General features: G+C 37.3%; 2 protein-coding genes across 4 annotated transcripts; one reads left to right on the forward strand and one right to left on the reverse strand.

Annotated features, from left to right (window-relative positions):
* Positions 1-27068: 27068 nt before the first annotated feature.
* Positions 27069-92368, reverse strand: LOC133777716 (DNA (cytosine-5)-methyltransferase CMT2). 3 transcript variants are annotated; one of them, XR_009868783.1, is made up of 24 exons: positions 91579-92368; positions 79785-79819; positions 78981-79686; positions 78450-78484; positions 78228-78330; positions 77779-77883; positions 77465-77584; positions 76854-76947; positions 55134-55309; positions 54974-55039; positions 54655-54885; positions 52374-52432; positions 52226-52292; positions 51800-52129; positions 51424-51492; positions 51260-51346; positions 51096-51183; positions 50517-50635; positions 50321-50425; positions 35041-35084; positions 34890-34959; positions 34705-34808; positions 34020-34373; positions 27069-27744 (listed from the first exon to the last, which is right to left on the reverse strand). XR_009868783.1 is itself a non-coding variant. In XM_062217430.1 (23 exons), exons 1-23 carry the CDS (start codon positions 92266-92268, stop codon positions 34202-34204), a joined length of 3675 nt encoding a protein of 1224 aa, XP_062073414.1. In that variant the 5' UTR covers positions 92269-92368; the 3' UTR covers positions 34001-34201. The 3 variants fall into 3 exon arrangements, 1 of the variants encoding a protein (XP_062073414.1); XR_009868784.1 differs by lacking the exon at positions 27069-27744 and adding an exon at positions 31787-32447; XM_062217430.1 differs by lacking the exon at positions 27069-27744 and having other exon boundaries at positions 34001-34373.
* Positions 67280-69333, forward strand: LOC133777717 (uncharacterized). The gene is made up of 2 exons (XM_062217431.1): positions 67280-67654; positions 67981-69333. Exons 1-2 carry the CDS (start codon positions 67327-67329, stop codon positions 68013-68015), a joined length of 363 nt encoding a protein of 120 aa, XP_062073415.1. The 5' UTR covers positions 67280-67326; the 3' UTR covers positions 68016-69333.
* Positions 92369-144179: the final 51811 nt, after the last annotated feature.

Consider the following 144179-nt stretch of genomic DNA (forward strand, 5'->3'; position numbering starts at 1 on the left):
CCAGGCAAAGCAAGTCGCGGCTCACAGCGAATTTTCCCAAATTTATGTTTCACAAGCGCCGCGACTCAGCTTAATCAAGTTGTGGCTCGCCCCAGTTTTTAAAGATTCGATTGCTCTTTGACTTATTCTAGGGTCGCGACTTATAAGCTCAAGTCAGGGCCCGCCCCTTCCTTAAATTTTCATACTCTCTGACTTGTTTTAATGCCGCGACTTACAAGCTCAAGTCGCAACTTGACCTGCAGACTAATTGGAAAATAGCCTTTTCACGATTTGTACAATTTTTTTTTACAAACTTTACTAAAAATAAAAAAATTAAAATAAACAAATCTTTACAAATCCAAATTGACATTAAATAAAATTGTTCACTAAATAAAAATTAAAACAAAGACAAAAATAAAGTATAGGAATGCCTCCTACAGCACTGTCGTTAACGTCATTTAGCTGGACGTTGAAACCCCATTTAGAGGGGTTCCAAAACCATCACATATTTGCACTTTTCCACCGGTCCTTCCAAATAATGCTTTAATCTCTGACTATTTACTTTAAAATGTCCTATTTTCTCAATATGAATATGTATCACTCCATAAAGTAATGAGACAACAACTATGAAGGGTCCCGACCATCTAGACTTTAGTTTTCCTGGAAACAACTTTAATCTAGAATTAAATAACAGCATTTTATCTCCCGGTTGGAAATCCTTTCTAATTATCCTTTTATCATGAAAACCTTTAGACTTTTCTTTATAAATCTTTCCATTTTCATAAGCTTCATTTTGAAATTCATCAAGCTCATTCAACTCAAGAAGCCTATTTTGTCCTACCATAAATAAATCAACATTCAGCTTTTTCACCGCCCAATAAGCTCGATGCTCAAGTTCTACTGATATATGATATGCCTTCCTAAACACTAACCAATATGGTGACATACCAATCAGAGTCTTAAAGGTTGTGCGATATGCCCACAATGAATCATCAAGCTTTTTCGACCAATCTTTCCTTAATGTGTTTACAGTTTTCTCTAAAATACTTTTAATTTCCCAGTTTGACACTTCAGCTTGACCATTAGCAAGTGGATTATAACGCCCTGCATTTCGGGTACCTTTAAAAGACTCGGGTCAGGATTGTTTTCCTCGAGTTAAGAATATTAGTTTAATAATATTATATTTGTTTGGAATTTATTTACATGCGTTATTGCTAGCAAAATTATGATGTTTGTGATTAAAAATCAAGATAAGACTTTCGATCTTGGACAAAACCCTAATTGGGTAAAAATCTCGGAAAATAAAATGAAAAACTATGGCAAATATATTTTGGGCATAAAATGCATTCATAAAAATTAAAGTTTGGTCAAAAATAATAAGCCTAAGAGGAAATGGAAATTTTAGGCCATTTTGTATTAAATGCTTAATTTTACCGAATTGGGGAATTTTATTCCATAAATGGACCTTAGGTTAAATTTTATTGTGTGAATAATTAAATTAAATGTGAGAGACATTTAATTTAATTTAATTATTATATGTTAAGTTTTGTTTTTAAAACTTTATAAGAGTGAAAAATGTTATAGAAAAGTGATTTAAACTTTTAATCACATTGAATTAATGTTAATAACACACAAAGTGACATAAAGTAAAAACACTCAAGTACTTTAGATATTTTAGAGTTGTCTATGTTCTTCCAACAACCCCAAAACCAACCCCCCTTCTTTCATATCACTCTCATCTTGTTTAATAATTTTCTCTCAAGTGTTCTCACCATTTTCAACTACCAAGAACACTAAGAAAGCTTGGAAGCTTAAGCTTTGGTCTTGGAAGAGTTTTTCCCTAAGGTAAAAGTTTTAAAAACTTGACTTTTATAGAGTTTTTAACCATAGATCTTTCAATAACTAACTATATATGTTGTTGGGTAGTTGGTTTAAGGTTTTGAAAGAGTCTTGAAGGATCTAAAGCTAGTAGAAACATCAAAACCTAAAGCAAGAACAACAAAAGGTAAAAAGTTTACTTTTTATGGTTGTTTTTGTATGGTTTTTATTTTAAGCATTATTTGGTGTATTTAATGCTTAAAGTTTCTTATTAATGGTGTAATAAGGCTATGGTAGTTTCTTGAAAATTTTTATGATGCTTGTATATTGATATTTGAATATAGGGACCCAAAATCCCTAAGGGTTTTGTTAAAAACCCTAAAACAAAAATACAAGTTTTGAGCCGTGACTTCCAAGGGGTCAAGCATCCATTATATACTGATTTTGTGAAAATAAATTATAATGTGATGTTGTTAAAATGGAGTACATGAATTTGAGCTTTTGAAATACTCAAAAACATTTGGAAATGAGTGAGTTATGTTATTTCCAAGTTTAGGTAAAAAAACTGTTTTTTTTTCGTATTCTTAATTTCAGGACCACGTTTGGACAGCCATTGTATAGGGCAAATGAACCCACGTTTTGACAGCCACTGTATAGGGAAAATGAACCCAATTTTTTCTAAATTTTGGTGAAGCTACTCTTGGCATAACCTAGTGTGCCTCTGTAAAATTTGGGAACGAAATACGTAACGATTTCAGAGTTACTAAGTGCCAAAGTTTGAACAAAATAAGGTCATTTTTACCTCAATGTTTGAAAAATGTTTTCACCAATCAAAAATGCTCATTTTTACCTAAGATTTTACAGAGACCTAAATAGCATACCAAAGATTGAATTGGGAAATTTTGGTAACAATTGGGTAAGTAAATTTCAAGTTATAACCTAACAAAGTATGCAGTTAAAAAGATGAAAAATGAGGTTTTTACACTTAATGCAAAAATTAGATTTTGGAACTTAATATAAAAGTACATTTGTGCATATTGCAAGATAAAACTTGGTATGTCTTAAAAACATTTTGACCTAAAAACCACTTTGAGATTAGTGAGAATTCTTTTTATTAAAGAATTTTTATTCTTTCTAAAAATAAAAGATTTAATTTATTAATAAGTTAATAAATTAAAAGAGGGTTTAAAGCCCTATATTTTGAGAAAATAATTAAGTAAATTATTTTTCGAGTAAGTAAACTTGATTAATTGACTTCGAAAAATTAACTAGTAAAGATAAGAAATTATTAACGGTTTATCTATTTAAGTTAAAATTAGGCTATTTTCTTAAAACGGTTTTTAAAGATTAAAACCTTAAGAAAAATAAAAGGAAAATTAAGAGATTATTTTCTTGAAAAATAATTAAGGAATTTAATTAGTATTTTCTGGATATAATGCCGGCTAAAATATTTTATATATTTAACCGCCTGTTGAAAGTACGGGTTAATAGCGGAACTTTTAAAGAATAAGATTTTTAGTGGATTATGGGAAAATACTATTGTGATACTCGAGCCTAAGTATCGAGACCATAGGATAGGTCTCCCTGAGACTTAGGGTTTAGTGTCAAAGTTTTTGAGTATGAATTTCTTGAATGGGTTTAAAACCAAATAAGGATTTTTAATCCTTACAAGTGATTTTTAAAATGACCAAACTGCCCAAAATAATAATAATGAATTATGAAGTGTCATAATTAATCAAGTATACTGTATGGATAATTACAGTATTGGCTAAGCATAACTGGACTATACATTGGCGGGTGAAATCCTGCAGAGAGCTAAGGACTCAAAGTAAGTCAACTTCTATTGTATGGCTCCAACATGAAACGACTATTGTATTGTATGTTAGTATAGAAATACATGCACATATATACACTTTCGTAGAAAGTTTGCATAGAGATGTTAGTCTAGTGGGTGCTGATTCAAAAAATATGAACGGTAGATATTCATCATATCTGAGACGGCCGATCCCCGTCACATTGCATGTTTGATTTTATTATGTCTGGTTCACTATCGCGACGAGTAGACAAGAGGTAAGGATTGTTGGTTTAAACCTAGGGGCGACAAAATGAATGGGACCAAGGGGCCCTCACCGTCACACTAATTGATTGATATTATTATGTCCGGTTAATTACTGCAATGAGTGGCCAAGAGGTGAGGATTGCTGGTTTAAACCTAGGGGTGCCAAAATGAATGGGACCTAGGGGCCCTCATGCTTACTTAATCATTGAACGGTTAGAATCCGATCAAGTGCTCTGATAAGTTATTCCCAGATAGTAGGCGTGAATATTGGTCATTCACTGAGAGTGCCTAGAGATACTTGGGGTTGCCAAGTTTGAGTGAGGCTGAACACCCTAGAGGCAACTGTTCACCAGCACCACTGATTAACATAGAAGTCTCTGTAAACCCGTGTAACTTCGATTACACTCTTGAATAGTAGCAATGCCCTAGGTAACTTGATGGTTACCCTTGTGAGGGATTTACTCTTTGATTAGTAGCAATGCCCTAGGTAACTTGATGGTTACCCTTGTGGGGGATTTACTCTTGGATAAGTAGCGATGCCCTAGGTGTAATGCCCTACTGCCTTAGAGTCGTTACTAAGTGAGTTTAAAATGTGCAATTAACTCGCTAATCGAGGTTTTTAGGACAAAAGTGTAATTAAATCGTAATCAGAGTCATAAACTTGAGAATAAACCTTTCATTGAAAAAATTATAAAACGTTTAACATTTGGGATCCCAAAAATATTGTTTAGAAATATGTACAACTCAATATATAACTAGAGTCGACTAAACGAAAAAAATTAAGTTTAGTACAATCATCCCCCAAAAGCATCCCTGGCCATGGCAGCCAGGCAGACCAGACATGTACGCGCCGCTCATCACGCTCACCATACTCAAGGCTAATCGACTTTCCCCTTGCCTTTACCTGCACCATAGAGCACCCATGAGCCGAAGCCCAGCAATAAAACCCTCACAAGCAGATACTATATGCACATTAAACATTTAACACAAAATCATGCCTTCATCAAGCTCTACACATACGGCCATGTCGTCCCAAGCACTTTACCAGGCCCTAGGTACACGGTCTATACCGTAAGGATATCCCAGGTATCCCTTGGGGTTTCGCCCTGGCAACTCGCACTCCGCATGCTAAACGCTACTCCCAGCCCCTTGCCGTTCTCAGCCTTCACCGTTCCCGGCCTTCACCATTCTCGGACATTGCCACTTTATCATTTATATACACACATAATATAACTAAACAGATATTTAAACACATATAAATGCAATCAAAGGGCCATGCCTTGTAACACAGTTATATAGGGTCGAGCCCTGTAACACAAGCTCTATGGGAACAGTAGTTTACTTACCTGCATCACGAGCTTTCCAAGCACCGATGTCTCGAGCACAGTTCCCTAGTCCAAGCCTCGCCGAAACCCTAGTCACAACGCATTAACAATATCCACCCATCAAGTTCTTATCCATTAATTAGCTTTGGGGTATAATTCTAATCTCCGGTACGTTGAATTCTATCAATCCGGGTGATAAAATCCATCCCGAGACTTAACTATTGAATTCCTAAGCCTAAAACCTCTCTAGAACCCAAAAATGCACTAAGTGTCGCGGTCCAAGGGACTCATGCCGTGGCCCCCAGCTCAACCCGAGGCCTTGCCTTATTTCAGCCCACACGCGCCGCGGCCCTTCCTGAAGGGCGCCGCGGCGCGCCTCCATTTCCAGACGCCCCAAGTTCCAAGGGGTCGTGGCTCAGCAAGAACAATGTCGTGGTCTGACCCCTCGAACCTAGAAAAATCCTTCATTTTCTCTTCTAAAACCAAGCCAATTATCCATAAAAGTCAACCTAACAATCCAAACATTCATCACAAAAGTTCTAACATAGCCTCAGGATCAAAACCTAACAGAAACTAACCCCAAAACTCAACTAAACAATCATGAACAAATCCCAACTTAGCTCACATGCATACTCTGAATTATCAACAGAAATTCAACATAGTTCATCAAGTTAAGAGCTTACCTTTGCTTAGTTGAACCTCTAAGTTAATCTCCTAAGCTCCAAGCTTCACTTCCTCAAAGCTCCAGCCTTAAATTCTGAACTTCCTAGCTCAAATTCCTCAAAGTTCCCCCTTGGTAAAGTTGAGAGAAAACAGGAGAAAGAGGAGAGGATTTTGGGTTGGTTTAGAGAAATTTGGGGGTTTCCTATATTTTTTTTTATTTAACTTAAGTCTAAGAGGTTACCTCAAGGCTCGGGGTGCCAAAAATGTCCCCAAGGGCAAAATGGTAAATTTCCCCAATACTCCCTCCTAGGCATTCTAACTTCGAATATATCTCTAAATATTTACTTCTGTAACCCGATAACCCCATAAGATGTCTAATACCCAAAATACCCCTCGACTCGCCCCGAGTCGGATTTTCGACCCTGTTGTGACTTTCTAGCTAACCGCTCCCTAGGACTGTCTCAGATCGTGCAACACAGATATATCGCAGGTATATCAGAATTATCACATGTAAGCCCTCAATGGGCTAAAATTGCAATCATGCCCCTAATAGCCAGACGGAGCCCACATGCATATTTAATTCACCTAAACATGCATCACTAATTACATATTCACATAAATTCTCATATTATAAAAATAATTGACTTATTGCTCTCCTGGCACGCTAATCAAATTTGGGTCATTACAACTATCCCCTCCTTACAAAAATTTCGTCCTCGAAATTACCTGAATAACTCGGGATACTACTCCCGCATCTCTGATTCTAATTCCCATGTCGCCTCCTCGACTTTGTTGTTCCTCCACAGCACTTTCACCAAGGCGATGGTCTTGCTCCGCAAGACTTTCTCCTTCCTGTAGATAATCTGTACTGGTTTCTCCTCATAAGAAAAATCCTGATCCAGCTCCAAATTCTCATAACTCAGAACATGCGTCGAATCAGATACTTACTTCCGAAGCATAGACATGTGAAACACATCATGAACCCTTGATAAGGCTGGAGGCATCGCCAATCTGTAAGCTACCTCTCCAACCCGCTCCAGAATCTCGAAGGGGCCAACAAATCTAGGGCTCAGCTTGCCCCGAACATTAAATCGTTTCACTCTCCTCAAAGGTGAAACCCTAAGGAACACATGGTCACCAACCTGAAACTCCACGCTCCTGCGTTTCAGATCTCAATAACTCTTCTGGCGACTCTGGGAGGCGAACATTCGAGCTCTAATCTTCTCAACCACCTCATTGGTCCTCTGAACCATCTCAGGACCTAAGTACCTCCTCTCACCGGTCTCATCCCAATGGATAGGTGATCTGCACTTTCTCCCATAAAGCATCTCATATGGAGCCACTCAGATAGTCGCCTGATAACTATTGTTGTACGAGAACTCAATCAAAGGAAGATACTTACTCCAAGATCCCCCAAAATCCAGCACACAGACTCGTAACATGTCCTCCAATATCTGAATCGTCCTCTCAGTCTAACCATTTGTCTGAGGATGATAAGTGGTACTAAACCATAACTATGTGCCCATAGCCTTTTGCAGACTTTCCCAGAACTTGGAAGTGAAGATGGGGTCCCTGTCAGATACTATTGACCTTGGAGCCCCATGCAGTCGAACAATCTCCTCACATATAGCTCAACATACTGCTCCACAATATAAGTCATCCTGACTGGTAAAAAGTGGGCGGACTTGGTGTACTTATCCACAATCACCCACACCGAGTCACGTTGTCCCACGGTTTTCGGCAAACCAACCATGAAGTCCATGGCGATATCTTCCCATTTCCACTCTGGAATCCCTAGAGGATGTAGCAACCCTGCTGGCCTCTGATGTTCAGCCTTGACTTGCTGACAAGTTAGGCACTTGGCCACATAATCCACCACATCCCTTTTCATGCCTGACCACCAATACAAAGCTCTCAAATCCTGGTACATCTTCGTCGTACCCGGATGTAACGAATAGGAAGTGGTATGTAGTTCATCTAAAATCTCTTGCCAGATATCTGAATCCATCGAAACATAGATCTGACCCTTATACTTCAGTAACCCCATCTCCGAGATAGAAAAGTCCTTAGCCGCTCTGACTAAGATGTTCTCCTTGTAATCCCTCAACTGGGAGTCATTCCTCTGAGCCTCCTTAATCCCCTCAAGGAACGTAGACTAAAGAGTGATGTTGGCTAACCGACCAACCACCAACTCTATACCCGCTCTAGTCATCTCCTCAGCTAGCTTATCAGATATCTGTCTCGAACGGAACAGTTGTCCTAGGCCTTTCCGGCTCAATGCATCAGCAACTACATTAGCCTTCCCAGGATGGTATAGGATGTCACAATCGTAATCCTTAACCAACTCCAGTCACCATCTCTGACGCATATTCAGATCCTTCTGAGTAAAGAAGTACTTCAAACTCTTATGGTCGGTGTATATCTCGCACTTTTCACCATATAGATAATGTCTCCAAATCTTAAGTGTGAATACCACCGCTGCCAATTCTAGATCATGTGTGGGATATCTCTGCTCATACTCCTTTAATTGTCTCAATGCGTAGGCTATCACCTTCCCAGCTTGCATCAGCACACACCCTAAACCCTGTCTGGAAGCATTACAGTAAACCACAAACTTCTCATTGTCCATCGACAAACTCAACACTGGCGCAGTGATCAGTCGCCGCTTCAACTCTTTGAAACTATTCTCACATCTGTGTGTCCAAACATACTTTTTCTTCTTTTTTGTCAATTCTGTCAATGGTGTGGCTATCCTAGAGAACCCGTCAACAAACCGCCGATAATACTCTGCCAATCCCAGAAAACACCTCACCTCAGGAATACTACTCGGTCTAGGCCAGTCTCTCACTGCCTCAATCTTACTTGGGTCAACCAGAATCCCCTCCTTACTAACGATATGGCCCAGAAATGTAACTTGCGGTAACCAAAATTCGCACTTGCTAAACTTAGCATATAACCTATGCTCCCTTAACCGCTGCAACACCAGACATAGATGCTGCTCATGCTCTATCCTTGACTGAGAGTACACCAGAATGTCGTCGATGAACACAATCACAAACTTATCTAAATAATCCTTGAAAACCCTATTCATCATGTCCATAAAAGTTGTTAGGGCATTGGTTAATCCAAAGGACATAGCCAAGAATTCATAGTGTACATACCTCGTGCGGAAAGCGGTCTTTGGTATGTCCTCCTCTTTGATCCTTAACTGATGGTAACCTGACCGGAGATCTATCTTAGAAAACAATGTCTTTCCCTGCAACTGGTCAAAAAAATTATCAATCCTAGGCAGTGGATACTTATTCTTAAAGGTCAACTTCTTCAGCTCCCTGTAGTTAATACACATCCTAAGAGATCCATCTTTCTTCTTGACGAACAACACTGGAGCACCCCATGGCGAGGAACTCGGTCTGATGAACCCCAAATCCAATAACTCCTGCAACTGAATCTTCAACTCCTTCAACTCTGCCGGAGCCATTCTGTAAGGTGTCCTAGATACTGTCTCCGCTTCTGGTACCAATTCTATAACAAAATCAATCTCCTGCTGCGGCGGCAGCCCAGGCAGATCTGATGGAAATAAATCTGGAAACTCGCATACCAGTCTGGTCTCCCCCGGTCCAACCGACACAACCTTAGAGGTATCCACAACATTCACTAGGAATCCTATGCAACCTTCCTGCATCAGGTCTCTAGCCTGCAGTGCTGAAATCATAGGTACCCGCGGTCCACTAGCTGTTCCCACAAATACAAAGGGTACCTCCCCTTCTAGTTCAAAAGTCACCATCCTGTGTTTGTAGTCGATCGTCGCCCCATACTTCGATAGCCAATCCATCCCTAGGATCACATCGAAGTCATCCATCACAAGTTCAATCAGATCAGCAAACAGTTCCCTACCATCTACCTCTACTGGTATAGCTCTAATCCACCTCCTAGAGACTACTTGTTCCCTAGTCAACAACAAAGTCTGAAAACCCTTAGCATACAGAACACTAGGTCTACACAGCTGATCTATCACCCTAGCAGACACAAACGAATGAGTAGCTCCATAATCAAATAATGCAGTATAAGAAGAACCAGCACTAGAGATCTGACTTGTCACAACCGAGGGGCTAGCCTCCGCCTCAGTGTGAGCCAAAGTAAACACCCTGGCAAGAGCGAGACTGTCGCCCTGCTTTGGGTCCTCCTTCCTAGCTTGTGGGCAGTCCTTCTTCAGATGATTGGCACTCCCACAAACAAAACAAGCCCTAATCCTGCACTCACCCTGATATCTTCATCTACACTGAGGACACACTGGGAAACTCCTCCAGATGTCACTTCCGCCCTGACGGCCACTAAAACCACCACGTGGCCTCCTATCTGAACTGGGAGGAACAACGAAATCTGGGGCCTTCCTCTTCTGCTCACTGGAGCCACTACCTCAACTGGATCCAATAAAAGGAGGCACTGTCCTTCTAGCATCGCGCCTAATAGCGCTCTCTCTCAAAATTTGGTCCTCGGCCCCGTCAGTTGTAAGGGCCTTATCTACAACCTGAGCATAGGAAGTAGTCCCTGGATCCAAGGTGATCTTCACATCACGGGCAATCATAACATTCAATCCATGTACGAACCTGTCTCTTCTTGCTGCATCTATCGGCACTAAATCTGGCGCAAACTTTGCCAATCGGTCAAATTTTAGAGCATACTCTGTCACGGTCATTCGGTGTAACGCCCTACTACCTTAGAGCCGTTACTAAGTGAGTTTAAATCGTGCAATCACTCACTAATCGAGCTTTTTAAAGCAGAAGTGTAATTAAATTATAATCAGAGTAAAAACTTTAGAAATAACTCTATTTCATTGAAAAATTATAAAAGTTTAACAGTTGGGATCCCAAAATACAATTTTAGAAATATTTACAACTCAAAAGTAGGAATACAATTGACTAAATGAAAAAATCCAGTTTTATACATTCATCTCTCAAAACCACTGGCTGTGGCAGCTAGGCAAGCCAAACATGTACGCGCCACTTATCACGCTCTCGGTACTCATGGTTGGTCAATTTTTCCCTTGCCCTTACCTGCACCACAAAGCACTCGTGAGCCGAAGCCTAGCAAGAAAACCCTCCAAAGTAGAAAGTATATGCATAACAAACACATAGCATATAAATAGGCCATCAATAGGCTAAACACATACGGCCAAGCCGTCCCAAGCGCTTTACCAGGCCCTGGGTTCGCAGTCCACACCGTGAGGATATCCCAGGTATCCTTTAGGGTCTCGCTCTGGCAACTCGCACTCCACGTGCTCAACGCTGCTCCCAGCCCCTTGCCGTACTCGGCCTTGCACTCAACGTGCCCAATGCCATTTCCGGCCCTTTGTCATTCCCGGTCCCTGCCGACCTCGGCCTGCGCCGTTCCCGCCTCTTGCTGAACATTTACACAATAGCATTCATGCCATATTAAACATATATTGAACACTAACAAATTCAGTCAAAGGGCTATGCCCTGCAATTCAAACATATTGGGGCTCAGGCCTGCATACAAGCTCTATGGGAACAGGGGTTTTCTTACCTGCGTCCCAAGCTTTCCGAGCACCGATATCCCGAGCACAGTCCCCTAACTTAAGCCTCGCTGAAACCCTAGTCACAACGCGTTAACAATATTCATCCATCAAGTTCTAATCCATTAAATAACTTTGAGCCATAACTCTATTCTCCGGGACCTTGAATTCTATCAATCCAGGTGATAAAATCCATCCCGAGCCTTAACCTTTGAGTTCCCAAACCTAAACACACTTAAAAACATAAAATGGCACTAAGAGCCGCGGCCCTAACCCACAAGCGTCGCGGCTAGCCTCGAAACAGAGGCTAACACCTCGTTGAAACACGCACGGGCCGTGACGCTCTTGGTCAAGCGTCGCGGCGCGCCTCAAGCACCATGGCCTCTCAAGGCCTCGCATGCACACGGGCCACGGCATGCCCCTCCTAGGGCCGCGGCCCTCGCCTCCAAACCCAGAAATCTCCATCTCTTCCTGCATTTTCTTCAAACCATCTCATCCAAAATCAAACTAACAATTCCAGATAATCATCACAAAGGTTCTAGCCCAGTTTCAACATCAAAACCTATCAAAAACTTGCTCCATAAACTCAACTAAACATCCTTGAACAGATCAAATCCTACTCACATGCATTTCCTAAGAAAACAGTCGAAATCAACCATAATTCTCAAAGTTAGAGCTTACCCTTGCTAAGTTATGATTCAGAGTTGATACCCTAAATTCCCAACTTCAATTCCTCAAGATCCAAGCCCTGGTTTTCTAGTTAGAGTCTCCTAAGCTCTGCTCTAATTCTTAGTTCTTGACTGTTTTCTTTCCCTTGCTTATTTCCTTGAGTTGTCCTAGAGAGTAAAGATTAGAGAGAATAGAAACTATCTTCAACTGAGAAGGGAGAGTGAATGTCAGTTTCTAAGTTTCTAAACACTTCCTAAGCTTTGTTTTATTTAACTTAGGCTTTAAGGTTACCTCAAGGCTCGGGGTACCAAAACGTCCCCGGGGGCAAAATGGTAAATTTCCCCAATATTCCCTCCTAGATATTCTAACCTCAAATATATCTCCAAATATTTATTTCCATAACCCGATAACCCCATAATACATCTAATACCCAAAATACCCCTCGACTCACCCTGAGTCGGATTCTCAACCCCGTTGTGACTTTCTGGCTAACCCCTACCCAGGACTGTCTCGGATCATGCTGCACAGATAAATCACATACATATCGCATTTATCACATGTATACCCTCAACGGGCTAAAATCACTAACATACCCCTAATATCCAAACGGGGCCCACATGCATATTTAATTCAACTAAACATGCATCTCTATCACATAATCACATAATAACATATTAAATCATTTATTGCCCTCCAGGCACGCTAATCAAGGCCCTAAGCCTTATTAGCAAATTTTGGGTCGTTACATCCGGTTTTGGGTCTGGTTGATAAACTCATTAACCTTCGTGGCTTGGATTGCAACACTATAATACTTCTCGTTGAAAATATTCCTGAACTCTTCCGAGGTCATAACTGTCACATTTCTCCTCCGAACTACTACTTCCCACCAGATGCGGGCATCCTCTCTTAACATGTAGATTTCACAAGCTACCCTCTCGTTCCCCTCAACCCTACTAAAATCGAGAATAGAGGAAATCATATTCATCCACTGTTCTGCCCGCAGTGGGTCTGGTCCACCCTTAAAGGTGGGAGGATGTTGTTTCCTGAACCTCTCATACAAAGGTTCCCACTTGTTCTCCACAACAGGTTGGACTGGCACTGATGCCATAACCTACTGAATTGGCAACCCAGTGACCTGTGGAGGGGCCTGTTGCCTCAACTATCGGAGCTCTTCTTCTGTTCGTTGCAGTCTTGCTTCCATTTCGGTAAACATCTACTGCCAATTCTGTGGGGCAGGTGGAGGGTTCTGACCCTGGTTATCATCCTAGGCCCGATTGTCGCGGAGTCTAGATGATTGACGAGGCATCTCAACAAATATGCTTGCAATCAATGACGCCGCTCATCAGGCATGACAACAACATCCAAAAACCCCTCCCAATCACATCAGTCAACCATAAGCAACAATCCACATAACACACAGATAGCCTATAGCACACAACGGGCCATGCCCTAAAATCAAGCATACATTAAATCATTCATCATGCGCTATATGGAAAAAGTAGGAAAACAGGGCATTTAAGCACATAATCAAACATAAAATTCAATTATTACCATCCATCCCTGAGTCGAGCTTGCAACTGACAGCGAGCGTACATGTTCGGTCATTCTCCAGAAACCATAAACCTTGGCTCGCTCTGATACCAAGTTGTAACGCACTACTGCCTTAGAGTCGTTACTAAGTGAGTTTAAAATGTGCAATTAACTCGCTAATCGAGGTTTTTAGGACAAAAGTGTAATTAAATCGTAATCAGAGTCATAAACTTGAGAATAAACCTTTCATTGAAAAAATTATAAAACGTTTAACATTTGGGATCCCAAAAACATTGTTTAGAAATATGTACGAATCAAAATATAACCAAAGTCGACTAAACGACAAAATTTAAGTTTAGTACAATCATCCCCCAAAAGCACCCCTGGTCGTGGCAGCCAGGCAAACCAGACATGTACGCGCCGCTCCTCACGCTCACCATACTAAAGGTTGATCGACTTTCCCCTTGCCTTTACCTGCACCATAGAGCACCTGTGAGCCGAAGCCCAGCAATAAAACCCTCACAAGCAGATAATATATGCACATTAAACACTTAACACAAAATCATGCCTTCATCAAGCTATACACATACGGCCATGTCGTCCCAGGCGCTTTACCAGGCCCTGGGTACACGGTCCATACCGTAAGGATATCCCAAGTATCCCTTGGGTTTCGCCCTGGAAACTCGCACTCCGCGTGCTAAACGCTGTTCCCGGCCCCTTGCCGTTCTCGGCCGTCGCCGTTCCCGACCATCGCCGCTTTATCATTTATATACACACATAATATAACTAAACAGATATTTAAACACATATAAATGCAATCAAAGGTCCACGCCCTGCAACACAGTTATATAGGGCCGAGCCCTACAGCACAAGCTCTATGGGAACAATAGTTTTCTTACCTGCGTCCCGAGCTTTCCAAGAACCAATGTCCTGAGCACAGTTCTCTAGTCCGAGCCTCGCCGAAACCCTAGTCACAACGCATTAACAATATCCACCCATCAAGTTCTTATCCATTAAATAGCTTTGGGGGTATAATTCTAATCTCTGGTACGTTGAATTCTATCAATCCGGGTGATAAAATCCATCCCGAGCCTTAACTATTGAATTCCCGGGCCTAAAACCTCTCTATAACCCAAAAATGCACTAATCATCGCAGCCCTAGGGACTCATGCTGCGGCCCCCGGCTCAACTCGAGGCCCTGCCTAATTTTAGCCCACACGCGCCGCAGCCCTTCCTGAAGGGCGCCGCGGAGCACCTCCATTTCCAGATGCCCCAAGTTCTAAGGGGCCGCGGCTCAGCAAGAACAATGTCGTGGCCCGACCCCTCGAACCCAGAAAAATCCTTCATTTTCTCTCCTAAAACCAAGCCAATTATCCATAAAATTCAACCTAACAATCCAAACATTCATCACAGAAGTTCTAACATAGCCTCAACATCAAAACCTAACAAAAACTAACCCCAAAACTCAACCAAACAATCATGAACAAATCCCAACTTAGCTCACATGCATACTCTGAATTATCAACAGAAATTCAACATAGTTCATCAAGTTAAGAGCTTGCATTTGCTTAGTTGAACCTCTAAGTTAATCTCCTAAGCTCCAAGCTTCACTTCCTCAAAGCTCCAGCCTTAAATTCTGAACTTCCTAGCTCAAATTCCTCAAAGTTCCCCCTTGGTAAAGTTGAGAGAAAACAGGAGAAAGAGAAGAGGATTTTGGGTCGGTTTAGAGAAATCTGGGGGTTTCCTATATTTTGTTTTATTTAACTTAAGTCTAAGAGGTTACCTCAAGGCTCGGGGTGCCAAAAAAGTCCCCAGGGGAAAAATGGTAAATTTCCCCAATACTCCCTCCTAGGCATTCTAACCTCGAATATATCTCCAAATATTTACTTCTGTAACCCGATAACCCCATAAGATGTATAATACCAAAAATACCCCTCGACTCGCCCTGAGTCGGATTTTCGACCCCGTTGTGACTTTCTAGCTAACCGCTCCCTAGGACTGTCTCGGATCATGCAACACAGATATATCGCAGGTATATCACAATTATCACATTTATGCCCTCAATGGGCTAAAATTGCAATCATGCCCCTAATAGCCAGGTGGGGCCCACATGCATATTTAATTCACCTAAACATGCATCACTAATTACATATTCACATAAATTCTCATATTATAACAATAATTCACTTATTGCCCTCCTTGCACGCTAATCAAATTTGGGTCGTTACACTAGGTAACTCGATAGTTACCCTTGATGTGGATATTTATTGGCTAGATCTTAGTGTTGAGACTCGATTTTCCCTTACTGATTAGGAAAATTGTTGGAGGGCCTGTTACGCCTGAATTGTTGGAAATTGTCGAGCGTTGGTCTCGAATTATATTGTGATATATTATATATGCTTGCTCTGGGATTTCTAAGTGCGGGGATTTATTTGTTTATATGAAATAGTTTGTCATTGGTTATCAGGCATAACCATAAGTTTTCCAGGACGCTTTTCCGTTCTTGAAATTGATTGTATAGGGTCCGGATGGATCCGAAACCCTAATTTTGTGAGCTATTATTATCGGTGGACAGTAACTTGGTCAGTGGCCACCTGTCTTCTTTGCATGCTTTTGTTTTAAAGTTGAACTTACTAAGCATTTTCACTTACCTAGTTGTTTCCTGTTATAGGTAAGAACAAGGACAAAGCAGAGCAGTGAGCGCTGGAGTCTACTTTGTGGATGTACATGTGGACCGACCTTTTAGGAAGCTGTTTTGTTTTCATAAATGTTGTTTTATTTTCATAAACTAAGCTCAATTTACTCTTCATAATCTATGTTTGAATTAAATATTAAGTATGGCCATACGACTTTTTTTTTTAAAAATTATACGGGTTTTTGAGACATTTTGTTACATGAAAACGTTTATATTTCTGCATTATCGAGTCTTGAAAATTCAGGACGTTACATGGATGATAAAATAGGGTCTTTCAATGATGAACTCCATAATGAGCGCATAGTGTTGTAAATGATTTGTTACAAAAATGACTGCCTCTGCCACTAATAATTGCTCTTGGAATACCAAACCGAGTAAAAATATTTTTATGAAGAAATTGAAGTACCTCCTTACCATCACAAGTAGGAGTTGCTACAGCTTCCACCCATTTAGAAACATAATCTACTGCTCGCAAAATATACTTATTATTATAGGATGATGGGAAAGGCCCCATAAAATCTATTCCCCACACATCAAATAGCTCAACTTCTAGAATTCCAGTCATTGGCATTTGATCTCATCTCGATATATTTCCAGTCATTTGGCAACGATCACAACTCTTAACAAAGGCACTAGCACCTTTAAATAACGTAGGCCAATAAAACCCACATTGCAAAACTTTTGCTGCTGTCCTTGTTCCTCCAAGGTGACCACCACAATGTAAAGTATGACAGTAAATAAGTATGGAAATCATCTCCTCTTCTAAGACACATCTTCCAATTACTTGATCAGCACAATGACGAAAAAGAATGGGCTCTTCCCAATAATGATGTTTAACTTCCGAATAAAACTTTTTGAGTTGCTACCTTGACATGTCCGTAGGCACAACTTTAGCTACCAAATAATTGACATAATCTGCAAACCAAGGTAGCTTCTCTTCACTTTCAATCGAAAATAATTGTTCATCTAGAAAATTTTCATCAATTTTCTCCTCTTTCTCATTATGCTCTTCTCCTTTTTCCAATCTAGATAAATGGTCTGCAACTAGATTTTCTGTCCCCTTCTTATCACGAATTTATGTATCAAACTCTTGCAATAATAGGACCCATCGAATTAGGCGAGGTTTAGCATCCTTTTTGGTCATAAGGTACTTAATAGCTGAATGATCTGTGTAAGAAATCACCTTATTACCAATTAAATATGGCCTGAAGTTGTCAAATGCAAAGACAATTGCAAGTAATTCTTTCTCAGTAGTTGCATAATTTAATTGAGCATCATTCAAGGTTTGACTAGCATAATGAATCGTTCGAAATACCTTGTCAAATCGATGTCCAAGAATCACTCCTACTACATAATCACTAGCATCACACATTAATTCAAAAGGAAGTTCCCAATTTGGTGATACAACAATTGGAGCAAATACCAATTTCTTCTTTACTGTGTTAAATTCCCTTAGACAGACAGAATCAAAGTTGAATACCACACCATTCATAAGTAGAGTAGATAAGGGCTTCGATTTTTTTTGAAAAGTCCTTTATGAACCTCCTATAAAATTCAGCATGGCCCAAAAAACTACAAACCCTTTTAACAGACACTAGAGGAGGTAAATTTTCTATTGTTGATATCTTGGCCATGTCTACCTCAATTCCATGGCCTGAAATTTTGTGGCCCAAGACTATACCTTATGTTACCATAAAGTGACATTTCTCCCAGTTTAGTATTAAATTTGACTCCTCACGTCTTTTCAGAACCATTTCCAAATTAGTCAAACACCCATCAAAAGAGTGTCCAATGACCAAAAAGTCATCCATAAAAATTTCGATACCTTTTTCCACCATGTCTGAAAAGATAGACATCATACATCTTTGAAAAGTAGCGGGAGCATTACATAACCCAAATGGCATCCTCTAAAATGCAAATGTTCCATAAGGGCATGTGAAAGTAGTCTTTTCTTGATCCTTCGGTGCTATGGGAATTTGATGGTATCCCGAATACCCATCCAAGAAATAGTAATAAGGATGGCCTGCCAATCTGTCTAACATCTGATCTACAAAAGGCAAAGGGAAATGGTATTTCCTAGTGGCCTTATTCAGCTTACGGTAGTTGTAACGACCCAAAATCGCTAATAAGGCTTAAGGGCCTTGATTAGTGTGCCAGGAGGGCATGTTGGGATTTATGTGTGATTCTCTTATGAGTTAAATGCATGGTTATGATTTAAAGCGTGTTTTATGACTATTTGACTATTTGAGATGCATGACTATGTGTATTAGTATGCATGTAGGCCCTGATTGTGTTAGAAGGGCATAATTGTAATTTTGGCCATTTTGGGCATAACTGTATTGATATGTGATGATTTTTGAGACCACAGTGGTATGTGGGTGTATCCGTGATTTGTGACTCGAGACGATCCCAGAGAGCAGGTTAGCGGAAAAGTCATGGCGGGAATTTATACCCGGCTCGGGGCGAGCCTGGGGGTATAAGCAGGAATTTAGAGAATAGATTGAGATTAATTTTGATGGTGGGGAATACTTATTTGGTGATTTATCAGGTGTTGGAAAGCAATGGGAAAATATTAGAGACACTTGAGGATTAGCGGGAATTGGGTAAAATGACTAAAATGGCCCTACTTGGACAAAAAGGGTTTAGAATTAATAGGGAGGGCATTTTGGTCAATTGGCTTTTAGAGATTGATTTATGAGGCTTTATATGCTTAGTGGGATTGGTAGAGAGAGTGAATGGCTGTGGAAAAGAAAGAAAAAGGAAGAAAAGAAAGAGAGAAAAACAGAGGGTTTTCCAAATGGGTGGTTTGAGGATTCTAGCAACATTTCTCCTCAAATTTCTTGGGGCAAAGCTCAGTGGAAAGCTAGGATAGGCTGAGCATCAAGGATCTTAAGGTTATACTTGAAGATTTGGCAAGGATTAGCAAGAACACATCAACTTTTGAGGTAAGTTCTAAGAGTTTTCAGTATTAAGGGTTTGGCTGGTTTGAGCTGTGATTTGAGCTGAGATGATGGGAATTTTAGGGAATTTCTGGCCAAGATTGAGAAGGAGCAAGCTAAGGAGGTCTAGGGTTTAACTCAAGGTAGAAATTCCATCCACGGTATGATTTCTAAGACCTTATCTTTGATGTTTGAATGAATTTCTGGTTTTAGGGTTCATTATGGTAGATTTTGAGTTTTGGGTTGCTTGAGCTTGGGGTATGAGTTCTTGGGATGCTTGGGATGAGTGTGAGGTGTTGATAAGTTTGTTTTTGGGTTTGGAAAAGGTTTGGACAAGTTTGGGGTTGAAATGGTTGAAGGAAAATCGCAGAAACGATTTTTGGGTGTGGTCTGGCTGCAACTAGCGCTACAACGCTAGTTAGTGGGCGCTGTAGCGCTAGGCCCTATTTCTGGGGGGTGTGGTTCTGCTTGTAGCGCTACAGCGCCCTCTTTAGAGCTCTGTAGCGCTGCACTGTTCACAGAAAGGGATTTTTGGGCTTTTGTTGAGGGATTTTGACCTAGGGTTTGGGGCTCGATTCCATCACTTTGTTTTGGGGATCTAGGACTTCCCGGGGGCTCGGGATTGGTCCCGAGGCTAGGTTTTCGGACTTGGGGTTCGGTGTTGACTTTGACCTATGGCTGTGTTTAGGTGTGCGCTAAGGCTCGAGTGGGATCGTTCTCAAGGAGTCAAGTGTTGAAGGCTATCGAATTGAAAGGTAAGAAAACTATAGCACCCGTAAGACAGGGCATGGGCCCATGATGTGATTGCAGGGCTCGGCCCTATATTGCATGCTGAGATGATTGCAGGGCATGGCCCTATATTGTTTTACATGTTAGGGTGCAAACTTGATTGAATTGATATATGTTCAAATGTTATTTGAGTAGACTATCTGTGATTATAGTTGAATGAAACGGCAAGGAGCCGAGAACGGCAATGGAGCCGAGAACGGCCTTGGGGCTGGAAGTAGCACTTAGCACATGGGATGCTTATAGCCACGGTGGGACCCAAGGGGATACATGAGTTATCCTTACGGTAAGGACCGAGACCCCAGGCTTTGGTAAGGCCTCTAGGGCGGCATGGCCGTGCTTGTCTAGTCTGATGGTTTTCCTATTTATCAGCGGATTATATGTCAGCTATATTCTATGCATATGTTATATACTGTTTGATTTTTCTTGCTGGGCTTCGGCTCACGGGTGCTCTGTGTTGCAGGTAAGGGCAATGAATGAGTCAACCAGCCATGAGTACGAAGAGCATGAAGCGACGCGTACATGTTCGGCCTGCCCGACTGCTTTGGTTGGGGGTTTATTCGAGAAATGGCTGTAATAATCTATGATTTTTATAACTAATCAACTGTAAACTGATTTTAAGATGTAAATAGTTTTCAAACCTTATTTTGGGATCCCAAATGTTTAATACTAGAAGTTTTAATGAAACAACGCATTTTCAAAGATTACAGCCTTAAACTTTTGATTAGTCACACTTTCGTTTTAAAAACCTCGGTTAGCGAGTTCTTTGCACACTGTTTTGTCTTAAAACTCACTTGGTAACGGCTCTAAGGAAGTAGGGCGTTACAGTAGTCAATAAAAATTCTCCACCCCGTCACCGTACGAGTTGGAATAAGTTCATTGTTATCATTTTTAACCACTGTCATACCACCCTTCTTCGGGATTACCTGGATAGGACTAACCCAAGCACTATCAGATATTGGGTAAATTACCCCTGCATCCAACCATTTAATAATTTCTTTCCTTACCACTTCTTTCATTGAAGGATTGAGCCTCCTTTGAGCTTCAATACTAGGCTTACTATCATCCTCCATTAATATACAATGCATCACTAGTGAAGGACTAATACCCTTTATATCTGCTAAAGTCTAACCAATTGCTAGTTTGTGAGCCCTTAATACCCTAAGAAGCTTCTCTTCTTCAATCACAAACAATGAAGCCGAAATAATAACTAGGAGAGTGTCATTCTTACCCAAATAAGCAAACTTAAGATGATCAGGTAAAGTTTTTAACTCAAGAACGGATGGCTTCTCAATAGATGGAGAGGTCTCTCAGGCACTTGCCCCAATTCCTTATATTTCTTTTTATAAATTTGACCTGATGAATTCAACCACTTAACATACTCACTGGCTTCATTATCAGTACACTCTTCAGGACTTGCAATCAAACTCAACTCAAGTGGATCCTCAATAGACTGGACCCTTTTACTTGGTTCCTCCAATACACTAACACTAAAACAACTGTCACTAGCTGAAGGATATTTCAAGGCTTTAAAAACCTTAAAAAAAACCTCATCACCTTGTACTATGAGCCTTGACTCACCCTTCTGAACGTCTATCAACGCTTGCCCCCGTGGCTAAAAATGGTCGTCCCAATATAATAAGCACATCCTTATCTTCCTCCATATCTAATACAATGAAATCTGCTAGGAAAATGAACTTATCTACCTTTACCAGAACGCTTTCTATAATACCTCTGGGGTGTGTTAATGAACGGTTAGCCAGTTGAAGAGTAACAGTAGTGGGTCTAGCTTCCCCCAAACCAAGTCTTTTAAATACAAACAACGGCATTAAATTTATGCTTGCACCCAAATCGCATAAAGCTCTCTCACAATGAAAGTTCTCAATGGTGCAAGGTATAATAAAAATGCCCGGATCTCTTAACTTTTGAGGAAGCTTCTTTTGAATAATTGCACTACACTCTTTAGTTAATGCAACAGTTTCATAATCCTCCATTTTTCTCTTATTAGACAATATCTCTTTCATAAACTTCACATAACTAGACATTTGTTCTAGAGCCTCTGCAAAAGGGATGTTAATGTGAAGTTTCTTAAATGCCTCAAGAAATTTGGAGAATTGTTTGTCAAGATTGGCCTTTCGAAACCGTTGAGGATATGGAATTCTTGGTGTATGCTCGATGTGTTTTGGCTTTTCTGTCTTTGGTAGGTCTTCAGTAATCTCATCTTGTATTGGACTAGTAACATGTTGATCCTCTGTCTTCTTCCCCTTGTCATCCACTGTAGGTCCATCATACTTAGTCCCACTCTTTAGAGTGACAACTTAACATTGTTCTTTAGGATTTACCTCTATGGTACTAGGAAAATTCCCTTGTTGTCTACAAGAAAACATTTTAGCCAATTGACCTATTTGTGTCTCCAAATTCCTGATTGAAGACCTTGTCTCTGTCATGAATTGATTTAATTAGTCTGACTGAATTGTTGGTGGGTTCATTTGAGGATGTGGTGGTGGATGAGATAGGTGTGGGTTTGGATCATAATAAGGTCTAGAATGTAATCCATAAGTTGGTTGATGAAGGGGTTGTTGAGGTGGGTACTGTGGATACTGCGGTTGTGACCCTTGATTATTTTTCCAAGACAGATTAGGGTGATTTTTCCATGTAGGGGTATATGAATTGGAGTAGGTGTTGGGTGCAGGTCTTGAAAATTTACCAATAACATGTGCATGTTCCAAAGGCATATTATTTATGTTTGTTTTGCAACTAGTTGTGCTTAGGCATTGTTCATACGAATGCGGTCCCCCACAAATCTCACAACTCACGACATTCTGTACTTGCATTGCTTGTGCGGCGAGGTTATTCTGCTATAATTTCTTGGTTAGAGATGCCACTTGAGAGGTCAATAAAGCAATTGGATCAACCTCTAAGAATCCTGCTACTTTCTTATTCTCACGCTCAGTAGGCCAATTATAGTTATTCATGGCTATCTCTTCCAATAATTCATATGCTTTATTAGCGATTTTTCTCATAAACGCTCCTCCCCATGCTGCATCTATAATTGTCCTTGTATTTCCTCTCAAACCATTGTAAGATGTATGAACTAGCAGTCACTTCTCTATTCCATGCTGTGGGCATTCCCTTTGCAACTCTTTCAAACGTTCCCATGCATCATATAAAGACTCCCGCTGATGGAAGTTATTAATCTCTCCTCTTATTCGGGCTGACTTCGCAAGAGGAAAATATTTACCAAGGAATTTCTGAGCGAAGTCTTCCCAAGTAACTATAGAGTTGGCTTGTAATGAATTCAACCAACTCTTAGCTCTTTCTCTTAGTGAAAATGAGAATAATCTTAATATTACAACATCATTACTCACCTCTTTCATTTTGGATGTCGCACACAACTCTAAAAAGTTTGTGATATGGAGATTTGGATCCCCATTTGGTAACCTCCCAAATTGTACACAATTCTATACCATCTGAATAATTGAGGGTTTTATCTCAAAATTATTTGCCTCAACAATAGGAGGACGAATGCTTGAATGTATCCCCATAACAGTAGGGAGTACATAGTCTCTCAATGGCGGATCGTCTTCAGTTGCATTACCAATATTTGCATTGTTGTTCACACCATTATTTGCATTTTCAGCCATGGTGAAATCCAACATTTTCTTTATCTTGCGATTTTTTCTACACGTTCTCTCAATTTCAAGATCTATCAGTATGAGTTCATTTTGTCTACTTCCCCGCATATACCAATAATTTCTTAAACAAACAACTGTCTCGATCCGAATAAGTGTAAAATATAGAAACCAAATTAGAACAAACAACAATTAATTTTGATATTGGAAATTAAGTCCCCGGCAACGGCGCTAAAAACTTGATCGTCAAAATATGTACGCAAGTGCACGCAATTGATTCAAGTAATATAGATGATAAATAAAGTATCGTTCCCACAAAGACTATTAACCAATTACCAATAATTGTTCTTTGATTTCTATTTGGCTGTAAAAAATAGAGTGATTTTTTTACTAAGACTTAAAATTAAAATAAAATTTGCAAAAATAAAGATAAATTCAATAATTAAAAACCTAGGGTACTGATTTCATCAACTTTTCATTCTATTAATTTTATTAATCAGTTCTAAATTTATTTATTCCTATTCTAATAGCAGGTTAACATAAATCGATTCTTATTCTTTTTCAAGATATAAGATCTCATCCTATATGCAGGTTTTCTACATCTCTGTGATAAACTTAAACATATAGCAGGCATTAAGCATAGAAACCTAGTTACCACACAAGCCATACAGGTACTTTAGTCCAATATGCAACCTATGTCTATATAACGATTGCATATTCAATTCTCATCTTTCAAATTTTGAATCAAAATCTTAAAAAGCAAATATTGATCAGGTATTTACTAGCATTAAGTAAACATTATATAGATTAGAATAGAGAAGAAAAATCAATAGAACATCATAATTAAATTAAATAAAAATCCAAGCGACTACATTAAACCCTAGATAAAAATGTTTAGTTCATATCATCCATTACTAAGTCAACAAAATAATAATTCAGAAACACAAGATTCAAAAACTTGAAGAAGAAGAAGAAGAAAGAAAAAATATAAAAGTGCAGAAAAAACTAGTCTAAGAATCAAAATTAGTCTCTAAAAACGTAATTAAAATCTGACCTCATGACCTAATTAAACCCTAAGTCTGAATTTATAGTAAAAAAATCACAAATCCATAGTTTTTCATATGCAGGCCGCGACTTGGCCTTCTCTAGGTCGCAGCCCGTATCAATTTTTAAAGGCCCTCCGAATCTACATATGTCCTCAAGCACCGCAACTCATGCATATCAAGTTGCGGCTAGTGTCTTCGATGCAGCTTTGCCTTAGCCTCTGACTTCCCCTAGCGCCGCAACTTATAAGGGCAAGTCGCGGCCCTAATTTCCTTCAGCAACGTTGTGTTTTTTACTTTCCAAGAGTCACGACTCTAAGCTCCTAGTCATGGCTCTAATTCCATTATTTCTCAATTTAAGTCTTTCAACCCTGTTTCTTCATCAAAAACTTATGTTTACTCGTCCTTAGCACCATTTTGAGTCTAACAACCACCAAGAGCATCGTTTTTCCACCATTTTCACATCTTTTTACATTTTTCTCATTATTCAACGCACCAACCTATAACAAAGACAAACAAAAGTGTAATCTTGCACAAAACAAACATAAAGACCCAAGATTACCACAAAAACACATTCTAAAACGACACTAAAATAAAGTTATCAACATTCTCCTGGTTAGCTTTCAAAGTAACTAACTCCTCTTGCGACACTATCAAAGTTGTTCGCAAGGTTTTAGCATACATCTCTTCCTCTTCCAATTCTACTTGTGGCTCGTCCTCAGCTACACCTTGTGGAGGAGGTGGATTTGGCACACTTTCAGATGTCTGCCCAGTTTGACCCACTTTCCTAGAATTCTTCGCCATTGTTTATCTTGAAGTGCTTGAGTTCAACTCTCAATTAAGGCACCAAAATGTTGACCATCGATTTGGTCAACAACACGGTGTCACTAAAAATGATAAAAATAAGATTAATTGAACTCAAGAAGGTAATTGACACCAAGATTTATAGTGGTTTGGCCCCAAAGAATGGTAATGACCTACGCCCACTTCGTGTTCTTATTAATGTAGAACTCCAAAACTTGTGATCAGTGAACTGGGGTTCACGAGTTTCACGAGCTTCGAGGTGAGTACAAGTTTAGTGGATAAAATCACTATAGTTCTCTCTTGATTACAAATGATTCTCTCTGAATACAAAAAAATTTCTCTCCCTTCAATGAATCCCATAAGTCCTATTTATAGGCTCAAGGATGTACATATGAGCCTATGGACAGTCTTTAACTTGTGTTACAAGCATATTTTAATAATAACAGAAATAATGATATTTACATATAAAGAGAATTAAATATCCTAGAAATATCCAACTCATAACTGCATTTGAATTATGGCTTCGGTCCTACGAACATATATGGTCGCATATGTCAGCACATCAGCTTCCCTATTACTCAGAATGTCCCTCGTGCCTATCGAGCAGCTTAATTTCCTGGTCGTTGGTCGACCAGACTTTCATCAAAAAAGAGTCACGTGCTGCTCACATGCACCTTGATTGTGCCACATCATAAAGCAAATATCTTTTTAGTAAACATACATGAGTAACTAAAACAATCTATTAAAGGTTTTCATTTAAAAGTTACTCTATAGTATACTAAATTAATTTTTATGAATAAGCTATAAGGTAACTTGTTATATTATATGGCAACTCATTGGTATGTATCTTAATTAAATAATAAAATATCATAATATAACCTAAAAATAACTAATTGGTATATTAAAATGGAGGTTTGATGCAAAATAACCCTTAATGGTGTGTGAAAGTAAGTAAATGTCTGTTGTGAAAATTAATATACGCAAGTATACGCAATCGTCAAACAAGTAATAAAGTGATAAGTAAGATCGTCTCCACAGGGATTGCAAGTGAAATTTAATGCAAAATCAATTATTTAACAATTTGGATTTTAAGAAAATAAATTGATTGGATGTTGTGAACTAAAATAAAATGATTAAACTGGAATCAAGATTAAAATATTGCTACAAACGCTGGAAAATTAACTGCAAGAAAAAGTATCTATGGAATGATAGACTTGAATAGCTAAATCCCCCTATGTTTTATCTGCCCAGTTGTTACAGCATTACTTCAGCAAAACGCACAGAGTTAACTAGAATTTCTTACAAGCTCATGAGATTTTTCCAAAACTCATGAAATAAGTTCTATCATCTAACCCAATATATTCCTATATTAAATCAGATTCAAGAACATAATTTAAGCATCAATTCTCAAAGCTATGCAAGGTAGTAAAATATTCCTATTCTACTTACTAAGAACAACCTAGAAAATGGGTGTTCTCTTGCATCATTCAAGTACCAACTACTAGATTTAACCTTTCCAGTATTAAATCTAGATTAATAACCTGCCATTAATTTCCAAACAACAACAGTAAATAAACATGAAGCTCACTTGAATGAACAATGACAATTTAGCTTAAGTAATGCATTCAAATTTAAAATACATGACAAAAGGGGTTTTTAACCATTCAAGTCTCAAAAGTTTAGCTCATAACTAAAGTAGCAAACATAAACCAAAACAGAAAATTAATATCCATGAGTGCTAGAATAGCTATGCAAAATAAGAAAATACAAAATAGAGAAGAAAGGAAGAAATGAGAACAAAGCCTAGATTGATGGTGTTGTAGGTTAGATCTTCTTGTCCTTATCTGCCTCATTCAATTCCCTGTGTTTCCTTCTTTTTCTTCTTCTTCTTCATGCTCTTTTTTTCTGCAACTTTTCTCCCACGTTAATGGCAGCTCCTCTTTTTTTTTTGTAATCAATGTGATGGTGGCTGGTACTTAGTTGCCTCCTCTCTAGGGTACAATTTTCATTTTACCCTAATTAAAAAGCCCACTTTCTTCTCTTTGGTCCACTAGTCCAATCCACATCAGCCAGCTGACCTAACTTTTAAGTGACTGCCACATAAGCGCTGAGTTAGATGAAGAAAAGCCTGCTGGTATTTTGTCCACATCATTTCCCAGTACCCAGAAATGCTATAGCATTTCTCCAGCAATTCAGCAGCATTTCCAGCTTAGTGTTCTCTTTAGCCTCGGATTCCTTTCTTTCCCTTAGCGATTCAAAAATTCCTTTCCTAAACAACAAAACAAACAGAATTAATTAATTAATTACATTTAATACTAACAACTTAAAAGACTCCTAAATTAGTACACTAACTAGAAAAGAAAGATAAAAACTAATCAAACTTACAAACAACATCACATTCATTACTCTTTTCACTAAAAATCAAGTTCAAAGTTAATAAAAATAACTCTATACCATAGAGTTATCACACCCCAAACTTAGCATATTGCTCGTCCTCGAGTAATGAAAAACATAACTAACAAAGACAGTAAAAACAAACAAGACAGCAACAACACAACACTTGCAACGGAGAGGATACTACTCATTCAGACTTAGTTTAGCGAAGAAAATGCTCTCAGAATTATATGGAATGGAAATTGCAATGATGGTAGTGAATATGCCTTGAACCTATGTGTTTCAATCAAGTTTTGCATGCTATTTTTGTCCTTAATGCTTACCAAGAGTAACTCAATCACTAGAGTGTGCAAATGCTTCCCACCAACACCTTGAATTCCTATAATAACTACCCTCGATCCTCGAGTTTAAAAAGTTTGCTTCCATAAGTTGAATTAGTGCAACCCTCTCCACTAATGTAGTCTAGCTTCGGCTAGGGTAGGATAAAAAGTAATATCTCTAAGGCTTACAACCTAACCACCTCAATTTATCAAGGACTTTTCTTTCTCTCTCAAGCTCTCACCCAAGATTTCACTCTTAACCCACAATAATGAAGTTGATACAGCTCAATTCTCTTGCTATTTTCATTTCCAAAACTGACTAGATAATGAGAAAGAAGGCCAATATATTTTCTTGTATAGGGGGTGGTACACCCCAAACTTAGGTTCAAAACTGCCTCTTTCTCTCCCTTTTTTTTTGTTTTTTTTTTAATAAAATATTGTAACAGTAAAGAGATATATATATAGCAAGAGAAATATGAATGTTTTTATGTGAGCTCATTCCCACACACCCCAAACTTAAATCCCATCATTGTCCCCAATGTGGCTATACAAATAAAACGAGGAATAGCTCACCACATTGCCAAAGGCTAACCCAATCTCCTAACCAACCGTATAGAACTTGTCCTTGATAAATTTCAGCAATTAAGTTCGGGTAATGAAGAATGAAAATTATGGGCATGGGGGTATATTAAACATTACTGGGTGTTAAGAAAAATTAGGCAAATCGGCTCAAATAGGGGTGACTAAAAGACAATTAATATTTATCGGGTTAGCTTGAAAGGCTCAATCGTCCAAGGATGGCCTAGATCATTTCTAAGGTGTAAAGCTAGCTAGGATTTCGCCTCAAGGGTTACACCAACCAATTCTAGAAGCTTAAACTCTCTCAAGGTGTTAGTTATTCTAGAAACTCAAAGCACAGTGGGATAGCAAAAGCACACTTCTATTGAAAGAATTACTCCTAGACTAGCATTTGGACAATAATAGCACTTAGACTCGCAATTTTAACACACAAATTCAGGGCATATCACATATGGATGAGAATGGATGCTTTCATCATCGAGCACTACGCTAAACTAACCTAAACAAAATAATACCTCTCAGTTACAAAACAAACACAAACACAAGTCACACAACTACAAGTAACATGTCCTAAACACACAAACTAACAACACAGAATTAAACAAACACAAACAGCCACAAACAAAAGTAAAATAAAATAAAACTAAACTAAGGAAAGAAAAACTCCCTCTTTACTCGAACTCGTCGCCATGGGATTCCTCTGCTTCTACAATAACGTCATTCCAAAGCTCCAAAAAATGCTCCTTTAGCTCTTCCCCCCCCCCCCCCCTTTTTTTATAAAGGGCCTCAAACTTTCTCAGAAAAAATGCTCCCAGTTGATATAGCAATGCTATAGCATAGCATTTTTCCTCCTGCGACCCTGTTAAATGCTGAAGCAATGCTATAAGACTTGGGACTTCCTGCTTCTAAAAAAAAATTCCTGCTTTCTTCAATACTCATCCCTCTTCCCAAATTACAACTTCCTTTCTTCCACCTTATCAATGATGTGAAAGCTTGCTAGTGCTACCCTTCCTAAGTGCACCCAACTCCATTTGCGTTAATACTTGCACCTACAAGAGAGAAAAAGAAAAGAAAGGAAGAAAAAACTACAAGGCAATTGTCAAAACTATTTTACATTGCATATTTATTGGATTTAAAACAAAACAAAGACAAAGTTTAAAAAGCTTGGGTTGCCTCCCAAGAAGCGCTTGATTTAAAGTCGTCGGCTTGACTTTCGGATAAGTGCTCGTCAAAAAGTGGCTTCCTCCCATTGAGAGTGGCATATGCCCTCACTAATGGGTCTTCATTGTGAACGCCCTCAAGATTGGCGAGATGCTGAATTGACGAGCACAAATGTTCAACTTTTCTTGACTTCGAAGAATTGGCATGATGGATGCCAAGGAATGAAGCTAGAGGAGGTGGAGGTGGTGGTGGCCAATATGGATCGTCATAGGTGTACTCCTCCATGAAATATGACTCATTAAATGGAAGACTAAATATTTGTTGCTCGGGTAGTGGTGGATTGACATGAGACTTTTCATTTTCTTCGTTACTTTGGATTGAAGTGGGCTCTTGTAATTGCTCAAAACTTTCCCCAAGCATCTCCAACTCATCACCACTCCTCAAAATGACATTTTCACTTTTTTCTTCCTCCCTTGAATTTTCCATCTCACTACCCAAAGTTTCATAGGGTTTATCACACAACTCATTGACCAAAAGCTCAAATTGGTTCTCCAATTTCCTCAAGGATGAAGCTTGGCTTTGAATTAAGGCATCATTTTTAGCCATGAACTCCATCATCAACACCTCAAGTAAACTTGGTTGAGCCATTTGATGAGGATCTTCTTCTATGTTGAACTCTTGAAAATCTTCCAAAATCTCATAATTTGGTCCTTGAGTGTAAGTGTCAAAATTTGGCTCCAAATTGTTGTAGTTGTCCTCCCAAACATGGTCATTATTTGGACAATTACAACACCATTCATTGTATGTTGCCATATCTTCCAACATCCAATAGGCTTCCTCCAATGATAATTGGTAGAAATTGGTGGTACCATCTCCTTTTTCTACCCATTCCCTTGTTGTGGAATTCAGCCCATTGAGGAATACTTCTAATTGACACTCTTTGGACAGCCCATGATATGGAAACCTCATTAGAAATGCCTTGTATCTCCACCATGTTTCATACAAGGGCTCCAAGTCGTGTTGAACAAAATTCATGAGAACTTACCGATGAGACATCTCAAGCTCCTTGCAAGACAATCAAACAAACAAAACGTAAAAAGGAACAAGAAAAATAAAGATGAAAAATAAAAACCAAATTGAAAAGCAATTGATTTTAACAAGAAAATTTTCACTAAAAACAATCCCCGGCAACGGCGCCAAAAACTTGTTGTGAAAATTCATATACGCAAGTATACGCAATCGTCAAACAAGTAATAAAGTGATAAGTAAGATCGTCTCCACAGGGATTGCAAGTGCAATTTAATGCAAAATCAATTATTTAACAATTTGGATTTTAAGAAAATAAATTGATTGGATGTTGTGAACTAAAATAAAATGATTAAACTGGAATCAAGATTAAAATATTGCTACAAACGCTGGAAAATTAACTGCAAGAAAAAGTATCTATGGAATGATAGACTTGAATAGCTAAATCCCCCCTATGTTTTATCTGCCCAGTTGTTACAGCATTACTTCAGCAAAACGCACAGAGTTAACTAGAATTTCTTACAAGCTCATGAGATTTTTCCAAAACTCATGAAATAAGTTCTATCATCTAACCCAATATATTCCTATATTAAATCAGATTCAAGAACATAATTTAAGCATCAATTCTCAAAGTTATGCAAGGTAGTAAAATATTCCTATTCTTCTTACTAAGAACAACCTAGAAAATGGGTGTTCTCTTGCATCATTCAAGTACCAACTACTAGATTTAACATTTCCAGTATTAAATCTAGATTAATAACCTGCCATTAATTTCCAACAACAACAGTAAATAAACATGAAGCTCACTTGAATGAACAATGACAATTTAGCTTAAGTAATGCATTCAAATTTAAAATACATAACAAAAGGGGTTTTTAACCATTCAAGTCTCAAAAGTTTAGCTCATAACTAAAGTAGCAAACATAAACCAAAACAGAAAATTAATATCCATGAGTGCTAGAATAGCTATGCAAAATAAGAAAATACAAAATAGAGAAGAAAGGAAGAAATGAGAACAAAGCCTAGATTGATGGTGTTGTAGGTTAGATCTTCTTGTCCTTATCTTCCTCATTCAATTCTATGTGTTTCCTTCTTTTTCTTCTTCTTCTTCTTCATGCTCTTTTTTTCTGCAACTTTTCTCCCACGTTAATGGCAGCTCCTCTTTTTTTTTTTGTAATCAATGTGATGGTGGCTGGTACTTAGTTGCCTCCTCTCTAGGGTACAATTTTCATTTTACCCTAATTAAAAAGCCCACTTTCTTCTCTTTGGTCCACTAGTCCAATCCACATCAGCCAGCTGACCTAACTTTTAAGTGACTGCCACATAAGCGCTGAGTTAGATGAAGAAAAGCCTGCTGGTATTTTGTCCACGTCATTTCCCAGTACCCAGAAATGCTATAGCATTTCTCCAGCAATTCAGTAGCATTTCCAGCTTAGTGTTCTCTTTAGCCTCGGATTCCTTTCTTTCCCTTAGTGATTCAAAAATTCCTTTCCTAAACAACAAAACAAACAGAATTAATTAATTAATTACATTTAATACTAACAACTTATAAGACTCCTAAATTAGTACACTAACTAGAAAAGAAAGATAAAAACTAATCAAACTTACAAACAACATCACATTCATTACTCTTTTCACTAAAAATCAAGTTCAAAGTTAATAAAAATAACTCTATACTATAGAGTTATCAATGTCTATGTTTTTTTAATTTTGCAGTAAAATAGCATAATTACATTTTTAATATTACATATTACCAAATATGCCCTTTAGCAAATTACTATTTTAATATTATGGTACATGTATATTAGTTTTGTTTAATTAGTTTTTATTTTAAAGTTATTTTGATTTTTTTCGTTTTTTATGAGTTGTTGAATCATATACCATACCACAAAATACATATACTGAGTTCAAAAATAATATACCAACAAAGTTTATAAAATTATTACTCAAAAATGTATATACTATGCTAACAAAATTATATATTACCATTAAAATGTATATATCATGATACAAAATTATATATAATAAGATAGAAACTAACTATCATAAAAACAATATATATTTATACCATACCACAAAAAACATATACACTAGTTGGAAAATATCATACCAACAACCCATAAAAAACTTAAAAAATCAATAAAACTTTAAAATAAAATCTAATTAAACAAAATTAATATATATACCACTATATTAAAGTCATACACTCCTAAATAAATGATGGAAAATGGCAATTTAGATAATCAACAATGTAAAAGGGTCATTTCTCTAAATTTTTTAAAAGGGTACATTAACTTCTTTATGGCAATATTTTGGGTCATTTCTCTATTAAGATGTCTACAAATAAGTTTTGGAAGTAACCAAAAGGCATTCAAAATAATATGATCTAAAATTAACTTTTTATATATAAAAAAACAGTGACCAACTGATATATTATCAATATTGTAAGCAACCAAAAGTTTAACTTTTTACAACCCAAAAAAAAAAAAAATATTCAACAAGCAGAATTTCCTAATTATTTTTCAAAATTCTTAAGGTATTTGCGTAAATTTTTCTTTATTCTTAAGCTTGATGAGATGCAAAAGTTGAGAAATTACACAACATAATAGCTCAGTGTAATATTTGAAATTTCTTAATTTCACAAATTTCAAGTAAAGAATTTTGAAGATTATGATCTATGATTTGAATTAAATCTTTCTTGACTCGTATAGGTTATAATTAATTGAGAGATTGAATTTGTAATTTCTTTTGGAAGTTTTAAGAGTTATGATTGGTAATCTCAAATATTTAATCACATAAGAGTGTAATTTCTTCAATGGTTCCATGGTTGATTTTCAAAATGTTAAGTTTTATATATAATTGTCTCTTCTAGCCACCATTAATTATAAGTAAAATAAAATTGTCTAAATGAATGTTGATACAAATCGGGGCCAATGGATTATTTAAGAAATGTATGAACTACTTTTGTTTCTACTGAAATGTCAGATTCAGATGAACTGCAGACTACTAACAAAACTTTATAAGCAAATGTACAAGATACGTAGATGGATAGAGAAGGCTCAACTGGAAACTTTCTGGCCAATTGCCGGAACTTAGTGATTAATGTACAGCCGAGAATCTAGTCTCTATTTTTTTTCCTTGAAAAAATTGTTTTTTGGGAGGGAACTGCAAAATTGCACTCATGTCTAGTACGACGAACATTTTCGCCAAAAATGAAACAATGAACAATCGACAGCCTAATTCTGATCAGTCTTGTGAAGCACGATCATTAGCCAATTCATAATTAGTAGAAAGAGAGAATTTCTGGGGGAGAGTCAGCAGTGGTTCATTGCTACTAAGCTTTTGAATGGCCAAACCTAAGGCATATCCTAAGGCCCGAGAGACATTAACCGGCACAGCATTTCCAATCTGACAATACCTGCTCAAAGCACAACCAACAATCCACAAATAAGTTTAAGCATGCACTGCAATAAGTTACTATGTTTTAAATCGTCTAAAATTCCCAAACCTTGACAACTCTACACAAATAATACTCCATACTACAAATCAGTTTAGCTATGAGTGTACTGTGTTACATTTATGCATGTACATTACCCACATCAAAATCAAATGTCGCAAGTAAACACAAGACCTTCAGAAGTATACCAAAAAAGGGAAGCAATAAAAGGCAAAGGAAATACTTTACCGATGAAGGCCACAACCACAAATTTATCATTAGTATGTCTCACTCAAATCAGGAAAGAGCCTACCTTGCTTTAACAGTCCCACAGAACCTGTAATAATCAGGAAAGCCTTGCAACCTTGCATATTCTCGTACTGTGAGGATACGATCTTGTTCAGGATGTAATGCTACCTACAGAAGTTCTAAAAGCTCATCATAATATCCTGGAGAAACTCATCCCAAAATAAATTGAACAAGTAAGCAGAAGCAGACCTGGTTACGACAACTGGGGAAAGTCACTACAGTGGGCACAGTCTCATCCCACCATAACCTTGCAAAGGGTCTTCACACATGTGTAGAATTCAGATATACAGAAAAACAGAAGACATGAATATGAAGAAAGTAAAGGAGGAGGCTTGCTTACCTTTTTGACTTGCCTTGCTCAAATGTAAAAGCGTAATCGGGAACCTAATTGCAAATGGAAAAATAATAAAACTAGAACAAGTCAGTTGAATCCATTAGGACATATTAAATAAAAAAGAGAGCATATGAAATGATATTAAGCTAGATTACAGGATTTGGCACCATATCTCACCACTAGAAGCGCACCACAAAGAAAAAAAAATGAAAAAAAAAAGAGAAAAAAGAACATTACAGCCGTTACATCTTGGCAAGCTCAAGGAATTAATCCTTCTTCCATACCAACTAAGCTAAGTCTTTCAATGTAGGACAGGTATAAACTATGTGAAAGAAGAAAAAAAATAGGGCGATAGAAGTAATAGAGTGTGAATAATTCTGATAATTTAATGTTGGAAAAAATCAAACTATTTTAAGAAGTTTCTGTTTTTAGTTTATTTGCTCTAGAGTAGAATACTGCAATTGTCTACGATAGGAAAATAGTTATCATACAGATTTCTGTGTATTAATTCTAGGTTTCTTTCTTTCACAATTAGGTAACCTAGCCTTGTATAAATATATATTCATTGTAAAGAAATAAAATATAAGAAAATTATCCAATTTCTGACTTGGTATCAGAGGCGACCCTCTCCCCCCTTACCTTCACAATATCTGAAATCTCCATTGAATCCGACACCAACCCAGCCAATGCCTCTGTCACTCCCAACACTACCGAAAACCCTAAATCACCTCTGAATCCCACCCTGTTCAAATTACCACCATTAGACTTAATGGTGATAATTTTTTGAGATGGTCTCAATCAATTCGGATGTATATGAGAGGACGTGGAAAGATGGGCTACTTGACTGGCGAGAAGGTGGCTCCTAAGAAGGATGATCCAACGTTTGCTACATGGGATGCAGAGAATTCTATGGTTATAACTTGGTTGGTCAACTCTATGGAGGAGGTGATTAGCTCGAATTACATGTGTTACCCAACTGCCAAAGAACTATGGGACAATGTGACCGAGATGTACTCTGATTTAGGGACTCAATCTCAAAGCTTTGAGTTGAATCTCAAACTCGGTGATGTAAAACAAAGTGAGGATAATGTTACTAAATACTTTACTTTTTTGAAAAGAATATGGCAGGATCTAGATTTGTTTGACACTTATGAGTGAAAATCTGCTGAGGATGGTCGTCACCATAAGAAGACTGTTGAGGATAATAGGATTTACAAGTTCTTGGCTGGTCTTAATGTTAAGTTTGATGAAATAAGGGGGAAGATTATTGGTAGGCAACAACCTCTGCCTTCCATTAGTGAAGCTTTTTCGGAGGTTAGACGAGAATAGAGCAGAAGGAATGTTATGCTGAGAAAAATGGTTGCTGGAACTACTGCGGAAGGATCAGCCTTGGCATCTTCAGGAGGTTATAGAAGCCAAGGGTCTGGTGTGATTTTTGTAATAAACCACGCCATACACGTGAGACTTGCTAGAAGAGTCATGGGAAACCAGCCAACTGGAAGAGCAAGACTGACAAGGCAGGATGTGGAACTCCTACAGCCAATGAGGCCGAGACAAGCCCTTTCACCAAAGAGCAGATGGAGCATCTTTAGGCGCTACTAAAGTCCAACCCACAATCCTCTCGTATTTCTGTTGCTTCTGTGGCACATACAGGTATTGAAATTTATGCTCTCCACTATTTTTCTACACCAGCCACTTCGTGGATCATTGATTCCGGAGCTTCTAACCATATGACCAATTCAACTAAATTATTTAAATCCTATAATCCATGTCCTGGTACTGAAAAAGTAGGATTGCTAATGGTAGTTTCTCACCTGTTTCAGGAAAAGTCTTAGTTAAATTATCTGAGGGAATAGATCTTAAATCTGTTCTCCATGTTCCTCAACTTCATTGTAATCTTTTATCTGTTAGCAAATTATCTAGAGATTCTAATTATTCTATTGTTTTCTATGAATCTCATTGCATTTTTCAGGACCTAAACTCGGGAAAGACGATTGGTAGTGCTAGGATGATTAATGATCTCTATTATTTTGGGAATATTTTATCTAGTAATAAAAATGCTTAAGGACTTAGTAGTATCAGTTCTTTTTCTGTTTATGATCTAATAATGATTTGGCATTATAGATTAGGTCATCCTAATTTCTCTTACATAAAACATTTGTTTCCTAGATTATTCAAAAAATTGAATCATTTATCTTTTCATTGTGATAGTTGTTTATTGGCCAAGAACCATCGTAAATCTTATATTCCCAAATTTTGTCGTCCTTCACAACCATTTTATCTTTTTCATAATGATGTTTGAGGACCTTCTAAGGTTACCACTCTTTCCGATAAAAAATGGTTTGTTACTTTTATTGACGACCATACTCATCTTTGTTGGGTTTATTTAATGAAAGAAAAATCTGAAGTAGCACAAATTTTTCGAGATTTTTGCTCTATGATTGAAACCCAATTTCAAACCAAAATGAGTATTCTAAGATCTAATAATGAGACTGAATATTTTAATAAAATTTTAGGCCGTTTTTTAACAAAAAAAGGGATTTACATCAATCTACTTGTCCTGATACCCTTGAACAAAATGGCTTTGCTAAACGTAAAAATAAACATTTGCTAGAAGTAGCTAGGGCTATGATGTTTCATATGAACATTCCTAAATATCTGTGGGGAGACGATGTTCTCACTACTTACCTTATTAATAGGATGCCTACTCGTGTTTTGCAGTACATTACTCCCTTAGAATGCTTGAAAACAAAATGTCCAAGTTCAAGAATTTATTCAGACTTACCTCTGAAATTTTTTGGTTGCATCGCTATGTGCACATCCCTAAAAATCTAGGTCTAAGTTGTTTAGGGCCAAAAGGTGTCTTCCTAGGATATCCTCATAATAAACGAGGTTACAAATGTTTTAACCCAGTTACCAAACAGTTTTATACATCTATGGATGTTACTTTCTTAGAAAATACTCATTTTACCAAAAATTCAATTCAGGAGGAGAATCAGTGGAATCAATTTTTTGGGAAATTGACCCTTTACCTAATGTTATTCTTGATATTCCTATTCCTTCTAAAGAAACTCACCCTACTGAGTGTGAATCTAAAATTGATCTTTCATAAAAAGAAATACTACGATTAATTAAAAATCGTACAAGTCTTGAACCTGCAGTTCAATCTAGAAAAAATGCTACTGGAAGAAGTAAAGACCACCAAGTCAGAAACTGGGTAATTTTCTAATATTTTATTTCTTCACATTTAATATATATTTATACAAGGCTAGGTTACCCTAATTGTAAAATAAAGAAACACTTGAATTAATACAAAGAAATCTGTATAATAACTATTTCCTTATCATAGATAATTGTTAGAATATTCTACACTTTACAGCAAATAAACTAAAAACAGAAACTTCCTAAAATAGTTTGATTTTCTCCAACAATTTGAGATAAAAGACTTGGGCACGTTGAAGTACTTCCTCGGAATGGAGTTTGCTAGGTCCAAGGAAGGTGTTTTCGTAAGTCAGCGCAAGTATGTTCTTGATTTACTCATCGAGACATGTATGTTAGGGTCTAAGTGTAACCTCTCAAATTACCTAATAAGGCCTAGGACCTTGATTAGGGGATCAGGATGGCAAATTATAGAAATTACATGTTTATGTGTGTAATTATGTGATTATGTGAGTTATATTATTATATGACTTGATATGCATGTTTAGGTATATTAATTAAGCATGTGGCCTCGTTTCTTATTAGAAGGACAATTTTTGTAATTTGGCCCGTGATGGGTATATTTGGCATATATGTGATATATATGTGTAAGACTACATTATTGTGTAGATATATTTGGGTTACTCAGCACGAGGCAATCCTAGGGAGCAAGCTAATGGGAAAGTCACAACGGGATTAACACTTGACTCAGGGTGAGTCAAGAAGTATTTTGGGTATTTAGTTCATTACCCGGATATAGGGTAATGGGAATGAATATTTGAGGATATATTTGGAGTTAGTGAGATCAGGAAAGAATTCTAGGAATTTTGACTATTTTACCCTCGGTGCGTTTTTGGGACCCCTAGCCTTGGGTTTTACTTAGGGTTACTTGGGTTCGAAGTAACCTGACAGAAACAGAAGAACACGTTCAAACACTTTTCTTCCTCTCTCGTTCTCATTTTTATCGTTCGTTGCATTTTCGAAAGAAGCCCGAGTTTTAGGACTCGGATTCAAGCAAGGATTGAGTCATATCAACTCTAGGAAAGATTAGAAGCTTATTAGCCGGAGGATTTAGCAAGAAACGACACAATCAGAGGTAATTTAAGCTTTGAATTTCTGAGTTTCCGTTCCCTAAAGTTTCTTAAGTTTTGAATTGGATTCTATGTTTTGGTGAGTTTTTGAGTTGTTTGAAGCTTAGGTTTTGATGGTTTTGGGCCATTGAGATGATTGGGAACTTTGATTTTGAGATTTGGGTATGTTTGGATAGGTTTATGTAAGGATTTGGCAAGAGAGAAACGGAGAAAAACTGAGTTTTACAGGTTGAGTTGCGGCCCTATTCTTGGGGTGCCGCGGCCCAAATCAGGCGAAGAAGAAGCAGGTGGCTGTGAGGCTTTTGGGCCGCGACGCCTATGGGTGGGCGTCGTGGTGCTTGGGAAGGTAGAGAAGAGGCTCGGGCCTCTGACTTGAGTGGGTCGTGGCTCAAATGGTTGGGGGCCGCGGCGCTTAAGGGAATTTGGGCCTCGGGGAGGTTTTGAGTGCAGGAACTCAAACCTAAAGGATCGGGATCGATCCTACTACCTGGTTTAGTATGATTCGATGTCCCGGAGGCTAGGATTCGGTCCAGGAGCCTTTATTTACTCGTTTTGGATGGGATTCTATAATTGGTTGTGACTAGGTCATCGCTAGGGGCTCGGGATCAAGATCGTGCTCGAAGGTCGTTCTTATTTTATATTACACTTGGACCTGAGGTAAGAAAACTGCACCCATTATGTGATGTACTTGATTAGGGCTTGGCCCAAATGTTGAATAAAGTTTTGATTGGGCATTAGTCTACATAAATGCGCATGATTATGATTATGTCTGTGATTATTAATGACGTATGTTGAGTGCTCTATATATGGATGTTGGATAATGATGAATGCCTTTTATCATTATATATTTGAGAAAAGCATTGACTTATTTATTAGTCAAGGACGGCAATAGCGCTGAGCGCTGGTCGTAAAGCATTGACTTATGAGTCAAGGGCGGAAATAGCGCACTGAGCGCTGGTCGATATAATTGGATCTAATCAGGAGCGCATTACACGCTTGTTCGACCCAATGGTCGTAGAAAAGTAAAGCGCCAAGTACGTTGGGATAGCTTCAAGGCTGGTTATACAGAGGATAGGGCAATGGGCCCCAGGGTGACTTATTAGTCCTAGATCCTAGGATGTCGAGACCCCAGTGTGACTTATTAGTCATGTGCTTGGCCAATGGGCCCCGATATGATTCAGTTAATCATTTATTTAGGGCATTTGGTCTCATTTCACGGTGTAGTCATTTATATGAATGGTATGCATACATGAGTAGGGTTATTACTGCTGGGCATGTTTATTATGATATGGAAATGTGTTATTCACTGCTTATGAGCATGTTTAAGTTTTCTTGTTGGGCTTTGGCTCACAGGTACTACGTGGTGCAGGTAAAGGGAAAGAAAAACCGGATCAGCCATGAGTTGGAGAGCTTAGGTGGCGATGTGTACATATGCAGCCGCTTGACCACCACGGCCAAGGTTTATCAGAGGAACAAGGATGTAATCCTATTTTTGCCGCTTAGGTCGGCGGGTTGTAACTTTTTAATTGTAATGATCTTTTTGAAATTGTAAACAACTTTATAAATGTTATTATGAGATCCCATGTACAGTTTAATGTTTTAATATAACATTCATTCCTTTTAATCGAAATTTTTAACCCTGGACCAGTAATCAAACTTAGATGTACCTTTGTGGCCTAATGACTCGTTTAGAGAGTTAAGCACTATTTAAAATACACAGTGTAACGGTCTTGGCTAACCAGAGCGTTACAGTAAGCTTGTTGAAACTCCAATAGAACCGAATGTGAAGTTGCAACCCGCGCCATTGGCAGATGTAAAGGACCGAGAGTGTTATCAGAGATTAGTTGGGAGATTAATCTATTTGTCTCACACACGACCATACATAGCATTCGCAGTGAGTATGGTGAGTCAGTTTATGCACTCATCTGAACCATTTCATTTCGAGGCAATCTACAGAATTCTAAGGTACCTAAACGGAACACTTGGGAAAGGCCTTATATATAGACCTTGGAGACATCTACAAGTTGAAGCTTATACAGATGCAGATTGGGCTGGAAGTGTAGTTGACAGAAGGTCTGCCTTGGGCTATTACACATTCATTGGAGGCAACTTAGTTACATGGCAAAGTAAAAAACAGAATGTGGTAGCAGCTAGAAGCAGAGTTTAGAGCTATAGCACATGGTATGTGTGAGATTCTGTGGTTAAGAAGATTGTTGGGAGAATTGAAGATATCACCATCATCACCTATGAGGTTGTATTGTGATAACAAGACTGCTATTTTGATTGCTCATAATCCAGTTCTTCATGATCGCACAAAACTTGTGGAAGTGAATAAACACTTCATTAAGGAAAAGGCGGAAGATGGATCAGTTTGTATGACTTATATCCCTACCAGAGAGCAAGTGGCTAATATCTTCACAAAAGGTTTGTTCAAGAAACAATTTGATTTGTTGAGTAGCAAGCTGGCTATGGAGAATATCTACAAGCCAGCTTGAGGGGGAGTGTCGGAAAAAATCAAACTATTTTAGGAAGTTTTTGTTTATAGTTTATTTGTTATTGTAGGCAAATATTTTCTATATTTGGGAATAATTCTTGTGTAGCTGTATAGGTGATATTTTATTTATTATACGGTATATTATTCTGTAATATTAGGAGAGTAGTTAATAAGTTTATTCTCTTATTTATTGTAATTATTCTTTCCCTCTTTTGTAGGGATATTTGTACTCAATATATACACGTTTTTTGTATTACCCAATAATATACAGAAATTACCCAATAATATCTTGGTGTCAGAGCCAAAATCGCACTCTTCCCTAACCCTAATCACACTACTTCATCTTCCTCGTCTCTTCACAATCGCATAAACCCTAGCTACTAATCACATCCCAAGCCAATCCCACCATGTCTAAAAACTCTAGTGAATCTGCCAACACCCACGCCAACTCCACCAATGCCAATCCCACTAATTCCACCTCTGTTCCAGCCAAAACCACCACTTTCGAATCCCATTTTGTCCAAATAACCACCATTCGCTTAAATGGAGACAACTTTCTGAGATGGTATCAATCCGTTCTGATGTATATGAGAGGTCGAGGAAAAATGGGATATCTAACTGATGAAAAGAAGGCTCCGTTAGAGACTGGTCCCACCTATGACAATTGGGATGCAGAAAACTCTATGGTAATGGCATGGCTTGTTAATTCTATGGAGGAAGATATCAACTCAAATTATGTGTTATCCCACAGCGAAGGAACTATGGGACAATGTTATTGAGATGTACTCTAATTTGGAAAATCAATCTCAAATATTTGAGTTGAATCTCAAACTTGGAGAGATAAGGCAAGGGGAGGAGAGTATTACAAAATACTTCAATTCATTGAAGCGAATATGGCAAGATTTGGATCTCTTTGACACCTATGAATGAGAATCGGTTGAAGATGGCAAACTTCACAAGAAAACTATTGAGAAGACGCAAATTTACAAATTCTTGGCTATTCTCAATGTGGAGTTTGATGAGGTGAGGGGGAGAATTATTGGAAGGCAGCCCTTACGTCCAATCGGTGAAGTATTCTCGGAGGTCAGTAGGGAGGAGAGTCGAAGGAGTGTTATGCTTGGAAAGAAGGTACTTGGGACCACTATTGAAGGCTCGGCACTCGCTGTTGGAGGAAGTTACAGCAGGAACAATTCATATCCTCCTAAATATGATGAAAAACCACGAGTCTGGTGTGATTTCTGTAACAAGCCTCGCCATACTCGTGAAACTTGTTGGAGGATTCATGGAAAGCCTGCAAATTGGAAGAGCAAAGCTGAGAGATCAGGTCTTACACCTGCTGCCAATGAAGTCGAGACCAATCCTTTCACTAAGGAGCAACTCAATCATCTTCATGCATTGTTGAAATCCAATTCGAACTCATCTGGTATTACTCCTGCTTCTGTTGCACAATCAAGTAATGAAATATATGCCTTAAACTGCCTCTTTCCATCTTATGCTTCGTGGATAATTGATTTCTAGGCTTCTGATCATATGACAAATTCTTCTAAATTCTTTGATTCCTATATATCTTGTTTAGAAGATAAAAAAGTTAGGATTGCAGATGGTAATTTCTTACCTATTGCAGGAAAAGGTCTAGTAAAATTATCTAAGGGGATAGATCTTAAATTTGTTCTTCATGTTCCTAATCTCACCTGCAATCTTTTATCTGTGAGTAAATTATCAAAAGATTCTAATTGTTCTGTGATAATCCATGAATCTTGTTGTCTTTTTCAAGACTAGAGTTCGGGGAAGACGATTGATAGTGCTAGGATGATTAATGGTCTATTATTTTGAAGATAATATTTCTAAGAATAAAATTGCTCAAGAGTTTAGTAGCATTAGTTATTTTTCTATTCATGATCAAATAATGGTTTGGCATTATAGATTGGGTCATCCTAACTTCTCTTATTTAAAATCTTTATTTCCAACTTTGTTTAAAAGGTTAAATCTTTTATTTTTTTAGTGTGAAAGTTGTTTATTGGCCAAAAGCCAACATAAGCCTTATGTTAAAACATCCTATAAATCTTGAAAACTTTTTTATCTTTTTCATAGTGATATTTGGGAACCTTCTAAGGTCACCACTAATTCTAGAAAAAAATAGTTTATTACTTTTATAGACAACCATACTCGTCTTTGTCGAGTATATTTAATGAGTGAAAAATCTGAGGTTGAGCAGCTTTTTTCAGATTTTTATAAAATGATTGAAACCCAATTTCACACAAAAATCAGTATTTTAAGATCTGATAACGGAACAGAATATTTTAATAAAATCCTTAAGTATTTTTTGAAAAAAAAAGGTATTTTGCATCAATCTACTTGTTCAGATACACCTGAACAAAATGGTGTGGCTGAAAGAAAAAATAGACATTTATTAGAAACCGCTCACGCTATGATGTTTTATATGCAAATTCCTAAATATTTATGGGATGATGCTATTCTTCCTGCATCTTATTTAATAAATAGGATGCCCACAAAAATCTTACAGTATCTTACCCCATTAGAATGTCTAAAAAAATTATTTCCTGATTCTAGAATTAATTCTGATTTACCTTTAAAAAAAATTGGTTGTACTGTCTATGTCAACATTCCTAAACGGTCTCAGTCTAAGGTAGATCCTACAACTGAAAAATGTATTTTTTTGGGTTATCCTCCTAATAAAAATGGATATAAATGTTTTAATCCTATTACTAAGCTCATTTATACGACTATGGATGTTTCCTTTTTAGAAAATGCCCCTTATTTCTCCAAAAATTTAATTCAGGGGGAGAATTTAGTGGAACCAAATTTTTGGGAAACGGTAGAACCTTTACCTAAAACTATTCTTGATATTTCTATTCAGGAAACTAATCCCACATACGAATTTGAAATTGGTTTATCAGATAAAGAAATGCTACGATTAATAAAAAATTGTAATAATCTTGAGCCTGTAGTTTATTCAAGGAAAAATGTCACTGAAAGAAGTAGGGATCCTTTAATCATCCCTGCGCATGGTCAATTGGAAGCTTGGATGATGGTTCTTCAAGTATTTCAGGTAATTCTTCTTCTATTCCTATTTTTGATTCATCTCCACATATTATTCAGCCATCTCAACATGATTTAAACCCAAATTCTGCTCCTAAACCTACCCCAGAATCAGCCCCAGGAAATCTTGAATTAGACAACCTTCCCATTGCTCTTAGGAAAGGAACCCATACCTGTACCAAACACCCCATGGGTAAATATATATCCTACAATCACTTGTCTGAATCCTATAAAGCCTTTACCATTAAACTTTCAAAACTGGTTGTGCCTAGGAATGTTTAGGAAGCTCTAGATGAACCGAATTGGGGACTAGCAGTGTTTGAGGAAATGAATGCTCTAAAAAAGAATGGTACTTGAGAAATTGTGGAGATACCGAAGGTACAAACATTGTAGGGTGTAAATGGGTGTTCACAATAAAAAGCAAAGCTAATGGAAGTGTTGAGAGGTACAAAGCTCGACTTGTGGCTAAGGGATTCACTCAAAACTTATGAAATAGATTACCAAGAAACTTTTGCTCTTGTTGCTGAAATTAACTCTATTCGTGTGTTGTTGTCTCTAGCAGGTAATTCTAATTGGCCCTTACACCAATTAGACATAAAAAATGATTTTCTAAATGGAGATATAGAAGAAGAGTGTTTATGAATCTCCCTCTAGGTTTCGAAGGCCACTTGGGAGCAGGAAAAGTATGCAAATTAAAAAAGTCTTTATACGGACTCAAACAGTCCCCTAGAGCCTGGTTTGAGCGATTTGGTACGGTGTTAAAGCGTTATGGGTACACTCAAAGTCGAGCAGATCACACAATGTTCTACAAACATTCAGAAGACGGTAAAGTGGCGATTCTAATTGTGTATGTGGATGATATTGTGCTGACTGGAGATGATTCTGTTGAACTGAAAAATTTGAAAGGAAGACTTGGTGAAGAATTCGAAATCAAGGATTTGGTTACTTTGAAATACTTTCTTGGAATGGAATTAGCAAGATCCAAAGAAGGTATATTTGTAAGTCAACGTAAGTATGTGCTTGATCTACTCAATGAGATAGGAATGATGGGTTGTAACCCTGCTGAAACACCAAGTGAACCTAATGTTAAATTACAACATGTAGACTTGAAGAATATGAAGGATCGTGAGCTTTATCAAAGACTAGTTGGTAGGCTGATTTATCTATCACATACACGGCCAGACATAGCCTTTTCTGTAAGTATGGTAAGTCAGTTCATGCATTCACCTAGTTCTATGCACTTCACGGAATTATAAGGTATCTAAAGGGAACACCTGGAAAAGGCCTTTTGTTCAAATCTTGAGGGCATTTGGAAATTGAAGTCTATACAGATGTTGATTGAGCTAGCAGTATAGTAGACTGGAAATCTACCTCGGGCTATTGTTCATTCGTTGGTGGTAATTTAGTTACTTGACGTAGTAAGAAACAGAATGTGGTGGCTAGAAGTAGTACGGAAGTTGAAAACAGGGTTGTTGCTCACGGCATGTGTGAAGTTATATGGATAAAAAGATTGTTTGAAGAACTGAAGTCATCACAGTCATATCCTATGAAGTTGTACTGTGACAACAAGTCAGCAATTGCCATTGCTCATAATCCAGTGCTTCACGATCATAATAAGCATGTCGAAGTTGACAAGCACTTTATCAAGAAAAAAATTGAGAATGGCCAAGTGAGCATGTCCTATATCCCTACTGAAGAGCAAGTGGCAGATATCTTTACAAAAGGATTGTGTCAAAGACAGTTTGATTTTCTAACTAGCAAGCTGGCCATGGAGAACATTTTTCAACCAGCTTGAGGGGGAGTGTAGGAAAATCTTTTCTATATTTGGGAATAATTCTTACGTAGCTGTATAGTTGATATTTTATTTATTATACGGTATATTATTCTATAATATTAGCATAGTAGTTAATAGGTTTATTCTCTTATTTATTGTAATCATTCTTTCCCTCATTTATAGGGATATTTGTACTCAATATATACATGTTTTTTGTATTACCCAATAATATATAGAAATTACCCAATAATATCTTCTTGGTAGAATAATATAAAGTGTAGAATATTCTAACAATTGTCTATGATAGGAAAATAGTTATTATACAGATTTTTCTTATTATTAATTCTAGGGTTTCTTTCTTTCACAATTAGGGTAACCTAGCCTTGTATAAATATATGTTAAATGTGAAGAAATAGAATATCAGAAAATTACCCAATTTCTTACTTGGTTGGTATTAGAGCCAATCCTAACTCTACCAGTAAAAGAACTCTCATAACCCTAGCCCCTAAGGTCATGTTTGGAAAGTAATATTGGATTGAATTAAGAAATATAAATGAACAAATATAGATAAATGAATGAGTTTTTTTTTAAAAAAAAAAGAGAGAGGTCAAATGTCTTAGACTGACCTCCTCCCAAATGAGTTTATCATTTGCCAACAATAAATTATGAGAAAAGAAGTTGGATATAAAGTTAAAATTTTTTGTTCTTACCATTAATATACGTGATTAAGAGTATCTAAGGGCTACAAGTTAACAAGTGCGATAAAACTCTGAGCAGTAACAAGACTTGTAGAAGTTCGTGGAAGGGAATAGTATCTTGTCATTCCAAATGTTTGAGTTTGGTGGAGTTCAAAGTGGGAAATAGTAGAAATATAAGGTTTTGGGGAGATGTTTGGGTTGGTTTGGAGTCTTTGGCGGTAGACTTTCCTAATCTGCATAGACTTTGTTTATTTAAAAAAAAAAAAAAAAAAAAAAAACCTTCAATGTATATCAGATCTTCAGGAAAGAGATGGTGAGCATGTCGGCTGGAAATTTCACTTTTTCAGGACTTAAAATTACAGGGAGATGGATGAGGTTAATTTGTTATTACAAAAGGCAGGTAGTAGAATCTTGTATAATTTGCTGAAAGATTGTAGGATTTGGAAGGTAGTTAGTTCGGAGATATTTTCGTGTAATTCGGCATTGATACTCTTAGAATTGTTGTTGGAGATGAAACACCACAATGAGCTTCTTCTCTCAGGAAAATCATTTGACCTCCTAAAGTCTGTATATTTATGGCAGGTCTTATGGGGTAAGGTGATAATTCATGAGGTCTTACAAAGTAGACCATATATGGCCTTGCCTCTAGATTGCTGTGCACTTAGTAAAAGAGATAATGAGTCTGTCAATCATCTTTGTCTGCATTGTTCTGTCTGGTTGCAGACTTAGCATAAGCTTTTGAAGGTGTTAAATCTCTTTTGGCGCATTCCAGCTCCCTGTGACTAAGTTTTGCCATTTAAAATCAAAGGAAGTCAGAATAAACAGAAGCTTTGGCATATTACAGCAGCTACTGTTTTATAGGTCGTACAGCTGGAAAAGAACAAAAGAATTTTGGAAGAAGAGGGAAGCCAGGTGGAGAGACTGGGATAATATAATGTTAAAAGTTGCTTTATGGCTGCATAATGATAAGAATTTTACAGATGTTCCTTTCTCAATTTGGTTGCGGATTGGACTTTTTGCTGTAATTTTTCTCTGGTTTAATTAGAGAAATGTTTTATTTCTGTATTTTGCAATATTGTGTTCTAAGTGTGATCTTCTAGTATTATGAACCATATTAATATACAAGTGGTGTTGTTAAAAACAATTAATATACATAAAGATAGGGGATTTAATAGAATAAGAGGCCAAAGAATAAAATCATCCCAAATGCATAATAAAATCACATGATAAAAATAATTCAATCTTATTCAACCCATTCCTAATTTATATACATGACCTAATGATATTAAGACACTAACTCTTGAAAGGGATTTTGTGGTGGGATACAAACCATAAAAAATTAAGCAGATTCTTTTAGATGTCCATACATCTTTCAATCTATTGATTTTGATTGTATTGTACTGGATAATACCTACGATAGACTTCCCCAATAGAATATCCCCTGGTTGGTGTGTTTGCTGTAAGCAGGCTGGGGAATCTACTAGCCATTTATTCAGGGAGTGCCATTTTTCTAGAGAGGTGTGGGGAAAAGTCTTAGCTGAGTTTCGTATTCTTTGGTGCATGCCCTCTACTATTCTCAATTGTTTCTGAGTCGGTTATGGGGTGGCAAGGGTGTGTCAATTATGGCAAACTACCTTGTTAGCCACTTTTTGGGCCTTATGGCTGGAAAGGAATAATAGAATTTTTGAAGATGTCTTTAACTCAGTTGAGACAATTTGGGATAAGATAAAAATTTTGGTTGCTACTTGGGTGTATAGAACCAAGTGATTTGCGGGGATTCCCTTCTTTGATCTTATTAGAGATTTTGGATGGGGGAGAGGGGGTGCTTGTTGTGGGGTTTTGCTTGTGTTAACCACGGTATTCCTCCGCCATAAGTGAGGGCTCTCAATCTTATTGGGAGGGGGTCAGTCTAACTTTGACCTCTGTCTCTTTTTACTTCCCCAATAGAATAATGAATAATGACAGTAACTGGTTATATCATATCAGGTGGACTAGTTCCTCATACAAATTTCAACTTTTTATTCTTATTATAAGCGTAATAAATATCCACTGATAATTTACTTCACATCACTTTAGAAGAAGTTCATAAAACTTGGTGATTATGAGAGAAAATTAGAGCATGTTTGACATTGTTTTCTGTTTTTGTTTTCAAAATTGTGTTTTCAGAAATGACAACAGAAAACCGCTTTTGTAGTTTTCAAAAAACAACAGATGTTTGATTAATATTTTTTAAAAATAATTTTTTAGATTAATTTTTTTTAAAAAAATCTTAAATAAAAATTAATAAATATATTTATAAAGAAAAAAATCTTTTAAAAGTTTGTAATAAATAATGAGATAAAGTAATGTGAAAGAAAAAGTGATAAAAATAAGAAAATAGAAAGTAAGGAGTGAAATTTTGAGAAAGAGAGAAATTGATGCAAGAAAAAAAATGAGAGAAACTGGCGAGATAGAAGAAATGAGGATATAGAAAGTTATGAGAGAGGAAATAAGGAGATAATAAGTGATGAGAGAGAAAGTGATGTAAAATAATAATAATTAAAAAGGTTATGTGAGAAAAAAAATTGACAAAAAAAATTTGAGAACAACTAAAAATAATTTTTTGTTGTTCTCAAAATTTTCTGTTTTTTGTAACACCCCTACTTTGTTTTCAGAAAACAAATTTTAGGTTTTAAAAACAAAAAACAGTATTTTAGTTGAGAAGCCAAACACCCTCTTATATTTTTTTAGATGGCTTTTTGTTTTCTACTTTGGTTAAGGGAATGGAGCTTTTTTGTTGTAATCATTTCTATTGGAACCGTGATTTTGGTGTGATTCACTCACACCTTCCTTGTATTACTTTCTCTGTGATACAAGTTTTCTTCAAAAAGAAAAAAAATGGAAAATGTTAAAACTTGTGTTTTTAAGTGAAGACTTGACTAGAACAACAGAATTTGAATATCCTTTTGGGAGAAAAATGTGACACACTCACCAATGGCTTTCCAGATGGCAGCAATAAAATCTTTTCCTTTGGGTCACGTCGAGCAACATTATCCCCTCCAACAACTACACCTGGAAGGTCCCGAAAATTTGCCCCCTGATAATTAATACAAATCGGGAGTAAACAAAAAGGTCAAAAGCTTAGAACTGATGAAGGATACGTCCATACAAGTGTGTATTCAGCCAACCTTTTTCTTTGGAATTTTACAAACTCGTAAGTAATCATCTTCAAACAAGGGGAGAGGTCGATGATCATAAAGTGAACATTTTGTTTTTGTGGTGCCATTTAATGCAGAGCCATCCATCTCTATAGAGAGAAAAAGGCAACAGAGGAAAACGGAAATCATTCAAACAAATGTGAATGTGTAAGCTCAAAAAGTTCAGATGCTTTATTATCATATCTAGTACTAAAATTAAAATAAACAAATTCAGATTCTTTTTCAAAATAATCATGTAAATTTACAAAATAAGCATGTAATCAGATCTACGAAATCAAAAAAAATTGAAATCTTCTTTGCATTTGCATTATTAACTGCTGACAATACAGGCATATAAACTAGATCAACAAACAAATGGTGAAAATTTTAAGAAAGCTATGATTGTCGTGGTATTGTCCAGAGGAGTTCTTGCGGCAATAAAATATTTAAAGAGTAAATAAAATCCAAAAAGATTTTACTCCAGAAAATATGTTACATTCATAATCAGGTATAGCCACACCAGAAACAAAGTACCTCCACACTGAACAGTAAAAAAATTGCTGGCATTACCTAGTTTTGTCGACCTTATGTATCTTTGGAATTCTGTTTCAGGAGGCATATGATATGTAATTTTTTCACGAGTTTCATCGTTCGTAACCTACAAGATCAAATTCATTAGAGTTGAGTTATGGTTGTAATAAAGAGTCCAATCAAACCAAGGTATAAGATTTTACAGGAGGAAGGTCAGAGATGGCATCTTGAAGAACAAGAGCCTTTTGTAGCTCACGAGGTTGGTCTTCATCGTAAGCAACAGTATTGCGCTGCACATAAAGGTTGAACATCATTTGAAAAAAAAAAATTACAATATAAATATTCCATGGGAACTCGTAATCAGTACCTCAAACTCAGACGGAGGCCAATATCTAATAATTACATCATGTGTTGGAAGCGGAAACTGAGGTAGATTCTGTAAGAATAAAAGAGAAGATAAATAGGAGAACAGAAAAGCACGAGCATATTCCTGGTCACAACATGGAGATGAAATTACTCATAGCTAAGAAGGATTTGGTGGAGCTTGATTCATATTACGTGGAACTTCCAACTCACTTTTAATCTATAATATGTACAATTCTTATTCTTTAATGATCTGTAACTAGGATTTGCCATACAAATTTTCTAACTTTTACCAATAAATCTATACAATAAAAGAGAAAATTCACTTTTGAAACTATTACATCAAAGTCCAAAACTACACTTGAATTGAAATAATTAACCTCGTGAGGAAGAGCACCCCACAGGAAGACACGCAGCCGAAATTGTGGAAGACCATAACAGCCTGCAGCAATTATTCCAAGCCTTGCTTGGTAATTCATGTGTACCAAACGACTCAATGCATATCTTCCAAGAGAAGCCTTGTCAAATCTCAAAATGTCTACAACATTTTCCATCAGCACATATTTTGGTTTTAAAAAGTGTACAATGTCCATGAAGACTATTATTTGGCGGTTTCTTTCATCATCCAAAGGAGAATCAACATTTCTAAAGCGATTATATCCACTAATTCCCTGGCAAGGTGGACCACCACAAATAACATCAACACCTGCCTGAAATAATTGTTTGTCAGGATTATAATGAAGGAACAAACAAAAATATATATGGTACAATCCCAGCTAGTCAAAATCAGTCAGGAAAAAAAATACCGGGAGTGGCAAGATCTTCTTTTTCATCCCATCTTTTACAAATCCCTCTATGCTTTCTTGGCAATTACTGAGAATATACACGAGATAATAATGATGCGTTAAGTTAAACACAAATCTTTAATCATAGCAGCACGTGTAGTGATACTACCTCAAGTCTTCAACTGGTTCCCATGTATCTTCACTGGTATTATAACCCTTCCAATGCACCTAAAGAAACAGCTATAAGTACAAATTTATATTCACCATGACCAGACTACAATATAAAAACCATATTTAATTAATATAATTTAGAATTTAGCATCCCAAATACTTGGCAAGGAGAAGAATCTTGAACAAGCCCATTTACCACTCTCACTCCAGGCCCAACAATGGTTTTACTGAAAGCTTTGTGAGTCAATTTATGAAAGAACAAGTCATGAAGAAGTTGCATAAAAAGTTCTCAATTATTTAAAATGAGACATAGTAAGGGTTTCTTTTCGAGATAGAGGAGAGTTCACCCAACAAAGGCTTTGCTAAAACTTTCGTGAGAATTTATGAAAGATCCTAAGGAAGTTCATCAAGAAGTTGTATATAGAATTCTCAAATAATTAATGACACGTAGCAAGGGTTTCATATCCCGATTGAGGAGAGTCTATCACCGACCTAATACAGGCTACTGCACTGTGTAGAGAAACTTAGTGACATGGTGAAGTAAGAAACTGTCACATCTTTATACTTTTATATATATATATATATACTAGTTGCAAGTCATGTGCAATGTACATTTGCTTAATTTTATTTAAAAAAATTATTAATTATATTTAAGTTTTTATGATTGTTATATAAATTTTAAATAAAGAAATAATGTTATATATATATATAAATATAAAAATGATGTAAATATATTAAAAGAAAAATTAAACCTAAACATTGTTTATGGTTTTTTCTAAAAAAAAAAAATAAATGATAACATTTCAGATCATAAACTACACTATTTAATGTATAAAACATTCATGGTATTATTCAAATTACACATTTATAATTGGAGAAGAAACTTGTTTATTCTTGATAGAAAATAAATGTTATTTTAATTTTTTATGTAGTTACACAGTCATACTATCTGTACACATACGACACCTATATATAATGTATTTATAATATTTGTTGTTATTTAATATGAATATATATTTAGTTGAATTACACTAAGTAATAAAAAAAATATGTTTTCCTTATAAATATAAATAATAAAAATTATGATAATGTATTATATATTATTATAATAATGATATTTTATAATATTTGAATTTATATCAATATAATTATTAAATATTTAATCTTGTATTAAATATTATTATAATAATGATATTTTATAATATTTGAATTTATATTAATATAATTATTAAATATTTAGCTTTGTATTAAATATTATTATAATAATGATATTTTATAATATTTGATTTTATATTAATATAACTAATAAATATTTATTTTTAACAACTTTTAAAGGTATATTTTGTTAAATATTTATAATATTCTGTTAATATAACAAAAAAACCGTCAAAATCCATAACTTTTGTTATTTACACACTTTTCTATCTTTTTAGATAAAAGATATATATTTAATAACAATTCTTTTATATATATATATATAATATTGTTTATTTATTTAAAATTTATATGGCAATCATAAAAACTTAATAAATATATTTTAAAAAAAAAAAACTAAACAAATGTGCCCACATTTGTTGCACCTAGTATATATATATTAATAGAAATACAGCAAATAAAAGAAAAAACGATTATGTTAATAAAAGATGATAGGATATCATCTGTATAACAGCCCAGACAGCCACAGAAAGGCTGCTCATTCTAAGGCATCTTATAACATGAAGCGTAAAACATAAGCACCAACACAAACTATCAAATTACAACCACAAGTACCAATCACTAAGAAGCACTGGGAAAGAGTATTCCACGTGCAGTACAAAAGCTTGTGTCTCTATTTTGTTGCTTCTTTTTTTTTTGAAAAAGAGACAGAGGTCAAAGAAGGCCGACCTCCTCCCAATTAAATTGAGAGCCCTCACTTATGGCGGAGGAAAACCGTGGTTACAAAAAGGAAAAAAAAAAAATGGAAAAGACCACAACAACCCCACCCCAAAAAGTTAAATCCAAAAATTTCCCCAATCCCTAGAAAGAACAGAGAAAGGGACCCCAGCAAAACATTTGTTTCTAGAAAGAACAGAGAAAAAGAAACATTTGTTGCTTCTAAAATGTAATACAATCATTTATTGCACCAAACGGGTAATTACTTTGCAAGCAAAGACTACTTATTAAATTGAAAGAATAGCCACATGACTACTTATTACTAAGACTACGTCACACATAAATTTATATTAGAGATATCATGCACAATATAAGACCAAGGGAAAGATAAATAGTTTATTCTTTACCTTAAAGTTCAGACCACGCTTGCCTGTGTTATTGGGATCACCATAACAGATATCAACTAAACTAGAAACTTCAAATTCCTCAGTTGAATTCTCATGATCATCCTCAACTGCTGTTGAGGCCTTTGACCTTGATGGACGAGTTCTTTCAACACTACTGGACCTATATCGTTTGCACAACTTCTCCCATTCCCTCAGTAAATCAAGGAAATCCTCAGCAGCTTCATTTCTGACCTACAAAATTTTCCCTAGAGGTGCTTAGTAGAATCTTTAAAGTTTTGGAACTTCACAATTGATCAAATTAGAAATAAGGTATACACACATTTGTCTCTGGATGGTTTAACTCTAAGCTTTCACATGCAGGCTTATGACAGTCGACAGCCCATCTCTGTTACAAATTATAGAAAGAGAAAAAAAAATCTAGGGTATTAAATATATTTGAGGCAGCGAATGTGTAGAAAAGTCTAAAATCTATTAAATACCGTCACAATTTTAACATTAGAAGCTTTAGCACCAAGGCACAATCCAGTTGACATCCCACCACAACCACTATAAAGATCTAAAAGAGTCAACTCCGCTTGGTAAGTTTTTGTGTCTGTTGTAGGGACTGATTCGCTTCCACAAGGTGATGCAAAGTAATGGTTCTTTACAGAGTTGTCTGAAGCAAAATAGACAATTAGGAATATCAATTACTTTGAGCATTCAGCAGAAAAAGGAGACTGGTTTGTTACATTTTATTAGACCTTTGACATCCACAAACAATTCAACCGAAAAATATGGCACCTGTCTTGGAATGCAACTTTTTAGTAGCATTCCACAAATCTTTTTTTTACTTACTTAAAAAAATGAGAAGCAAAACTGAGAAACAAAAATTACAACAAAGATAAGGACATAAGGTTTCCTCAAGAATAGCCAATACAAACTAAGGCCAAAAATGAAACTAAGCAGTAAGTGCTTGATAGAGTCTTGAGTACAACTCAGAAAATAGGTAGAAGATGAGCAGGAAATCTTATTGTTCAGTAGAAAAAATAAGAACAAAGTACAACCCAAGTTTTTTTAGAAAGCTTGGAAACTCCACAGAGAACTTTTCCTAAAATCATCAATACAATCTGAATGAATCTTCTCCTAATGCTCAGGCTACTATTTGTAGGCTAGACCAACATTCCAACAAACTAACCCTCCAATAGGAATCAAAAGAAAACACTAACCCGTTAAAATAGACTAACTTAGCCAATGAGATTCATAAAATATTACACATCAGCAGAGAATAAAATACAATTCTGCCACTCCTAGATAAGCCTTACTTTATTGCCTTGACCGCCTAGAATAAATAAACCTGACCCGGGGTCTAACAGTGCTGCTAAACAAATTTACTTTCTTAGAAATCAATGTATACATACTACACAATAACAAGTAGAGAACCATTATTTATAACTTCATGAATCCTAGGAACTTGGATAGAAAATTTATTGAAAATTATAGACACACACACACACTTTTTAAGGGATAAGATGTCTAAAACCATCAGCATTATACTTCTTGTCTAAAACCATCAGCATTATACTTTAAAGTACCCATCCACATCCCACTAGTTTACTTCAATTTGGTGGTTCAAGTTCAACAACCAATCCCATGTTCTATTTTTTCAAGGACATCCATCTCAAACTTCATAGCTTCCCTCCATAACTTATGGCCTAAGGTTTCATAAACTGTTGTTGGTAGGTGATTAGGTAAACTAGGAAGCTTTGATGTTATTAGATGATGCATCAAGTGTTGTTTGGCCAGTCCATAGTCTTTCCTTTTGACTGTCATTTTGCTGAGTTGTTATTTCCTTCGTTGATTTATGTTTTTAAATGAATAAACATGTAAATTTTGAAGTTTTGATATTGCCCATTCGGGCTTTAACACTTTGTTGATCTGCTGGTTTTAGCAGCAATTTTTTTGGAGATAGAATATTGATAAGTACTGAATTTGTCTAATTTTAATTCATTATTTTTCTATGATTATGTACTTGATTATTTATTTCTATATGTTTAATTAGTTTATTTTGTGTTTTTAGGATTTTCAAGACATTTGGATGAAAACGAATGCATTTGGGATGTTTAACAAGCAATGGTTAAGTTTGGAATTATAAGTCTGAAACTTTACACTTGATTTTGATAATTTTCCAATACTCTTTTGGAACTATACCTAGAAATACAAGTTTTAGATCTTTTTCTTAGTTTTTCATAGCTTTTTGATTCGTCCAATTCCGAGTTATATCGAGGAAGTTATGCTTAAAATATTTTCAGTCACTGCAGCAAAAGAAAACCGAAAAACGGGAAAAATTGCTACGGCCGCGGCCAACCTTATTTCAGGCTGCGGTCTAGTGGACAGAATGTAGTGGCCGCGGCCAGCAATGTCCCAAGCCGCGGCCAGAGCCCGGTTTTCTGGAAAATACATTTTCTAGTAGCTATGGCGCCAAGAAACACTAGCCGTGGCCGGCGATCGATTTTTCTTTAAATTTCAATTTTTAAATGTAATTTTTGGTGGGCTATAAAAGGGACTAGGGTTAACTTTGAATACAACTTTGGATTGCGAATTTTAGAGGCTAGAGCAGCAGAGGAGGAGAAAAGACATCATCATCTATATTCTTTGTAGATTTTTGAATAATGGCTGGAAATAATTTTATTCATCAAAGAATTACATATTAATAGGCAGATTACAAAGCTATACAATTAACCTAGGTCAACTAATCTCCTAAAAATCAGGAATATACAATATATTAGGATATAAGATTATTCTGTTTCCCTAAATAATTGATACAAAATAAATATAAAATATTTACATAATTCTACACTCCCCCTCAAGTTGGGTAATGTATATCAAACATTCCCAGCTTGCACACTAATTCATCAAAGACAGTTCTGGGAAGGGCTTTGGTAAGAACATCGGCTATTTGAAGTCTTGATGGAGTATAGATAGTTTGAATTGTGGCACTCTCAATCTTCTCAGTGATGAAGTGTCGATCTATCTCAATATGTTTTGTCCTGTCATGATGAACAGGATTTTTAGCGATACTAATAGCAGCCTAATTATCACAAAGCATTTTAATGGACTCTCCTGCAAATAGTCGTAGTTCACTCAGTAATCGTTTTAGCCAAATCCCTTCACAAACACCTAGAGCAAAAGCTCTAAATTCTGCTTCAGCTGAACTTCTGGAAACCACTGATTGTTTCTTACTTCTCCAAGTCACTAGATTACCCCAAACATAAGAACAAAATCCTGAAGTACTCCTCCTATCTGTTACGTCTCCTGCCCAGTCTGCATCAGTGTAGACTTTGATCTCTCTGCTATCACTTTTCTTGAATAGAAGACCTTTCCCAGGATTCATCTTGAGGTATCTTAAGATTCTAGTAACAGCTTCCATGTGTTCTTCAGTAGGATTGTTCATGTATTGACTGACAACACTAACTGAAAAACCAATGTCAGGTCTCGTACGAGATAGGTAGATCAGGCGTCCAACTAACCTTTGATATCTCCCCCTGTCTACTGGTGTCATGTCCTTTCCTGAACCCATTTTCTTGTTGGAATCCATTGGAGTTGGGGCAGGTTTGCATCCAAGCATTCCTGTTTCCTTCAATAAGTCTAGAACGTACTTACGTTGAGAAACAAATATGCCATGTCTTGATCGAGCAATTTCCATGCCAAGAAAATATCTAAGATAACCAAGATCTTTAATCTCGAATTCCTTAGATAAGAACTCTTTCAATCTCTCCATTTCCTCGTTGTAGTCACCTGTAAGTATTATGTCATCCACATAGACAATTAGGATAGCTATCCTTTTATCTGACGAGAATCTAACAAACAAAGTGTGATCTACTTGACACTGAGTATACCCATTCTGTATGATTGCTTTAGTGAATCTACCAAACCATGCCCGTGGAGATTGTTTAAGACCGTACAAAGATTTCTTCAGTTTGCACACTTTGTTCAGATTTGAGGAGTTCTCGAAGCCTGGCGGAATGTCCATATAAACTTCTTCTTCAAAGTCGCCGTTTAGGAATGCATTTTTCACATCAAGTTGATGGAGGGGCCAATCTTTATTTGCAGCAAAGGATAATAGAACACGTACAGTGTTAAGCTTGGCAACAGGCGCAAACGTTTCTTGATAATCGATTCCGTAAGACTGAGTGAAGCCTTTAGCAACAAGGCGAGCTTTAAACCTCTCAACGCTCCCATCTGCTTTATGTTTAACGGTAAAGACCCACTTGCAACCCACGGATCTCTTCCCAGGTGGTAGACTTGTGATTGTCCAAGTATTGTTTTTCAACAAAGCACTAATCTCATTTGCTACAGCCTCTTTCCATCGAGAACCAGTCAGAGCCTCTTGAATTGTTTGAGGAATCTGTATGTTATCAATAACAGAGACAAATGCCTGATAGGATGGTGATAATGCTTTGTAAGATACAAAATTACCAATTGGATGCTCTGTACATGCGCGAACTCCCTTCCTCAATGCAATCGGCAAATCTAAATCATCATTTATTTGCACAACCTTATCATGGTTAGAGTTACTTAAACCTGAATGAGTTTCTGGAGAATGAGGATCCGGTTCCGATGCATGGTGGTCCTCCAGATGTGTTGTGTGCTCTATATCTTTACCAAAGTTTTTCCTTCTCGTATAGACACGAATTTCTGGTTCTTGACAAGGTGCAAGAGCCATGGGTGGACTTGGACAATTTTCAATGATTTGGGAACCCATGAGTTTAGAGGAAGATGAAACTTGATTTTCTATGACTTGAGAGTCGGAAGAATCCTCATGGTGAACACTAGGAGATGAAGTATTATTAATACTCGGAATAGTGTCCCAAAGATGAGATTCACCTGCATTCTCCCCCTGAATCTCAGATTTGTAGTAAGCATGATTTTCAAAAAAGGTGACATCCATAGTGTTATACATTTTCCGAGTTATAGGTGAATAACATTTATAACCCTTTTGATGAGAGGAATAACCAAGAAAAATGCATTTGATAGATTTAGGGTCTAGCTTACTACGATTTTGAGAATGAAGATGAACGAAGGCAGTGCAGCCAAAGATCTTAGGATCAAGAAGACTAATGAATTTTGTATGAGGGAATTCTCTCAAAACCGTGTGACATGGAGTTTGAAAGTTGAGTACTCGAGACGGCATTCGGTTGATTAGATAGGTGGCTGTAAGAACAGCTTCACCCCAGAAATGTTTGGGGACCTGAGTAGAAAACATGAGAGAACGAGCAACTTCTAAAATATGTCTATTTTTCCGTTCAGCAACCCCATTTTGTTGAGGAGTATCAACACAAGAGCTTAAGTGTAAAATGCCTTGTTGTGTGAGATAAGGATCGAGGATAGAATTGAAGAAATCTTTGGCATTGTCGGTCTTGAGGATTTGAATTTTAGTAAGAAACTGAGTTTGAATCATAGAATGAAAAGTTTTAAAAATTTCACTTACTTCTGATTTTGATTTCATGAGAAACACCCAAGTTAATCTAGTATGATCATCGATAAAAGATACAAACCATCTATGTCCAGTTATATTGTTTACGCATGAGGGACCCCACACATCACTATGGATCAATGAAAAAGGTTTGGAAGATTTATATGGTATTCTAGAATAGGTATTTCGAGTGTGTTTTGCAAATTGACAGATTTCACAACAAAAAAGTTTCGGATTTTTATTAGTAAATAAAGATGGAAACATTTTTGACAAATATAGAAAATTTGGATGACCAAGACGATAGTGCCACAACATAATATCACTATCTTTATTTGAAATAGACTGATTATTTAAAGAAAACAAACTGAATTTCGGAGCTATCCAAACGGATGGAGTGTAATCTTGTAGGATATAGAGCCCAGAACACATCTTAGCACTGCCAATCATCTTCCCCGAATCCAATTCCTGAAACACACACAAATTCGAGTAAAACTTAGTCACACAGTTTAGGTCACGAGTAAATTTACTAATAGACAGTAAATTACAATCCAGTTTAGGCACATAGAGAACAGAAGTGAGAGTTAGGTTCTGATTTATGTTGACTGAACCCAAACCCTCAACCTTAGAGAACGTGCCATCTGCAATTTTCACTGTATGATGCTCTGGACTTGTGTGAAATTCAGAAAAAATATTTGCATCTCCTGTCATATGATCTGATGCCCCCGAATCAAGAATCCAAGGGTTAGTAGTTCTTTTATTGACAATAAAAGCTACTGAAAGGTTACCTTTCATGGCCAAATGTCCTGTACCAGGTGTAGTATCAGGCTTTGCAGTGATGTGTGACTGACTTAGGAGTTTCTGAAGTGCCTCTAGCTGCGCTTTAGTGAATGGGTGATGAATCAGATGTGTCCCCATTTCCTATAACAGCAGCAGTATTTAGAGTGGCAGCGACGTTCCCGTGACTCTCTTTGTCTTTCCATGATTTCGGCTTCCAATCGGCAGGCTTTCCATGAAGTTTCCAGCAAGTTTCTCTTAAATGCCCAGGTTTGCGACAGTGATCACACCATGGTCGGCCCTTCTGCTGTCCTCTTGCAGCAAGAGCAGAGGACTCTTGAGTAGAAGGAAGAGGAGAAGCGCCCATCATGACCTTCTTTTTGCTTTCTTCATGTCGAACCTCTGAGAATGCTTCTTTGACGGTTGGAAGTGGCTTGATACTCATGATCCTACTCCTGACAGCATCAAGTTCCTTGTTGAGACCATGAAGAAATTTGAAAGTTCTCCTTTTCTCTACAATACTCCTGTATAGAGCAGTATCATCTGCACACTACCAAGAATAAGTTTCAAATAAATCTAATTGATGCCAAAAACGAGTAAGAGTGTTAAAATATTGTGTGACTGTAGTATCTTCTTGGCGGAGATCATAAAGAGCAGCTTCAATCTCAAATACTTTTGATGTATTATCAGAACTAGAATAAGAGTCTTTGACAGCATCCCAAAGTTCCTTGGCTGTCGAATATAAAAGAAAATTTTCTCCTATATCATTATTCATTGAACTAACCAGCCAAGATTTGATCATGTGGTTATCTGTTTTCCAATTTTTATACTTTGGATCGTCTGGTTTTGGAGTCTCAATCTCCCCTGTGAGATATTCTTCCTTCCCCTTTCCACCGATATACATCATTACTGACTGTGACCACTGAAGATAATTATGGCCATTGAACTTGTGGCTGGTGACCAGAGAAACAGCATCATTACTGTGAGATGAAGAACCTATTGATGCATGTGGATTAGAGAGGGTTGATGGATAGGAGGATGCGTCTGAGTTTAGGCTTTCTTTTCCAGTAGCCATGAAGAATGTGATGCGTTGAAAAGATGAGAAGGGCTGGTACGATTTTAGGGGCTGGTGCGTTTAGGGCAGAGAAGAAAAGAAAAAAAAAATACGATTAGGGCATAGAATTTTCAACGTGCTCTGATACCATGTAGATTTTTGAATAATGGCTGGAAATAATTTTATTCATCAAAGAATTACATATTAATAGGCAGATTACAAAGCTATACAATTAACCTAGGTCAACTAATCTCCTAAAAATCAGGGATATACAATATATTAGGATATAAGATTATTCTGTTTCCCTAAATAATTGATACAAAATAAATATAAAATATTTACATAATTCTACATTCTTCAATCTAGTTTTTCTTTCTTCTCAAAACTTTTTTATTTTCATTGAATATTTATGTTTATGAATATGAATATGCTTATGGAGTAGTTTTCTTTATAGTTGAGGGTTATTTCAAAACCCTAGACATGAGATCTTGAATGCATTGATGAATTTTATTCCTTTTATTCCCTTATATTAAATTGTTTCTATTTTTCTAATTGAATGTTATGAATCTTGTGAGATCTTGTTAGGTGGCCAACTAATTAGGGTTTTTCATTATTCTACTATCATCTTAGAATTTCTATTCACCTAATAGTTTAGGATTCCAAGTAGAGTGATAAATTGCAATTAGAGTATTGTGACGGGTATTTTGATTGTGATGAAAAATAGAACCTAGGTTAAATAAATTGTATGAGTAATGAATTTGTTACTTAGATTAACATGTTTCCACAAAGTGTAATAGTTTTACTAGGTTAAATAGGTCGCATGCTGAATAAGTTTATTGCTGGATAAAATGGTTAATTAAGAGCACTTAGCTTTAATTAATTATAACAGGAGAACTGGGATAATTGACTGCTTAAGTGTTATCTGCGGTGTTAATAGTTTAATTGGGTATAGGGAATATTATTCGTCATTGTTGATAGATTGATTATTGAAGATGGAGAATAATTATTGATTATTTCTTTAATATCGTTATATCCTTAGTTATTTAATCTTTGATATTTATTTCATTTTATGTTTTCAGCTATTAAAACTAAAACCCCTTTCTAATTTCAGTTTAGTTATTAATTTGAATAATAATTTGATCAGTCCTTATGGGTTCGACCCCTATTTACCGCTATACTGAAGTAGCTAATGTAAGTGAATAAAAGAAAATATATTTAAATTTGATACGAAATACAACACGCATCAAATATATATGTTGTAAATGTTTGGAGTTATAGAGCACGCTGCCCTTTTTCAATCGAGAAATCATTCTATGCAATGACTGTTTTCAGCATTAGATTACCTCTGATTATTCTATTCAATGACTGTTTTCATCATTCTCACACCTTTCCAAATAGCTATAGTAAGATCACAATTATCTATAGGATCAAGAACAACGACACCACCTTCATAAGCTTTTCAATGTCAGAACTTCACATTAATACCTTCTTTTATATAAATTCCAAAGTGTAGCACTCTGACATTTGTATTTTTTTCCCAGAACTTGGAGTGACTGGATATGTTTGATTACAAAAAGGTGGCTCATTTGGTGACAGTGGTGGTAAATGCTGAGACCAAATTTAATATAATAAATTTAAAGTTACTTACCAGTCAAAATGATTCTCTTAGGTGTATTCTTTTGGTAACCTTCCGTCTTTCCTTTACTCAATTTTTTCGTCCCATGTTTTTGTGTATTTTCTTTGCCTTTATACCCGCTTCTTTCTTCCTTACACCTGTCCTCCCCATTTGAGTTAGGTGTCATTCTAACAATATTAGTTTTTCCAAGTTTTTACTTTTTTATTTTGGAAAGAGGAAGCACAGGTTTATAAAGAAAAAAACAAGCGAGAAAGGGTTATAGATCTTTCTTTCCCCAAAGAAAAGAGAGACGGGACAAGCTTTTATTAGAGTGGAAGACGACCTGGAATTAGGGATTAATTCACGACGACCTGGAGGAAACTTCATGGATGTACCCAGTTATGCAGCGCTTCATAGAAGAGCATTTCTTTCAACACTGCATCTATCAAAAATGTGCTCTGCTCAGTTTGCATGTTGTTTCATCCGTTCATCTTTTGCTTCAAACTCACCCTTCAATTGCTGCACAACTAGCTGAGAATCAAACTGAATCCTTAAGCATGAAATCCCAAATTCCTTGGCTAATCGAACGCCGTGATTAATGCTTCATCTCAACATCATTATTTGAAACTTTAAACCCTAGTTGCAGCGCCTGTTCTAACATCTCCCACCCGGAGCAGCCAATACTATTCCCATTCCTCCTCCTCGAGCGTTTAAAGACCCATCTATTTTCAGTGTCCATTCTTCTCTCTCCTTGCCTTTCGCAATAACAAGATAGTGCTCTTATGTCACCACGAAGTATTTGGCAACAATTTCCAAAAATTCATTGTCCAACCAAAGTTTAAATTTATGCAACAATCATATGAACCCAGTTAAGTTTTCCAGATCAAACTATCGTTTTAAGCTCATGGATTCAGCATACTTTCAACATCCTTCGTGCATGTATGAATTCTTGTGCAACTCCTAGTCATTTTTAGCTTTTTCTCTCTCTTTATTAAATGCGTTTATTTCCCATTAAAAGAAAAACCAATACTGTTCAAACATAGTTTATATATTTTAATACTCAATTTCCTACGTTTACCTTTTCACATGCAATATATATCTTGATAATGCTCCTATCGCCTTGGGGAAAGGTGTACGAGAACATACAAAGCATCCAATCTATAATTTTGTATTTTATGATGTGGGTTGTCTCCAGAATTCAAGGCATTTATCACTAATCTGTATAGACTATAAAAGGAGTACCATGTATTATTCGAAACATACAATTTCATTCCTATTCAATCATTATGGTGTCAGAGTCGTAAGGTTCTTCTTCCTTTTTTCCGACGCCCTACTATTCTTCGTATCCAGCGGTGATGGCCGAATCAATCATATTCCCACAGCTGACGAAGCCTCCTCTACTAGCTCTGGTCAAACCCAGTCCAACAGGTCTTTTGGCACTCTCCAAAACTCAGACATCAACTCTCAGACTCAATCCAGCAGCTCCATTGGACACTCTACAGCCATGACACTGGTTCCCTGCACATCACGGCACACAAGCTTGAAGGCCAGAATTATTTACGATGGGCACAATCTGCTATAAGCTATGGCAAGCTGAGAACTCCATTATCCTTGTTTGGTTTATTAATTCGATGGATCCAAAAATCAACCACAGGTACTTGTTCTTCAAAACGGCTAAGGAAGTCTGGGATGTTGCTCGGAGTATGTATTTTAATCTCAAAAATGCTTCTCAAAGCTTTAAAATCCGCACAAAACTTAGAAATAAAACAAGGTAATCAGACTATTACCCAATATTTTTTGGACTTACAAGACTTGTGGCAGAAACTCGAATTTTATCTCGAAATCACACCTCTGTGCATCAACTGTAGTGTAACACAAAGACTACAACTTGAAAAGGAACGAGTATTCGAGTTCCTTACTAGGTTAAACATCAACCTTGATGAAGTGCAAGGATGCCTGGTTAGTCGCCCACCGTTTCCTGATACCGAGGAGGCCTTCTCTGAAGTTCGTCATGAAGAAGCACGCCACCACGTTATGCTTACTGATTCTAAGCTTCAGAATTCTCAACCATTGGAAAGTTCTGCCCTAGTTTCAAACTGGCCTAATCCTCAGTCAAATAACAGGTGTAATCCTGAGTCTTGACCAAACCGAAAAGGTAAAAGACCTTGGTGTTATCACTGTCAGCGTCATGTCACTCCCGATCCACTTGTTGGGAAGTTCATGGAAAGCCAGCCAAGTGGACTTCTCGGCGCCAAAATGACAGAAAAGCATATCAAACTCAGGTTCATTGTAATTCTGATATACCAACAAATACCACCTCACCTTCATTCAGTAAAGAGCAAATTGAACATTTATATAAACTTCTAGCCTCATGCTTTGTTGCACACTATGGTAATTTCTACTTTTCTTTAACCTCTCTAAAAAAATTTCAAACATCATGGATAATCGATTCATCATATGACAGGTTTATTTCAGTTGTTTGATTCATATATTCCATGTTCTAATAAATGTTGTGTTAAGATTGTTGATGGTACGCTATCTTCCATTGAAGGTATAGGCACCATTAGATTATTTACTGATCCAATCCTTAAATTTGTCCTTCATGTTACATCTTTAACGCGCAATCTTATTTATGTTAGCAAATTGACTTCTGATAATCATTGTATTGCTAAATTTGTGTCCAATTCCTGTCAATTTCAGGAACTATCATCAGGGAGGATGATTGGTAGAGCTAGGATTCATGGACTTTACCTCTTTCAAAATCAGCATTTAATAAATAACCAACCTAGTTTATCTAGTTTGGTATCCAGTTCTATTTCTGTTTTAGCGAAAAAATTAAAAAGTAATTAGTCTTAGGTTGTTTTCTTAGAAATAGGAATTAGTTGTTAGTTCCTATTTTTATGGCTTTTATATTACAGATCTGTTAGGTGATGTAATCTATAAATATGCCGATTGGCACATTAATATATATACAGATAATTATTCTCCTAAACTACACTACATGGTATCAGAGCCAAATAAACCCTAGAACCCTAGAAAACCCTAGATCGACTAAAGCTTCTTTCTTCAATGGTTGATATAGCCGAAGGTTCTACCAGAGAAAACCCAAGTACTACCCCAACCTAGAAAAATACCACCACACCTGTTCAACAGGCTGCTGCCATTGATGTTGTTCATTCATCTATGCAAATTACTATGCATAGATTGAATGGACAGAATTATTTAGAATGGTTACAATCTGTCAAGCTTGTTGTTGATGGCCGAGGGAAGCTTGGATTTCTCACTGGAGAGAAGAAGCCAAAGATGGATGATGCTGGTTATGGGGTGTGGAGATCAGAAAACTCACTGGTCACGGCATGGCTGCTCAAATCTATGGATACTTCGATTGCAAAGCCTCACATGTTTATGACTACAGCCAAGGAGGTATGGGACTCAGTGCGCGACACTTATTCTGATTTAGAGAATTATTCTCAAATATTTGAGCTAAAGGCTCGGCTATGGCAATCCAAGCAAGGACAGCGTAGTGTCACAAGCTATTATAATGAGATGGTGGCTTGGTGGCAAGAACTGAACCAATACAATGATGACATTTGGGAAAGTCAGGCTGATTTGCTCCAACACAAGAACCGTGAAGAAAGTGACCGTGTATACATGCTCCTTGCTGGAATTAACCAAAATATGGATGAGGTAAAAGGGAGGATTCTTGGTCGCAGACCATTACCATCAATCAGAGAGGTTTTCTCTGAAATACGGGTGGAGGAGAGTTGCCGAAAAGTCATGTCCAGCAATGAATCATCATCTGTATCAGGTAATGAAGTTTTAGCTTTATTTGTTAAAGAAACTAAGACTAATAATGATAATAAAAAGAAGTCATGGTGTGATTTTTGCAAGAAGCATTGGCACACACGAGATACTTGCTGGAAAATACATGGAAAACCACCTCGAGGAAAGCCCACCCGACCTGGAGCACTGCAATCCGTGGCTGATTCTGCTTCAGAACCGAGTGTCACCTCAGGGCAGTCTCCATTCACCAAGGAACAAGTTGAGCAACTGTTGAATCTGTTACATTCTAAATCCAAACCTTCATGTTCCCCTGTTCAGCATGGTAATCCTAGTCTCTTATCTTCTTCTCTTATTTGTATTCAATCTAAAACCTCTTGGATCATTGATTCAGGAGCATCTAATCACATGACCAGCTGTTCTAGTTTTTTCTTCTCATATAAACCTTGTGCAAAAAATAATAAAATCCGTATAGCAGATGGTTCATTTTCTGCTATTGCTGGTGTAGGAGATGTAAAACTCTCCGATACACTAACTTTGTCTAATGTTCTTCACGTTCCTAAACTGTCTTGCAATCTCATCTCTATTAGTAAACTAACCTTTACACTAAATTGCACTGCAAATTTTTTTTCTTCTCATTGTGTCTTTCAGAATTCGGTCTTGGAGACGATGATTGGCAGTGCTAGGGAGTGTGGTGACATTTACATTCTAGATGAGGGAACGTTAGTGAATAAAGAGACTCAACAAAGTTCTTGTCTTCAAGTTGCATCTGATTTCCAAGATGATGAGATTTATTTATGGCACTTTAGATTGGGACATGCAAATTTTCATTATTTAAAACATTTGTTTCCTGTTTTGTTTAAAAATAAAAATCCCTCTTCTTATCAATGTGAAATCTGTGTTTTATCTAAGCATCATAGGACTACTTATTCTCCACGTGTGTATACACCTTCACAACCATTTTCTCTTGTGCATAGTGACTCGTGGGGGCCATCAAGGGTCTCTACATGTAATGGTAAACGCTAGTTTATGACTCTTATTGATGATCACACTAGGGTGAGTTGGGTTATCTGCTGAAAGAGAAATCTGAAGTAGAAAGTGTTTTCAAAAAATTTTATAACATGATTCAAAATCAATTTCAAACGAGTATAAAGATTTTACAAAGTGATAATGGGCAAGAATATTTTGCACAAGTTTTAGGTACATTTTTTGCTAAAAAAGGGATTGTTCAACAAAGTTCATGCAATGACACTCCTCAACAAAATGGCATTGCTGAAAGGAAAAATAGGCACCTTCTTGAGATAAGTCGTGCTTTACTTTTTTCAAATAATGTACCTAAATATCTTTGGGGGATTCTATCTTACATGCTACCTATTTGATCAATAGAATTCCTTCTAAACTTTTAAACTTCAAAACACCTATTTCTGTACTTCAAATATGTTTTCCAAACTCTCGTTTATTTTATGAAATGTCTATAAAAATATTTGGTTGCACTGTTTTTATTAAGAATCTGAATAGGGCTGCTAGTAAACTTGATCCCAAAGCGAAAAAGTGTGTTTTCATTGGTATTGCTCCCAACCAAAAAGGATACAAGTGTTTTGATCCTATTCTGAAATAAATCTTTATCACTATGGATGTTAAATTTTTTGAAAATATTCCGTTTTTTAATCCTAATCTTCAAGGGGAGAATCAAGGAAAAACTAAAGATTTGAATTTTAAAATTACCAATAATAGATTTAATCCACACCATAATCTCAGGAATATTGCTAGTAATTTTTGTGATCCTTCATTAGACCTAGATTTTCTAGGATATGACTTAGGGCACGAAAATATAAGGCAAGTTGGAGAGGTTCATGAGAAGGAAAATCAGCAAGAAAATGGGAAATCTCATAAATGTTGAGAATATTGAAAATATTGAAAGTGCTGAAAATATTGTGCCACATGATAATTCTCAGCAGCTTGATGAACAAGGGTGCAACCTGAACAGAGGTAAATATGGTCAGGTATATGCACGAAAATTCCCTCATCGAAGAGCTGAAGCCACAACATCACCAACCCCCTGCCAAACATCTGAACTGATACCAGAAACTGAGTCAGGTAACAATTCTAATCCTGTTTTTTCTGATCAAATTTCTTCTGATTCTATTCCTGAAATAGACCTTCCAATAGCTATAAGAAAAGGCAAGCGATCTTGTGTCAAATCTCCTATATCTCAGTTTGTTTCTACCTCAAAACTCTCATCCTCTTTTGTCACTTTTACCAATAGTGTTTCAAGTGTTCAGATTCCAAATAATATACAGCAAGCTTTACTTGTTCCGGAGTGGAAGGAGGCTGTTTTTGAGGAGATGAGGGCTCTTGAGAAGAATCAAACAAGGAAGCTTGAAGAACTTCCTAAGGGAACTCCAACCGTGAGCGGGTCTTTACACCAAAATTTAACAGTGATGGGACTCTAGAAAGACGCAAAGCTCGGCTGGTGGCCAAAGGATTTACACAAACTTATGGTATTGACTATACCGAGATGTTTGCTCCAGTTGCCAAGCTAAATACTGTTTGAATTTTGTTGTCTGTTGCAGCCAATTTGGACTAGCATTTACGACAGCTCGACGTGAAAAATGCTTTCTTGAATGGAAGATTGGAAGTAGTAGTGTATATGCTTCCTCCACCAGGTTTTGAGAACAAATTTGGCACAAAAGTGTGTAAGCTGGAAAAGGCTCTTTACGAGTTAAAACAATCACCAAGAGCGTGGTTTGAGAGGTTTACTCAAGTGGTAAAAAAACAAGGCTACTCTCAAGCACAATCTGATCATACTTTGTTCACTCGTCATTCGAACAATGGAAAAATTGCAGTTCTAATTGTCTATGTTGATGATATTCTCCTCACAGGGGATGACCTAGAAGAATTAGAAGCAATGAAAAACAAACTCTCCAAGGCGTTTGAGATAAAAGATCTAGGAGAGATGAAATATTTTTTGGCTATGGAAGTGACACGGTCCAAACAAGGGATTGTTATTTCCCAACGGAAATATCTTCTTGATCAGTTAAAAGATTCAGGAACGAGTGAGTGTTGTCCAATAGACACTCCTATTGATCCGAACAAGAAGCTTGGTGAAATTCACCAAGGAAGATTAGTAGATGTGGAACACTATCAAAGACTTGTTGGGAGGCTTATCTACCTATCTCACACTCGACCTGATATTGCTTTCGCTGTGAGTATGGTAAGTCAGTTCATGCATCGCCCTTACAAGGAACATCTTGAAGCTGCTTATCGCATTTTAAGGTATCTAAAAGGTAGTCCTGGTAAAGGTCTTCTCTTCAAGAAGAATAATAACAGAAGAGTTGAAGCATTTATTGTTGCTGATTGGGCAGGTTCGATCACAGATAGGAAGTCTACTTCGGGATATTGGACATTTGTTTGGGGAAATTTAGTGACTTGAGAAGCAAGAAACAAAGTGTGGTTGCAAGGAGTAGTGCAGAAGCAGAATATACAGCTATGGCTAACGGAATATGTGAGATTTTGTAGATAAACCGTGTGCTTAAAGAGGTGAAGCTACAAGTTAGTATGCCTATGAAGTTGTTTTGCGACAACAAGGCTGCCATAAGTATTGCACATAATCCTGTGCAACACGACCGGACCAAACATATAGAAATTGATCGACACTTTATAAAAGAGAATCTGGAAGCAGGAATAATTTGTATACCATTTGTAAGATCTGAAGATCAGATTGCAGACATTCTTACAAAATGATTATTTAAACCTATTTTTGATTTACTTGTAAACAAGTTGGGTATGTTTGATATTTACATACCAACTTGAGGGGGAGTGTAAGTTACCGTGAAAAAATTAGAAAGTAATTAGTCTTAGGTTGTTTCCTTAGAAATAGGAATTAGTTGTTGTTAGTTCCTATTTTTATGGCTTTTATATTTCAAATCTGTTAGGTGATGTAATCTATAAATATGTCGATTGGCACATTAATATATATACAGATGATTATTCTCCTAAACTACAGTTTCAAATTCTAGCACCTTAAGACATTTGTTTCCATCATTATTTATCAATAAAAAATTTCTTTCTTTACAATGTGATATTTGCCAACTTGCTAAACATACACGAGTTTCTTTTTCCCAAAAATCTTATACACTGACCAGCCATTTCTCCCTAATCCACAGTGACAAATGGGGATACTCAAAAGTTACTACTTCTCAAGGTAAATGCTAGTTCATAATGTTTTTTTTTTTTAAAAAGAGACGGAGGTCAATGACTGACCTCCTCTCAATAACATTGAGAACCCTCGCTTATGGCGGAGGAATACCGTGGTAACAAAAATATAAGACAAGGCCTAGAAAACCCACAACGACCCCCACTCCCCATAAGTTGTTATAGCTACAAACTAACCCACTCCCTACAAAGACCCTGAAAAGCAACCCCCTCAAAGCCTCTTGATCTATCAACCCAAGTGGCAACTCAGAACTTGATCTTATCCCAGAGAACCTCCACTGTACAATAAGTGTCTTCAAAAATCCTGCTATTTCTCTCCAACCAAATTGCCCAAAAAGTTACCAACACAGTACTCTTCACACACGTATCACTTGGGTTTACCTTCTTCGGCACAAATCTGAAACATGTCAGGTTTTTAAAATTTTCACCATATGATTCAAACACAATACCAGACACCCATTCGTATACTACGAACAGATAATGGCACCGAATATTTCAATTACTTTTAGGTCCCTACCTACCACAAAATGGCATTATCCATCAAAGCTCATGTGTTGATACTCCTCAACAAAGGGTCTTGCTGGAAAAAAAAAAATTGTCATCTATTAGAAGTAGCTCAAGCTCTCATGTTTACCGTGAATGTTTTTAAGTACCTTTGGGGCTATGCCATCCTAACAGCCACCTACCTCATTAATCTCCTACCTAGCCGCCCACTTCAGTTTAAGACACCTTACTCCATTCTTCATACTTCCTACCCTCATATTTCCACAAACACTCTTCTTGTCAAGACATTTGGCTTGCAGCATTTATTCATGTTCATACTCGAGGTCATTATAAACTTGACCCTCGAGCCATTAAGACAATCTTCCTTGGTTATTCTCCCACTCAAAAAGGCTATCGGTGCTATTGTCCTCTTACGAAGAAGATATATGTCTCAAGTGATGTTAGTTTCTTTGAAAACACTCCTTATTTCTCTCCCACCTCGCTTAAGGGGGAGAACAACATTCATCAAGAGCAAGAAGCTCAGTGGTCGTGGGGGTTAGAACTACTCGTAAATCAACCTTCCATAATTCCATCTCTTCCCATAACTTCATCTCTTCAAAATGATTCAGTTGTTCCTAATTCTACTCAAAATACGACTGATCGTAAGTCAAATGATATCACCCCATCTAAGGCGGACATGAAACGGAAACAAGTCTTCCCAAGCAAAACCAACAACGAGTTGCGTGTCTATTCTATAAGACATACATCCCAAAGAAATAATCAAATCATGAATCCTTATCACAGTCAAGAAACCAATCCGGTGGTAGAACCTCCATCTTCAAATATGTCAGGTAATCATCATTCAAACACTGATTCCAAACTAAATGTTTCTATAGCATTAAAGAAAGGAACTAGATCTTGCATTCAACATCCTATCTCCAAGTTATCTCTTATTTTACACCTCAAGTTTGTCAGATATTATTATTCCTAGAATGTTGAAGAAGCTCTTAATATTCCTGAATGGAAAGCAGCCATACTTGAAGAGATGAAAGCACTTAAATAGAATGATATTTGGAAGTTGGTGGAATTACCACATGATAAAAGTGTTATAGGGTGCAAATGGGTGTTTACTGTCAAGTAGAATGCTAATGGTTCTACCGAGCAATACAAAGCACGGTTGATAGCAATAGGGTTTACACTGAGACCTTTGCCCCTGTTGTCAAGCTCAATGCCATCAGAGTCCTACTCCCACTAGCAGTGAACCTGGATTGGGAATTACATCAGCTAGATGTAAAAAATGCATTTCTGAATAGTGAATTTGAAGAGGAATTCTACATGAGTCGACCTCCAGGCTTTGAAGAAACTCCTAGTGCAAAGATTGTCTACAAACTCAACAAGTCACACTATGGCTTAAAACAATCTCTTCGAACATGGTTTGATTGTTTTTCAAAGGTAGTCAAGAGTCTTGGGTACGCACAAGGCCAAACCAATCATACACTATTCTCTAAGCAATCAGGAAAAGAAAAAAAGACTATCCTGATTGTGTATGTCGACGACATAATTGTCACTGGAAATAATACTAAGGAGATGAATCTAATCAAAGAAATGATGGCAAAGGAGTTCGAGATCAAGGGCCTTGGGGCACTAAAATACTTTGAGTATGGAAATTGCTAGAAACAAAAGAGGTATTGCTGTAACACAGAGAAAATACACTTTTGATCTCTTAAAGGAAATCGAGATGCTAGGTAGCAAGCCTAGAAAAACCCCAACTGAACTCAGAGACAAGACTAAAATGTTTGAAGGAGATCCAATTGACAAGGGAAGATACCAGCAGTTGGTAGAGAAGCTTATCTATCTCTCACATACTAGACCAAACATTGCCTCTGCTGTGAGTCTAGTAAGTCAGTTTATGCATGATCCCTGTCAAAGTCATCTCAATGTTGTGTATAGAATCTTGAGGTATCTAAAGCAAACACCAACTAATGGACTATTTTTCAAGAAAACGAATGAACGAAATGTTGAAGTGTTTATGGATGTTGACTGGGCCAGACCAATTGATGACAAAAAAATCCACATCTGGCTATTGTACCCTACTATGGGGTAACTTGGTAACATGGTTGACTAAAATGCAAATAGTTGTTGCAAGAAGCAGTGCAGAAGCATAATACAGAGCTATGGCCCACGGAGTATGCGAAGCAATTTGGATAAAATGACTTTTGGAAGAATTAAAGGACGAATACGAAGCTCCCATTCAACTTTATTGTGACAACAAGTTCACCATCAACATAGACCTCATACATCGTTACAGAATCAAGCATGTAGAAGTGGATCACTACTTTATTAAAGAAAAAATTGATGGAGTTATCAATATTAAAATGTGCACACTAATCAATAGCTGGCTAATATACTAACCAAGAGACTGCCTGAACAAGAACTCGATTTCCTTACAAACAAGCTTGGACTCATCAACATCTATAGTCAAGCTTGAGAGGGAGTGTTGACAAATAGAAAATCAAATCACAAAACAATTTGATATTAGTTGTAGCAAACTGTTGTATATATTTTCCATATTTATAGGATTATATTTTTTAGCATTTATGTAGATTATTCTGTATAAACTCTATAGGAGTACCATGTATGATTCGAAATATACAATTTCTTTTTTGTTTTTCTTTTTTTTTTTTGAAAAAGAGACAAAGGTCAAATGTCTTAGACTGACCTCCTCCCAAATTTATTGGGGAGCCTCACTTATGGCGGAGGAAAACCGTGGTAACACAACGATTAGAACAATCAAAAGATCATACAATAAGACATCAAAGCTCCCAAGCCAAATATATAGAATATTAAAACAAAATACAGCCCCACTCTCTGTTGAGATCTTGGAAAGAAATATCAACAAAACCTTTAGTTTTATAAACCCACGATGCAACCCAAAATTTGATCTTCTCCCACAAGTCCTCTACTTTGTTTTCTATATTTTCAAATATCCGACCATTCCTTTCTAACCACAGCCAATAGGATAGCTAAAACTACTGTCGACCACAACCTAGAGGTCCTTATGCCTCCTCTAAGCTTGCAAGCCAGCAACTGTTTGCATTTTTGAGGCATACACCATTGGATGCCAAACTCACTCAAACTTATAGGTACAATTTCATTCGTATAGGTACACTCAAACTTACGGTATCGACTATCAAGAGATGTTTGCTCCAATTGCAAAACTCAATACTATTAGAGTGTTGTTAACCTTGGCGGCAATTCTAGATTGGCCCCTCATCAGTTAGACGTAAAAATGCTTTCCTCAATGGTGACTAGGAAGATGAAGTATACATGAAAATCCAACTTGGATTTGAAACAAAAAACAATGATAACAAAGTCTACAGGCTTCAAAAATCTCTATACAACTTAAGCAATCTCCAAGAGCGTGGTTTGACAGGTTCTCAAAAGCAATTTGGGTATACACAAGGGTATGGTTTGTCAGGTTCTCAAAAGTAGTTTGGGTATACACAGTGGCAGGGAAATCATACCTTATTCACAAAATTCTTTTCTAAAAGGAAAATTGTTATCATTATTGTGTATGCTAGCGACATCAATACAACAAGAGATTATATTGAAGAAATTGACCACTTGAAGAAAGTTCTTGCAAGAGAGTTTGAAATCAAAGACCTAGGTACTTTTAAATATTTCCTAGGTGTGGAGGTGACACATTCAAGGAAAGACATAGTGGTCTCACAACAAAAGTATAATCCTAGACTTGTTGAAAGAAATAGGAATCCTAGGGTGCAAACCAACTGACACTCCAATGGAATCTAATTACAAACTTGGGTCAAAGGAGGATAGTCCTCTTGTTGGTATAGGGAGGTACCAACGACTTGTAGGAAAGCTAATTTATCTCTCACACACAAGGTCTGACAACGGTTATCCGGTAAGTGTTGTAAGTTAGTTCTCGAGCAAGCCAAATGAAGAACATCTTGAAGTAGTCTATCGAATTCTTCGATACTTAAAGATGTCCCCTTATACAGGGATATTCTTTCAAAAAATGAAGTTAAATCTATTCAAATGCAAAATAGGCAGGTTCTGTTACAAATTGAAGATCAACTAATGGCTTTTGCACGTATGTGTGGGGAAACTTAGTATAGCGGCGTAGCAAGAAGCAATCTTTTGTTGCAAGGAGTAGTGCTCAAGCAGAGTATAGGGCTTTATCTCAAGGCATATGTGAAGGAATGTGGTTAAAGATTACCTGATGAGTTAAGGATCTCAACAACAAGGCCAATGAAGGTCTTATGTGGCAATCTCGCTACAATTAGTATTGCTAAAAATTCTGTTCACCATGATAGGACTGCGCATGAAGAGTTGGATCATCATTTCATTAAAGAAAAAGTTGAAGAAGGGATTCTGAAATTGATCCACGTTCCTTCCCATCTTCAGGTTGATATTCTAACAAAAGCTCTTCCAAGACCAAGATTTGAAAAGTTGATTTCCAAGTAGGGAATGATTATCTATTCCTCAACTTTAGGGGAGTGTTGAGATCTGATTCCTAATTTTTAGGGATGAGATATTTTTTTCATTTATTTAATTTTTTATTCTGTTTTGATAAAAAAAAATTATAAAAATAGGTTTTAAACATCCTGATATCACTCTCTTATTTTCAATGTATATATCCCTTCATCTGAGGGATTATTTTGCTGGAATAAAAGAGATTTAATTGATACACAGCATGTTGTTATATCTCTTCTATTTATTCTCAGGTTTTATTTCATAATAATGAAAATCAGTAAAACAATAGAGTTTTCCTCTCCATTGCTCATCATGCGCATGAAACAACTTACCAATCTCAATGGAGCGAAAAGTTGAATAGTCAACACAGTATTCCATGTCATAATAAAAATCAGATGGGGCAATGGAGCTTATTTTCAGCCCTACCTGCATAAATACCAAGAAAATAGTTCTTGAAGATGCAAAAATAACTAAAAGGGAAAATATAAGTTACTGCTTTCAAATGCAACTTATTTTGCATCTTTCCCTATCATATTGCCTCCTGATAAATTACTTAATGCCAGATTAGCTCAACTGATAAGTAAGACAGAAGAAAAATGACCATAATTTAGTAATTGTCAAATTACCTAATTATGAAAAACTAAAATGAAAACATTATTCAATAAGCAAACAATGAAAAATCAAATAGCTAATTTTCTATTGAAAAACTAGACTGATTGAAATAAGAAGAAAAATTAGGAAGCAAAATGGTAGTTTCTACACATTTGGGGACCAAGTGCAAAACCGATTGAAAGTGTTGGAGGTAAATTTGTCAAAACACAAGAATTCTTATGGTTTTTAAAGTGCCTAGCCTACGACAAAAATCAAAGGGTCAAGCCATACAAGAGAACAAGAAAAGATACTTGATTCAAGAGGCTACAAACTAAAATAATTGAGACCATACCCGAGGTGTTATTTTTGTAACAATCACTTTTGAAATAATGCAATCTAATACGTTATCATTCATTATGGTAGAATAGAATAAACGCCTCTTGTCGTGGAAAGCACCTTCTTCTTTGATAACCTGACAAACGTATGCAAAAAGGAAATAAATAGCAGTGGAAAAAGCATTTTTACACAACCAGGACAAAGAAAGAACAAAAAAAAATAATTAACTCATTGTATCTTCAATACAATAAAATGGAAAGTAACAATTAATAGAAATGCACTTTGACATTCCCAAGTCAAAATAAAAAATAAAAAGACTAATTAACTCACTGTATCTTCAACACGATAAAACCATTGGACTCTGAAGTACTTCTCACCATCTGTAATTTTGAAAAATTCCACAATTCTGCCAATATGTTTCTTTTTACCGTCACCCTAAAACAAATGCATAAGATTAAATAAAATATTGACACACTCGTCCTAAAATATTGAAAGAGATAAACAAAATTAAAACTCCGAAAAATGCAGCAAGAAGTTGGTTTGTTTTTCCACAAATGCATCCATTCTGTTTCGATACCATAAGTGATCATTGTTATCCAAGAGAAGTATGATCGGATAGATGGTTAGATGAACACAACAATATTACAACTTTTTATTAAACTGAAGCTTTAAGATGCATACGATAAATGATAAATAAGAAAGACAATATCTAACAAATATGTACCCCAAAAGAAAATCATTTTTAGCGACGACATGTACTGTAATGTAAAGGCAGTTACCTGTATATAAGCACAATCTCCAAGATTATATATGCAATTTCGAATATTAGCTTGAGCGAAATGACATTCCACATTCAAAACTACCTCGTCTTCTTCATCATCACTACAATGTATTCATGATACTTGTTCATAATATATCGAATTCTAACTTCAAAAAGAATTTAAACTGGTAAAGAAGACAACAAAATTACCTAACAGAATTGAGTATTTATTATTACTTACTTTTGTTTCGATTTTTTATCATGGGATTGTTGTGTCTGCAAGTACCAAAGTAGAACAGTCAATATCTATGACAAAACTTCAAATACAAGATAAGATAGCAAAGCCACATAGTAAGAGAATTTGTTTGCCAAATAAACTTTTGGTTATTTAAAATTAAAGAACATACAAAATTCACTGCAGTAACCACGTTAAGAAGTAATTTTCAATAACACAAATGGTAGGAACGATACAAAGCTTTGGTTATATAGAAAGCTTTGGTTATATAGAAAGCTTTGATTCCATGTTAAGAAGTAATTTTCAATAACATAAATGGTAGGAAGTAGGCTAATTAAAATATAAAGATACGTGAAGCAAAAGCTATTATACTAGTAACCATATAAGATGCAACTAATATATTTCAAAAGAGCTATAAAAATGAGCGTAATATAATTATATGCATACCACTTTTAAAATGAAAACTTCAATTTTAATTGAAAAATCAACTCCAATAAAACAACAGAGACAAGAATAGTTATAGTCTTGGTCCATTACCTTCAATTCATAACGCCAGAGCCACCTTTCTCGAGCTTCATCGTCAGGAATAGGATCTCCAACGAAAAAAGAACAATTGGATTTCTTCAGTTTGCTCTTTGCAAAATTTGACGTTTTAATTTTCTTTGGAAGTTGCTTTTCATATGGCTCAGGAAAATCAATTAAGTCATATTCTGCCTCCCCACCTAATGACAATACTTCAAATTCTCTAGAAGATGTCAAATTACTCATAGACGTACAATCCTCTGACAAAGCAGACAATTTATCAGATGTGCTCAGTCTGATACTTTCATTTGAAGCTAATGTTGAGGAAATTTTACAAGATCTCATGCCATTTTCATTGGATATTTCAGATATTATTTTTTCAATATCTTTACTAGTATTGTCTTCCGTAGTTGATTTTTGCCTGGGAGACCTTATACGTTTTTCAGAAGACAGAACTCGATCATTAGATTTTAAGGGCATAGATTTTGTGTTGCTATCCTCATCCAGTGAAAGTTTCGTTTTGGATTTCAATGAACTTGGTGAATCTAATTCAAAGTAGCCTCTTTTTTGGGAGTGGAACCTTTTTGAAAAGATTTTCTCGGATGCAACTTTCAAACAATAGCTCTTAGTTTCCGACTCAGTTGAGGTCCCCCTTGGCGATCTCCTAAGGCATTTTTCTTTCAAGAAATCCACATTTGAATTTATTTCTTCTATTCTGAAACTGCAACATTTAACATGCTAACTTAAAACTTGCACTAAGAATTATTAAGGCAATAAAAGGTAAAATCTCCCAAAGAAAGTCAAGAAAGCACCACTCACATCGATGTCAAGTTTTGGTCCTTGGATCTCTTACTCTACAAAACAAGGAATCAAAATGAAGAACTAAATTTGGTGAAAAATGGTCATTACAATGACAAATTATGACACACTGCAAAGGAGAATACTGGGCAACATTTAGAAAGTTTAAAAAAAAAAAGGTTACTTCGTATCAAATTAGCAGTACTGTTAGCACAAGATTTAACAGTTTAGACTTTTAGAAAATCATGATTAAACATTAAAGGATCTAAACATTCAATCATATTAAAAACCTACCCTAGGTTAAGAATTTATAAGATTCCAAACAACAATTGCACCGATTTCAAAATCTTGAAAGCACATGTAATATTTTATGTAATAATTTTCTTTTATAAGAAACAAACAATTTTGGTCATGAACTTATTACATCCAAAGGAGACTAACTAGTCAAAACACCAAAAAACACATAATAATACAACCCCATAACCAACATTATAAATCCCATCAGCACAACCATGAATGAAACATGTCTGATGTGGATTATCACTATCAAAAGCTAATATTCAATACGTCAAGGTTGAATATCCCAACAAGGATGTGGGATAGGTTCCCAGCAAGAAGACAAGTCTCTTGTTTCACCAAATGGCTCCATAGCCTTGCCCAAGGACCGCACCTAACTTTCAACGTTGGTAATCTCATTTGGCTACCAAAGGTATTGGTCAAACTAAGTGACCATCGTCTTCATTGCACCTGGATTGCTGAAACCACCTCTTCCAAAGATTCAATCTGATTTTCCATGCAACCATGTGTCCCAAACACTGCTCTGATACCATTTGATATGCTCACAGATAGCAATGAAAACAATAGGTTGAATGAGGATGAAATTGGAGTGTGCTTTATTGAATTGAAATATAAACAAACAATAGTATCCAAGGTTTTGAGAGTCCTGGTTCTCTCCTAAAGCCAAGGATTAATACATAATAATCAACATACCCTACACACACTCCTTATTCTTTTTACTCACAACCTTCCATTCAAACCTACCTACCCAAAATAAATATGATTCTAGGAAAGTACAACTTTCCATAACCATCCCACTAAACAAATCTTCTCTATCAAACTCCCCTTATTATTATTACAGTTACTTTCATTATGCATAGGTGTACCTAATTGGAGATCTATCATTCTAAAGAATTTCGGTATGGAAAAAATAATCTTTATTATTTTTGTGTATCTTTTCATCTATACAGTAGGTATATTTATAGGGTTTATACAACCCATACCCTTAATTACAGAATAAAATACAATAAACACAATTAAGTACAAATCCTATAAATAAGGAAACTAAGAAATAACAGCTATAATCAAATAATAGGATTTGATTTCCTATTATCTTTCAACACTCCCCTCAAGTTGGACTATAGATAATGATGAGTCCAAGCTTGTTTACTAGGAAATCAAATACTCGTTCTTTTTTTTTTTTTTTTTGAAAAGAGAGACAGAGGCCAATGACTTAGTCTGGCCCCCTCTCGCATATATAGATAGGCCTCATTTATGGCGGAAGAAAATCGTGGTAACAAACATAATAGAAACAAGAAAAAACATACAACTCCAGCTACACAATCAAGAAACTACTCCACTCTCTAGTAAGATCCAAGAAAGATAACCCCTCAAAACCCTTTGTACGGTACACCCAAGTGGCAAACCAAAACTTAACCCTCTCCCAAATAAGATCACAGAGAGAAGACTTATCATCAAAAATTCTGCTATTTCGCACTAACCAAATTTCCCAGAAACAAGCCAACATCGTAGCCCCCCAAAGTTTATTCAACCACTTATCCCCCACTACACCACAACAAAACATCTGACAACAAGAACTCGGGAGGCACCAACTCAAGCCAAACTCACCCCACACTCTTGACCATAATGACTGAGCCAAATCACAAAACAGATGACAGAGATTCAGCTTGGCTTTGTCCACCAAACTACCTATCCTTCTGGTATGTTAATAGTAGTGATTAGTTTCAGAATTAAACTGGAATTCAGAATGTTGAATTCCTCTACTGCCTTTTCATTGAAATACCCAGAATTCGAGAGCTGGGATTCTCTCCAATACAAGAAAGTCTTACTACTCTCCACACACACACAATACACATATTCCTCTCCCTTTATACTAAGGCTCAACTATTCTATCATGTTCCCCCATACACGGTACCCCAACCCCTCTAACTACCTGCTGACCTGTCATTCCTTTTGCCTCTCCTAGCGTACACATAGGTCAAGGGTGGCCTATCATTACCCCCGGCCCAAAGACGCACCTTGTCCTCAAGGTGGAAATCTGGAAATTGCTGCTGAATGGTTCCCAAATCCTCCCAAGTGGCCTCAAACTCTGGTAGATGTAGCCACTTTATCAACACTTGTGGCTGCTGAAACTGAGTTCCCGGCCGCAAATCTAGCATCGCTTCAGGTTCAAGAAGCCACTCCAGCTCTTCAGTCAAATTGGAGGGTAAAGGAATGGCTGTTTGGTGCGGACCTAAAGCCGGTCTCAGCATGGAAACATGGAAAACTGGGTGAATCTTCGCTTGAGATGGCAGTAACAATTTATAGGCTGTCGAACCCACTCTGGCCAGTATCGGAAATGGTCCAAAAAAGAGTGGTCCCAGCTTCTGATTCTTTCTTTTTGCCAAAGTCTGCTGTCTATATGGTTTAAGCTTCACATAGACGTTGTCTCCCACTGCAAAGTGAACATCCCTCCTCTTTTTATCAGCTTGAAATTTCATCTTCTGTTGGGCACGCTGTAAATTCATCTTTAGCAGCTCTAAAATGTCATCACGGTCCTGTAAGTTCTTCTCCACAGCGGAGACAATAGTCTGGTTGCCTTCAATCCGTATTACTGGTGGAGGGTCTCGGTGGTATAGAGCCTTAAAAGGTGTCATTCCTGCTGCTGAATGGTATGATGTATTGTACCAATATTCCGCCCAAGCCAACCATTTGACCCATTGTGATGGCCGAGAGCTCACAAAACATCTTAAGTATGTCTCCAAACATCTATTAAGTACCTCGGTTTGGCCATCCGTCTGTGGATGATAAGCTGAACTGTATTTCAGTGTTGTCCCTTGCAATTTAAAGAGCTCCTTCCAGAAAAGGCTGAGAAAGACTTTGTCCCTGTCGGAAACAATTGACTTTGGAATACCATGTAATTTAACGATCTCTTTAACAAAAATGGCAGCGACTGAAGCGGCTGTATAAGGATGCCGAAGTGGAACAAAGTGGCCATATTTAGACAAACGATCCACCACCACTAGGATAGAATCAAACCCATTGGAGTACGGTAAGCCTTCTATGAAATCCATCGATATATCGTCCCAAACTTGGTCCGGAATCGGAAGTGGCTGTAACAATCCAGCAGGAGATTGCGCTAAATACTTGCTTTGCTGACATGTATGGCATTCAGCAGCGAACTTTTGTATATCACGCCTCATTCCCTGCCAATAAAAATCAGCGGCTACCCGCTGAAATGTGCGGAATGCCCCCGCGTGACCCCCCATATTGCTGCAGTGATATTCTTGTAAAATGAATGGTATAAATGGTGACAAAGATGGAACAACCAGCCGCCCTTTGAACTTCAAACAGCCCTTCGAATAAGAGTATCCCAGCCCCCCATTTCCTTGCTGAAGTTGCTGGATAACTTTGGAGAGATGCGGGTCTGTAGCTACATGATTTTGTAAATCGGAAATGGAAATCATATTGGGAATGGACAAGGCATTACAGTCCCCAATCTGTGGTACCCTCGAGAGAGCATCCGCTGCCTTATTTTGAAGGCCCGGTCTGTATTGAACTTGAAAATCGTACCCCAGCAATTTTGTGAGCCACTTTTGATGCTCCGTTGCCACCATTCGTTGCTCAAGTAAATATCTTAAACTCCGCTGGTCCGTTCGAACAATAAACTGGCGGCCCAATAGATAAGGACGCCACTTTTGTATAGCTAAAACCATGGCCATAAGCTCTCGTTCATACACCGATTTGCAGCGAGCTCTAGGCGATAGTGCCTTGCTGAAATAAGCCACTGGCCGTTGTTCCTGCATCAACACCGCCCCAAGACCCGTTCCCGAAGCGTCCGTCTCTACTACAAATGGTGCTGCAAAATTCGGTAAGGCCAAAACAGGTACTGCGCACATTGATTTCTTAAGTGCTAAAAATGCTTCTTGAGCCTCTTCATTCCAGCCAAACGAATCCTTCTTTAGTTGGTCCGTTAACGGTCTTGCCAAATGCCCATAGCCTCTTACAAACTTTCTATAGTATCCTGTGAGTCCCAAGAATCCTCTTAACTCCTTTAGACTTTTGGGTACTGGCCATTGCTCCATTGCTGCCAGTTTTAGTGGGTCTGCTGAAACTCCTTCTGCTGAAACAATGTGACCCAAGTATTCAAGTTGTGACTGCCCAAATAAACACTTCTTTTTATTCGCGTAAAGCTGATGCTGGCTGAGGCGAGATAAAACCAAGTCTAAGTGCTGCAAATGAAGCTCCAAAGATGCGCTGTACACAAGTATATCATCAAAGAAAACTAGGACAAATTTTCTCAAAAACTCACGAAAAACATCGTTCATCAAGGCTTGAAAAGTGGCTGGAGCATTGGTTAGGCCGAATGGCATAACCAAAAATTCATAATGTCCTTCATGGGTACGGAAAGCCGTTTTCTCGACGTCTTTTGCTGCCACACGTATTTGGTGATAACCAGATTTGAGGTCCAACTTAGAAAATGCCCTTGCCCCATGGAGTTCATCCAAAAGCTCATCAATGACTGGAATGGGGAATTTATCAGCAACTGTCTCGCGGTTTAAAGCTCTGTAATCTACACAAAATCTCCAACTCCCATCCTTCTTTTTTACTAGTAGTACGGGGCTCGAAAAAGGGCTTGTGCTTGGTTGAACTATCCCCGCCTGTAGCATCTCAGTCAACAACTTCTCTATCTCATCTTTTTGTATCTGCGCGTAGCGATATGGTCGAACTGAAATGGGACCCGACCCCTCCCTCATGGTGATGTGATGCTCGTGGGAACGGTGTGGTGGCAGCCCTTTCGGCATGTCGAAAACAGCTTCATGTTTCTGCAGCAATTCTTGCATTTCAGCCTCATTTTCCGTCACAATACCCTCGGTATTCGCTGTAAGCGCACCACACTGAATCCAATAACCTTGTCTGACTTGCATAAACTTGGGTCCCCTTGCAATGTAACCCAAGCGCCTCCTATTTCGAATTTCATGACCATTGTGCGCCAATTCACCTGCATATTCCCCAATGTACTCAGCCACTGTATGCCCAAAATTGCATCAGCCCCGCCCAGTTCTAAGGGCAAAAAATCCGTAACCACCCTTAGTGACCCCAAGTCTAGCTCCACGTTCTTGCAAAGTCCTTCTGTTCTCACTCGGCCTCCTGTACCCAGCAATACCCCATAGGCTGTTGTCTCCGTGACTGGTAATTTAACTGCTCGAACCAGGTCCTTAGACACAAAATTGTGTGTTGCTCCACTGTCGATGAGCACAGTAACTGGGTGTTCGGCTATGGAACCCAGTATCTTCATTGTATGAGCTGAAGATATTCCCACTAATGAGTTAAGGGAGAGCACCGCGAGTTGCTCCTCCTGCAGTGTTTCCTCACCTGATTCTGGGCTGGATGGTGCTGACTCTTGGCTCTCTGACCCTTCAATATCATCTGCAATCAACATCACGTGCAATGATTTTTGTTCACAGACGTGCCCCCTATGGAACTTCTTATCGCAGCGAAAACAGACCCCGCGACGTTTCTTGTCCTGATACTCCAGCTCCGTCATTCGTCGCAGAGGTGGGGGAGTCGTCTGTGTCGTCGACGGTGGCCCTGTGTTGGCCGGCAACTGGTTCGGGTTACTCGGGAGGAACGGCGGGGACGATCTCGTGCTAGGCTGCTGAGATGAAAATCTGGGCACTGAGATTGGGCCTGTTTGTGCCCTAGGTGGTCCAGTTCGGTGGTGGAGGCCCAACCCAGACAGAAAATGGCCCTCTTCAATCCTTTGGGCTGTCTCCATTATTTGGGCTAGGCCCGAAGGCTGTAAAACGTGTAATGGGCCTCTGATCTCCTCCTTCAGTCCTTTGATGAAACTGCCCTCTAACACATGCTCTGGTACTCCGACTACTCTGGATGCCAACGCCTCCCATTGAAGCCGATATGCCCTGACCGTGGTATCTTGTTTAACCGAAAGCCATTCCTCCGTCGACGTCCCCACAGGTACGGAGCGAAACCGCACCATGAGCAGGTGCTTCAACAAAGCCCAAGACGTGATCTGACGCCTGGAGTTCTCCCACTGGAACCATGTAAGTGCGTCCCCGTCCAATCCGATGATGGCTGCTTCCAACATCTCCGCCTCGGTCAATCGATTCAAGAGAAAGAATCGCTCCACACGGAAAACCCAGCCGTCTGGGTTCTCACCAGCGAACAAGGGCAACTCTATTCGCGGTGGTCTGAAATCGCGAGGCATCTGTGATTCGGGTGGTGCATAAGGAGGCCCCGTCGACGTCGCTGGGGGTGGGTGCATCGCCGAGGGAGTCCCCGTTGGGCGATGAGAGGAGGAGCTGTCGCCGTCGACCGCCTGCTTCTGTCGATCTTCCGTCGCACTGGTACCCGCCATACCCGTTCGATGAGACGACTGGAGCAATTGCGTAATATGGGTAATTAAGTATTCCACCTTCTTTTCCAACTCTGGGATCCGTTGTGTGTCTGCACGCAATGCTTCTAGCTCCTGCGGAAAGTGTTCGATCTGGGTTCGGATTGCTGAAACTTCCTGCCTCAGTTCGGACTGCACCTCTTCGATCTTCTCCTCCACCATCTCAATTTGCAAATTCGGTTTAGGCCCCATTATGGATCTGATGCTCTGATACCACTTGGTATGTTAATAGTAGTGATTAGTTTCAGAATTAAACTGGAATTCAGAATGTTGAATTCCTCTACTGCCTTTTCATTGAAATACCCAGAATTCGAGAGCTGGGATTCTCTCCAATACAAGAAAGTCTTACTACTCTCCACACACACACAATACACATATTCCTCTCCCTTTATACTAAGGCTCAACTATTCTATCATGTTCCCCCATACACGGTACCCCAACCCCTCTAACTACCTGCTGACCTGTCATTCCTTTTGCCTCTCCTAGCGTAAACATAGGTCAAGGGTGGCCTATCACCTTCCCAACTGAAAAGCCTCTGAATACTGAAGACGCCTTGGCTTTGTCCACCAAACTACCAAGTACATCTGCCACAAGAGTAAATAAAAAGGAGATAAAGGATCACCTTGACGAAGCCCACGAGAGGCTCCAAAATTACCCCTCAGCTTACTGTTCACAAATACCAAGAACGATATAGAAGTGAGGCAACCCTTCATCCACTTCCTCCAAAGAGAGCCAAACCCTTCAAGATCTAGAACAAAATCCAAAAAATCTCATTCCACACAATCATATGCTTTTTCAAAATCTATTTTGAAGACCCAACCGCTCTTCCCTTTGCTACGATACTCTTCCATCACTTCATTGGCCACTACAACAGTATGTAATATCTGTCTTCCTTCTACAAAAGCACCTTGCTTTCAGAAATAGTCTCCAAAAACACCCTTCTCAATCTATTGGCTAAGACTTTCAAAATAAACTTATACACGCTCGTGACAAGGCTTATTGGCCTGAAATCATTAACCCGGCAACTATTGAGATTCTTAGGAATAAGACAAATAAAGTTCTCGTTGGACAATCTCGGGATGGTACCATCTGCATGAAAACCCTTAAAAACCTCCACTAAGTCATCCTTAATAACATCCCAATTAGAGTGATACACAGCCAACGAAAACCCATCAGGCCCTGGAGCTTTAACACCAAAACAATCAAAATCAGCTTGCTTAATCTCCTCCTCCTCAAAGGGCCTCTCAATAAAAGAACCTAGGAAACCAGGTAACCTTCCCCACTCAATACCTCGAATTCCTTTCCATTGTCGCTCAACGGATGAATACAATGTCAAAAAAAAACTAACAATCTCATCCACAATCTCACCTCGTTATGGAAGCAACTAACTTTCTGATCTCCCAACTGATTATTCCAATTCCAAGGTTGTATAGAGATCTGCATGTCTCCAACAATAGTAATCTCCCTTCTACATATTAAATCCTGTTGAAAACCTTCATGAGGACACCAAATGATCATCCTATCATCAGACACAAAAGTTGATTCCACCTTGAATCCTAAAACTTATTCCTTCTAAAATTATCTTCCACGAATGCTGGCTATTGCTACGAAACACCAACACAGCGTGACCCTTCTTGCCCGAAAAATAAGTACTGTCTTGACTCCTAACCTTGTCGCCCTCCTCCTTCTCTTCCTCCCGTGCTACCACAGCGGCCCACGACCTCTTGGAAAGACAGACTTTTTTATTCTGATCCTTCTGTATGAATCCTGCATGTCTCCCAACCAAACCAAGGAGACAATTGTTCAATTCCAACCAGCTTGATTCTCAACCTTCATCAGGTATAATGACACATTTGACAACACTATAAATGAAGGTAGAAACTTTGAGAAATACTCCTCTGATGTTCCTGAAACATTCAATTGTCACCCTCTAATTGTTGTTCCTGAAAGAGCTTTTGAAACCTTTCCTATGGGCATCCTTCAAGGTCGTCAATCGCCTTATCTCTTCAACCAGCCACCTTGCACCTTCTAAAGACAGCCTAATCTCGAATCCAGAAAGCCTTGTTCTTTCACATAATCGGACTGCCCCTCCATCATCGGTCAAAGTGACCATGAACACCTTGTGCTCAATTTTGAAACTCCAATACCGATTAAGGACGTTACTGGACTTATCAAGAACGGAAACATTTTTTTGTCCAATTCCAGTGGGGAATTGGGTTTTTTTATTCTCATAACCAGTGGGGTTATGTGAAAATCTAGCACATTCTCTCATATTCTCTCTCTCCAAATGTTGATTTGATTGTATTGTGCACTGGCCTTCCCATCACAGCCACTACATGTTATGGAGTATTATTGGGTACAGGTGGTAAGGTTCGTACAGAGGGCATTTGTGCCCAAGTGGAGTTGGATTTGGGAGCTTTGAGAGTTGTGACTGATTTTTTGCCTATCGAGTTGGGAGGAGCTGATGTAATTCTGGGGATCAAATGGTTGGAAACCCTTGGTAATATGCAGGTGAATTGGAGGACCATGGTGATGAAGTTTGAAATGGCTGGGGTTTGGGTAACGTTGCAAGGAGATCCCAGCCTATGTAAGTCACCTATTTCTCTCAAAGCTATGATTTTATCGGTGGAAAAAGAAGTACAAGGGTTCTGGGTGCATTTTGGGGCGTTGGCTGCGGATACAGTGATGGGACAGCAACAAATTCTGACGGCAGTGGGCAATTTGCTTCAGCAATTCGATTCAGTTTTTTTGATGCCAACGGGACTACCACCTCCTCAGACTCGGGAGCATGCTATCACTCTTCGAAGTGGATCCGGACCTGTTTCAGTGAGGCCTTATCGTTATGCCCAAGTTCAAAAAGATGAGATTGAGTGGTTGGTGTCCGAGATGTTACAAGCAGGATCATTCGCCCAAGCACAAGTCCATTTTCGAGCCCAGTGCTACTGATCCAGCCTAGGTATCTCAGTCACTCAACGAAAATATGTCATCGACCTCTTACAGGAAACAAGGACGATTAGATGCAAGCCAGTTGACACACGGATGGATCCTAATACCAAACTTGGATCACAGACAGAATAAAAGTTGATCGAGGAAGGTACCAACGTCTAGCGGGAAAATTAATCTACCTAACTCACACTCAGCCTCGTATAAGCTTTGTTGTAAGTGTTGTTAGTCAATTTCTTAACAATCCCGCAGAGGAACACATGGATGTTGTCTATCGTATTCTTAGGTACCTCAAAGGAACACCAAGAAAAGGGCTAATGTTTTGAAAAACTTTTCACAAGGATCTTAAAATCTACACAAATGCAGATTGGGCAGGTTCTCTCACTGACCGAAGATCCACTTCCAAATACTGCTCTTATATTTGGGGAAATCTTGTATCTTGGCTCAGCAAGAAGCAACAGGTAGTAGCTCGCAGCAGTGCTGAAGCAGAATTTCGTGCCTTAGCACATGGAATTTGTGAAGAAATGTGGCTGAAACGCTTACTTGATGAACTCAGAATCCGACTTGAAGGCCCTATAAATGTTTTCTATGAAAATCAATCATCCATAGCAATTGCAAAGAATCCATTCCATCATGATAACATGTCGAAATTATCGCCATTTCATCACTGAGAAGATTGAAGGCAAGATCATCACCTTGAAGCATGTTCCCTCAAGACAACAGGCAGCAGACATCTTAACTAAAGCTCTCCATCGCCCTAATTTCAGTGAACTCAGCTCCAAACTAGGAATGTTTAGCATATATCATCTAGCTTGAGGGAGAGTGTAGGAAATCAAGCTAGTTAATTGTTGACAGATGTTGACAACCAGGAAATTTATGTCAAATTGTTGTTTCAGTTTCCTAGTCTATAGGAATTTCTATTTATTGTATTTAATTTTGAATAGGGACTTAGATGTATGTTGTATATATAGCCTTGTTCTATGTTGTAAAGAATATACAGAAATAAAAATAATCTCTCATACTATTTTCTTCTCTACCTAATCTCCTGCAAAGCGAGGACTTCGACAATTACATTTTATTGTATTAAACTTTTTTTAATCCAATAAGAGCAAATTTTCTCCATGAGACTAACACTTGGAAATGTAGTGTCGTTTGATAGCTACCTTCTTTTAATCTCTATAAAGGATCAACTAAATTCTTGGAAATGTAGTGTCGTTTGATAGCTACCTTCTTTTAATCTCTATAAAGGATCAACTAAATTCTTGTAAAATATTTACTGCTAACCCTACACAAGAGAGGTAGTTTAAATGGCCAGGCATGTGGTTTGCTCCCACGTCTAAGGTTTGAGGTTTGAGTCCCTTTTGGATACCTGGATACCTAAATATCAATTGTTATAACTTCATGGTCCCAAATATTGTAGGGTTAGGCAAGAGCCTAGTTTTAAACAAAGTCACTGCCCAACCTTATTAAATTCTCCATTGGATGTGGTTGTTTTGGATTACAAAAGAGTGAGAAACTGGGTTTAATGGAATTTTCTGAGCCATCAGTCATCTTTAATCATTGTAATGTCTTATCCACTGTTGTAATCCTGGCGCTGAATTATATAATGCAGTTTTTTATTTTTATTTTGGCGGGGTGTATAGATGAGTACGAGTGTCGAGACCTCAGGCCAGAAATGTGAAATGAAATTAGAAACAGTTCTACTTTTCACTTTTTTCATGTAAAGTAAGTTCAAAACAAAGGTCTTCCTACAAAAAAAAAAATAGCATACCATATTCTACATCAAAGTAACTGCCCATGGTAGAAGAAAACCCAGAGTAGCCAATTCTATAATAAAAATAAAAATTTACCATTACTCTATACTTTAACACTCATTGGCAACATAATACAAAGAAGTACTGAATTTCACTTTGCTCAAAAAGCAACATTTATGTCAAATGTAGCCCAGCTAAAAGGATCGCTTCAAAAATGGTAGATACTCCACTTCCCCAAAAACTTTATCGTGTAATTACTTCAATGAATGATAAATTGTTTTAAGCTTTCTCACCATCATTAATTAAGCTATACTTTTTTTTTGGAAATAATTAAGGTAAACTATTTCATGCACTCTGAATAGCTATAATATAAATAAATGAAGGCAGCAGAAAAATCTAATGAAAGCAAGAAACTAAGAGAGCGTACCTTGACATTAGAAGGTTTTGATTCACTTTTAGTTATGTCACTATCAGCCGCAGCAACCACAGGTGGTGAAAACCTTGGAGACCTTCCCACAGCTACTTCGTCGAACAACTCCATCTCACACTTTCCAGATTCCCTCTTAGCCTTATCCATTTTCCTGTTCTCCGTCGAGACAATCAACTCACTTGAAATTGGCTCCGCCTCGCAACTTTCAGCACCGGAAAATCTGGGCGATCGTCTCCGGTAGTGGCTCGGAGGCATCAAAGTCAATTTCTTACCCACATGCATAGCCACATTGCTCTTTTTGACCTCTGACGGACTCGGATTGAACCTCGGGTACCTTCTCCAGCTACTCGGAGACTCCAAAAGCAGTTTTGAACCTAATCTTGGAGCCACATTGCTCGATTTTAACTCAATTGAGCCCGAAGATAACCTAGGAGATCGTCTCACGCTGGTTGGAGTCGCCAAATCGAACAACTTATCTACATTCCGAGCCACTTTTCTTAACACGGTCTCTACCGAACTTGGACCAAACCTTGGGGACCTTCTCAAGCTTATCTGACCGGATGATTTTGAGTCGAAAATGTCCAACGGAACCGGGTGCTCGATATTCGCCGAAATCGCATGGAGAACTAACTCCATACCACTGGAATCGGATTTAAGGTTAGACTTCAATTTTCTCGGAGATCTCATCTTTGAGAAATTCTCCGAGAAAATTCAAGAATGAGGGTGGTCGATGATCACAAAGCGTTATTGTTGTTGAGGGGATGCGGAACAGATAGTAGTGCTGCGCATGTGAAAAAGATTATGCGCAATAAATAAAAAAGATTGGGTAAGGCCGTTCGTATTTCAGTGCTCCTTTGTGCACCAATAGAGAAATATGTCTATTTGTTTTCAGATAAATTGTTACTTTTCTGTCGTTATGGTAGGGTTGCAGAGTGGGGTCGATGTAGTGGATAAAAGTTGTTTTTTCTTTTTTTTTTGAACAATGAACATTTTTTTTTAAAAGTTATTGATAATATTGAATTGTTTGAAGGTGAATTGGTTGGGTCCCATGCCACAGAAGCTATTGCCACATGCTGATACCACAACCACACTGTCCCATGCCGTTCAACTGAACAATTTTAAAGGGCCGTTTGGTTTGGATTGGATTTTAAATAGGGGTTTTTTCATACATTTGAATTTTTTTATAGAGTTTTACATAAATATGGTTTTTTAAAAAAATTAATTAAAATATGGAGAATAGCAGCAATATTTTTAGATATGGAAAAATTAGATACTACAGCGGCTGCTGCTCTCCTATGTATTCAAAAGGGAATTTAAAATTTTATACTATTAATTTGAAAAAATATAGGAATTATATTTTTTTTAATTTATATAAAAAAATTTATTAAAAATAAATTTAAAATATGATAAACACAATTAGTAGCTAACCAAAATATGAAAATACTACATTTTTATTATAATATTTTCTTTAATTTTGAAAGTGATTTTTTTTCCTTCATTTTTTATTTATTTTTTCTTTCTTTTTTTCCTTACTTATTTTTTTCTTTTCTTTTCTTTTCTTTTTCTACCAATTTTTTCCTTTATTCTTATATTTCTTTCTATTTTTCTATTATTCTTTTTCTTCTTCTTCTTCATTTTTATTAATTTATTTATTTTTTTATTTCATTTGTATTTTTTTCATATTTTTTCAGTTTTCTTTCTTTTTTTTCTTTTTTTCTTTTTTTTCCTTCTATTTTTTCTTTATTTTTATATTTATTATTTTCTCCTCCCATTTTTTTTTCTTTTTTCACACATATGAATTTTTTTTCTTTCTTTTTTCTTTTTTTTCTACCAATTTTTCCGTTCATTTTTTTCTTTCCATTTTTCCATTATATTTCTTCTTCTTCTTTTCATTTTTATCCATTCATCTATTTCTTTTCCTTCATCATTTTTTTTGTTTTATTTTTTTTTCATATTTTCTTTAGTTTTCTTTCCTAAATTTTTTTCCTACTTTTTTCTTCTTTTTTTGTACTTATTCTTTTCTCATTTCATTTTCTTTTTTTTTCCTTTTTTTCACACATATTTTAACATTACATAATTATTTTACTATTTTTTTTATTTATTATCTTTTATTATTGCAATTTTTTAATAGTTTTTTCCACTATATGTAAAAAAATTCAAATCAATTTTTTCTGCATTTTCTTTTTACTGTAACCCTTATAGAAACACCAAAATTTGGAAAGACAACTAATAAAAATATGAAAGCGTGAATAGGTAACTAGTTACCCTGATGGGAACATTCAAATCTAGAAAAAAAAATTATATGAAGAAGGTGGGAGAGGAGGGAAAGGGGGAGGATCTGATATTTTCTTTCTCTATCTTCAAATTTGTGGAAACTAGTTACCTTCCCGTTATTTGTGTGTATATTTCTGGGGGTACCTGGCTACATTCACGTTCTTTGTGTGTATATTTCTGAGGGTAACTAGTTACCTTCACATTATGATGTGTTTGTATATTTATGGGTTATTTATGGTAGCTGGTTACCTATATTACTAAATTCATAGTTATTTCTTCCTTTTTTTAATGAAGTGTTCTTCCTCTTTTTCAATCAGATTTGATGTTTCTTTTCATATTTAATATGAGTAACCTGTCACCCCTTTTATAGTAACTGGTTACTCCTCCTGGTACATGTTATTTAACCTAGCTCTAGGATTTTTTTTCACATAATTGTCAAAGATCAATCAAGTAACTGGTTACCTTACCCAGGATTTGAAAAAAGAAACATACAATATAAAAATAAGGAAAAATATTTATAATAAATAAAAAATAATAATAAACATAATTCATATCAAAAAAAAATTTCAAAACAACAAAGAAAATTTTAATAAAAAATTAGTTATATAAAAATAATATAAAAAAAAAAGCAAATAAGCTAAAAAATAATAATCAAATTACAAACATACTCTTCCAAATTAATAAAATTTGATTAAGAGTAAAATTATGGCATAAACCAACTTTTATACAAAAATATGGAAAAATAAACTCATAAAAGTGAAAAATCTTAAAAAAAACCATAGATTAACTTTTTTTGAAAAAAAAAATCATATTTTTGCACACTATTAAAAATCTCATATAAAATATAATTTCCTCTATTAAAAAATGTTAGTGTTCTATCCGAAAAGCCCACTAAATCTTAAGATACAATCCATGAAAATGTTTCTACATTATATTAATTTGTTCAATTTATATATATGTATATAGGACAATTCTTCTATAGGGGTTTCACTTTAAGCCCTATCGGTAGGGCTCTCAGTGTTTCTCGACCCGTGAACTATTTTCAGCGCGACTTTTTTTTATAACCATGTATATTGTAACTATTTAGAGCATCCTGCAAACTTTCAGAAAATTCCGAATAGTTTACAGTACCGAAAAATAGGTTCAAACATGTTGTTTTCCACTCGCATAAAAAAAATTAGTCACGCGTGCAACATGTTTGAACCTAGTTTTCGGTACTGTAAACTATTCGGAATTTTCTGAAAATTTGCAAGATGTTCTAAATAGCTACAATATACACGGTCATAAAAAAAAGTCGCGCCGAAAATTGTTCACGGGTCGAGAAACACTGAGAGCCCTACTGGTAGGGCTTAAAGTGAAGCCCCTATAAAAGAATTGTCCTATATATATATATATATAAGTTTGTCAAATTATGAAAATAGTCTGTACTTATCCTTGGTATTTTTTGTTAGGCTACATATTCATGTAGCCATAAACTTTAGCTTTTTTTTTCTTCATAATAAAAGGATAGAGTTAATGATTGTTTTTATAAAATATTATAAGGACTTTCATATAGATATTGTTGTTAGGGAACTAATAAGAATTAATGAAACAACAAAAGATCTTCTCACCAACATTTTTTTTTCAACATCACTTGCTGCTATCACTGTAACGCCCCAACTCCTGAGACTGTTACGATGTGCCTTATAAACAGTGCTAAACTCGCTAATCGAGTCATTTGGCCAAATCGTATAACTAAGTATGATTAGCGGTTTAGGGTTTAAACAATTTGGTTAAGATGTAACGTTTCACTAGAACGTTTAATATATACATTGGGATCCCGAAAATAAAGTTTCAGAGTTTATTACAGAAAATATTTACAACAGGCCGTTCTAAGCGGCAAAACAGGGTTCAACCCTAGTTCCACTTTAAACCTCGGCCGTGGCGGACGAGCAGCTGCATATGTACACATCATCACCTAAGCTCTTCAACTCAAGGATGGTCCAGCTTCCTCTTGCCTTTACCTGCACCACGTAGCACCCATGAGCCAAAGCCCAGCAAGAAAACACAATAAGGTGTGATACAATATCAACAACGATTATAATAACCATTCAGGACTATCAGTCTAAGCAAATAGGTGACAATAGCCAAAAGTCACAATAATGAGCATCGCTCCTTCTAGCCATGTGATGATAGGGTCACCAGGGCTTAACTGATAAGTGATCCTTTCATAAGTTTGATTAGGACAGGTGCATGGTGAATGGTCACCAACATAACCTTCCTCCCGACTCTAGAGTCGTGCTATGGACAGCGTCCCTTAGCCATGTGACAAACAGTCACCGGGGTCATATACCTTGGCTATAAACATCTAGTCATAGACCAGGCAAGCGCTTATAAGTTCTTCGACCCTAGGGTCGGTCTAGCATTAATGCCATAGAGCCATTCAATGCGTGATTCTCGACTTTAGAGTCGGTCCCTGACTAGTCAGTGTCTTTCACTAGTAAGACATGCCACCAATCACATATCACATGTTCCATATCCATAAACGAGGCATTTAGCATGCTGACTAAACATGTATTAGTGCTATTAGGGCCATGCATAAGCACAGAGTCTCAAGCTCTGAACGATATCATACTCAGTATATAAAGCATGTCCCAATCACATGTGTAACGCCCTACATCCTTAGAGCCGTTACTAAGTGAGTTTTAAGACAAAACAGTGCAATGAACTCGCTAACCGAGGTTTTGAAACAAAAGTGTGACTAATAAAAAGTTAAGGCTGTACTCTTTGAAAATGCGTTGACTCAATAAAAACTTCTAGTATTTAAACAATTGGGATCCCAAAATAAGGTTTGAAAACTATTTACATCCTGAAATAAGTTTACAGTTGATCGGTTACAAAATCATAGATTATTACAGCCATTTTCGAATAAACCCCCAACCAAAGCAGTCGGGCAGGCCAAACATGTACGCATCGCTTCACGCTCTCCGTACTCATGGTTGGTTGACTCAATCATTGCCCTTACCTGCAACACAGAGCACCCGTGAGCCGAAGCCCAGCAAGAAAACTCATGCAGAACATAACATATGCAACGTATACAGTTTATCATAACAGATAATCCACAATTAAACAAGTCAATCATTAGACTAAGCAAACACGGCCATGCCGCCCCAGAGCCTTACCGAAGCCTGGGGTATCGGTTCTCACCGCGAGGATAACTCATGTATCCCTTGGGTCCCACCCTGAATATAGCATCCCATGTGCTAGGTGTTACTTTCGGCCCACGGCCGCCCCGGCTTACGCCGTACCCGGCCCACGGCCGCCCCGGCTTACGCCGTACTCGGCCCTTGCCGCTCATTTCATCATAATCACACATATAGTACATTCAAAATAATCATTCACTCACATCATGATTCATTTAAGGTTTAAACATTTGCACATAATACAATCTGGGGCCATGCCCTAACCTCGGGTGTTATAGCTTTCTTACCTGCACACCGAGCCTCCTGATGCACTTAAGCCACGAGCACGGTCCTCAAGCACGAGCCTCACCAACAACCTAGTCACACACACAAGAAACATCCCTCAATACTAATCAACCCAAAACCACTTCCCGGGACCAATCCCGCACTCTCGGGACTTCTAAAACCTTAAAACAACACCCCGGAGTCATCCCCCGAACCCCCGGAGCAAAGGCCTAAAATTGCCTAAAAATGATGCCCTGAAATTTGCCTTGTGCCGCGGCACCACATCCTTGTGCCGCGGTACCCACCAGCCAGAGGCTCCCTTGCCGCGGCACGAAAAACTTGTGTCGCGGCACGCCTTCGCAGACCCAGAATTCTGGGTTTTCTCCTGCGTTTTCTCCGAGCTAAAACCTTCCCAATTCATACTAAACCAATACCCAAACCCCAAAATCATTTTCAAACATCAAATAGACTATATAACAACCCATAACTCAAGGTTCAAGCTCAAAACATCAATACACCCAAGATTCACACCCATTGATTCCTATTTTCAGCAACTCATCCCAAAACTCAAACAACTAACTCAAGCTCTAGATTTTTCAATTCAAAACAGAAATCAAAACTTAGGTATGTATAAAGCTCTTACCTCCAATGGAGAATCCACACAAGGCTTGCTTGACCCCTTCCTAGACTCCCACTTCTCCTTCTCTTCTTCTTCTTCTTCTTCTTCCTCATGCCCTAGCTTTTCCCTCTCATTTCTCTTCTCTTCAAACTCTATCAAGACTAAACATAAATAAGCCCCAAACCGTACACCCCATATACACAGCCCAAATTTGTCTATTAACCTTGCCAAATGACCACTTTACCCTTACTTACCTATCTTTTCCTACTTAAACCTCAAGGGCACTTAAGTCCTTTCATTTCTATTTCATTTCTACCATTTTCTCTCTAAAAGTTGTTACTCTCAGCAGTAACTAATGGTTACCCAGGTTACTAAATCTCCAATAACCATTACCCGCTAAATCTCAACTTAACCATAAAATTCCCGAGGTACCCCTAGGCTCCTCCCGAGCCGGGTACAGAAATCCCGTTGCAACTCTTGAGTTAACTAGCTCTCTAGGACCGTCTCGGCACGTGCATCACAATAATACAACCACACCCACGTGGTACAATTCACAGAATACAATTATCACATATCAATACCGTTATGCCAATCATGGCCAAAATAACATTTACGCCCTTCTAACACGATCCGGGCCTACATGCATACTAGTATACATAGTCATGCATCTCAGATAAACAAATAGTCAAATAACATGCTTTAAATCATAACCATGCATTTAATTCATAAAATCACACATAAATCCCAACCTGCCCTCCTGGCACACTAATCAAGGTCCTTAAGCCTTATTAGCGAATTTGGGTCGTTACAACTATCCCCTCCTCATAAAAATTTCGTCCTCGAAATTTATCCAACATATCAGTCAATAAACCCGCAGCTCTTGGCCATAACTTCCAAGGTCCACCGCCTTTACTTTACTTTTCAACAACAGTCTTACAGGAGTAACAATCTTGCCTCACAAGATCTTGTCTCACGGCCATACTCTCGATAGCCTTTCGCTACACCGCAACCCTGCCGAAGCCCAGGGTCTGCCTAGGTTACAATGACCAATTCATTGTCTTATTCCTGATTCCAGAGATTCTCAAACGTCATCACCTCTACTAGGTGGGATCAGCTTGTAGGCCCCGCTGGCCTAACACTTAATACAACTTCAGAATTTTAGGCTGAATTAAGAGTCAGAACTCTCCCTTCGTCCTCTGAACACCTTACCAATCCTCGTTTGTTATTACGCAGAGACGCAGCTCTTTCCTTCCGGAACTTTATTTCCTCATAAATTAGCAATTTACCAACTCTTTAATCTTTCAAAATAGGCAGACACTCCTGCCTTAAGAAGTTTCAACGACTTCTTTGGCTTTCACTCTGAACTAAAGCCAAACTGTAGCATTCACTATCCTTCACCTCTTACCAAGCCCTATGTCGCGTTACATTAATCAAGACACCAGCAATTGCCACCACGACTAATCCATCAGGGATTACACTTCCCTTAATACCTCAAGTATTCGCCTACTCAGCGCTCAACTCGATAAGACATTTGATAACTTTCAGACTGCCAATCACTTGCAATCAACTGATAATTCCAGGTTCCCACTCTGTTCTTTTTGTCCTCTAAATCCATTCCAACAATTTAAAATACTCTTGGGTCTCAATTCCGTATCATCGACGTTTTACCCTGCTACCAGTTCCCCTGAACCAACTACATCAACTCAAACCACCGAGTTAAAAAATTTTCATGTCCAATCACTTTACTCAAGGTCCAAAGTGGTCTATTCCCGTGATACACTACCACATCACCTAACCCCTCAGGGTCCAAAGGAAAACACAAGATTCTGTCACCCGCTCGACCCTCCCGGTACGACGTACCCTAGGAGGTGGAATGATGTCCATACAGAACCCTCATTCAAAACCAAATCCTATCTGGATCCTTCACTCGATCCTGGTATCCTACTTGTACCACCATGACAGGGTCCTTCCCTGTTTCAACTCAAGCCAACACTTTGAATTCCATAGCTCAGTGACACCCACCAGCTAATCATTGCCTACTAACATTATGCCAATCTCAGACGTTGCCTTGTCTATTCTATTACAATTTATGGCGTTATCCTTTGACTTATACATGCCTCACAGCTAGGAGTTCCGCCTCCAATTACATCGCCCTTCTTTCAATCAAGGATTTCAAACACTGATCATCCGTCTGTTACTTTTCACCGCACTGAGTCTCAATGATAACCTTTCTTACTAATACTCAAGACTTAAGTTCCTTATGCCATACACAACGGTCGACTTAATGTTCCAAGTGCATCAACCATGATCCATTCTGTCGCCTCCCGCAAGGTTTAATCCATCCTCGCATCAATTTAATCCTGGGCGTGCCCAACCCGTGATGCACTCCCACATTTTCATAACCTTACCATAGATCAGGTCCTTTATGAAATCACTCTTTACTTAACCAAAACACACGCAAATTCCATCATCGTCCGTAACCAATCAAATCTTACCTTGTCTTCTGAATTTCTTTCTGATTTGACACCACTCAATCCATCTAACCTCAAACTTTACTGTTCTTCTCATCTCTGATGTAGTAATCTTCGGAGGTGCTTATGCAGTAGATGACGCGCTTACCAGTCTTGTTATGCCTTCAATTCTTTGGATGTTCTTCATTAGCTTCCTTGCGGCTTCAGATCAAATCTCCTCATACCTGTCCTTTCTTCTTGTAGCTCTATTCTGAATACTCTTGACGACTCCCAAACTAACACTCCGTAGAACCTTACCTGAGACACCGCCTTCTGGGTACTAACGTCTTCAGCCTAATAATCAGTTGCTCACCATTTCCGTCTGGGAGTAATCCACATGCACTGCTCGTGAGCTTGAAGGGGACTTGTCCATACCGTTCACGCATTCTCCGCCTAAAGAATTTACCTGTGCTGCTGCAGCTTGAACAGTTCCAGAATCCTTGTTACCAATTTCTCACACCCTACCCGGTGCCACCTAATCAATTCACGAAAAGTCTTTATCCTTGGTTTCCAACTGGTAAAATCCAGGTCCTAGATCAACTCTTGGAGACATCGTCCCATCTTGTATCCAACATTAAACTTTTGTTCTAACCCGACGATGCCAACAATCCCCGCAGTATAGCACACTGGCTATACCAGGCTCAGATTCCTTCGATTGCTTCAATAGACTTTCTGTCGGCCAAAACCGTCTTTTACAACATTCCTTATACCGATCCTTATCTGTAGTCTGACCTTGAAGTATCCCCTAAATCTTTCTTTACATACCCACGTAATTTTTCCACTGATCAGCTCTGTCTCCTTTACGTACTCCAGATGATATCCTCAACAATTCATCTGCCAGAGTTTCTAATTCCTTCTCAATAAGTATTACTGTCCTCGGCCTCTCAAATGGCACCTTTGAGGCAACCTCTCTATGTCCATCTCCCTCTCGGAACATTCCCAACACCGAGCCCTTCCAGTTCGTTACATGTCCAAAGCATAAGCTCGTCAGTTAAATGCTCATCCTTGAGGACTCAGCCTCGAACCTCGAATGTATCGATGCATTCCAGTTCTCCGTTTCCCGCACCATGGGAAATCCATCCTAACATCTCGAGTCATTCTACGTAGAAGTCATGCCCTCACCTGGCCTCCTCTCAGGTGGCATCCTCTTCCTCATGTATACCAATAACCTCCCTGGTTCCTATCGCCATCTTGACAACCACCTTAGTAACCAAACTTCTTTCAAAGCTCAAATTAGGTGCCCAAGCACTGTCTGGGGTCCTTTCCCCTCAAAAGTGAGAATCCGACCTCACTGCGTTCTATCACCACAAGTACCATCTTATCAATCAGACTTTTCCCCCTTTCTGGCAAACTAGAAGCCATAGAACTATCCGGGGTCCCTTTAACTTGATTATCACAAATCTATCCTTACTAATTCCATCAAAGGAAGCACCGCCCTTGCGGCTCTATCACTCATGCTCTAAACATCAACCATCAGTTCCTCGAACAACATGGCCCTCTCCGCCATCCACATGCAGACGATAAACTCATACCTCAGAGCAGCCCAAATACCTTAGACTATTCCCGATCTTAAATCCTTAAATGGGTCGTCATCAATTCCGGATACATCCATCAGTATAACTTTCCGAAATGAATTACCCAGATCACCAAACCCATTGATTTACACTGTTGTTACCCCCAACAGTCCAAGCCAAACTTATAAGCCCACCAATCTCCATGGTGCAAATCATGTCTTTAAAATCTCTTCTAACCTTTCATCATATAGGTCCTTCCAAACCCATTAAGCCAGTACCTCAGCCCGAGTACCAAATCCGGGTACCTCTCTGCCTCAACATTAACACGACCCTCTAATCAGGATCCCTCATCCCCTTAACCAAGGGTGGAATTAACTCTGCTCGTCTATTGATAAATCCCTTGCCAACTCGAGCTCTCCTCAAAACCCGAGGATAACACCCCTTAAACCTCTCATGTAATACCTTTATCTGTCCATACCTCACAGTAAACCAACACTGGTAACCTTACTGTTAACACATCGGAATCAGCTAGTTTCCCCAAAGGAATCCACTGTTCTTCTATCCCATCTCAACTAACAAACTCCACAGCTAGCTCACACACTAGTGATCCTCTGCTGCTACTTTCAGGGGTAACTGGAGATCTCAATTCCAACTTATATCTAAAACCCCCTTTCAACACAATATCACGTCCACAAAACCCTTCTAGGAACCAACAACTCAAGTTCATCCGTCCAAACCGACCAAACTCCTGAACTCAGAGGTTCATACTCTGAACCAACTCACAACTAAATCCAAATATCCACAGGTATAATGCACACACAAGCATATACTAGGTCAAATCCACAATGATATACGTTTAGCTACCAGATTCAATCGTTACTAAGTAAATCCATACTTATCATGCTTCAAACAAGCCAATATACAAATATAACTAATGAATTAAATCCAGAAAATTAACCACATACACTCAATATGCGAACCATTATGCCAATATTCATCCACATACATAATAGTATTATTCAGCATGCATCAATCCCAACATGCAATAGTCAAGGGCCAGGCCCTATCAGTATCTCATGCATATGTCATTTCATTCCCCATGCTCCATATAAATAAGCAGGCAAACAGGCATTCAAACATATATTTAGACATGTCCATCACTCATACCAACCAACCCTGAGTCGAGCTTGTCACTGACAGCGAGCGTACATGTTCGGTCGATCTCCAGAACCAATAAACCTTGGCTCGCTCTGATACCAAGTTGTAACGCCCTACATCCTTAGAGCCGTTACTAAGTGAGTTTTAAGACAAAACAGTGCAATGAACTCGCTAACCGAGGTTTTGAAACAAAAGTGTGACTAATAAAAAGTTAAGGCTGTACTCTTTGAAAATGCGTTGACTCAATAAAAACTTCTAGTATTTAAACAATTGGGATCCCAAAATAAGGTTTGAAAACTATTTACATCCTGAAATAAGTTTACAGTTGATCGGTTACAAAATCATAGATTATTACAGCCATTTTCGAATAAACCCCCAACCAAAGCAGTCGGGCAGGCCAAACATGTACGCATCGCTTCACGCTCTCCGTACTCATGGTTGGTTGACTCAATCATTGCCCTTACCTGCAACACAGAGCACCCGTGAGCCGAAGCCCAGCAAGAAAACTCATGCAGAACATAACATATGCAACGTATACAGTTTATCATAACAGATAATCCACAATTAAACAAGTCAATCATTAGACTAAGCAAACACGGCCATGCCGCCCCAGAGCCTTACCGAAGCCTGGGGTATCGGTTCTCACCGCGAGGATAACTCATGTATCCCTTGGGTCCCACCCTGAATATAGCATCCCATGTGCTAGGTGTTACTTTCGGCCCACGGCCGCCCCGGCTTACGCCGTACCCGGCCCACGGCCGCCCCGGCTTACGCCGTACTCGGCCCTTGCCGCTCATTTCATCATAATCACACATATAGTACATTCAAAATAATCATTCACTCACATCATGATTCATTTAAGGTTTAAACATTTGCACATAATACAATCTGGGGCCATGCCCTAACCTCGGGTGTTATAGCTTTCTTACCTGCACACCGAGCCTCCTGATGCACTTAAGCCACGAGCACGGTCCTCAAGCACGAGCCTCACCAACAACCTAGTCACACACACAAGAAACATCCCTCAATACTAATCAACCCAAAACCACTTCCCGGGACCAATCCCGCACTCTCGGGACTTCTAAAACCTTAAAACAACACCCCGGAGTCATCCCCCGAACCCCCGGAGCAAAGGCCTAAAATTGCCTAAAAATGATGCCCTGAAATTTGCCTTGTGCCGCGGCACCACATCCTTGTGCCGCGGTACCCACCAGCCAGAGGCTCCCTTGCCGCGGCACGAAAAACTTGTGTCGCGGCACGCCTTCGCAGACCCAGAATTCTGGGTTTTCTCCTGCGTTTTCTCCGAGCTAAAACCTTCCCAATTCATACTAAACCAATACCCAAACCCCAAAATCATTTTCAAACATCAAATAGACTATATAACAACCCATAACTCAAGGTTCAAGCTCAAAACATCAATACACCCAAGATTCACACCCATTGATTCCTATTTTCAGCAACTCATCCCAAAACTCAAACAACTAACTCAAGCTCTAGATTTTTCAATTCAAAACAGAAATCAAAACTTAGGTATGTATAAAGCTCTTACCTCCAATGGAGAATCCACACAAGGCTTGCTTGACCCCTTCCTAGACTCCCACTTCTCCTTCTCTTCTTCTTCTTCTTCTTCTTCTTCCTCATGCCCTAGCTTTTCCCTCTCATTTCTCTTCTCTTCAAACTCTATCAAGACTAAACATAAATAAGCCCCAAACCGTACACCCCATATACACAGCCCAAATTTGTCTATTAACCTTGCCAAATGACCACTTTACCCTTACTTACCTATCTTTTCCTACTTAAACCTCAAGGGCACTTAAGTCCTTTCATTTCTATTTCATTTCTACCATTTTCTCTCTAAAAGTTGTTACTCTCAGCAGTAACTAATGGTTACCCAGGTTACTAAATCTCCAATAACCATTACCCGCTAAATCTCAACTTAACCATAAAATTCCCGAGGTACCCCTAGGCTCCTCCCGAGCCGGGTACAGAAATCCCGTTGCAACTCTTGAGTTAACTAGCTCTCTAGGACCGTCTCGGCACGTGCATCACAATAATACAACCACACCCACGTGGTACAATTCACAGAATACAATTATCACATATCAATACCGTTATGCCAATCATGGCCAAAATTACATTTACGCCCTTCTAACACGATCCGGGCCTACATGCATACTAGTATACATAGTCATGCATCTCAGATAAACAAATAGTCAAATAACATGCTTTAAATCATAACCATGCATTTAATTCATAAAATCACACATAAATCCCAACCTGCCCTCCTGGCACACTAATCAAGGTCCTTAAGCCTTATTAGCGAATTTGGGTCGTTACAACATGTTTCTCATGCGTCATATGCAATATATCCAGCAAACCAACATGCACCAACAACAGCCATGCATGTCACGTTTAATAGTCAACCAACATGCATCAAGAATAGTCATGCATGTCATATATAATAATCAGCCGACATGCATCAATAATAACCACGCATGTCATATTCAATAATCAACCAACATGCATCATAATAGCCATGCATGTCATACATAATAATCAACCGGCATACACCAATAATAGCCATGCATGTCTCATATACACAGGGTGCAGTTTTCTTACATCAAAGTCGAGCTAGAACGATTAAAAGAACGACCCTTGAGAACGATCAACTTTTAGTCCTTTAGCGGTCACCTAGTCATAACCAAATATAAGGTATCATCAATAAAAATGATCAACATAAGTTCCCCAATCAATATCTAGCCTCCGAGACATCAATCCCCACTTAACCGGGTACTAGGTTCAACCCCGAGGCCTATGGCTTGAATCCCCAAGCTAAAAACGTGTTTTTGGTCAAAATGGCCTTAAGGGCCGCGGCGCGCCCAGAAACAGAGAGGGTTTCCCCCTGCCAGACGCCTTGAGCCGCGGCGCACCACAGCCATGCCGCAGCTCAATACCCAATTTTGCCCAGAAAACCCAGCACACACACCAGAATTTCCCCTGCGTTTTCCCTTAGAACCAGCCCCTCAAACTTGTCCCAAACCACAATCTAACACCCAATTCAACCACCAAACATCCTCTACAACTCACCCCCATCAAAACCCAAAGCAGACATCACTCAAACTTCCATTGATTCAAACTTTCTTCAAGAGATTCACAAGTTAAAAGCTAAAACTCAAAACATAGTATGAACCAGAAATCAATGGTAGAAGCTTACCTCAAACACGATTTGAATCCCCTTTCATGGCTGAATCAAGTTCCTAAGCTCCCACCTTTGATCTCCTAGCTTAACTCCTCAATTTGGCCTCTCAAAATTCAAAGGGAAATGAAGGAGGAACCTTGTACGGGAGAGAAGGAGAAGTGATGAAGATAGGCTCTGTTTTTGTTCTGTTTCCACAGCTTTCTAAACCCCAAAAGCTGATATAAATCCTTAAGGTCAAAAGACCATAATGCCCCTAAGCCAAATAAATCCCTCTAAAAGCTTCCGAGGGTAAAACCGTCATTTCCCGCCTATCTCGTTAATTATAATTAACGCTCTCCAATTCCCGCTATTCTCAATATTCTCAAATACTAATAAATCATATCACATTACCCTTTAATTCCCGGTAATGCTCTAATCATTAAATTCACCCCGAGACTCACCCCGAGCCCCGAACTTAAACCCGTTATGACTAGACCGAACACTTACATCTCATGATCGTCTCGTGTCGATTAGCTCGAACCAATCCACCTTATAATGTGGCTATATTAATTAATCACAACCATGCACCCAAAATATACAATTACGCCCACAGCGGCCAAATTACCAAAATACCCTTATAATATTAAATACTCCCATATGCATGCATCCACCATCATATAATAATATAATTCACGTAACACATGCATAAAATCATTAGATGCTATATTAAATCAATTATGGCCCTCCCGGCCTCCTAATCAAAGTCATAAACCTTATTAGGAAATTTGGGGCATTACAATCACAGTAAAACTTATTTGATCATCACGTAAAATTATGGTTGTAAAAAATGGTAAATTTGTTTTGTTAGCTTGTTTGTGCATCAGGAAGAACTAGGTTACACAACAACAAATCATTAGGGTGGAAATAATTAATAACTAAACTACTAAAAGTTGTTAGAATTTTATATGGACTAATATAATTACAAACATAATTCCATTATCACAATCATTTTCTAGAGTGCCTACGAAAAGTTAAAGACCATAATGGGATGGTTAATATTAATCTAATTGCATTTTAGGCACATGGTAGCACCCTAAAGACTATAGGTTGGCCCATTAAACCATAGTGCACCATATCTAATAATATAAGCCCAATAGACCCAATATACCCCTTAGGGTAAGAAGGCATACGAGACATATATATATATAGAACATATATGTTGTTGGGTGAATGTAAGCATGTGGTTTTTGTAAGGGTTGCTCTTCATAAGTTATCTCTTGTATTGCGATTTTCTAATTTTGTTTGTGTAGATTGTGAGAGATTCAAAGATGAACATTGGAGATTCAATGTCAGGTATGTTTTATCTCTATATATTTAAATCAATGCTCTAAATAAAATGTGTTCTTGGATTGTTGTATGAGCATATAATGTTGTTTTGAATCTGATTTATGGATTTAATGCTCATAATATTGTTTGTGCATCAGGAAGAACTAGGTTACACAACAACAAATCATTAGAGTGGAAATAATTAATAACTAAACTACTAAAAGTAACATAGTACTAGAATAAAGAAATAACATGAGTGAAATATATAATTTAATGTATTAGGTTACCCAATATGATATAACCAAAAAATCATAAATGAGTAACTTAGTACTTTGTAATCGATAAAAGTAACAAAGACAGCAACAAAATGTAACTTGATACTTTTTTAATACCATAAAAGCAACCCGGAATAAAAAAAATTATAACAAAGACAATAACAAATTGTAACATAGTACTTTGTAATTTATAAAAGTAACAAAAATAATAATAAAAAGTACCACAAAAAGTAACTTGGTACTTTTTGAATACCATAAAAGCAACTTAGAATAATTATAACAACAAAAAGTAACCTGATACTTACAAATTGACATAGTGATCTTTATATTATGTGTTATAACAATTAAGTTTTTATTTTAAATTTAATTAGCAATTAATTCTCATTTTTATATTTTCTTCTTTTATTGGGTTGTATTTCTTAAGAATTATATAACAAACAAATGTGTTTGTATGTATGTGTATGGATGCCAAATCATTAGCATCATTGTTGGTTCCTTACTTTAGTTAGTAGTGGTGAACAACACTTGCCTATTTATCATACCAGTTGCCATTCTTTCTTAACTACTACAAAATTATAATCAAAATAGGAGCAAGATTGAACAGAAATAGAGTCGAGAATTGAAACAGACTAATATAATTTTTTATAAAGATTTGGTCTCAAAATATTAGCTTACAATAAAAAAAATAATTAAAAGCATTTCGTAACAATTAAGTAAAAAGAAGAAATTTGGTCTAAAAATATTAATGCAACTATATCTAAGAAAAATATAAAATATAGAGTAGAAAAATAAAAAAAAGTTACAATAATAAGTCAAATATTTAAAATAAATAACTAAAAAGCTATTATTAAAAAAATAAAAATATATATTAAATAATAAGTTTAACCTTAATAATTGGGGGAAATGACAAAATGCCCCAAAAAAATACCACAAAAATCTCTAAACACTAAGGGCTTCTTTTGGTAAAATTTTTGGTGTTGTTTGATAACACTTAAAAAAAAATAGTTTTTTATTTATTTAATTAAAAATTTGACCATTAAACATAAACACATGTTTGGTAACTCAATTTTTATTTATTATTTTTAAAATTTTTAATTAAAATTTATTAAATTTTAAAATATAATTTTTTCACTTTCAAAATTTTTTTAAACCGTTTTCGACTTTTCATTTTTTTTCCTTCTCTTCTTCAAATCAACAACTCATATTGTTAAACAAAAAATAAAAATAAAAGTTATCAAACACGTTTATTATTTTTTGTTTTTAAAATAATTACCAAACATATTTTTATTTTCTAAAAATAAAGAAACAAAAATAAAATAATATTTCTATTTTTGTGTTTAAAAAATTCAAAAACAAAGGTTGTGTTTGGTAAAATTTTTGAGGCTGTTTGGTAACACTTAAAAAAATAATTTTTTATTTAATTAATTAAAAGTTTGAAAATTAAACATAAAATGTGTTTGATAACTCTATTTTTATTTATTATTATTTTTTTTAATTTTAACTAAAATTTATTAAATTTAAAAAAAAAAAAAATTTCACTTTCAAATTTTTTTTAAACAGTTTTCATTTTTTTCTTCTTTTCTTCAAATCAACACCTTATATTGTTAAACAAAAAATAAAAATAAAAGTTATCAAACACGTTTATTATTTTTTATTTTTAAAAACAAAAAACAAAAATAGTTACCAAACATATTTTTATTTTTTAAAAATAAAAAAGAAAAAATAAAATAATATTTTCATTTTTGTGTTTAAAAAATTCAAAAACAAAAATTTTACCAAATACAACCTTAGTTTTTGAATTTTTTAAACACAAAAATAGAAATATAATTTTATTTTTGTTTCTTTATTTTTAAAAAATAAAAATGTGTTTGATAACTATTTTTGTTTTTTGTTTTTAAAAACAAAAAATAATAAACGAGTTTGATAACTTTTATTTTTATTTCTTATTTAACAATATAAAATGAGGTGCTAATTTGAAAAAGAGAAGAAAAAAAAAATAACTATTTTTGTTTTTTGTTTTAAAAAAAATAAATAATAAACGCGTTTGATAACTTTTATTTTTATTTCTTATTTAACAATATAAAATGAGGTACTAATTTGAAAAAGAGAAGAAAAAAAAACTAAAAGTCAAAAACTGTTTAAAAAAAATTTGAAAGTGAAATTTTTTTATTTTCAAAATTAATAAATTTTGTTTAAAATTTAAAAAAATAATAAATAAAAATAGAGTTACCAAACACTATTTCATATTTAATTTTCAAAATTTTAATTAATTAAATAAAAAACTATTTTTTTAATTGTTACCAAACAACACCAAAAATTTTACCAAACACAACCTTTGTTTTTGAATTTTTTAAACACAAAAATAGAAATATTATTTTATTTTTGTTTCTTTATTTTTAAAAAATAAAAATATGTTTGTGTTGACCCTGAATTTGGCCAACTGACACAGAGTCAAATACGCTTGATGTGGATGAATACGTTGAAAAGAATGTGATGACGAAAATAACAAGAACACAAGATTTTATAGTGGTTCGGCCCCAGGATCTGGTAATAACCTACGTCCACTTGAATTGTTATTGAAATGAGATTCAGAGGGGTGATCAAAGAACTGGGGTTCAATGAGTTTCACTAACCTCTGAAGAAGAAATTACAATTATTCTCGTGTAATCTTTCTCTAATCTCAAAAGATCTTTTTTTGCCTAAAAGAAAAAAGGAGCCCCCTTCCCTAAGCCCTCTTCCTCTATTTATAAGCTCAGGGAAGATTTACATTGATTTGTTACAGATATTCTTTCCTAAATAATCGGATACTCAGGAAATCATGGGAGATAATTTCGGATTCCATCATAACTGCCTAAGATTTCCTCCACGTATAATGTGCGTATGACCGATCTGGTCGTATGAAAAACCGATCGCATGACACTGGATGTCTTCCTAGTCGATAGTCGAGAACAAATTCTGCCACATGTCAGCCACGTGTAAAAAATGTTCGCCACGTCATCCATACTTGTTTTTTGGATAACATTTGCCCCCCAAGTTTGTTTAGTGCGACCAGCAATAAAGAAACTTAAAGGAACAAACGTTCACATCCCCATGATGTCTGTCAGAATCCCCGTGCATTTTCGAAAACCGTGACATAATTATGTCTAATCAAGCTTTTTCAGTTTCCAAAAAGGCAATTTGACGGCTTATACACTTCCCCATGTTTTGAAAGTGGGAAGTGATGATTATTGCCTTTTGGCCATCCCTTCGATCCCTATAAGTAGGCTTTTCTTCCCCTTTAAGAAATTTTTATTCACCATCTTTGCCAATATTTTCTAGAACTTACACCAGAGTATAGAGCTTCAAAACTAGTCTGACGTCTAGCCGCAGGTCTTCCGGTTCGAGTTTTTCATCTTCTTCCGAATCTCCATCTTCGCCCAGGTAAGAACTTTGTTCTTTAAGCTTTCTATTACGCCATGCATGCCGTTTTTATGCTCTGCAACTTCTGTGTTCTTGAGTAGGGTTTTAAGGGTTTTTTGGTATAAACCATCTATTGCTTGGTAAGAGTGCGTTTTTATGCTTTGTATAGGTCAGAACTATAGTTTGATAGTTAGGATCTCTGGTTTGGGACGTTAGGTTGACGAAAGATTCAACCTTTAAGCCAGGTGAAAAAACCAAAAAAATTTCCCGCCCCTCAAGAGTCGAAAAAGTTCTCTTTCAGAAAACAGTTTACTTCCTTTTTTAAAACTACCCACGTTGAACTTAGCGTAGGATTAGGATGTTGCTGGTTATTTAGACACGAGTAACGTTATCCCAATCTCCCACACTACTTCGCGGATTGTGTCTTATCTCCTCCATTGTCTGTTTGCAGTTCATATACAAGACCCTTGGGGAGGAGAAAGACCTATTGAAGATGATCTCTTGGCCCAACTGCTCGAAGGCGAAGAGAATCCATCTACGTTAATTCCAGAAATCCCCTTTTCACGTCCTAACCCAAATCCTCCACCAGTTCCCAATCAGAAAATGGCCAGAAAAAAAACCAAAGCTAGAAAAAGACGCAACCTTAACTCTCCAAGTCAGCCTTCTGCTGATGCCCCCTCAACCAGTGGTCGAGGTGAATTCGCCCCTGAAACCGAAGTTCAGAGGCGTGCCCGTCCTCGCTGTTGGAGATGTGCCCTGAAAGCATATGTAGTAGACATTGTTTTTATGAAATAAATAAATAAATTGAATTTGTTATGCATATATTTTATGGACTATATTATTCTATGATAATATTATGTAAATATCTGGAAAATTCCTAAGTTCATGAATGTAATCTCAAACACGTATTAGTACGAGAGGATTGTGTTTGAGATAAATGAACTTGAATAGTTCGCAGTAAAATAAAGTTATGGAATCTTTAGATTAATTACTGCAAGTACGGTCCACTAGTATTATGAATACATGTGATCTAGATCCGGATCACTAGTGTGGTAGGACACTTTAGTGGAGGTGCTTTATATATTAGAGAATATATAGAACTGGACCAGATATGTTTATTAATACTTAGTTAAATACCGTTTCGAAGTATTAATTAAATATATCAACTGATGATCATATACAAATAGATCTTAATCCTGAGGTTACTATGAACTTCTGTTTATGTTATATGAGTTCTTTGATTCACTTGTTAGGGTCTGTCAGAATGATCAGGCTAAAAACTTTTGTTTTGGGAACTCATTAATATAGATGGCTAGGGACAAAGTATACAGATATGGAATCTATACCTTCTCGCAAGAGATTGAATGATGGTTCTCTTAAGGGTTGACTTTTGGGACTGAAAGGTTATTGAGCTCAAATTCATAATTTAGTTATGAATTAACCTTCACTAGTAGAGTCAATGGTACTTAAGGAAACAAGAGATAATTAAAAGGGTAAAACGGTAATTTTATTCCCGATTAATTATGAACCATTATTAGAGGGTCAAGTTGTATGCAATGATTAAATCAATGGACGCTTTATGATTATAAAGTACTCAGTAAATGAAATGTCTATAATTACAAGAGTGCAGTCTCATATTTATAGTGGAATAATCATGAGATTAATAAATTAAGATTATTTAATTAAAGAGTTTAATTAATAATCTCAAATTTATTGGAGCTTGGAATTATAGGTCCATAGGTCCCCATAGCGGCTCTATCAACACTGTTCAAGGTAAGAGTTGATATGAAGGGAAAATAGTTTAAAGACATATTTAGGAAGAAATTTGTTCTTCAGGCCAAATATGCAATTATATGATAATAGTGATTAATTAATTAATTACAAATTAGTTGTAGTTAACCAAATTAATTAATATTTAATTATTATATAATTTTCGGAATTATATTAAATAATTAAATTAATTTTCGAAATTTAATTAAATAATTAATTAATTATAATTTTTTGAAATTATAATAAATTAAATATTTAATTTCGAAAATTTGGGTTTAATTAATTAGTAGAATTAATTAAATATCTTTATTTGAGTGGGAGAAAATAATCTGATAAGTTCAAATTGGATTTGAATTTAAAAGATTAATATTTATTCAAATTATTAATTATATTTGATAATTAATTAAATAGATAGTTAATTTGAATTCAAATTTGAATTAGCTATCAGGTTGTTAGATCTTATCTGACAAAGAAATTTGAATAAATAATTAAATAAAATTTGAAAAACTAATATCCCTAGAAATTAGGAAGCTACACGTTCACACACAGTCCATAGACTGTGTGTGGCGTGTAGAGCAGTATTTTTTCAGGGATGAGATTTTCAATTTTATTTGTTTAATTAATTAATTAATGGATAATTCAAAAATTGGTTTTTCGTATTTTTTCATTAATGGAATAATTAATTAATTAAAAATTAAATTGTAAAATGGTTACAGATTTAATTTTTAAATTTTGAATTTTTTCTGTTAAGTATGACTGATTAGAAAATTATTCTGAGAAGATAAGAAAAGAGAGTGAGACTACTCTGACAATTTCGCTCTGTGAAAATAGAACGATAGTTTTCTCTCCCTGAAAATAAAGAACCCATTTTCAGGGCTATTCTCTTGATCTCATGTGTTGAGTACATCAAGTAGAATCACAAATAAACTATCCTTCATTCTCTAAGTGCCCACACATTTCTTGAGGTGTAGAGAACGCTTTGGAAGATCTTGGTGTGAGTACGTGGAGCGGCTTGGATAGGAAGATCGTTCTAAATACGAGAAGATAGCAATGACACTTGATAGGCTTCAAGAGGTATGATTTCTATCACTATCTTGCTTATGAATAATGTATGTATATTAATGGATCCGCATATTTAAAGGTAGTTTAAATATGTTACAAAATTTTTGTTGTACATTGGGCCAACCACACCACCTTTCCGCTGCGTATTAGGAAACTCGTTCCTAACACTCGCCATGCCGACTAGCCGGCTGTCGAGTGGCACGTCGTCCCCCCAAGCTCGGTGACACTTCGTATGATCGCCAACTGCTTAAACAAATACAATCTGACGGGGGTGACTCTGGTCAGACCTGCCACCGACCAGCGAGCCAACCTGCCAGGAGGGGCTTACAGTGCCTGGTCGAGGTACCATATCGAGGCGGGTGCCACCCTGCCTCTTCATTCATTCTTTCAAGGGGTGGCAAACTACTTTGGGATGGCCCCCTTTCAAATCACCCCGAATGGGTATAGGATGCTGACCGCACTCTATATCCTCTACAAGCTCAAGAAATGGCCAGCTCCTTCTCCTCATGAGGTCAATTTTCTGTTCGACCTCAAATCCAACCCCAACCATGATGGTACGGGGTTCTTCCACTTCTGCCACCAAGAGACCGGGTGCACCTTTCTGTCCGACACCACTCACATCTCCAACGTGGGGAAGTACCATCAGGAGTACTTCCTTACGCCCGACATCGCCGCAGACAATCTAGCCTTCACTCGAGGAGGTAAAAAAAATCCTTCATCAGTGGTTTTCGTATTTTAATCCTTTCTCGTGGTAATACTTCGCTGTTCCATTGTGTTCCAGGCCCATGGTTACGCCCGACCCCCACTCCAGGAATGGAGTCGAGGGCAGCACTCTTAGCCAGCATGCCAAATGCTGCTAAGAGTGTAAAAAACTTGATTAATGAGGCTAACCTTAGGCTGGCTGGCCTTTGGGGCTCCCAACCTGCGGCGGGCGGTGTCCATGCTGATGCGGAACCTGAGCAGCAACCTCAAGCACCCCCTCTACGGAGGAGGCCAACTGGGGTTACGATCAGGGAACTTGCTGTTCCCCACCGAGCAGCGGAATCTTCGGTCCCCAAGGGCAAGGGGAAACAAAAGGCTGCCGAGCCTATCGAACTGTCTGACGACTCGTCGGACGTAAATGGTACATCATTCTCATTTTTGAATAATCTGCCAATTCCCTCTCATCTATTTGATGGGGATGGAAACTTTAGGAACGCCCCTTCTTTAAACTCAGATTTCTTCCAGGGACTAGGTAGTTCAGTAGATAATGTTACGACCAGTAGGTGTAGCTCGGGTACTTTACTTGTAATCCTTTTACTTTGATCTCTGTTTCCCGTGACCCTTTAATCTCACTGTTCGAATTGTTTTCTTTTGTGCAGGTATGGACTCTGAGGACTTCTTCGAGCATTACCAAGCTGCTGCTGCCGCTTCTGTCCCGAAGAAGGATAGCAAAAGGGCTCGAGGGGAAAGCAGCAAGACCCCTTCAAAGAAGGCCTGGACAGAAGATGTTCCCACCGACGCCCCTTCCAAGGAGGACTTACCACATCCACCTGCCCCCGAGCAGACGACCCCCACGCCTGCCGATCCCCAGCCTTCCTCTAAGGCTGCAGATAAGGAGACTTTGGACCACTTGTCCGAAGGCTCCCTGTCCAGCCACATAGTTGGCATGGCCAGGGAGGGAATATATCGGCTCTCGAAGCATAGACGCAGCCAGACCGCCATCAATGACACTGCCACTATGGACGTCGACCAAATCATCAACAGAGGGTTGAATGAGATAGCTAGCGTAAGTCATCTTTTGCTATTTCCTGGTTTACATTATACTTCTTTTCCTAACTTTATCTCATTTTTTCTTCAGGGGCTGCTGTCTTTAACTGCGAGTTGGCGCCGTGCTGGGGCAATGGTCTCTCGAGATAAGAATTTCGACTCCAGGCTTGCCCAGGCTAAGCAAGCGTTCGAGGCTGATAACAACATGCTGCTCGTGGAGAACCAGGAGTTGTCTAAGCTGAACGAACAACTTTGCGAGGACCAAGCCACTCTCACCCAGGAGCTTCAGGAGAGTCAAGGGGCCTTAAAGAAAGCCAACGAGGAGCGGAATAAATGGAGGGAAAGTGCTGTACTCAACACCCAAGAGTGTAAATAGCTCAAACTCGATCTGATCGCCAGCAGGGATGAGGCGAAGAAGCTTGAAGAACGAGTGCGAGAGCTTGAGGGGCGAGTGCAGGAGCTAGAGGAGGAAGGGGCCAAAACTTTGAAGAAGTACAAGGAAGCCACCTTCCTTTGTTTCTACGACTTCTGGAAGCACAATCGGGAGGCCAACATTAACTATCTCTCTGAGCGGTTGCAAAGGACGCTGATGGCGCAGTGCGCTGCTCGGTTGGAGGCAGAGGAGAGAGCCAAGGCCACAACCCTTGCTGCTGATGCTGCGGCTGATCCTCCGGCTGATCAGAGAGCTCCTAATCCAGAAGACCCTCCTGCTCCCTAGTAATAATAATTTTTTTTTATTAAGCTTTTATGGCCCACGGATCTATTTGTAAAGACAATTTACTCTTATTGCTGCGAGGGCAGCTTTTTCACTTACACTTGAATAATTACATCCGAGCAGTACTACTCGCGGTGTAAAGGCTTTTTCCTTTTAATTTCATATTTACATGCGAGCACTAATGCTCGCGGTGTAAACGATTGCCTTATTGATATTATAATGTTTCTTTTATTATAATACCTGTTCGCATGACCGAACTTAGCATAGTACTTGTTTGATTTAACAAAACATAAATTTTGAAAAATGCTCTAAGTACCGTAGCATGCTTTCACTTATTTTGTTCATGTGTTTACATACCCCTTGGTATGCTTTGCTATCGATGTACCTTATATGCCCCCCAAGTGATTGGGGAGCATTAGGTCCTTGGTCACTTGCCTTGACCACGGCCTGTGCGAACATAACTGCTCGATAGTAAACATAATATATAATACAGCAAAACAACACACGAATGAACAAATACTTGTAAAAATAAATTTACAAAGTTTGACAAGAATGACTGGCTGCGCACAGTCCCTTATAATCTCGTATTAAAAATGGACTGAACATGTCTTTACGAGTGATCTTAGAAAAGATCTTACACTTATAAGCGATTAGCCATACAACGTGGCTAACCCTTTTTCAAAACTTGTAAAAAAGTAAAAATTAATACAAGCCAGTTCTTTAAAAAGGACTGTTTATTGGTAGTACTTGCGCAGGTGTTCACCGTTCCAATAACGTGGAACGAGATCTCCATTTAAGCGTGCAAGTTTGTAGGTGCCCGGATGAAGGACTTCTTCAATCTGGTAAGGTCCTTCCCAGTTTGGTCCGAGTACTCCAGCAGTGGGGTCGCGGGTGTTCAAGAAAACTCGTCGTAGCACTAGATCTCTGACGTTGAATTTTATTTCTTTAACTTTAGAGTTAAAATACCGGGCGACCTTTTGCTGGTATGCAGCAACTCGGAGTTGGGCTCTTTCTCGTATCTCTTCAATCGAGTCTAGGGACTCCATCATTAGTTGACTATTCTGGCTCTGGTCGTATGTAATGCGTCGATGCGAGGGGGGATCTAATTCGACGGGCAGCATAGCTTCATACCCGTATGCTAAAGAAAACGGAGTGTGACCTGTAGCTGTTCGATGAGAAGTTCTATACGACCAGAGTACTTCAGGCAGCTGCTCTGGCCATGCTCCTTTTGCGTCTTCAAGTCTTTTCTTCAGGGTGTCCTTAAGCGTTTTATTCACTGCTTCGACCTGCCCGTTTTCTTGTGGATGTGCAACTGAAGAAAAGCTTTTGATGATCCCGTGTCTTTCGCAGAGGTCGATGAATAGATCACTGTCAAATTGGGTGCCGTTGTCTGAGACGATTTTTTGAGGCAAACCATATCGGCAAACAATGTTCTTGATGACAAAGTCAAGAACTTTCTTGGTCGTTATGGTAGCGAGTGGTTCAGCTTCGGCCCATTTGGTGAAGTAGTCAACTGCTACAACTACATACTTCACTCCGCCTTTTCCCGTTGGCAGGATCCAATCAAGTCTATTCTCCATACTGCAAAAGGCCAAGGACTTTGCATCTGTTTCAATTCGTTTGGAGCTGCTCGTGGGATTTTTGAAAATCTTTGACACTTATCGCACTTTCGCACAAACTCCATTGAATCTTCATTCATAGTCGGCCAGAAATAGCCTTGCCTTAGAATCTTTTTCGCCAAACTTTTCCCCCCAGCGTGATCCCCGCAGAAGCCCTCATGTACTTCTTTCATTAGCTCCTTAGCTTTCTCTGGTGTAATACATCTGAGCAGTGGCATGGAATATCCCCTTCGGTATAGAACATTATCGACCAGTATATGCCTAGCAGCCTGCCTTTGAAGAGTTCTGGCCTTGTTTCTATCTGTTGGTAGTGCACCATTTGTCAGATACTCCAAGTAAGGCACCATCCATGTATCTTCCATCCAGATTTCCATACTGGCTTCAATTGCTCGTATGCTTGGCTCACTCAATCTTTCTACTGGCACAATGTTCAGAGTATCAGCATCTTTCGCGCTCGCGAGTTTGGCTAAGGCATCTGCGTTCAAATTCTGATCCCGGGGGATTTGCTGGAGGGTAAACTTCTTGAACTGGGCCAATAAATCTTTAGTTTTGTTCAAGTAGGCCACCATTTTTAGGCCTCGTGCTTGATATTCCCCTAGAACTTGATTCACCACCAGCTGTGAATCACTGTAAATGTCCAACACCTTTATACTCATGTCTTTCGCCATTCTTAATCCAGCGAGGAGTGCTTCGTATTCGGCTTCATTATTCGACGCTGTGAAGTCGAACCTAATGGCGCAGTGAAATCGATGCCCCTCTGGCATTATCAAGATCACTCTTGCTCCTGCGTGGGATTCGTTTGATGACCCGTCTGTGAATAACTTCCACGAAGGAGCCTCGTCTTGAAGCTCAGGCGCACTAGGTTTTTCGCACTGCTTGTTGTCTGGGAGTTCGATGAACTCCGCAATAAGATCAGCCAAGACTTGTCCTTTCACTGCTGCTCGCGGTGAATATGTAATATTGAACTACCCCAGTTCGACTGCCCATTTTAATAAACGTCCAGCCGCCTCTAGTTTTTGAAGGACTTGCCGAAGGGGCTGGTCAGTTAAGACTGTGATAGGATGGGCTTGGAAGTAAGGATGTAGCTTCCTTGAGGCCAAGATTAAATAGTACGCTAACCTCTCGATGGGAGGATACCTCAATTCTGCTCCGATTAACCTCTTGCTTACATAGTAAACTGCCTTTTGTACGCCTTCTTCCTCTCGTACTAGTACCGCACTAGCAGCAACTTCAGTGATTTCCAGGTAGATGAACAACGTTTCTCCTTTGATAGGTTTTGATAAAATAGGAGGCTGTGCCATATGGGCTTTCAAGGCCTGAAAAGCTTGCTCGCAGTCTCCTGTCCATTCAAATTTCTTATTGCCCCTAAGTAGATTGAAGAAGGGGACACACTTATCCGTTGATTTTGAAATAAATCTACTTAGGGCTGCAATCCTCCCAGTTAAACTTTGTACGTCTTTAATCTTCTCTGGCGATTTCATGTCGATCAGGGCTTTTATCTTGTCGGGGTTGGCCTCGATTACTCTTGAATTAACAATGAACCCCAAAAACTTCCCTGATCCAACTCCAAAGGAACATTTGAGAGGATTTAGTTTCATTTGGTACTTGTTCAATACATCGAAACACTCTTGCAATTCCTTCACATGTCCTTCTGCCTTTTTTGACTTTACCAACATGTCGTCCACGTATACCTCCATGTTTACGCCGATCAACTCTTTAAACATGTGGTTAACCAGTCGCTGGTAAGTCACACCTGCGTTTTTCAGTCCGAAGGGCATTACTTTATAACAGTATAATCCCGTATCGGTCTGAAAGCTGGTGTGATCCTCGTCAGGGGGATGCATGCTGATCTGATTGTAGCCCGAGTATGCATCCATGAAAGAGAGGATCTCGTGTCCTACAGTAGCATCGACCAACTGGTCGATCCTTGGGAGTGGGAAACAATCCTTCGGGCAGGCTTTATTGAGGTCTGTAAAATCCACACAGGATCGCCATTTGTCGTTAGGCTTAGGAACCAGTACTGGATTGGAGACCCACGATGGATAAAATGCCACCCTGATGAACCCATTCTCCTTTAATCTCTCAACTTCTTCTTTTAAGGCTCTCGACCGATCCTTATCGAGCAGCCTTCTTTTCTGTTGCACCGGCGGAAAACTCTTGTCTATGTTCAGGACATGGCTTATGACTGCAGGATCTATCCCAGCCATGTCTTTGTGCGACCAGGCAAAGACTTCCTGGTTCTTCCGCAAAAATTCCACCAGTGCATGTTTCGTAGTGGGTTCTAAGTTTTCCCGACCTTTACGACTCTGGTCGGGTCCTTTTCGTCAAGTTGGACCTCTTCCAGGTCCTCGACGGGTCCAACATTTTCCTCAAAATCCCCAAAGTGAGGATCTAAATCTCTATCCTCACTTTGGGCAACACCCTATTTGGTGACTTCATCACCGGATTGGGCTTGTGTATCGATTGTCATCTGCAACCTATCAGAGGGAGTGCTTTTTGACGTTCCCTTCTTCGCCTTCGTGACTGAGGCATTGTAGCACTCCCTGGCCTCCCTCTGGTTTCCCAACACGCGTCTTACCCCTGTGTCTGTCGGGAATTTCATGGCTAAGTGCCACATAAAGGTGACGGCCCGTAGATCAACCAGTATAGGCCTTCCAATGACTGCATTGTACTCCGAGGGACAATCGACTACTATGAAAGTAGTGAGCAATGTCCTGGTAGCAGGCGTTGTTCCTACTGTCACTGGTAGTTTGATTGACCCTGCTGGGGCGAGTCCCTCACCAGAGAAGCCGTATATTGTTTGGTTGCAGGGCTCCAGGTCCTTAACGGACAACTTCATGCGTTCTAGCGAAGACTTATATAGGATGTTCACCAAACTTCCTGTATCAACTAGCACTCTCTTCACCATCATGTTGGCCATCTGAATATCCACGACCAGCGGATCAGAATGTGGGAACCGGACATGTTGGGCATCGCTATCAGAGAAAGTTATTTCACCTTCTTCTGATCGAGCCTTTTTCGGTGCGCGGTCATCCACAGTCATCATCTCGATGTCCTGGTCGTGGCGCAGAGTCCGAGCATATCGTTCTCTGGCCTTTCCGCTGTTTCCCGCGAGGTGCGGGCCTCCACAGATGGTTAACAATGTGCCAGTCACGGGGTCAGGCTGCAAAGGTGGCGAGCGTTGGCGTGTGGGCGCTTGCTCGTTGCCACGTGGAGCTTCTCGTTGGGAATTTCTCAAGGCCCGCATATATCTTCTCAAGTGTCCTTGTCTAATAAGGAACTCGATCTCATCCTTCAGTTGGTTGCATTCGTTGGTATCATGTCCGTAGTCGTTATGATAACGACAGAACTTGGTGGTGTCTCTTCTCGAAATATATTTTCGAATGGGGGCAGGTTTCTTATAAGGCACGCTGGAACTCGTGGCTTGATAAACTTCTCCCCGAGATTCAACTAGGGCAATATAGTTAGTGAACCAGGGTTCATAACGATTGCCCTTGGCTCGTTTATTTTCGGAGGTGGAAGGCTCATTGTGTGGCCGTTTCCCCCCATTCTTGTCGTTGCCATTGCCGTTCCCGTTGCCTTTGCCGTTGCAGTTGGGCTTGGACCCATTGGCGGCTTTGGCGGGCTCGGCAGTCCCCTTGTCCTTGCCTGGGGGCTTTCCTTCGTTGGCGATGGCGTCTTCGAGCTTAATGTAGTGATCAGCTCGATCTAAGAATTTCTGGGTAGTTCTAACCCCATGTTTTCTGAGGCTTTCCCAGAGAGGCGTGCGGTGCTTAACCCCTGTGGTTATGGCCATCATCTTGCCGTCGTCTCCCACTGTTTTCGCCCCAGCCGCTGCTCTCATAAAGCGCTGGACGTAATCCTTCAGTGGCTCTCCGTCCTGCTGGCGTATTCCGACCAGCTGATTTGCCTCAATCGGGTGCACACGACCCGCATAGAACTGTCCGTAAAATTCTTTCACGAACATTTCCCAGGAAACTATACTTGCAAGAGGGAATTTGAAAAACCACTCCTGTGCGGCATCAGAAAGTGTTGCAGGAAAGATCCTGCACCGAGCGTCTTCGGACACTTTCTGAATGTCCATTTGTATCTCAAATTTGTTAACGTGAGATACCGGGTCGCCATACCCGTCAAAGTTCGGAAGCGTAGGCATCTTAAACTTGCTAGGAGTTTCTGCCATAGCTATCCTTTGGACGAAAGGAGTACCTTTCCTCCTATCGTGGTCGATGTAAGATGTTCTTCCCCCGACCAGCTGCTGCACTACCTGGTTGAGGGCATCTATCTGGGCCTGCACAGCGCCAGGAATCGCTGTGGCCACTGGTGCTGGGGGGACATACTCGTCGTGCCGCTCGCGGCGATCGTTGAGTACATCTCTCAAGTCCTCATCTCTCCTCTGCTGCTCGCTAGCTCCGAGCCGGTTGAAGACGTTATTTTGTCTGGGCTGCCCCCCAGCGTCCCGTCTGTCGGGTTGGTCATCCTGAGGTAGCTGGCTCATGCCTCCACCTCTTTCTTCATTTCTCCGACCGGCATTCCCTCTACCTGAGTCGGCCTCATTATAACCATGGCCATCTCTGAATCTTGATTGGCTATGGTGGAATCGACTGTTCCCTCGATTGCCTTCTCGGGCTGGAACCTCCCGAGCGTTAGAGGGTGGTCTGCGTTGGTTATTAGGTCCCCGTGCATTATCATGCCGTGGAGGGCCTCAGACTGCAGAGCCTAACTCTGAGTTCCTCCTGTTACTAGGAGGATGCTGTCCTCTGTTCGGAAGGTTTGGCTCATCGCCCCTGTGGCATCTAGGACTACGAGGCTACTGCCCAGTCCTATTCTGCCTTTGCTGCGGGGGATTGCCGCAACTAGTATATGATGGAGGCTGTGCTTCAGGGTCCCCTAGCGGGACATCATCCTGAGGCGCCGGTGGCTGCTCGGGCCTTTGCGGGCTCGAGGGTTGGATAGGCGGGCTAGGATTGGGACCCCTCTGGGGTTGTCCATCCGCGGGTTGATTAGACTGCGAAGCAGGTGTCGCCTGATTCCTAGCCAATTGTAAGGCTGCTTCGAGGGCTGCCATGGCCTCCCTCTGGCGACGGTCCATCTCCGCCTGCCTTTCACTCAGCTCCAGGCGCTGCCGCTCAATTTACTGCTGCTGCCGCGCCATGATTTCGACAGCACTTTCCTGGCTGGCCCTCAGATTGGCTAGCTCCTCATGCAATGCCCCTAGGGTACTTTTCAGCATCGCGTCGTCCATTTCTTCCTCATCAAATTCCAAATGCGGCTCATCTTCAGCCACGTTTGGAGGAGGAGGAGGAGGCGGGTTAGATGGTGCAGCGCCGGCCGCCTGTCCATTTTTCCTGGTAGTTTTCGCCATTAATCTCCTCAACAATACTGTATCAAGCTCTCAATGAAAGCACCAGAATGTTGACCCTGAATTTGGCCAATTGACACGGAGTCAAATACCCTCGATGTGGATGAATACGTTGAAAAGAATGTGATGACGAAAATAACAAGAACACAAGATTTTATAGTGGTTCGACCCCAGGATCTGGTAATAATCTACGTCCACTTGAATTGTTATTGAAATGAGATTCAGAGGGGTGATCAAAGAACTGGGGTTCAATGAGTTTCACTAACCTCTGAAGAAGAAAATACAATTATTCTCGTGTAATCTTTCTCTAATCTCAAAAGATCTTTTTTTGCCTAAAAGAAAAAAGAAGCCCCCTTCCCTGAGCCCTCTTCCTCTATTTATAAGCTCAGGGAAGATTTACATTGATTTGTTACAGATATTCTTTCCTAAATAATCGGATGCTCAGGAAATCATGGGAGATAATTTCGGATTCCATCATAACTGCCTAAGATTTCCTCCGCGTATAATGCGCGTATGACTAGTCTGGTCGTATGAAAAACCGATCGCATGACACTGTATGTCTTCCTGGTCGATAGTTGAGCACAGATTCTGCCAGATGTCAGCCACGTATACAAAATGTTCGCCACGTCATCCATACTTGTTTTTTGGATAACAGTTTGGTAACTATTTTTGTTTTTTGTTTTTAAAAACAAAAAATAATAAACGCGTTTGATAACTTTTATTTTTATTTTTTGTTTAACAATATAATGTGTTGATTTGAATAAGACAAGAAAAAATTGAAAACTGTTTAAAAAAAATTTAACAGTGAAAAAATTCTATTTTCAAAATTTAATAAATTTTAAAAAATAATAAATAAAAATAGAGTTACCAAACACATTTTATGTTTAATTGTCAAATTTTTAATTAATTAAATAAAAAACTATTTTTTTAAATGTTACCAAACAATACCTAAATAAATGAATAAAATATGGCTTTACTTAAAAAAAAACTTAAAAATATGGAAATATTTTTCCACACAACTAGCTTAAATTAAAAAAAAAAGTCATTTTTTTCATCCAAATGTCTTGAAAATCCTAAAAACAAAAAATAAAATAATTAAACCTATATAAATAAATAATCAATTGCATAATCATAGAAGAATAATGAATTAAAAATAGACAAATTCGGTACTTATCATCCATCTCCTAGAGCGAGTGTTAATAAGGATTATCATAATCAATATTGCACGATTATTCCACAAACAGCTCCTGGCCCAAGTGTATGCATCGAGGGTCCTAGTCAAAACAAAAAAAATTCCCCCAAACAAATATCCCGCATGATGATGGGTATGAGTACGAGCCTTATGTCAATGACGATCCAGTTGCCCATTTGGGTGATGATGATGACAGAGTTGAGGGGTGCATTAGTTCTAATGATAACTCTGAGGATCGGTTACCCATGCTACATGTGGAGCAAGTGGATAATGGTAATGTACGACCTGAACCAAGACTTCAAGAAAGCCAAGGACACAAGACTCGTGACTCAGAGTGCAGTCGTCCAACTGCACAAGATGATAGAAATAGATGGAATTCTCTAGTACATACTGCTAAAGATATCTCATGCCCCTCTTATGTTATTCCCACGTCATCTAGAGTGAGTTGTGGAGTAATAGAAGTTGGGAAGGTTTTTGAGAACAAGTTAGAGTTGAAGACGAAGGCCCACTTGTATGCAATGAAGCAGAACTTTGAGTTTGTGGTGAAGAAGTCAGGTACTGAAGTTTGGTATATCACTTGCAAGGATCTTGATTGTGGGTGAAGATTGAGGGGGAAGAGAATGCCTCTGATATGTTCGAGATAACTCACTTCACAATAAACACACTTGCTCACTTAAACCCTTACATAAAGTCCACCGCCAAGCTGCACCTTGGGTTATTGGTCATTGCATAAAGACAAAATATCATACTGGAACGAATGTGTACATGGAAAATAACATAAGAGAAGACATTAAGAATGATTATGACATTGATTTGTCATATGGAAAAGCTTAGAGAAGTCGAGAGAAGGCTCTTACTTATGTCCGGGGGACACAGGAAGCTGTAGGGAAAACATATTCAGGATCTTGTTTATCTTCATGTAAATCGTTGTTTACCGAGTTTTTCGAAAACCTTAATAATAGAATATTAGAGAGCTCAGAAGAAAGGATTTATGGAATGACAAGCAATATTTTTATGTGGTTGGGGCGTTAATGAGCCTTAGTCCACGAGACAATTGTCTTAGAGCTTAGAGAATCTATAACAATGGAGTTTTCTACAAATTTCGACAGAGTAACTGTTTATAAGGCAGGGATCCCCCTTCCTCAATGCCCTTCTACCTGTATTTATAGGTTTACGGGTGCACTGGGCTTGGGTCGGGCTGACTCGGGCCCAATAAGGGTATAAATACTGCTGACTTCTCTAATGGAAGCCCAATACAAAGGATTAAAACATAGAAAATACACTAATCTGAGCCCACTGGGCCAGCCCAAACCACATCTGTCATGCGACAAATTGGAGCTTTGGTCTGGGCATCTCGGGTAACGAGGCAGATTCAGGGGACAAGATCGGTCAGAGCAGTGGCGGCGCAGGTCTGAACCAACGATGTACAATCCTGAGGTAGCCTTTTCTACAGGTGAAGCGTGGGGACAACCCCCACGCTTCATGGGACGAAGTCAGGGTCACGGACGCTTTACCTTGCCAACCTTGGACAACCGACCCAGGTTCGTTTACCCACGTCCCCCTCCATTCGTCAAGGTCCCATATCGTTTACCAGGGGCCCGGACCATTTCCCAGGAGCACAGAACGTTTACTAGGTGCTCGGATTATTCCACCAGGATCCCGGACCGTTTACCCGGCTCCGGGATCATCCACTACGATCTCGACTGTCATCCGGAAGCCACGCTCATACCATCTCCCGTATGACCATCCCGGAAGACACTCCCCAGATGCCCTTTGGGCCTCATCTAGACTTGGGCTGCCAACGCCTATGTTACTCTTTGCCAAACGGGCCCGGTCTGGGCCCAAACTCATTCGGGCGGTCTGCGGGCTTGAAGCGTGGATCCTGAGCGCCCGGAAGGAAACGGGGATAACAATTGTATATTAAACATATTAACATAAGAAAACCTAGAACATATTTATAAAATTGAATTCATACAGAAATAATGATAAGAATAGTTAAATTATTGTGCAGCGGAATGATTGAGTCATTCCTTCAGTTTCTCTAACCCTTGTATCTTTTTTGTCACAGGGTATCACCAAGAAACTGAACCATTTTTCAAATTTAATTACAACCTTTCAAAGTATCCTTAGAATCACCTAGACTAAATGGGAAATTCTCAACACATGAGATAGATACAATAAGAAGAAGAATAGAAGAGAATATTGAGGCTTAGAAAATGACTTATGCTGTAGAGAGAATCTGAAACCTAGAGCACCAAGAATAGATCTTCTGATTTTCTATCAGATAGTCTTTCTGTAATCTGTTTTCAACTCTCACTTAGCATTCCTTTTATAGACTCAATTAAGTTACTTATTTAATTAAAAAATCAATAAAATAATAGCCAATTATCAGCCCTAGGTTGAAATTATCATGGGTTTTAGGCCCGTGAAATTTCTCATTTAATAATAAGCCCGTTGGACTTAAAATCAAGACCCGTATTATTTTCTGTTGATTAATTAATTAAATAATTATTTAAATCATTTATCAAATTAATTATTTATAATTTGAATCTTGATTTAAACTTATTTATTAATTTAGACACCAATTTATCCTAATTAATAAATCTGCCCTAATTTCTCTTTTCTTCTCTAAATTACATAACTTTGTGAAACTATCCAAAATTGACCCGGTCAACTTTGATAATTAAATCAATTAATTGAGACTATCTAGATGATTTTATCCAAGGTACAGTGAGGACCATGGACCTATGAAATCAAGCTCCAATAAGTTATCATAATGTAATGACTCAACTATTACTAAGACCTTGGATCATTAGAACTACTAGACATAGCTACTATTTTGGGAAAGATACATAAGAAATAATATAACTTTATTGAATCTCAAAATATTGTATCAAATACATAATAATAGAAAATATGGCATGGGTACCCATTGTTTAAAAGAAAGACATAAACTTTAATTCAATTGTTAAAAAACTAAATGTGGAAAAACATGATCTAAAAGACTAAAAATAAATAACTTCATCCTCGATCGACACGCAGTCCACACATTCCATCCATCCTTAACACACAAGCCAAGCTACCAAGAATCCTTCCGCCTCCAGATTCATTTTCCTGCATCACACTAAAATTAAAGGAATGAGCCTAATGCCCAGCAAGGAAAACCTACTAAAAACATACATCATATATCATAAACATAAAACTACATCATACACAGAAACTATAAAACATATGACTATAAAAATATATATCATATATCATAAGTATACACTATAAAACATATGGCTATAAAAACATATACCATATAGAACTAAAATATTTATGACCATTAACTAATTAACATGGCATGTGATAAACCATCTGGGTCCCCTGTCTAATATCTGAGGTAGGTTAGATCACATGGTAGTATATGATAACCCATCCAGATCCCCTGTCTAATATCTGAGGTAGGGTAAATCATATGGTAGGATATGATAACCCATGTAGATCCCCTGTCTAATATCTGAGGTAGGGTAAATCATAACATAACATATTATAACACAAATTTATCATAACATATTATACATAAACATAACATATAAGCATAAGATATCATACAACATACAAGGTCTATCCTATTTTCCTTACCAAAACTGGGATATGAGAACAAATGTGGGACTTGGAACACTCCTAAACCAACAATAAGAATAGTGAGTATTTCTTAAAAGAAAGAGATGAAAAGAATAGAACTAAACCACCAAGAGAAAACTTACCGAAAAGTCACCTTAAGTTTAAAGAACTTAAAAACCTAACCACAAAATCATAACAAAAGTTAGAACCTGAATGAAAACTAAAGAAACTAAGGAATCAAACAGGGTTGAACTTAAGAATAAGGGTACCTTTATTGACCTTATGGATTGGTCTAACCCCAATATCGAAATGCACTAATCTCATTTCCCAAAGTGTTTTATAAAGCTTAAGAATGGCAAAGTTTTTTCCCAACCCAAGTGTTTATCACACTATGGTAGCACTAGCACCTTGGAGTCTCTGATCACAGTTTGAAGAATGAGAGGAAGGGCTGGGTACTAGGTCCTATTTATAGAGGTAAGGAGTGAAACTAACCCCATTTTGATTTGAATAAAAATAATGAAAATAATTGAAAAATAATTGAATTTTCGTCAATCAGAGGCTGAAGACTCGGTCAAAAACGTTCAGAAGCAAGTCTAAGTGGTTAAGGGTATTTTTAAAATAACAAAAAGTTAAACTTCCAAAACAACCTACATGGAGGTGATATATCGCCCACCCTAGGCGATATATTGCCCACCCTAGGCGATATATCGCCTCCCCCAGTAATCCTGAGGCTCGTTTGCTCGTTCGTGCAACGTCAACGTGTTTTTTGTATCTTTCGTCAGGCGATATATCGACTCCACTGCTGCGATATATCGGCATACGTGATTATTTTAAACACATAATTGCACTTTTTCAGCATAATTAAGGCTGGATAACTACTTTAACTGAGTCAAACTACGACCCTAACAGTTTCTGGTGAAGACTAAGTCTTATATTTCATTATTTTATCATTAAAATAATAATTCCTTAATAATCATGCTTATGATAAATGTCATATTCTTATTGGCTTCATCTAAACCTTAGATTATAATAAATAATACATCTAGGACCAGCAATATTAATCAAACCTTATGTTATAATTAATATTCTTAAACTATAGGTTAAACTTATAAAATTCATAATTGTTGCTACGAGTTTCCAACTAAGTCCCGGTTTAAACCAAAATCCACGGTAACTAATATACTATAACTACTACTAGATATTGCTACTACTACTACTATCTAACTAGCTAAGTAAAATTCTGGGACTCTACACATAAATTTAACAAATAAATTTATTAACTAATTAATTCCTCGTGACTCCACTAAAGACTCAGAATTGCACTCTTGAATACATAGAACGCTTTATAACAAATATTGATACGTTATTATTTATCCATTGTTACAACCATAATTATCACTCAATCCTCTATAGACGGTCTACAATGAGATGGGACTAAAATACTGTTTTACCCCTCATTGTATTTTATTCTTAAAACACTTAGTTCCTTGTAAATGATATTTCAGTAAACTAATATTAATTAGTGAAATGAGATCTCTATCGTTTAGCACCTTGAACCAAACTAAATGGAAACCATTGTTTCAATTCTTCATCAGAAGCTATAGATGTTCATATCTATGATTAACACTCCCACTCAATTATACTACCAAGTTCCCAAGATGTAAGTATGGGCTAGTCCGTAGGGTAAGCTGGTAACGAACAAGTCAAAGAACTTAAATAATACAATCAGTTAGAATAATAACCACTCAAACTCAAACTTGAGATTGAATTGACCTATGGTAAGCAATATGATATGACTAGAATAGATAATAACAGTATGTTTACTTATCCTTTCTATTGTCAATATTGGTCCAGTCCAATGTAACAAATACATCCGATCTTATCTACTTTGCTTATGTTCTGGAAAGAACATAACACTGCGATGTGTAAGTAGATCATATCGTAGATTGACAAGTTAATGTAAATCCTTTGCACTGACTAATCTTAGGACTAACTTATTTTGAACATACAATCATATTTATATTCCACTGTAATTAAGTCACTATAAATACGATTAGCTATATACTCGGGATTTAATAGAAGTTTATATTAAACAAATAATCATGAAAATAAAACATGTGAGCAAAGTGATTGACCAAGTCAAAAAATGATTTCTATTCTTTTATTGATAATAAATGAGATTACAAAGAAATTGGGTTTTAATTAGAGCATAAAACCCTAACACCATGGTCCCCACTGTACCTTGGATAAAGTCATCTAGATAGTCTCAATTAATTAATTTAATTATCATTTAGAATTATCAAAGTTGACCAGGTCAATTTTGGATAGTTTCACAGAGTTATGTAATTTTGAGAAGAAAAGAGAAATTGGGGCAAATTTATTAATTAAGATAAATTGGTATCTAAATTAATAAATAAGTTTAAATCAAGGTTCAAATTATAAATAATTAATTTGATAAATGATTTAAATAATTATTTAATTAATTAAATAAATAGAAAATAATACAGACATTGATTTTAAGTCCAAATGGCTTATAATCAAATGGGAAATTTTACGGGCCTAAAGCCCATGATAATTTCGACCTAGGGCTGTTTATTTGATATTATTTTATTGATTTTTTAATTAAATAAATGACATAATTGAGTATGTAAAAGGAATGTTAAGTGAGAGTTGAAATCAGATGACAAACATTAATTTTCTGATAGGTTTTAGATTCTCTTTAAACATCAGTCATTTTCTAAGCCTTATTGTTCTTTTCTTTTATTCTCTTTGTATCTATCTCATGTGTTGAGAATTGCACACCCTAGTCTAGGTGATTCTAAGGATACTTTGGAAGGCTGTGAAGAAAATTGAAGATGGGTTAAGTTTCTTGATAATACCCTGTGACAGAAAGGATTCAAGGGTTAGAGAAACTAAAGGAATGACTCATTCATTCCGCTGTGTATAATTTATGTAGAGTCCAAGAACTTTACTTAGCTAATTGTTTAGTAGTATTATAGTATGTATAGTATTATCTTTGTAACTGTGGATTTTTGGTTCAGACCGGGAATTATTTGGACACTCATAGTAGTACTTATAGATTTTCTAAGTTTAACCTATAGTTTAAGAATATTAAGTATAACCTAAGATGGATTAATATGACTGATATTAAGGATTATATTTATTATACTATAAGGTTTAGATATCAACCAATAGGATTTTAAGCACATGTTATGAATGGTGATTAAGGATTAAGTATTTTTGAGGATTAAATTTAATAAGGAGTAAAGTTTGAATGTTATAGGGTCAGTCAGCAGCTTTGAATACGTTGAGGGCTTAGTCAAGGCTGTTTACTCCATTCAAACTTAGCTAAAAATGTGTAATTTCGTGTTTAAATATTCAGCGTGTGCCGATATATCGCAGCTATAGGGGCGACATATCGCAGCACGTAGATACGGAAAACACGAATCGATGCACGGTCGCCTCGGGAACAATGGTCCAGGCGATATATCGCCTATAGGGGGCGATATATCGCCTCCTCCAGCATAAATTCAAACACTTTTGAATTCTTTTCCTTTCAGCCATTCAAACTCCTTCATAAGTCCAGCATCTTTTGAACGAGTCTTCAGCCTCTGCTGAACGATTATTCAAATATTTTTCACCTAAAAAGCCATTATTTTTATTCAAGTAAAATCAAGATACTTTCATTCCCAAACTCTATAAATAGGACCTAGTACCCAGCCATTATTCACCTTTTGCTCTAAGTTCAGAAGCTGCTAGTGTTAAGGGAGTGTGAGAGTGTAAACACCTGGTTTGGGAAAATCATAAGCTTAAACATCATAAGCTTATCAAACACTTTGGGAAGTGAGGTTTTATAGTATTTCGGTTGTGGTTAGATTGGTCTTGCAAGTCTTTGAGGTAAACCCGAAACTCTATTTCATTTGCTTTATATTATTTCCTCTTTCATAACCTTCTACTCAGTCCCCTAACCTCATTCTTATTTTGGTTAGGGAATCCAAGTTCTTAAACACATAAGTTTCGGTAAGTATGTTTTTCAATGGTTTAGTCTTTCCATCCTTTTCATTTCTTCTTCTTCATAAGACTCACTCTTTCTCATATGGTTTTAGGAGTGTTCCAAAAAGTCCCAACTCAGTCCACATATCCCGGTAACTTTGTAAGGAAAATAGGATAGAATCTATATGTGTATTGCTTATGTGTTATGTTATGAAATATGATATGTTATGAATGTGTATGTTTGTAGGCTTGGGCTTATGCCCTATTTAACTAACAAGACCCCAAAAAGATTATGGGCATATGCCTACTTAGCTAGTAGGACCCCACTAATCTCATGGGCATAAGCTTGTTTAGTCTATGGGACCCCAAGTAATAATGGCCATTATAATAAGTGTATGTATTAAGTGTTATGATATGTCTTTACGTTTATTATGAAATTTATGTTTATGACTATGTGTTAGTTTTTCCTTGCTGGGCATTAGGCTCATTCCTTTTTGTTTTATGTGCAGGAAAATAGCTTTAGAGGCGGTAAGATTCGTGACGCTTAGAGGATGTGTATCGATGGTGAATGGAGTCAAGGGGCCGAGCGTTATTCGATTCGAGGATGTAGTCTCATTTTATCTTTTTATGGTTTTATATGTACTTTCCGCATTTCTTATGTAATTCTTCTCATTTAAATCATGTTTTGTTTTTAAAGACAATGGGATCCCATATCCTTCTTAGTATTTATTTGTAAGTAACTCTTATTTTACAAGTTACTCAATAAAACTATGGTATTTTCGTAAAAATGTAAGTTTATGTATAGTTTCGTTAATGGTCCAAAAAGTCTAGATTAGTGGGTCGTTACAATTTAAGTATTTTTATCATTATTTCTCCTTGAATTCAATTTTAGAAACATGTTCTAGGTTATCTCATATTAATTTGTTTGATTATAGATCTACATGAAAATAAATAAAGATCATGTATAAGTTTTCCTAACATTTACTTGGTCCACCCATGACATACTCAAAAGTCTGAAGCTCGTCCATGAGCTGCATCAGACCATAGTTGAGTTTATTCAACACATAGTTGGTGGTGAATGACAGGAAAGCTGGAGAGAGACTGTTGAGAATTAAGCCGACTTGAGTTTCCTCATCTATTATTGCTCCATGCAATTCAACTTCCTGAAAGTAGTTTGTCATTTTGATCAGATGATTGCGAACATGTTGAGACGGTGCCATCCGAGCATTGGCATATTTCTTGGTGGCCTCAAAACGATTCTGCGCTGACTTGGCACCACACATGTCTTGGAGCCGATCCATAATTTCGTAGGCCATCTCGACATTCTCCATCTTTGTCTTGAGAGTGTCGACCATACTAGTCAACATGCAGTACTGCGCCTTGTTGGTAGTCGCCTGCCAACACTCATACTTATCCCTCACAGACTTGGTAGCTCCTTCAGCTGGAACTTCCGGGGATTCCTCAGTCATGACAAACTTGGAGTTGTCACCAATCAACACAATGTTGATGTTTTACTTCCATTTAAGGAAGTTTTCTCTAGTGAGTTTCTCCATAGAAAGTTGAAAAAATATGGGAGTAGACACAACCATAATGATACTACAAATTATCAATAAAATAGAAATCAATCACACTTGCTCAATAAAACTTCTATTCACACAAATTTCAAGAAACAACACAACATATACAAAAAATATGTAAGATGTGAGAAAAAAAAATGCCAAAAAACAATCATATCTCTATTTCTTTAGGTTTTTAACTAATCTATGATATCAATGTCCCAATTGGCGAGAGTAAAAAATATCACTAGTTAAATAAAGTTGTAAACTTATTTAATAATGGACACCATCATTAACAACCTACTATTCGATCAAAATAAGAAAACAAAATCTCTTATTTTATGAGCTAGACCCACGGTTTCGATAATCATAGATTTAGTCCTAGTAGTCACCATGGGGTGAGTCTAGTAGAATTTTGATCTATAATTATCTATCTTTCGAAATCTAACCTTGCCAAAATAACTAATGAACACCTTCCATAGGGGGATGAATCAAAGCGTCTCGAGGCCCCATTAAGCTATCGACCTTGTTAAACCAATGGTGAAGATTGAATACAATTCTTAAAACAAGCTCATTATATTATTAAGTTGAGTATTTTATTATTATTTTTCAAAAATTAATGACTATGGTTCTCCAAAAACAATATAAGATTAAAATTTTAAAATCAAAGTCCTATAATTTTCTATTAATTCTAAAGTGTCACATTGAAACAAATTCAATTAATTTAGAATTAATTTGTTGCTAATCAATATTTAGGTTTAACTAATATAATGAACTTATACAATTAAGTCCAACTCAGGCAATTGAGCCTTAACAATTGGGCTTGCATGGAGGAGGAATGGGTTCAGTATGTCGTTCCCACTACTAAGGACCCCTAACTTCCACACAAGGTCCAAAAGACATGAATTTAAACCTTCGTTTTATTAATTGTTATTAATTGATTAGGCCCACTATAGTCATGCAAAGCAAATGAGCCTTCACAAGTGGTATCACCTACAAGAGAGGAATTTAAACTTTACATTTTCTAATTGGCTCAAATAAAACCTATCATTTTATGAATATTTTATTTGGCAAAATCCATATATTAAGCAAACATATGGGCCACTATATGCATCTAAGCCCAATTGCAAAAATATCATATATAGTGCAAATAGACATGTTATAATTGGATGGGCCTAATCATGTTACTATATGAGCAAATCTATGAATTTATGCAAAAATACTACAATTTATTTCTTTTGCAAAAATACTACAATTAATTTTCTAGAATTTATCCAAAATTCAAATTAATTAATTTTTTACAAAAATAAGTTAATTTAAATGAATTTTATCAACAATTAACAAAAGTTAATTTAAATTTTATTTATCAGCAATCAACTTAGTTTAGGTTAATTTGAAAAATATTAATTTAATTTAAATAGGATTATCAACAATTAACAAAAGTTAATTTAAATCCCATTTATTAAAAAAATATATTTTATTAATTGTTTGAAAAAAAATGATATTTTCAAAATTTAACCAATTTTAAATTTTAAAATCATTATCTTAACTGTTTTTCAAAAAATATATTGTGTTGTTACAACTATAAGAAAATATTTTAACTATTTAAAAATGTATATATTAATAGTTATAATAACCCTAAAATATCTAAAAACAGTTAAACAAATCAAATATCCATAAAAATATCTTGCTAACAAATTTCAAATTTCAAATAATTTAAATATTAAAAACTATAGAATAAACATATATTAATATTTTCAAATAAAAGATTTAATAAAAATAACAAGAATTTAAAAGAAAATATCTTTAATATCTAATATCTTAATTATAATATTTTAATATATTAAACGATTTAAAATTAAGTTGTTAGCCTACTTTTAAATTTTAATTTGAATCTTTGTAGAAAATATCTAATTTTTAAATATCAAACAACAAAAATATCTTATTTCAAAAAACATTTTTAAATGATATAATAATTATGATATTTTGGGTTTGACATATAAAAATCAATTTCACAATTTTATTTTCTTTAATTTTGAAAAAAATTCTGGATGGTACTGTTCATCGTGTGCTGAAAGGGAGACGCGTGCGCGTGCGGAGGTGCCTGGTAATGCGCGCGGAGGCGCGCTGTGCACCCATTAATTGCACGCGTGCGAGTTGAAGGGGCTGCACACATGTCGCACGCGGAGGGCAGCCTGACCAAAAAATTTAAAAAAAAAAATTTGTGCAATTTTTCAAACCAAAACCGTTTTCTAATTAATCTTTTTTACACAAAATAAAACATTCATAAAATTAATGGCATGAAAAACACAATAAAATAACCTAAAATTGCTAATAATCACATAAAACTCAACATGCTTTATAAAAACATGAAATCCATTCAATTACTCAACACATCAAATAATTCAATTTTTAACATGTTCATGCATGAAAATAAATATTACCAAAGTCTCTGATACCAGTTGTAGGGAAAACATATTCACGATCTTGTTTATTTTCATGTAAATCGTATATTAAACATATTAATATAAGAAAACATAGAACATGTTTCTAAAATTTAATTCATACAGAGATAATGATAAGAAATTGAACCGTTCTTCAATTTTCTTCACAACCTTCCAAAGTATCCTTAGAATCACCTAGACTAGAGTAGGCAATTCTCAACACATAAGATAGATACAATAAGAAGAAGAATAGAAGATAATATTGAGGCTTAGAAAAAGACTCATGTTGTAGAGAGAATCTAAAACCTAGAGCATCAAGAATAGATCTTCTGATTTTCTATCAGATAGTCTTTTTGTAATCTGCTTTTAGCTCTCACTTAACATTCCTTTTATAGGCTCAGTTAGGTTACTTATTTAATCAAAAAATCAATAAAATAATAGCAAATTATCATCCCTAGGTTGAAATTATCACGGGCTTTAGGCCCGTGAAATTTCTCATTTAATTATAAGCCTGTTGGACTTAAAATCAAAGCCCGTATTATATTCTATTGATTAATTAATTAAATAATTATTTAAATCCTTTATCAACTTAATTATTTATAATTTGAACCTTGATTTAAACTTATTTATTAATTTAGACACCAATTTATCTTAATTAATAAATCTGCCCTAATTTATCTTTTCTTCTCTAAATTACATAACGCTGTGAAACTATCCAAAATTGACGTGGTCAACTTTGATAATTCTAATTGATAATTAAATCAATTAATTGAGACTATCTAGATGATTTTATCTAAGGTACAGTGAGGACCATGGACCTGTGAAATCAAGCTCCAATAAGTTATCATAAATTTAACAAATAAATTTATTAACTTATTAATTCCTCGTGACTCCACTAAAGAGTCAGAATTGCACTCTTGAATTCATAAAACGCTTTATTACTAATATAGATACGTTATTATTTATTCATTGTTACAACCATAATTATCACTCAATCCTCTATAGACGGTCTGCAATGAGATGGGACTAAAATACTATTTTACCCCTCATTGTATTTTATCCTTAAAACACTTAGTTCCTTGTAAATGATATTTCAGTTAACTAATATTAATTATTGAAATGAGATCTCCATCATTTAGCACCTAGAACCAAACTAAAAGGAAACCATCATTTCACTTCTTCATCAGAAGCTATAGATGTTCATATCTATGATTAACACTCCCACTCAATTATATTACCGAGTTCCCAAGATGTAAGTATGAGCTAGTCCGTAGGGTAAGCTGGTAATGAACAAGTCAAAGAACTCAAATAATACAATCAGTTAGAATACTAACCACTCAAAATTGAGATTAAATTGACCTATGGTAAACAATATGATATGACTAGAATAGATAATAACGGTATGTTTACTTATCCTTTCTACTGTCAATATCGGTCCAGTTCGATGTAAAAAATACATTCGATCTTATCTACTTTGCTAATGTTCTGGAAAGAACATAACACTACGCTGTGTAAGTAGATCATATCGTAGATTGACAAGTTAATGTAAATCCTGTGCACTGACTAATTTTAGGACTAACTTATTTTGAACATACAATCATATTTATATTCCACTGTGATTACGTCACTATAAATATGATTAGCTTGTAGGATCTTGGAATTTAAATCCAGATGCATACTTCCTATTATTTTTCCAAACACATAATAGAAATAAAGAATAACATGACATACATATGAACATCAATTTTGTAAATTAAGATAAACACAAAAAATGTAGAAACTTACGAATATGCAGCGGAACTGGAACAACTCCATCCTTCAATCTCTCTAACCCTTGATTCCTTTCTGTAGCAGAGTATTATCAAGAGATTGAACAAGATCAGCAACACAGTCTTCCTCACCAAGCCTTTGATCAACCTAGAACTAGTGTGGGCTGGTTCTCAACACATGAGATAGAGATCTTGAAGAGAAGAAGAAGAGAGAGTGGCCAAGAAAGGTTAGACTGTCTAGGTTTTCACTTACCAATCAACTGAAACTCACTTCCTTATGAAAACCCTAGATATCATATTCCTTATATAGGCAACTTAATGGGCTTTATTTAAATTAATTAAAAATAATAAACAAAATTAAAAGCATTGGGCTGCCATAAATGGACTTGGACTCAATCTCTTTGTTTTGAATTTAAATCTCAATTTGGCCTAAATTAAAAACCTTTTATTTATTTATTTTTTAATTAATTAATTAAATCCTTATTCAAATTAACTAATTATAATTTGAAACATGATTTAATATTATTTGTTTATATTGACACTAATTTATCAATATTAATAAATTTACCCAAATATTCTATTGTATTCTCTAAATCTCATATCTCTGTAAATTTTCTAAAATTGACCTAGTCAACTTTAATCGTATTTATAGATAATTAAATCAATTAATTGAGACATTCTAGATGATTTACTCAAAGGTGATGCGGGGACCATGGATCCATGAAATCAAGCTCCAACAAGTTACCGTGAATTTATTTACGAATAATTTCACTACCTTATTAATTCCTCGTGACTCCACTATAGACTCGGAATTGAACTCTTGAATTCATAGAACGTATTTTCAAAACCATAAATACGTTATCCATTGTTATAACCATTACAGTCAGTCAATCCTCTATCGATGACTTACTAACGAGATGGGTGCAAATTACCGTTTTACCCCTCATCAGTATTTTATCCTTAACTCCCACTAAGTTCCTTATAAATGATATCTCTCTGAACTTAATCACATAAATGAGATCTCAAACATTTAACCTTTTGAACAAAGCAATCAAGGAAGTCATATTTTCACTTCTCAGACAGAAGTTATAGATTTCATATCTATGAATAATACTCCCACTCAATTACACTATTAAATCTCCAAGGTGTAAGTATGGGCTAGACCGTAGGGTAAGCTGGTAACGAACAAGTCAAAAGATTTAAATAATATAATTAGCAAAATATTATCACTCAGAATTAAGATCGACTTAACATATGGTCAACATTGTGACATTGATTAAATTCGATAACAACGATACTTATTTATCAATCAATAATCAATATCGGTCATAGTCTGATGTAACTAAATACATCTGATCTTATCTACTTGGTCGATGCCTTGGATAAGACATCACACCCCGAATGTGTAAGTAGATCATATCATAGATTGCCTAATAAGTGAAAATTCAATGTACTGGTCTAATCTTAGGACTCATTCTTTTGAACATATAATTACAACTATAATCCACTGTGACCTAGTCACTATAATTGTAACTATCCATATGTTTGAGATTTTGTAAATGTTTGTATTATTTCAATAATCATGTAATAAAACAAGCAAGCAACGCGGTTGTCAAAATAAATAATTTCTACTACTTTTATTGATAATATGAAATCGTGCTACATGTCTGACATGGTTTTATAAGGGCATAGAACCCAACATAGCTATATGCTCGGGATTTAATAGAAGTTTATATTAAACAAATAATCATGAAAATAAAACATGTGAGCAAAGTGATTGACCAAGTCAAAAAATGATTTCTATTCTTTTATTGATAATAAAATTATATTACAAAGAAATTGGGTTTTAATTAGGGCATAAAACCCCAACAGAAGCATCCTACCAGAAGTTACCATAATACTTGTTCATGCTTCAACAGAAAAATCCTGATACGTTGACATATTTTTTCACTGAGGATGATCGGTTCAAATATTGCTTTTTCTCACTCAGAGTTAGTAGAAGAGGGTTTCGTACATGTTGTCATGTGTTCTATATGGATGACACTTTTTTAAAGACAAAATACGGTGGGCAGATGTTATACGCAGTTGCTTTGGAAGCAAATAACCATCTGTATCCAATTGCATTTGGGATTGTGGATAGTAAGAATCTTAAATCTTGGATGTATTTCATGTCAAAGCTAAAGGAAGCGATTGGGGAAGTTGAGGATCTGCCGTTTGTATCTGACAGGCATGCAAGAATTACACATGCCTTGAAAATATTTCCCCGATGCCTATCACGGTGCTTGTTGCCACCACATTAATATGAATCTGATTGCTAAATTCAAGTATGATCATTGTCATGTGTTGATGTATAATGTGATATATGCTTTCAAGAAATCTGAGTTCCACGCTCACTTCAACAAAATCAATTCAAAAGACCCAGCTATAGCTCAGTAACTAGAAGGCATTGTTTTGATAAGTGGTCCTGACCTTATTTTCCTGGAAATAGGTATATCATTGTGAATTGTAATTTAATTTATTAAATCTTTTAAATGTACATTATTGTTAATTGTTAGTTTTCCTGAATACTAGGTACAATATAATGACAAGCAATTACGTTGAAAGTTTCAACAACAAGACCCGAGACGCAAGGAGTTTTCCGATAACTACATTCGTCGAATTTATTCTCTTCACACTTCAGTCCCGGTTCTGTGATCGGAGAGAAATAAGCAAGAAGACTACTGCAACTCCTGCACCGACATACGAGAGTGATTTGGTTTCTATGGTTGAGAAATATCGATTCTTGATCCCTTATACAATAGGGAGGCATGAGTTCCATGTGTTATATGGGAGTTAAATGGTGCACTCGACCTCCTGAATAAGACATGCACATGTTGTGTGTTTCAGCTCATTGGCATTCCATGTGTTCATGCACTATCTGGATCCCTTAAGAGAGGGTTCAACTTTTATTCTCTGTGTTCAGATTACTATAAAATTGAGACATGGAGGTCCTCTTATACAGAAACTATATACCCTTGTCGTAACAAGGAAGAACGGATTGTTCCACATGACATCAAGACAATGACAGTGAGAACACACTCGCAAAAAAATCGGGTTGGTCGTCTAAAGAAGAAACAAGGTAGGCTGAAGAAGAATCACCATCCTTCCAACGAAGAAAAATTGGTTGTAGAATGCAAATGCAGCACATGTGGAGGTCGGGGCCATTATAGGGCAACTTGTAAAGTTTGAGTTAGAAATTTATGAGGACTTTGTTAGACTTTTAATTTGTGTAATAGTAGCTTTGAGATTTATGAGGACTTTGTTAGAATTTTTTAAATTTAGATCTGCAACCTGTATCGATTTACCATTGAAACTACATCGAAATGGCATCAAATTATTTTTGAAAATAGTGCTTAAGTGTTGTATCAAAATAAATGTTCTAACTATTAGAAAACGTCAATGGTACACATTCTCATAAAAAAATATCTATGAATAATTTATTCCTAAAGTACTGGATGTGGTTGTCAATTGCATATGATAGAGGAATGTCTCCAAGAATAAACTCCAAGTGCTTGATGGAAAATACACCACAATCTCCGCTGAAATCAATAGACTGCATTTGTGAGTTTATTGAAAATTAAAGGAAAATAAGGTTATGCAACACTAAAGTTAGTACATCTAAATACATGGATCTAGAGTGTGAGACATTATCATTCTACAAGTGTCACCAATCAAAGTCTTGAACGGTAATCTTCAGTCTAGCTATTTTCAACTTGGGTTGTCCTTTAAACATTCCAGAAGCATTGGGTAAAGATGGAAGCATCTTAACACAAGGCTCCATCAAACCATTCAACTGATCATGGCTAAAGTTTGAGTGGTCTGAGTCAAAAAAAGTATTCATCCAATCTGTCACATTTATCTCACAAAGGATCCAATGACTCCCTTTAATGCACTAATGGAAGTAGATCTCGTTGCATTCACCCCAAGGCTTCTTATATTTTTTCTTGTCTCCTTTTGTGAACTGAAGGACATCCTCATCCCATTGGTATGTTTTGGATCTATTCTCGAACTCGACATAACTGGCAGGAATATATTGTAAGGATGAATCAACGATCGCGACATCCACAAGGTACTTCTTCGACAACTCAATAAGACATTTCTGTAGCAGGTAATTTGCAGTCTCAAGGTGCTTCAAATAATAGATTATCGTTAAAATAGAGTTTTTTAAAAAAAAAATGAGATGAATGTGTTAACAATGAATATAAAAGACTTACAGTTTCTGCCAACCATTCTTTTGCCACTTTCAACTTCAGAAACCAAATAGGGGTGCCCTCACAACTTTCCATCTTCCCCATCTGCTATTGTCAATCTCACCGAGTACCCATCGGTTAAAATTTGTCAACATATCTTGTTCCAACTCCTTTAAAGGATTGATCTCCATTGGGTCTTTAAAATTTGGATGCTTGGCTGCTGGAGTATAGTCCTTGTACCTTACTGGTATCATGCTAGTACGTTTACCTGTAAGAAAATAATTAATACACAATCTACTTCATTTAAAAAAAATGTAACTCATAGATTAGTAGTCCATAAGATCGTCTGCATTGGCTGAGGAGGTTTGGCTTCTCCAATAAGAGGCTCGTAACATGTGGGGAGGATGTCATACTCAACGTCCTTTAATCGAGTAGGTGCATGAGTAGGTATACCACCAAGTGTTGCCAGCTTCTCCAATATAACTTCCTGATTCTTAAGCATGGTACCTAGAGTGGCCTTAATCTTGTCCATTGCACCTGATAGTCTGGCCATCTCACCCAACACAGCCTCATAAGCCCCAGGAGCAGGACTAGGTGCACTAGTATTAAGAGCAGCCTCCGCCGCGACGTCCTCCACAAATATACGAGCCTCCACGACTATTTTAGCCACCGCAGAAGCCTTTGCCTTAGGATCGAAGGGTCTTCCTTCCTCAGGCATAGGCTGGATCATATCCCGCAGCATCTCATCCCCAGGAGCATCCCCTTCTATCCTTACATATATAGTTGTGAAGAGTTCTTGCTCATCTGGTCAAGGCCTGAGGATAGAAATGCATGATAGTTGTAATGGAAACAAAACAAGAAAGTTAAAAACTTATGAAGTTTATGGGTATAAGACAAATTTTTTTGGATTTTTTTTAATTTAAAATAACTTACACGTTTCCTCGCAAGTATATCCTTCACCTGCGTATGCTTTGGCTAGCCTGTGCTCTCCCATTGTAGCATCCTAGGGAACTTGAATCCATAGGGCTTGGTGTATTCCTTCTGCAAATCGAGAATGGTCTCGTAAGACCAATATTGCAAGGCTGGTGGATATCTCTTATAGGTGTACTTTGCCTCCACCTGAACACCCTTAGAAGATTCCCCCTCAGTGGTCTTCTTCACCTTCTTAGCTGGTATTGTATTACCAATTGCTTTTATATCTCTACTGAATTATTTCACAGTTGTATCGAATGAAAGGGATCCCCATGGATACTTGTAAAAAATACTCTAAATCCTCCACCATCAACAATGAATCTTGCCCAATAACATTATCGTTCTCGGCGGCCAACAATATCCCTCCAACAAAATAAACAAACCCGAGCTTGAACAAATCATCAAGTACATCACACATGGTAAATGCTAGTTCCAACGTAAAGAAGCTAATGTCATTCTCGGGTTCCACATTGAAATATGTATTGAGTAGGCGGGAGGACGTCAAGTGAGGTTGAATGTCAGCGACAAGTGGTGGACATGAGCAACTTAGCCCAGTCATAATGGCAAACTTGTGCTCCCCAAACTTACATAAGTTTTGGCCCATCAAGAAGTGTAACTCATCGTCACGTGGAGACTTGACCTTCCGCAAAAGTATAGTGTGCATCATTTCCCCAAAGAATGAAAAGGCAGGGGCTGTGAAAAATGGTCCAAAAATAGACTCCTTCACCCTCTCCAACAATCCATGCTCCTCAAACCTTTTCTTCAATTTAGTTAACCTCCCGGAACCCTTATAGATGATATGATCGACACAATGATCCTCTACGGGGATCTTAAGCGCTGGGATACGTTTGGGTGGCATCT

This window comes from Humulus lupulus, chromosome 5, assembly GCF_963169125.1.
Source record: "Humulus lupulus chromosome 5, drHumLupu1.1, whole genome shotgun sequence".
Taxonomy (NCBI): Eukaryota; Viridiplantae; Streptophyta; class Magnoliopsida; order Rosales; family Cannabaceae; genus Humulus; species Humulus lupulus.

Bases quoted from the DNA above. Each gene is read 5' to 3' on its own strand.
- LOC133777717 (XM_062217431.1), top strand. From the start codon at position 67,327: ATGTCCAGCAATGAATCATCATCTGTATCAGGTAATGAAGTTTTAGCT. The intron at 67,655-67,980 runs GTAATCCTAGTC...TGTGTCTTTCAG, and splicing joins ATGTTCCCCTGTTCAGCATG to AATTCGGTCTTGGAGACGAT.
- LOC133777716 (XM_062217430.1), bottom strand. From the start codon at position 92,268: ATGAGATCTCCGAGAAAATTGAAGTCTAACCTTAAATCCGATTCCAGT. The intron at 52,293-52,373 runs GTAGTATCACTA...GTATATTCTCAG, and splicing joins GAACCAGTTGAAGACTTGAG to TAATTGCCAAGAAAGCATAG. The intron at 51,184-51,259 runs GTAAAATCTTAT...TTGATCTTGTAG, and splicing joins CCATCTCTGACCTTCCTCCT to GTTACGAACGATGAAACTCG.